General features: G+C 39.7%; 1 protein-coding gene across 4 annotated transcripts; it reads left to right on the forward strand.

Annotated features, from left to right (window-relative positions):
- The first annotated feature begins 13,481 nt into the window (after positions 1 to 13,481).
- On the forward strand, positions 13,482 to 100,384 carry MDFIC (MyoD family inhibitor domain containing). 4 transcript variants are annotated; one of them, XM_072764842.1, is made up of 5 exons: positions 13,501 to 13,614; positions 26,232 to 26,326; positions 32,380 to 32,502; positions 66,012 to 66,287; positions 97,770 to 100,384. In XM_072764842.1, exons 2-5 carry the CDS (start codon positions 26,296 to 26,298, stop codon positions 98,015 to 98,017), a joined length of 678 nt encoding a protein of 225 aa, XP_072620943.1. In that variant the 5' UTR covers positions 13,501 to 13,614; positions 26,232 to 26,295; the 3' UTR covers positions 98,018 to 100,384. The 4 variants fall into 4 exon arrangements, with proteins under 4 accessions (XP_072620942.1, XP_072620943.1, XP_072620945.1 ...); XM_072764844.1 differs by lacking the exon at positions 13,501 to 13,614 and adding an exon at positions 13,691 to 13,781; XM_072764843.1 differs by lacking the exon at positions 13,501 to 13,614 and adding an exon at positions 24,127 to 24,247.
- Positions 100,385 to 144,179: the final 43,795 nt, after the last annotated feature.

The following is a 144,179-nucleotide window of genomic DNA, read 5'->3' on the forward strand; positions in this document are numbered from 1 at the left end:
TATCTTGTCAATAGATGCAGAAAAAGCATTTGACAAAAGACAGCATCCTTTCCTGATAAAAACCTTCCACAAATTAGAGATAGATAGAACATGCCTGAACATCATGACGGCCATATACCAAAGACTCTCCCTTGATATTATCCTCAATGGGGCAAAACTGAGAGCCTTTCCACTATGGTCAGAAACAAGACAAAATGTCTAGTCTCACCATTACTATTTAACAATAATGGAAGTCAGCCTCAGCTATCAGACAACAAAAATAAATGCAACCAAATTGGCAAGGAAGAAGTCAAACTCTCACTAGATGCAGATGATACTCTACGTAGAAAACCTGAAAGACTCCACCCCAAAATTGCTAGAATTATACATGAACTCAGCAAAGTCACAGGATATAAAATACATGTGCAGAAATCTGTTGCAGTTCTATACACCAATAATGAAGGAGCAGAAATAGAAATCAATGAATTGATCCCATTTGTAATTGCATCCAAAACAAGAAGATATCTAGGAATAAACCTAACTAGAGAAGTAAAAAAAAATCTATACTCTGAAAACTACAGAACACTTATGAAAGAAATTAAAGAGGATTTGAAGAAATGGAAAGCATTCCATGCTCATAGATTAGAAGAACAAACATTGTTAAAATGTCTACACTACTCAAAGCAATCTATACATATAATGCAAGCCCCATCAAAATACCACTAGCATTTTTCATAGAGCTACATCAAACAATCCTAAAGTTTATATGGAACCACAAAAGACCCCGAATAGCCAAGCAATTCTGAAAAAGAAAAAACAGGCATCATGATTCCAGACTTCAAGCTCTATTAAAAAATTGTAGTCATCAAGACATTATGTTACTGGGACAAAAGCAGACACATAGATCGATGGAACAGAATAGAGAACCCAGAAATGGACCCAGAGCTATATGGTCAACTAATCTTCGACAAAAAGGAAAGAATATCCAATGGAAAAGAAGACCGTCTCTTCAATAAATGGTGTTGGGAAAACTGGAGAGTGACATGCAGAAAAACAAACCTGGTCCAGTTCCTTACACCATACACAAAATAAATTCAAAATGGTTGAAAGACCTAAGTGTGAGATAGGAAACCATCAAAATCCTAGAGGAAAAGATAAGCAGGAACCTCTTTGACCTTGGCCAGAGCAACTTCTTACTTGACATGTCACCATGGGCAAGGGAAACAAAAGCAAAAATGAAGTATTGGAACTTCAAGATAAAAAGCTTCTGCACAGCAAAGGAAACAATCAACAAAATGAAAGGGATAAGATGTTTGCAAATGACATATCTGATAAAGGGTTAGTATCCAAAATCTATAAAGAACTTACTAATTAGGGATGCCTGGGTGGCTCAGTGGTTAGGCATCTGCCTTTGGCTCAGGGCGTGATCCTGGAGTCCTGGGATTGAGTCCCACATTGGGCTCCATGCATGGAGCTGCTCCTCCCTCTGCCTATGTCTCTGCCTCTCTCTCTGTCTCTCATGAATAAATAAATAAAATATTAAAAAAAAAACTTACTAATTCAACACCCAAAAAAACCAACCCATTTAAGAAATGAGCAGAAGACATGAATAGATACTTTTCCAAGAAAGACATCCAGATGGCTAACAGACACATGAAAAGATGCTCAAACATCACTCATCATCAGGAAAATACAAATCAAAACCATGATGAGCTACCATCTCACACTTAACAGGATGGCTATGATTAACAAAAGAAACTGATGTTGGGGAGGATGCAGAGACAAGGAACTCACTGGTGCTATTGGTGAGAATCCAAACTGGAGCAGCCACTCTAGAAAACAGTATAGAGGTTCCTCAAAAAGTTAAAAATAGAACTACCCTACAATCCCAGCAATTGTACTACTAGATATTTACCCAAAGCATACAAAAATACAGAATCAAAGGGGCACATGCATCCCAGTGATTATAGGAGCATTATCAACAATAGCCAAACTTTGGAGAGAACCCAAATGTCTGCCAACTGATGAATGGATAAAGAAGATATAGTGTATATATACACAACATAATATTACTCAGCCATCCAAAAGAATGAAAAAAAAAAAAAAAAGAATGAAATCTTGCCATTTGCAATGGCATAGATGGATCTAAAGTATATAATGCTAAGTGAAATAAGTCAGTTACAGACAGATACCATATCATCTCATTTACATGTGGAGTTTAAGAAAGAAGACAGATGAATGTATAGGAGGAAAAGAAAGACTCTAAACAAGAAATCCGTAAGAGATTTATCCATAAGATACTCTAAACAATAAATAGCAATGAGTGTTGATGGAGGGAGCTGGGTAGGGTTTGGGTTAAATGAGTGATGAGTATTTAAGGAAGGCACTTGGTATGATGAGCACTGGGTGTTGTATATAAGTAATGAATCACTGAATTCTGTTCCAGAGACCAATATTGCACTGCATGTTAACTACCTAAAATTTAAATTTAAAATACGATAATAATAATAATAAGCCAATGTATTAGAATATCCTTCACCATGAAAAAAAGTTGGCTGTCTAAAATATTGATATTTTAAAATTCATCTAGTACTATTATTACACACTTAAAATAGCTAGAGAAACAAAATGGCTTGAAAATACTTCTAGGGATCCCTGGGTGGCGCAGCGGTTTGGCGCCTGCCTTTGGCCCAGGGCGCGATCCTGGAGACCCGGGATCGAATCCCACATCAGGCTCCCGGTGCATGGAGCCTGCTTCTCCCTCCGCCTGTGTCTCTGCCTCTCTCTCTCTCTGACTATCATAAATAAATAAAAAATTTAAAAAAAAAAAAAAAAAGAAAATACTTCTAATGTGAAAAGAAACTGTTCTCTTTTATTCAATAGTTTGAAGTTACCATTGGGCTGCTACTGAATACAATAAATTACATACACATGGGTAAAAGTTTTTTATTTTTATTTTTAAAAATTTTTATTTTTATTTTTTTAAAGATTTATTTTTTATTTATTTATGATAGACATGGAGAGAGAGAGAGAGAGAGAGAGAGAGAGGCAGGGACACAGGAGGAAGGAGAAACAGGCTCCATGCCTGGAGCCCGACGTGGGACTCTATCCCGGGACTCCAGGATCACACCCCAGGCCAAAGGCAGGCGCTAAACCGCTGAGCCACCCAGGGATCCCCGGTAAAAGTTTTTATTAATTGTGATCATCATCCATAATCCTAGAAGCATGATTCTTACAAGTAGAGGTTATGACTTGGAGGAATTTTAAAAACAACAAAAAAAGGAATGATGTTGAGCTTATTAGAGACTAAAAAAAAAAAATGGTTTTCTTTCATTTCATCTCACTTAAAATGTACAATTTTTTAATGTATCTGTTGCCCTGGGTCAAAGGCCACTAGGGAAATATTTCAAACTGCTGACTGTTTTACAACGGTTTTCATCTTTCTCTTGGATTAAAGTTTCAAGTTCTCAGAAGTCTTCTTTTCCCCTTGGCCCACTGTCTACTCTGGCTTGAGGGGCTAGGGGACAGGTGTGGCCCCTTAAGAGCCATTGAGTGTTGGAAAGCATGAGTTTAGCAGAGCCAAAGACAGTGATTTATGTTTATTATGCTAAACTAAAAATCAGAATCATAGCTTAATCTTACGTAACCTTGCTTTTAATGCAGTTATGGTTACTTTGTGAATTACATTCCATTTTATTTTATTTATTTATTTTTAAAGATTTATTTATTAATGAGAGACACAGAAAGAGAGAAAAGCAGAGACAGAGGCAGAGGGAGAAGCAGGCTCTCAGCAGGGAGCCCCATGCTGGACTCAATGAATCCCAGGATCACGCCCTGAGCTGAAGGCAGAGGCTCAACCACTGAGCCACCAGGGGATCACTACATTCAATTTTAGAAATGATTTTTTAAAAGCTATGCTAAGAAAATCCTAAACCCTCTCCAAAAATTGATTTAGCAGGAAAAAAAAAATTCTAGATGGTCCTAAGAAGTTACTTCCTTCTGGTTGTGAAGGTATGCACATCCTGTAGGAAACAGGTGTAGTGTCTCTAATGCTGAATGATCACCACCATGTCTGTCAGCTAGTATCTGAAAAGCGAGTGCCCTGGGTCTCAGTACAGAACAAAGAGAATATTCCAAAGGCATTCGAGCAATTTTAAATGTCATGGTTTCATTTTGTAAAGGTTTGTTTCAACCTTATCCTTCTTATCATCTTGCCATTGATGGTTTTCTGTGACTTAAAGATCTCCTTTTATTTTGAAATAACTTTGTAATTGTACCTTTCCTTCTCTCTCATTTAAGAAATTACTAGATAATGGGCTTTCCAAATACCCCCTTCTTCATTACAAAGAGATGCAGGAGAGATTCTCTGTTCTTTAGAGATTAAAAAATGAAGACTGTAAGATTAAGAGATAAATGACCCCAACTCTAACCGATGTCCTACTCCAGCAACATCATAGGGCAACATAATTCTCTTAGTGGTATCAGTGGTGTAGTTTTTGCTGTAAATACAAACGAGCCTTCCAAACTTTTTTTTTTCCCTACCACTGTCAGGTAGATTTTTGCCAGTATAATGTGGCCAATAACATCCATACCTCAGTCGGATTGATGTCTGATCACTGGGGAAAATTGAACATTCTCATTATTAGAGAGTTAAAAAAAAAAAACTCAGTCTAAAACTAACATAAAACTGTTAATTAACTATACTGAAATTAAAATTTTAAAAATTCATAAAATTTTTAAAAACTTAGGCTAGAAATCCCTCTGATAGGATTCTGAGATGAATTGAAAGTTTCTGGACTGTAAAACGAGGTCCTGTTTTGCTCCTAAGAAGTGCAAAAGAACAGGTGCAGGGTTTGGAATTCTCTGACTGCTCTCACTGTACCTTCCTCCTTCCTACCTTCTCCTCTGTTGAATCCTCTTTAAGCAGGCTCTCCTCCAAACCCGTATCATTCTTGAAATTGTTCTCTCCACACAGGGTTTGATGCCACCCCTCGTGCCCTATCCCAGGCCCCAGTTCCTACTACTTACCACGAATCACATATTTTAATCTCTTCTTTTATCTGTCCTTTCTCTTTTAGAGGGGACTTGGTCTCTAATTTAGAGTGGCTGCTCTTGCATACTCACTCCCAAGGCACCCCATTGTCTTCTTCACTAACCACTCTCTGTCCTTATGTATTTCTGCGTGTGTCTACGTGGTGAATGTCTACCTGCCCCAGGTCTCTCAAACTTTATGAAGGCTTCACTTTCCATTATCTCCCAGTGTTTAGCATCTTGCATTTGAAGAAAAGAATTCTGTACTGCCAGGACCTAACCAGTACGTCAGTGTTCTCTATTTAACCTCTCTCAAATTTTATCTGCTTATTTATAGAGGGGGAATTGTTGACAGGGCTGCACTTTGTCTAGAGGCTCAGGGATACCTAGAAATAGCATTCAATCATCTCTCTGGGCATTCCATGACTCAGTCAAGGTGACATGTAAAAAACACCTTCATACCTGGCATTGAAATGAAAGCCTAAGGATCCCTGGGTGGCGCAACGGTTTGGCGCCTGCCTTTGGCCCAGGGCGCGATCCCAGAGACCCGGGATTGAATCCCACATAGAGCTCCCGGTGCATGGAGCCTGCTTCTCCCTCTGCCTGTGTCTCTGCCTCTCTCTCTCTCTCTCTCTCTCTCTCTCTGACTATCGTAAATAAATAAAAATTAAAAAAAAAATGAAATGAAAGCCTATCGGGATAATCCAGGATGATCTGTTCGTTTTAAATACTTATTAATGTATTTATTTATAGAGAGTGAGAAAAGAAGACATACCTTTGTATAGGTTGGCTGTTGTAACCATATTATTCTGGTGCTGCTGACCTCTAACACAGATAAATTAGGTAATCGTATCTGTAGTGATTTTAGATACCCCTCCCCCAGTATATATGTGATGACATCCTCATTTCTTCTCATTTTATTGCCCAGCGCGTGATAATCTACCAAGTACAAATTCAGATGAGTCATTATCATCATCATCCTCTCTGACCTCTCCATGCTTCCCCCCTCCACCCCCACTGCCCTTCTCCTTCTTTTCCTCCTTCTCTGCGTAGTTGTTGTCATTGTTTTGAACCTCCGAAAGAAGTGGGTTAATCAGTACCTTGTTAACATGGCACATTATCATTACTGGTCTGTGCAAGTCCCATTTCTTGCACATATGCTTGTTGGCATATATGTGTTTTTTTGATTCCTGTTCACTCTTTTCCTTCCTCCCATAGATTACCATTGTAAAGTGTTTATGTAAGTCCTTTTGCTTCTGTGTAGTCTTATAAATTGTGTTGTTTTGGGTGCACACATTTTTAATCATTAATTGATGCTGTGCTAAAATTATATTGTTTCTTACTCTTTTCACTAAATACAGTGTTTTAAAGATTATTTATTTATTTATTTATTTTGCTATCATGTGCATATAATCTGTCTCCTACTAGTTACACAATACCCCATGCTCTGCATTCACCCCATCATGCTCTCCCAGAGATGGCTATACAGGTTGATTCCGACTCCAGCCACCAAAATAATTGGCAGTAAATAATCTATGCCCCCTTATGGGCCTGGGTACATTTTGGGGTACTACGAACATAAGCACAAGACTGTTGCTCCTAGAATTAGGAAGACGATGAGCTATTTATATCTTTGTGTTTCATACATAAAGTCTAATTCTTTCCTTTAAACTCTGGCACATTATTTGCACAGAGACTAATGTTGGGCCCCTGGGGTAGCAGGAGAATAGTATGGGACTCCAAGTGCCTGGGGTGCAGAGGCTGCTTAAGTAGGAGAGATGAAAATAATGGAAGGCAGGAGGGGATTCAAGAAAATCTTGCCTTTTTCCATAGTCTATTAGAAGTCTCAGGATCATCTTCCAAACGTCTCTGTCATGATGGTCAATTTTAGCAGATCAATGATCATTTTCAGGGGCCACTTTTATTCATTACTTTTCCACAGTACCTGGTATATCCAGGTTTGTTTCCTGTCTACCAAGAAAAAGTCTTATTGTCTCTTGCATCTGATGTGCCCATTTCCATTTCTGTCCTCACCCACGCTGTTCTTATCTGACATGTGCCATTGTGTGGCTTACTGTCTCCCTGCCTTCCTTCAAAACACAAGCAGAAAAGTACAGTGACAGCAAGGAAATACCCCGAAGGCCAGAGCCCCGGGCCAGAGCAGTCAGCCAACTGGAAGGGACAGTAACTGAGGGCTTGGCGGGGAAGGAAGTACAAGTCAGACTCCTCCAGCAACACGAGATCCTGTGCCCATTTCTTTGGTCACATATTTACAATAGAAAATCTTTGAAATTCCTAAATATAAGATCAGGTGATGCCCTTTCTTCACCATCACTTAAAAAGGATGAATTCATTTACCTGACTTAGCTGGATGACTGGAACAGGAAGCCTGGATGTCAAGAAGCTTCCACTCCATAGTGCCAGCCCTGTAGCAAACCCACTGGGCCACCTTTGCCAAGTCATATAACTCCTGTGGGGCTTTCCCACCCTTGTGCGTTTGCATGCGTTACCCCTTCTTTCTGGAATTCCCTGAGCTCCTCGACAGGCAAACTTTTACTCATCGGCAATACTCGGTTCGATATTGTCATTGCTCTGAAACATCCCCTGACTGTCCCCACCTACGGCTGAGCAATTCAGTGCTGCTTTCTTCGTGTTCGTGTAGTACAATTGTTCCTTATTTGACTGTCCCTGTTCCCCCTGCTCCCTGCCCCTCCCCCTGGCACTACACACCAGGAGCTCCTACTGTTCCCTCTGTTTTTGAATAGACAAAGTGTGCAACACACCATTTGACACACAGTAAATACTCTGTATACATTTGTTGAGCTTCATGAACTTTTCTTTATGTCTCTTTGCATGTTAAATGAAGGAGCTGGGCAAGATGGTGGCTTTCAAATGTTAAAAAAATGGATGGGTTTTCTCATTTAAAAAATTTGAAGGGATGGGCTGATATGTTAAAAAGAGGAAAGTGCTCTATTTGAAGTAAGAAATGGGATTCCAGAAACCTGTCCACTTGACCTCTCCTCTTCGAGAAAGCACTAGGAGGTGGAGAAACACAGTTAAAACAAATTGGCCTAGAATCACGGTTGCTCATTTTCCTTGCAGCTATAAAAATGTAATTCTGTGAAAGATATTCTTTCAAGTAGCAACAATTTTTTATGTGAACATTTTTTGGTAAGATTTTTTCCTGAAATGCAAAAACACTGACCTGCTTCCCTAAGAAACAGAATGCAGTACTAATGTAGCAGAATCTTTCTTAATGACCTAGACCCTCGTTAGGAACATTCACTGTTTCACTGGGCTGAATTCACAAAGGCACTGTTATGACGTGTTTATTTTCCTGTATCTTCCCTATCTGTCATCTGCCATTTCTTCTGCTGTCATTTTTTCTGACCTAATAGCTCCCTTAGCTAATGTCTTTTTCTCAAAGCCCCTGCGCCCTAATTTTTTTGTGAGCTAAAACAATAAAGTTTGTTTAGAGGTGTGTGTTCACACACACACAAAAAATGAGTAGGATTTGAGAACGTCGATGGCCATTGTGTTGGCATGATGTGAAGGTCATAAAGGTTATTTTTGGTTTTTAGAGTCTTAGGGTTATTTCCTAGTTTCTGTGACCTGGGTTTTGGGCTTGCTAAAGTCACACTTCCACATAAATGAGGTAGGTAGGTGTTTTCTAGAGAAACTAATCTTGGTACAATCTGGGAATGACTGAATGAATACACCTTAAATGATATAAAGCATTTAAACCTTTTTTTTTTTTTTACAAAGCAAATGATAGAATATATTTTAGTATGAACCCCTAGTATATATTTATAAATGATACACAAGTGCTTTTGTACTGTTATATATATTATATAATTACAAATAATAAAATAAAAAAATTAAAATGCTCATGTTAAATATTTTCTCACATTCCAGAGAATTGTTTTATGCACCACCTGGGATGCTTGCACGATTACACAGCCTGCTTGTAGAACTCTGGTTTAAATAACTGTGTGAGAGGGAACGCCTGGGTGGCTCAGCAGTTGAGTATCTGTCTTTGGCTCAGGGCGTGATCCCGGAGTCTCAGGATCAAGTCGCCCTTCAGGTTTCCTGCATGGAGCCTGTTTCTGCCTGTGTCTCTGCCTCTCTCTCTCTCTCTCTCTCTCTCCCCCTCCTCCCTCTGTCTCTCTCATAAATAAGTAAATAAAATCTTAAAAAAAAAAAAAACAAAACTGTGTGAGGATATTAACTTTGACTTTAGCTATGCCAATAAGCCTCGGCCCAAGTGAAAGCTAATTGAACTGCTTTTCAAGACCTCAAATCAAAATTTTTAGCTCCTGTACCTAACATGTGGCCTAGTATATTGTAGGTGCACAATAAATGTTTGATGAATGTTGAATGAACAATGAAGATTAGTCCATAAGGATGCTTTATAAACTCATTTAATTCATTTTATCTGCTTGGCTCACGTCAGATTTCTCTCACAATGTATTCACATACTAGATCATCACTAGTATGTACATCACTAGGCAGAAATGGTTGTAATACACATTGGGATTTCAGTGGTAAAGGGCTTTGAGCCAAGACTGGAGCATTTAATTGCAATGGAGGGCTGGTCCCAGGGACTGTTTCCACCCATCCAGATCACAATAGTATGAGGTGTTGCAAAATCTGGTTTAACAAAGCCTGTGGTGTGATACCCATGGGTTTCTGGGATGGTGGGTGGGGCACTGGCAGCAGTAGTAACTAAGTAATGGTAGTCTTAAGCCAGAGAGATAACAATATTAGGACATTGGGAAGGGCGTGGAGAAAGGAAGAGGGGCCAGTGAGGACACCTTTGTATTGAGTTTCAGGGCCTAGCTGTGTCTTAGGCCTCCTGCTCTTACAGTACATGTTCATCTTGGGGGCTCATAACTTCTAGCCAGTGAAATATCATCTATGTGCTTATATTCCAAACACCCATCCAGCAACATTCTGGATGCTTCCAATTAGTGTCACAGGCAGGCATCTCAGACACTACATCATCTTCATGATTAATTCAGCAGCTTTTCCCAACCCTGCTTCTCCTAAATGTTTTCCATCTCTATGGGTAGTATTACCACCCTCCACCTAGATGCAGAAACCTGGAAGTCCCCTTTGATTCCCTAGCTCCCCACCTTTGACCTCTGTTTGGTTTCATTCCCACTGCCAGCATCATCGCTTGCTTGCTTATTGGACTCCCGAGCTCTGGTCTCAGAGCTTCCATTGTTTTACACGTTATGCCAGAGTGGCTATTATAAACTGAAATTTGGGTAATATATCCTCCTTGTTCAAGGCTAGTAAGACCCCCTTTTTTCTAGAGCTCCATCCCTATCATTCGGCTTCCCCACATGGCTCCTTCTACCTGGAGCAGTCTGTTTCTCCTCTTTTCACTTTCTCCTTCTGGTCTCAGCAGAGACATAATTTTTTTCCAGGAGCTTTCCCTTGACTCCTAGAGCAGACTCCACCTCCCTTCTAGGTTACTATCCTAGCATCCCAGAACTTCCCTTGCCATGCCACTCAGCAACTCTTGTTGAATGGTTGTGTATCTGTATTTCCTTCTAGACTGCGAACACCATGAAGGCAGTGGGCACATTTATCATCTTTATAACTATGTCCCCAGCACCCACAACAGTGCTGCCATACGCCTCCATACATATTTGTTGAATACAAGAATGAGAGAATGAGAGCAGAGTGCTACTCATCAGTAACCCAGCTAAGGGATTAGTCAGACTCAACAAACACATCAAGGGATGGGGTAAATGGGCAGCTTGGGGAACACTTAGGAGCCCACAATTTCTGGTCTATCAGATACCACCTTTACACCTTACAAAGGTATAACCTGAATTTACCTACAGAAGCAAGATGGTGTGCCTTATACTTTCATAGATTTGAGTTCTAAATTCTAACATTGTAATCCTGGCAAGTTAGTGGTAGAGCTGATGTAAGAATTCGTTGAGAAAGTTTGTGTAAAGTGCCTGCATGGTTACCTGGTATTTGGATGTGGCCCTTGTGGTCTAGTCATCATGCCATGCTCAGTGTAATCCATCGAAATGCTTCTGCTGTATAATAACAGTTAACACTTTTGAGTACGTACCTGTCCTCATATCTGCCATTCTTCCAAATGCTATGGGAGAATTCTCTTTTTATATTTTTTCTATTTTAATTATTTTATAATTATTTTTATAATTATCTTAACTGTCCCCATGGGACTCTGTGAAGCGTTTCTCTTACAATCCTTACTTTATGAGGCAACCAAGGCATAGAGAGTTTGACTAAGGTGCCTAAAGTCACACAGCTGAACAAGATACAGCATTTGATCGTCCTCGTGATTCTGTAACACAGCCTCTCACTTATTCCTAATATTTTTATTTGAATTTTATTCCTTCTCCACTAAAAAGTAAGATATTTAAATTCAAGGAGTACTGATTGAATCATCTACCATGTGCGCAACATTGAGTACTCTATGTGAAATTACCAAATACTTATCATTGACTATGACTTTCTATAAGAGGGGAGTAACTTACTGATATTCATGGACTTTAACATCTTTGTGAGGGGATAAAAAAAAAGAGTCAAGGAAATAGTATGAAAAGGATGAAACAATCTTTCAGAGTGGTTACTTCTTCCTATGGTGTTCTTTTGATTGCAGATAACGCTGCGGTACACAGTGATGCTTCGTAAACGTTCATTCTCTAACGGCAGTGCAGTTTTCAGAACTGATCGGCGTGATTCCAGAGTCCAGGCCCCTGTACAAGTTTTCAGGAAAGTTAAAGCACTTTTATGCATACCATATCTGCAGCTTCTAAACTAAAAACAAACAGAAGAAAACAAAATGTGTTAGTCATAGGTCATTAGGGAAAATGTCATTTGTCTTTTGGTGAGTATGGTCTTAATAACTGTCATCAGAAACTTCAAAGTCTGTCTTTTTCAGGTTTAATTGAAAGTAAGTTTGGTTGCACGGACTCTAAAGCTAAGAAACAGACCTTCTCAATTAATTAGAATCAGTTCCAGTTGGTTTTTTGGAGAAGTTCCTGGGATACGATTCATGATACACCTAGAAAGATGTATCTATCCAGTGGACATTTTTTTTCCATTTTGATAACATGACCATCCTTCCTCTCTTGTCCTAGAGAGTCAGAGAGTGAGTTTGTTCTACCTTTTTACAAATGAATTCTGCATTTCAGTGACAGTGGGGGAAAAAAGAGCAAAAGTTATTTGAATATATCATTCAAGTGTTTTATATCTGCAAATAACTTGGTACTTGTTCTTCTAGGCTCATCTGATTAAGCTACAATCAGAACGTCTGAGAGTTAGTGGGCTTGCTGCTTCCGACCACAAGTTTATCTTGCCACAGAAGCCGACCAGCTTGCAGTAGGCCTGGCTTGGGGGCCCTGGACCAGGGCTTCCTCAACTTGTCTGCCCAGATGCCTGCAGTTGATTCAAGCAAGTGCAACAGGTTTTCCGGATCTAAGGATCCTGTTTGACCAGAATAGAGACTTGAAAAAGGGACTAAAGGTAACTTCAGGGGCATAGATTAAGAGTTGAAGCACTCGCGCGCGAGGGGGCCGAGTTTTCCAAACCACGCTTTTGCTGTCCTAGCCCACCAGTAAGGTTCCGTCTGTTACTTGTACTTTTATGGGTTTCGCATTGCCCAGCCAAAGGTCTCCTCTCCGGGTGTCAGGGAGTTCCCCGATCTTCAGCAGGTCTGGGGCAGGCCTGGGAAGGAAGGCCGTGGGGAGAGGGGATGGGTGAGCCTGGCCGGGCCCAGCCGAGTCCCTCCTTAGCCCCAGCCCCGGCCTCCGGCCTCCGGCCTCCTGACCCGGGCAGCGCGGGGCTGCAACGAGCCCACGTCGCACCGCCCCCTGCCTCGGGCCGCCCGCCAGGAGTTCGAGGCCTCCCGATCCGGATGTGATGAAAAAGAGCCACAGAGGGAGAAGTGTTTGAGGAGCGGAGGGGGAAAGGGAGGCCGAGAGGGGACGCGCCCCGCGGCGGGGAGCCGGGAGCCGGGAGCCGGGAGCCGGGAGCGGGCCGGACCGAGCCGGCCGCAGAGGGGGGCGGGGGCCGCGGAGCCGGGGGCGGGGGGCGGGCGCTGCAGTGCCGGGGCCGAGCCGGAGGGAGGCGGGGAGCGCCGCGCAGGGGCGGCCGCCGGGCCACCGGGCCGCAGGGGAGATGCCGCCGCCGCCGCCGCGCCGCTAACTTTCCGGGCGGAAGAGGAGGAGGAGGAGGAGGAGGAGGAGAAGGGGCTCCGAGGTTGCTGGGGGGATGCCGAGGTAGGTGGCGGCCCGCCGCGCGCGCGGCGGGGGAGGAGCAGGGCTGGGGGGGCAGCTTCAGACCCGGAGTTCTGCGGGGTGGGGTTTGGGGTTTGGGGAGGGCGGCGGAGGGGCGGGCGTGCGGGGGAGCGCCGCGCTCTACAAACTCTTCTCTCCCTCTCCCCCGCCCGGAGCAGTCGGCGGTCGGCGGCCAGCGCCTAGGAGCCTTCCCGGCCGCCCGGCGCGGAGCCCGGCGCGGTGCAGCGGCCCATGTCCGGCGCGGGCGCGGCGCTCGCTCCCGGGCCCCAGCGCGGGGCCGAGGCGGGCGGCGGCCGGCAGGGCGCCCCAGCCCAGGGTGAGTGAGTGCCCGCTGGCTGCAGGCCGCCGGGTCGCCGTGCGTCCCCGGGCGGGGGCGGGCCGGGGCGGGGGCCGGGCTGCCCGCGCTGCCCCGCGCTGGGGACTGTGCACACTTAGTGGGACTCCAGCAAGTTCTCGAGGTCTCCCGCCCTGGACCCGCAACCGGTAGGAGGGCGGGATCGGCCGGTCCCTCCACCCCCTCCCTTGCTTGGGCTGCGGGGGGCGGGGGGAGCCTGGAGGACGCGGTCGCCCCTCTCCTAAGCATCTGCGTCTTGGGGCCGGAGACTCCTAAGTGTGGGGTCGGCGCCCCCGCCCCCGCCCCCGCCTCCCTCCGCCTCCCTCCTCCTCCCTCCTCCCTCCTCCCTCCGCCCTGGGCCCGCGGCCCCGCACCCGCCGCTGCCGCGCTCGGAACCAGCGCCCTCCCCGCTCCTCTGGCCGCGTCTCGCGGGCCGCTCCGCACCTCGGGGATCTTACAGGTTCCTGTGGCCCGTTGCTCTGCGGTGGCTCACGCCTGTGTCTCACGGACTGTTTTCGTTTTGAAATTAAAAAAAAAAAAACATGCTTTAAAAGAAACACCTCCCAAGAATGAATTAACTCCTTTGTGTTCTTCCAGAGTCTAAACACAGGCGACCTATAAAGAGAATCATCTTGTTCCTGGGAAACTTCCCTAGGAAGCTTATAAACAAGTCAGGCAATAGCCCTCTTTTTTTTTTTTTTTTTTTTTTCTTCTCTCTCTGGAAGGTAACATACTTTACGTTTTCTGCAGCCACAGTGAACAAGGGCCTTACTCTTCTGATGTATTTTCCTCTAAGGGTGGCTCTGATTTTAAAAAAAAGTTCTGATACTGATATAAGCTAAATAATTTTCCAGGTCTCAGCAGCCTGCTTTATACTCTTGATTTTAGGCATATCGGATAGCTTTTCTTTTTCTTTGACAATAATGTAGTCAGCTCCTTGGGACTGTTTTCGGTTTGGTTTGGTTTTTGTCTTAAGGCAGCAAAAAATGGAAAAGAAGAAGTTAATGTTGAACTCAGAAAAGGCGAAAGCAGAAAACATCCATGGCTAAATTAAAATGTTCTGGCATTCCAGGCTGTTAAATTGAATTATGTTTTATCATTGCTTTTGTTTGTTTGTTTGTTTTGTTTTGTTTTGTTTTTGCTTCTAAACAGTGAGTCATTTTTCTCTAAAGAGAAAATAGAGTGCATCAGAAAGCTAGAATGATAAACATATTTTCCCAGAAGCAGCCCATGTCCTGCACATTGTGTTGCCAACAGGGTCATTTCCCTGTTAGGCATGCTCCTTCATAGGTTTACTGACTCACTGATGTTTATGTTCACACTTGCACTGTTAATCACTAGTGTTAAACAATGCTTATGTCAAAATCCATATCAAATATACTACAAAAACAGATTTGACAGAGTGATTATCTACAGTGTCCAACTTTAACAATCCATCTTTAAGGTCAGAATTTGCAGTGGTACTTAACGTACCTGTGCAGATGCAATGCTGTGAAATACCACATGATCGGACCTTATGAAATCTAGAATGTTCTGAGGTCGAGCTGACGACATACAACACCTACATTATCAGTGTGAAAACTCTTGGGTTATATTGTACCTAACTATTGGCCGATCCTAAGCAACATAGTTATATAGTGCTTTTTTATTAGTTCATCTTTGACTCACATCTTTTGAATAGGTATCAGTTTAAGTCTAAGTCTAATATAAAGTTGATTTTTTTAAAAAGGAAACTCCTCAGAATCTTGTTGAATACTGTGTCTCAAACAAGCAGATTTCATAAGGTGTAATTGAAAGACAAAAAATCTTGGACTCAGTGGGTAGGGTACAAGATTCAAGATGCAGCCTTCCATGGGTAGGTTGGTTTTATTGGTAAAGACATTAGCAAACAAAGGAGCTTTGCTCACAGAGCATTCTACTCTCAAGCTCTTGAGTTCTTTTATCCTCCTCCTTCTGTCCTTGGATTCTTTTATCATCCTTTCAGAAGAATGGTTTAATCATTTTCTGGTACAATGTGGCTGCTTAGTTAATTGAAAGTTAATTTAAAAATTTTATATATTAAAATCAGTGAGAAAAATGGAGCATTTTATGAAAATTAGCAGAAAATATCTTTTCATGAAGGGGACGTATAAGGTCAAGTCTTACCTTGTAAGCAAAGATACACAGATGACAAGATAAAATCCGTACATATATTACTGCAGTATGATGAGCTATCCATCTGCTAACTAAGGGCATACAGTGTTAAAAGACATTTTAAGGGGTCTCTAGTGAACTCACCATCAAATCTAGAATCCAGTCTTTCAGATGGTGGTTAGAAACCTACAGTGTAACTCTTACTCATCAACATTCAGAGTTAGGAAGGTTTTCCTTATTAATAGCATACTTCTCTCTCTAAAATTTCTACTCTTTTCCTGTGATTCTGCAAGGAAAATTCTATTGCTTTGAAAGCATTAAAAATATTTTCTGTGTATTTCGAAAATTGTTACAGAGCAAGGATGGAAGCTCATATGCTTCAGGCTATAAGCAGGAACCAGGACAGATGTCAGAAGATAGGGGAGCAGCAGGGATTGCGGGCCTTGAGAAGGCTCATGGGCCAGGAGGCGGTACGGCTCAGCTCCAGCTCATTGTTGCCATTTGGGCTAATATCTTCCAATACTTCAAGAGACACTGGAAATACAGATTTTTATGTATCATCTCTCCCTCTTTAAAAGTTGGCAATTGATTAAATACAATTTTTGTCCAAGCCAACAAAGCAACCACACTTTCTGGCTGGAAATGGCCTCTAGGCAGCTGATCTGCTATCTCTGTTACAGAAAATAGAACGTAAACACGTACTCACAACTATTATGCAAAGTACCTGTATAAATGTCCTAGTAGGTAGATGATTTGGACCAAATTTAATTTCGTTGTAAAAGAGAGTGGATCTTGTGTATGTGGTTCATCTAATTGCCTTTTTTTTTTTTTGTATTAATCATCCTAAAATTCATTGTGTTATCAACATGGAAAATGTAGGTACTTAGATTTTTGTGCAGTAGTTACTAGAATCCATATAACGGAAAGGGCTTTTTAATTAAGTGCTTCATTCATACCCTTGTGACTTGTAATTAGGATTTTTAGGAATAATTTGGTCCAACTGGCTCACTCTTTAGAAAGGATATCCAAAGAATTTAAGTGACTTGGCCAAGGTCTCATGCAGTCAGTAGAAATCGGGGTAGAACCACAAATTGCGGAATATTTATCACTGTGATAAATATAGTTGAAGTACAGAATCAATATAACTGTTTTCTACGGATGGATGAATTGAAGATAATAGGCTTTGGATACTGTGAATCACTTGAGCCTGTTCCAGTCCCTGCATCACCCTCCGCCCCACACCCACCCCATTGCAGTTGCCAAGACTTAGTCTGTTGGACTGCGAGTGCTGGAATATACTTTAATGTGATAATGTGTGATTTAATGCACTCTTTTCTCTTGGGAGAGTCCTCTGAGACTATTAGGCAGACTTTTCATAGCAGGATGCAAAATGCCAGTGAAGTTAATTAAAAATAATTTAAAATAGAAGCTAGGGAGAAAATCTTCGAGTTGAAATTACATAAGAAGAGCTTTGACTTAGAAGCTTAGCTGAGTTGTCAGGAGTTTATAGTGGCTAATCAGATTTCCTTTATGGGAAGCCTGTTTATTTCAATTTATGCAATGTATGCTTGTGATACCCATAGTCTTCTACTTGTATCATATTGTTTTTTCCTTCCGATTAAGGATGGCGTTTCTCAAAGTGTGTCATCTTTGGATAGCTTCTATCTCTGGTTCCAGTCGGCAGTGATTGTGCCCTCCAGGAGACATTTGGCAACATCTGGAGACATGTTTAGTAGACATACAGTGAATGGAGCGGGTCCTCCCGGGATCTGGTGGGTAGAAGCCAGGGATAATGCTAACTGTGTTACAATGCACAAGACAGAGCAGCACCTTACAACAAAGAATTATCTGGCCTAGAACGTCACATGCTCTCCTAATTTCTCAAGACAACTGGCATTTGGGCCCCACTCTAGATTTAAAGAATCAACCTCTGGATGGAAGGCTCAAGAATCTGCATTTTTACAGGCTCCAGGTATTCTAGTTGAGAATCATTGTTTTAGAATCTTTTTTTCTGTAGAAAGACAAGTTATATTGATAGATTTCTAATAAGTCTCTTTTTTTATTAGAAAGGCTTCAGAAAGCTTTTTAAAAGTCTCTTTTTCAAGTTCCAAATTTTAAATCCTATCACTCCCATATATAGTCTGTATTACTGCTCTTCAGCATTTTTATTACATACCTCAATTAATAAAAATAATGCTGAGCATTTATCTCCAAAGAACTTTGTGTACAAAGTTCTGTGTACTAGAATACAAATCTATTGTGAACTAGAAAAGAGATACTTAAATAGGAATTGTAAATGGATGGGATAAAAATGAGTGAAATAGATATTTTAATGTTTTCTTCCACCACCTCAGTAGGTATTCTTGTCCTGCCACCTTACACTTCTCTTTGGAAATCCCAGGATTGTAGAATAATAAGGAAAAGAGTGCATAATTTGCATATTACTTGCATTCACTTGTAAGTGGAGTTTTGGGATCTTGATTATCCTTTCTCTTAGAAACAGTAATAAATTGAACCTTGCAATGTGACAGATACAGAGAGAAATAGACTGAATGAAATCGGAGTCTTGCAGAATGATGGGGCAACACGTTCATTCACCCATAACTATAATGCAAGGTAGACTGATAGGTGCTTTAATAGATGTGCAAAGAAAGTGTAATGGTAGGGATGCCTGGGTGGCTCAGTGGTTGAGCATCTGCTTTTGGCTCAGGTCATGATCCCGGTGTCCTAGAATTGAGTCCTTCATCAGGCTCCCGGGGAGCCTGCTTCTCCCTCTGCCTCTCTGTGTCTCTCTCATGAATAAATAAATAAAATCTTTAAAAAAGAAAGAAAGAAAATGCAATGGCTGAACATGGGAGAGAGAAAGTATGTCTAACTGGGGCATTTGGGAAAACCTCAAGGAAAACTTTGATTTGAGTTGACAAAGAAGCATGATCGTAGGACTCAGCTCTGTGGAGATGGATGCCAGAAAAGCAGAGCTTGGAGGGGATTACTACAGAATGTTGAGTACTTCAGTAAGCCTATTGGATGGTCTTTATGAAGGAACAAAGAGTGAGATAAGGTTGAAAAAACTAAGGTGATTTTTGAGGATGACCCTAATTCTCCTCAGAGGTGTTTGTATATCCTTTCTGTTGACAGTGCTGAACTATTGAAAGTTCTTGAGAAAGACGGGACCAAATTGGTGATTTTAGGAAAATAAATCTGGTGGCAGTGCAAAGGATGTTGTTGATGGGAGGGTCAAGAAGGAAGGTAGTGATTATCCAGGGGGCTATTACAGTCACCTGACAAAAGAGGACATAGGGCAGCACCAGTAGGAATGGAATTAAGAAAATGAATTTAAGAACAATGGCAAAAGTGGGATAGAGTTCTACTTAGCTGTGAGAGCTCCTTGAGTGCTTTGATTTTTGTCATCTGTGAATCTCCTAAAGCATGGTGTCTAAATGTTACTGAATTCAGTTGATAGAGTGGGCAACATATTTAATATGGAAGATGCTGGAAAGGTAGAAACTTAAGGTCGTCCATGGGTTTGCCTTTTTAGCCTGAGTGGAAACCTAGGGAGGAGCTGTTGAATCATCTTTTGCTCATATTGGTTCCTGGAACTTAATCCAGTAAGCCACTGAAAAGTAGAACTCATGCCTAGGAGAGTAGTAAGGGTCAGGCTCCCAGGCTCAGAGTTCACTACCAGGTAGCTGATGGATGAGGACAAGAGTGAGAGAGAGGACTGAGGAGCAGATTTGGAGGCATGACCACATTTAGGGAGGAGAAGGGAAAAGAATGCAGAAAGAGTCCAGAAAGATTGGTTACAGAAGCATTAGAAGTTTAGTGGTCGTGGAAGATGAAAGAAGCTTTGGTTTGGTAAAGGAGAAGCAAGGTGTATAAAGGGCTTCAGTTGGATGGGTGCATTTTGAACGTGATCGCCATGTGCTAATGGAAAGAGATCTAGAGGATAGAGAGATTGAATGCAAGGGTATGCAGTACAGTGGTAGTATGGTGGGGCTGTGTAATTGAAAGGGTCAAATTCTGGGACAGAACAGGACAGAGACCTGTCAGGAAAATGGAGAATATTCCCTGTTCAGATGGCCATGGGAGAAAATGATGAGCGATAATCCAGAGAAATTTTGATATAAAAAGATCGTGGGAGGCCTGGATCTTCTCAGCAAAGTAGATGGTAACAGTTGCTGAGAGTAAGGGTGGGGGGGGGGCGGTTAGGATGAGTCAAGAAATTTGAGATGTGTGGAAAAGATTTCAAAGAATGAAGTATTCAAGAGGGATTCAATCTGGGGCAAACAAAAGGGCTGCTCAGTAACACTGGGGGCTTAACTAAGAATGAATGGCATGAATTTTGAGTGGACACGGTCAGCATGGTTGATTGCCTTTCTCAGCAAGGAGCATAAGGGAGCTTGAGAATAGAAGCTGATAGAATGAATTTTTGGAATTAGCGTAGGGTTGGAGGTTGGCAGGGTAGAAGCAGTGGGGAACAAGGGAGGAGGTTAGCGCATGTGGGGCAAGTATGTTTGTTCTAACTGATCTTGTGTTCTAGGGTACATGGGGAGCCCGAGAGACCAGAAGTGCAGTTGGCAGGCCAAGGTTTCTGGCCAGCAACAGCCATGCCTGTTGGCCTTGTTTGGTCAGTTAATACAGAAGGATTTTTTGTTTGTTTAAATAAATTTATTATAAATTTTATATACATATACATAATATATATTATATATTAATATGCTATTGATATTTATAATATTATATATATTATATATAATTGAATGACCTTTATAGGGCTAGTGGAGAAATTGAAATTTTTGGGTGTGTAAGAGCCTTTCCTGTTTCTTTGAACCTTATTTCCTGGATCTTGTTCAGGTGATTTCATGGAAAGTTCTAATAGCTGTGTGCAGTTATTTTACTAGCATTATATTTTTGTAATAATAAAAGATTTGGGGAAAATAAGGAAGCATTAAGTTGACACAATCTAAAGTTAAGCCATTTGCAAGTGGAAAATTAGAATGATACAATAACCCCACTAAGGAGAACAATTCAACCAAATTGTCTTTCTGAGATACTGGAATTATTCTAGTGTATGTAAAGGCGAGAGATGCGATTTTCATGTTTCTGTTTCTAAAAGTCTTTATCATCGATACTGATTATGGGAAGAGTGCTGCTGCACTGGTTAGACTCTAGATGTTTGGATAGGTGGGTGTTGTTGATTCATTGCAGTAGAGGAAGGGAGCTGCCATTCTTCCTGCTGTCTGAATCTTACACGTTATTTGTGCACCAGTGTTTTGGATGCCTCTCTCTATATATTCTTTATCTTTGTGTCTCTCTTTTCCCCTTCCCTCCTCTCCTTCTTTCCTGAAGTTATTTACACTTTTTGTATCTTCTTTTCATACCAGCGTACAAATTCTGAAGAAGGAACGCTTTTAGCCTTGCTTTTGAAATTGAGTTGTATTTAAAGTTTTTAATTTAATCAGTTAGGGTTCACTAAGTAGCAGCTATGCACAGAGTTATTTTAACATTAATTTCGTTTGTGGTTTCTACTTGCAGTCCACTTCTGTTTTCAGATTTACACCCACATGATCTGAAGTAAGATGATTCATATGCATGTGTTTTTATGCCTGAGTTTCCTAGTAGTTTCAGGAGTGAAGCCTGACATTAACTTGCTTCCCAACACATAGATTTCATTATGGACACATTTGAAGAGAAACACTATTAACAGATATTTTTGTGTGTGCCTACTACGTACAAAGTCCTGTGAAGATTAAGAATGTGTAGTGCCTGGTTTGCCCACAAGGAATTCATGTGAAGTAGGTGAGAGAGAGGATGAGATATAAATGTGCCAAATTAAATGTTAATTCCTTGTCTAAATATCAGTTCAAGATTACGACAAGGACCATGTGACAGATTAGTTTATGGCCAGTTGCCAGCCGACTGGTGCAGCACACACATTCAGAGGTTGAATGAGAAACTCAGAATGGTGAGAAGTCCGTTTTGTCTGGGCTGGACTGCTCGTGACTCCATCTGAAGAATATACAGTTCGTAGGCCTTTTTGGTTTGGATGATGCAGAGTTGAGCACTAAAAATAAAGCAGTTTGTGGTTGAGTATGTGACAGGCCCTCTGAAGGCAGCTGGCACAGAACAAAGGAACCGGCTTCTGCTCTGAGATACAGTCCTCCTACTCTTTTCCAGGGTGGATCAGCCCTTAATCTTTTGGATTCTGTGAATGTGGACCTACTCTGCACTTAAGTTTTTCCATTAGTTAAGTGACATGCATTTTCTGAGGGGTATGGTATTACTCTTTATTTCTCACTGAAATGCAAGATGAAATTCTGGAGCATGGGAATGGGGTAGGAGCTCACATTAAAATATATGCAACGTGAAAATAGATGCCAGTTTTTCATCAAGGTGCAAAATGAATTTAATTTTTCTTGAGCTAAGGAGTAACATATTCAGTATTTCTGGTTGGAAGAGAAAAGGATTGGTACCGGTAGTGGGCATAGGAAAAAAAAAAAAAACAAAACAGTATACATCTGAGAGAAATTGGGAAGTTGTAACTTCCATAATTGATTATGTTGGGACAGGGAAAAGAGAGAATTGAAAGATGATTCTGTGAATACCACTGACCACGATGTAGACTACAGTTGGAGAAATGGTCAGGGACAGAAGAGAAGTGGTGATGAATTTTGGGAAATGTTGAATTGGAGTTGCTAAAGATCGATTCATGTAGAGTTGAAATTTCCGATCTATAGATTAGCACACGGGTCTGGAGTAATGGATCTATACAAGTCCTTCTCCTGGAGGTGGGTCATCATGGACCACTGCAGAAGTTAACGAGATCACAAAGATTGTGGAGACAGAATGGATTGTTTGTCTTAAAGGAGAATCCAAAGAAGGCAGTGTCTCAAAGAAATGATCCAGAAGGCAAGGAGCCAGGTTAGCAAATTCTGTGAGTGGCTCTGGTTTGGACCTTTAGGAGAATGACTGGAGAGGATACATCCCCTGACCTATAATCCGTGTCCATCATTCTAAAGTCTAAAAATTAAATTCCAATGACGTTCTCACTCTCTTATTATCTTATTTTTGGTTTCACTGCTATGTGACATGCTCTACTTCATCCTTTCTCACTGACTTATATCAAGATTGGACTCAAATCATAGTTTTGAAAAGCCTTTACAGATGAAACAACCCCCTTTGGTTCACTTTTGATTTCCATTGGCCTTAATTTTCATAACAGTGAAACAAATTAAGGGTCCACCCGCACCTGATAGAACTGAGAGGTTACAGAAAAGTTTTAGAATTATGGCAGTTACAATAGTGATCATGAAAAAAAAAAAAACTAAAGATGGGTGTGTGACATCATTTAAAAAAGGGGGAAGATGTCAGAGTCCTCAATTCCTTTTTGTAATAGGCTTAGTCAATGGCTAAGTGAGAGAGCTGCTGTGGATATGGCCTCCCTGGATTCTCACAGTCAGTAAGACAAAACTCTTTCATAACAGCTTTTTAGACAATAGGAAGGAGACTGTCCTTCCCATAGGGGTGAGCAGGATGTAAAAAAGGCCCTGCAAAAGCCAGTGAAGGAATTGAGGGTGTTTGCACAGAGAAGATAAAGACACAAGAGCATGAAGTATTTTCTAGTGAGAGACTGTCATGTGGAAGGAAGATTAGACTTTGATTGCAAAGAGCAAAATAGGATGAATAAGTGAAAAATACAGGGAAGCAGATTTTAGCTAACTGTGAGGAAAGTCTTTGAATTGTCAAAGCAGTCCCAAACTAGAGTGAGAGGTGCACTGAGGCTATGTCCCCCTCCTGGAAGCATTCATGCCTACGCTCCTTGGCTTGTTCTTGGGAATATTGGATGATGAGGGTGTTCATCTGAATTCAGGCTTATCAGGTTGATCTGAGACCTCCAAAAGCCCATCTGGCTCCCAGTTCCATAAGCCCGTGTTTGGTTTTAGTGTGAGCATACTTGGTTAAAAGAACACAATTCAACATCTGTTTGAAGAAATAGGGGTTCACTATGCTTCAGGGTAGGTCATCCTGAAAATCTGTTTTTAGGACAAGGAACTGTAGGTTTAGTCCCCTCTGTCTCAAACAGAAGAGATAGAGGGGACTCAAGTAATGTGTCCTGGTCACCAGTATCAGCTTGCTCTCACCTCTCCTGCTCCTTCTGCCATTTATTTAGAGCCCTGATTTACTGAGATAATACTGGAACTATTACTGGATTTCATACCTTTTCATTTGCATAGTCATATTCAATTGTATATTTATCTAAATTTGGAATTTTTCCACATGGCTACGTATATAACCCGCTCTGTCTATCCCCAGCCTGTGAACTAGTTGAGTCATGTCATTTTTATCACTCTTGAATTTCAGTGCGCCTCAAGCTTCAGAATGCCTAAGAAGCCCTTTGAAGGAATGCATTTCAGATTTTACTCAGAAGTGTCCCTTTTCAAATTATCGGTAACAACGAATTGATTAAATTAAATTGATTTAGGTATTTATTTCTATAAACTTTATTATAATGATCTGTGCTTATATAATAACTTTACTGCCTTTACAAAATTATGGAACTTTACGCATATGCTCATTCATCTGTTAAAAATGCTTTTGGTTATCTTAACCTTTTTTGGACAATGAGATTTTAATCTAAGAACATTAGGCAAAGCAGGTTGGCTTTGCTGTGCTTCTTGAAGGTCATTAGGCTTGAGGGTTTTGTATATTTGTTTGTGTTTTTTTGATGAGTGAAGAAGTAAAATACCAGAGCCTCAGGTCTTCCTGAGAGCTGCTTTATCTTTGGTTTTTAGAGGTCACACTTGGGAAGCATTTGTACATTTCTACATTGTTCTGAGCCTCTGGAACAAACAGACCCAAATTTTTTACTTTGCCTAGAGATTTTAGTCTTGGATTATTTGAGATTTCTTTTTTTTTTTTTTTTTTGTATATATATATATATATTTTTTTTTTATTGGAGTTCGATTTGCCAACATACAGTAAAACACCTAGTGAACACACATAGATCATCTGAAATAATACTGGTATTATTTTAAATATATTTTTTAAAGATTTTATTTATTCATGAGAGACGGGGCGGGAGAGAGGGAGAGAGGGGGGAGGAACAGACACAGGCAGAGGGAGAAGAAGGCACCATGCAGGGAGCCCGACATGGGACTCCATCCGGGACTCCAGGATCACACCCTGGGCTGGAGGTGGCGCTAAACCGCTGAGCCACATTTTAATGGAATACCGGTATTTTAATGGAAGAGTAAAAATCGTTTAAAGCAATTTTGTTTTCAGAAAAAGGAAGTATGAACATACATTACATAGCAGTAAGAATATACATCTTACATAGATTATAAATGACTTGTCATAGATTATTATCAAATATTGAACTGGATGAGATCTAACATGCAGAAGCCCCCAAGCCCCCTTTAAGCATAAAGAAAGTAACTTTAGGGCAGCCTGGGTGGCTCAGCGGTTAAGCATCGCCCTCAGCCAAGGGCGTGATCCTAAAGACCCAGGATCGAGTCCCACGTCGGGCTCCCCTGCACGGAGCCTGCTTCTCCCTCTGCCTGTGTCTCTGTCTCTCTCTCAGTCTGTGTCTCTCTTGAATAAATAAGTCTTTAAAAAAAAAAGTAACTTTATAACCTTTACATACAAATATATGTGTATTTTACGCAAAGTTTTACGAGATTTTATAAAGATTTCTGCCAAGCACCATCTTTTATAGTCTTTCATGAAATAAGCAAATAAAGTATGGATAACAAGTAGAAAATGTATTTGATGGTTGGCTTGTGCATTTACATATACTTCTCCCTAGTTCAGCAGCATGTTTGAGGTAGTTCATAAGAGTACATTTTAAAAGAAGAATAAAACATAGGAATGGAAAATATAGGTACCTGGGAGATCCAAGCATGGGGGAAAATCGAAAAAACAGGGAGACTGTAGGGTCAGATTCACTCAATTTTGTCTGTAAATTTGGGTCAGAAAGAAAGCATTTTCTTTAATATGTGCATCAGGAAAAAAAATTTATAGCTTCTCAGAGGAAGCAATAGTTTTCCTTATACTCAGCCTGGAAACAGATTTCTTGCAGGGTTTTTCACATAGGGATTACTGAATAGATACTGCCCTCAACAGCTTCCATATAATAACTTTATGCCAAGTTTTTAAAAGATGCTTATTGTAGTAACAGTTAGTGAGGTAATAATGCGAAATGGGGATGAGCCCTTATTATATACTGGAAACTCTGCTTCCCAGGCATGATTCCATTTATTTCCACATCCACCTTATGAGGTTGATTCTGTCGTTGTTCCTATTTTGATGAAACGAATTTGCCTAGGATCCATAGTGTTTAGTGGTGGGCCCAGGTGCCCTGATTTGAGATCCTTTGCTCTTAACCACTTCCAGAGCAAAGTACAATTTAGAGATGGTATTTCTGTACCAAAGAACCTAATGAGTCTTTTTTTTTTTTTTTTCGTCAGAAAAGACTCAAGATACCTCTGAACTTTTGTACATGACAATATTGTCTCCATTTCTTGGAAAACTATGGCACATACCGAACTTCAAAAACTCATTAGTAAGTTTGAGAACTAATCATCCTCATGCAGCATGACTAGATTCCTTTACTATTATGTGCTAACAGCATTTAGCTATTGAAGGGAGTATGTTTGCTTAGTTACAGACTGATCTGAAACTATATCCCTCTTCAGTAGTTGGAACTGTTGTCTTTTAGAGAAGTTTACATTTACTGTTTCTACCTGCAGTGGGCAGAACTGGGACTAGTTATAAATTATCCGGTAGCAAATTTACATTCAAAATAATTAATAACTTGCTAATGAACCTAACTGACCAAGAGTAGGATGTGTTTCTTTGTGAGGTGTCCATTCCCTGGAATTTTGAGGGGCTGGATGTTGCAAAGGGTTTTTCTATACCACCTACAGTATGAAATTAGCTGAGCTGCAAGATGTTTTCCAGCTCTGACTTTTATCCTATTTTCCACTGACTATCTGTCTCTAAGACTCATTCTGTATTCTCATCAGTAAAATGGAGCTAACGTGCTCTTTCTTAAAATATCATTGGCGGTTCGAAGATCAAATGAATATTATATATTAAAGTCCTTTGAAAATTGCTAAAACTGTAATTGCACAAATTCACTAATTTACTCTTTCAACAAAAGGAAGTATTTTTTCATTTTTTAAAAACTTGTTTAACAACCATACACCAGCTGAGTGGTTGTTAGGTGGCATAGAACATAATATTATATTGTACATACATTAATATCTAATTTGCTTATTTTTAATGTGCTTAGATTTTTTTCTTTTGCTAACCACTATTCAACTAGGTTGAACTCTCTGAGGTAAGTAAAATTCTCATTCTCAAAGTTTTAAATTTGGATAATACCAACTTGGTAAAATAGTATAGAATTTTAAAGTAAATAGAAATTCTGTTTGCCTGGTTCATTCTCCTCCTTCTTCAGCAGGAATGAGTGAGATTAAAGAGAGATTACTTCCCACCATCCATACATACTCTTCTTCAGAAAAATAACAAAAAAAAAAAAAAAAATAAAGAGTATTGATCCTATAAGATAGTTGTTTCAGCGTAGGACATATCTTATTTAAATAGGTCGCTTAGGGGTACCTGAGTGGCTCAGTGGTTGAGTGTCTGCCTTTGGCTCAGGACATGATCCTGGGGTTCTGGGATCAAGTCCTGCATGGGGCTCCCTCCAGGGAGCCTGCCCTCGGCCTATGTCTCTTCCTCTCTCTCTGTGTGTCTCATGAGTAAATTAATAAGATCTTTAAAAATAAAAAAAAAATGAGATCTTTAAAAATAAATAAAAAATAAGTAAATGGGTCTTTAGAATCCTTATTTTTTCCCCCTCTGATTCTTTTGCTTATTCACACTTACTTTGAGAATTAACTCAAATCCAATGCCTCACAAAGGCTTTTCTTTGATTTCCTCCACTCCATTCTAAACACCCTTCAATGTGTAAATGAAGCTTTGGCTCTATTGTTTAGCCCCTTTGCAGAGTCAGATTTACAGAATTTTAGAGACAAAAAAAAGGCCTCTGCAACTATCCAGCTCCATGCCCTCATTTCCGGTTGAAGAAAATGAGCCCCAGCCACACAGCTGGTCAGTTTCTGAATCAGAATTATAACCCAGGGCAGTTTTCATTAGTTTTGGTTTTGTAGTTGCCTGTTTGGTGTATATGTTGGGTCACCCCAGCTAGAAGATTATTTTGGTCGGGGACTGAGGTTTTTGTTTGTTGTTGTTGGGTTTATTTGTTTTGTTTGTCTGTGTCGTTGTCCGTCCCGTCTCCCCCCACCCCCCCCCACCCCCGCACCCCCACCCCTTGCCAGAGATTCCTTCATGGTTCAGAGTAACTAGAATTCTTAGGAAACCAGCCTTTGGGAAGCAGCCGCCAGTAGTAGGCAGCTATTCCTTGGTCTAGTGCTATCTTTAAAGTGTCTTCAATTTTTATTTTAATTTCTGAAACATGCTTCTATATTCATCCATTAGTAGAACTGATCACTGTTATCTGTGGCTCAGATTTCGTATTCTCATAGTTGTCCTGACAGGGGGACAGGACTGAATAACCTCTATACGATGAATGAAGCAAAATTGCATTTTCTGATTACTTGGAGTACTGCGACGAGGTGATGAGAAGCAAGGTCTGTATCTCAGTGTTTAGTAGGCTCTCCTGAGTTTTCTCTAAATTGTGTAGAACAGAACTTAATTAGAACAGTATCCCCTACACCTAGCCGTATATGATGATAGAACTCCTCACATACCACCTGAAGTGGGACCTCTGAGGTTGGGACCTATGCATTTTTTTTTATTTAATATTTTATTGATGAGATAGAAAGCATGAGGAGGAGCAGAGGGAGAGGGAGAAGTAGATTCTCTGCTGAGCAGAGAGCCAAAGGAACATGGGGCTCCACCCCAGGACCCTGAGATCATGACCTGAGCTGAAGGCAGCCACTTAACCAACTGAGCCACTCAGGCACCACAGACCTGTGTATCTTGGTGTTTAAGGAGCTCAGGAGTAGAGAACCACTGGCACAAAAGAACGGCATTCTGAGAAGATGAAGGTCTCATTTTAAGGGAAAATTGTTAAGTTAGGGAGGAGTGCTGGTTGGATGTATGTACAGAATTCTTGTGGAAAGGTACAGACTGACCTCCTGCATCACGAAGTTACTTGATTACCTATGGGATATATCTTGGGGGACCACGTACTAGTTGAATGGCAACTATAAACCTTCATAAACCCAGAAAGGAAGTGATTAAACCAGGACCGTGGTTACTTCTGCAGTTCAGAAGTAACACTGTAAACCTACACTGATCATAGAAATGTGCTATCAGAAGCCGCCCATTTGCCATCTGAATGAGTAGTGGCTGACCCAAAATATTGAAAGTTGTAATAAAGTTGGTTCTGTGGCTGGACGTTGTGGTGCTCATCTTGCAATTGTCTATCGATTAACTCTTCCTCTGCTTCAGTACATTTCTTCAGTGTTAGATGTAACTGTGTAGCATTTATGAGGCCGCCATATATGCATTGCATTAAATAGTATGGCTCTGTTAAAAAAATAATTTATGTTTGTTACAAAGTTGTACAGGTCTCAAGTGGTCACAGAGATTTAGTTTATAGATGTGGAGTATTGGCGAAAGTCAACTTTATTTTTACACTTAGAACCTTTTCAGGGCCTTGCTTTGGGCTGGCTGCTCTGGGGTTATAGCAAAAAGCTGAGACCAACTTTTGGGCCAAGACAATTACTTTTCAAAGAAGGCAGAGTTGGATAGACTGATGATTGTGATTTGATAGTAATTATGTTTTACTTATTATTTCTTGAATATAATGGGACAGAGAATGATAGTTTTTCTTTTTTAACCCAAGGAGGACTCTAACTCTAGAATTTCACAGATAAGGAAACTTAAAAAAAAAAAAAAAAAGAAAGAAAGAACTGTGCCTTAAAGCGGAAGGAACTTTATATTCCCCTTACTAGTGGGTCACTACTAGACCCATGTGTATATGGACCACATGACATTTTCATTTATTCAGTGGAGAGTCTAGAGGGCCTGTGTTGAGCACTTGAATATTGGACATGATTCAAATGTGAGTCAAGTGTGTCTAGAGGCTTTATTCATACCTATTTTCTTTTAGTCAGCAATGCTTCATAATGCCCTGGTTTCATGAATTAATTTTAATGGAATTAAACTTGAACAGCTCAAAATTATATAATTAATTTCATTCAGCTTCAATTAAAGTTACTAATTGAATCAAGCCTACTAGCATGACACCTGGCGGCAGTTAGCTACATAACAGTAGCAGCAAGTATGTAGGACTTTGCTGATGAGCTAGTTTATGTATACTAGTGAGTTTTTATAAAAAGCTCTTCTGTTGATAATCTCAGAAAGGCCTTGAGTTGACTGTAACAGTGGAAAGATTTCTGGAGTTGTTTAAAAAAGTAAAGATTTTAATTGAAACTAACACCTCTCAGGAAGATTACATTTTCTCTAGGATAATGCTGAGTAAATGTTACATAAATCTTCTAGAACATATTGGTTTAGCATGCTTCTGATTTATATTTTACTGCTATCTGAATATGGTTTTGCTTTCTGAAAATACTTAGCATTGAAGACTCTTTTTTTTTTTTTTTCCAGGGATTTTAGCCTCTGGATTTAGTCCTAAGTGGGTGTCGATCTATTTTCATTTGTTGAAATGTGTTTCATGGCAGAACTTTTCAATTGTTGTGAAATCCCCATGGTACATGAGAAACTTTTGCATGTGCAGAAATTTTTCCCTTCCACTGGAAATGTTAACACAGTTGACTAACAACTTCTGTTTGAATCTCTTTCCTTTCCTTGCTTCCATGGCTTGACATCATCCAGCTTCTCGTCCTTCCCTGACTCCTTTCTAATTATACAGACCCCTCTTGGTACTCTTATTTTAATGCATTAACTCTTGATGAGCCCATTCACCTCAGTGGCTTTAGCAGTCAAGTTTAGGAAGATCAGTGTTTCCAGCTATAATGTGATTTACCTATGATTTGCAAATTCAAATGTGCAATATGAAATTCATCCACTAAACTGTGAAGTCCATGAAGGCCTGAGCCACATCTCACAGTCTTTTGCATCCTCACTGCCTAGCACATAGTCTGAACATCTCCTATGTACAGATATATGTTTTTTAAAGTAATAAATTATCCTCCTCGTCTCTAGGTTTTCCCAGTCAAATCCTTGACCAGGAGTGCTCCATCATCTCCAATCCCATCCTCCCTGATTATCTGTGCAGATCTCTGGCTATGTTATCACATCTACCTCCTTTTCCGTCCTGTCATTCAGTTGGTTGAACTCTAATTAAACTGAACTATTCTAAATCTCTCTTAGTTTCCCTTCTTCTCTTCTCCCTCTTAGGTACATCCATACTCTAGCGATTCTCAAGGACGTAAGTGTAGTAAAATTACCAAAGTGCACCACTGCCAAATTGAAATAGAATCTTTGGTGGGGCCCAGAGCCCAGGAATCTGCTTTTTTTTTTTAAAGCCCCCCAAGTGAGTTAAAATGCAGTCAGAAGTGAGACACTACTGTGTACAAATGTATTAATCTACCTAATACATGGTTCTGATAAAGGCACTTCATAAAGCTTTAATGGCTATTTTGACTTATGTATCTTGCCTTTAAATTTGATCCAGACTTCTCACCCTCACCTTCACATTCAAATATCCATGCTGTGTCTCTAATCAGACCTTTCCAGTTCTATCATCTAATGTCCCCCTTAAAGTATTTCAAACTCCAGAGAGTTGGAACCTTTTGTGGAGTTTGCCCATGCCACTCTCCTACCTGGGATGGCCTTTCTCCCATCTCTGCTTTTAGCATTCCTGCTAATGTTTTAAAGACCATCCAACATGCACCTCTTGCTCTACTGCTTTTCTTGAGCTCTGAATCTGGATGAGTTTCTTTGGCTTCCTTTGAACGTCTTTAGTGCTCTGGACCTCTTAGAACATGGATTTTACCTTGTGTTGTAGTTAGCCTTTTGATTGAGTGATGATGTTCCTGATAAGATACTACTTTTCCTTCCTGGCCTTCCTCCTGAGAACCCATAAACCCGTGTATAAATCTCCCATCCTAAATATCCTTCCTTTCTGAAAATGCATGACACAGTCCTTGCCTCTTTTCCCAAATTTCCACAGAGAGAGCTCTGCACTCTCTGCTTTCTGTACTTGCTCACACTTCTCAGTGGCTCCTCCTTCATCTGCTGGCTGACTTTTATCCCAGTCATTCCATGAGCTCTCTTCTTTGGCATGCTTTCCCTGCCACACCCGTCCCCTAAATGTATAGACTTACTTTCATCCTTTACATGACCATTCCACATATCTCTGTTACCATGTGTTACCATGACTTATTTATAATAATCTTAACAGGTTATTTTTACTGTGAATATATTTGTTTCTTTGATGCTCGTCACCTGTTAGGTGCTTAATAAATCTATTACTGCTTCAGTAACCTATGCAACAGTCAGTAGAGATGTTGCTTCCATTTTCTTAAATTATGGCAGACTTGGAAGCATTTGGAAGAAGTCTTAAAATAGAAAAATTGGTAACATTTAATAATATGTATCTTTTGTTTTATTTAGAAAAATGTGATAAAGAAAACGCTGAGAGAACTATAACTCAAGCTACCGATAGCTGCTTTTCACGTGGAGAGATGCAAGACCAGCCCGTTTGGGGAAATTGTTCGGATGACGAACTCATACAAAGTGAGTATCTTTGGAGAAAAATCAGAGTGATTTGGGTCTATGGCTGTGATAATATGCTTTCTCTTAATTATTCCATAATACTCTCTTGGAAATCTATAAATCAACAGAGTTTCTCTGAAAATATATTCATGAATATTTTAAAATGTAGGGCTGAAACTAAAATAGAAGTAATACTGTTTGTCCATTTCATCATTTAAAAAAAAGAAGAATTGACCTCTAAATTTAGGATTTAATTCTCATAGAGATAAAAATTTGTTTTTGAGCACTGACAAAGTATAATTCCAACAACTCTAAGTGGACTGTGAAACTAAAAAGATAAAGACAGAGAAAAAAGGACAGTCAGTGGTTCTTTGGTGATACCATTCCGGTTTCTGTTCTTATGGCCAAATGATTCTAAACCGGTTTTCTTTTGTTGTGTTCTTATTGTTTATAATTAACATTTTTAGTACCACTTGGTTTCTTTTTATTCTCTTCCTCTTCCTGAAAGTGCTCTATAAAGTATATACAAAAGCTGTGTGATATTGTCATTTGACTGTGGGAATGCCTGGCAACAGCGGTATCTTTTGGGTGCTATTCAGACTGCTGATTCTGTGTCGGGTTCTCCTGTGTAGACCTGGAGCTTTCCCCCGGTAGGCTCAAAAGTTGAATTTGCCATATAACGAATTATTCTCTGTAGTGAGCATGTAAGTATAAAGATTATTGCCATGCTGATGGGGGAAGCTTGATCTTAGTTACAGAATTCATACCATTAAAGGGAAAGGATTTGAAATGAACTTTCTCCCTGTTGTCTGTAATACCGGTTACGTGGACAGTGATTAAAAAAAAAAAAAATACCGTAAGTTGCATGAAATAGTTTCTCTTTTGAGATAATGATGGTTTGGCCTGTACCAAGGGATGCTTGGTACAAGGGAGCATCCGGGAGCCACCGTCTGGTTTTCCTAACACACACTGAACAAATGCAGAGACAGAGCGCTATGGCCCGCTCTGAGAGGGCTGCTGGAAGACGGACAGCCGAATGGATATCCAAGAGAAAGGCCAATGACAGAAATGCCACTCCTGGCCAAAACACTGTTGGCAAGAATTTCCAAATATTTGCGGTGACTTCGGACTCTGAATTCTGATCACAGATTTCAGAAACTGTATTTTTATCCTCTATCTGGTCACATTTTTCTAGGCAAAGGCGACTTTGTTGGGTCTACAAAAAAATCTGATATCTGGGTTTGCCAAAACGGAACGTTTTATGTCATCTTTAAACTCGCCTCAAGTCTGGCTAGCACTTCAAAGTTTGACACTGTGATAGCTTCTGCTGTTCCAACTGCCTGACACTAAACTCCACAAGGCTGTCTGGATTTCCTCCTTTGGCCTTCCCTGTAGAGTAGGTGGTCATCTCTGTGTAATTCACTGTCTATCTCTCTTAACCCCACAGTGAGGGAGGCATGTGTTTTCCTCTCAGCATCCAGCACATTTAGGGGGGCCCAGTAAAAAACTTTTGTCATAACAATAAGCCCTGGAAAGAAGGTCCTGGCTCAGAGTTGCATGGGGGCAGAGGGGAACATCTGCGGTGAGTCAGGCCCGGGCTGGCTCCCATTCCAGGAGTCCTGTGTGGCTCCCTGAGCACTGTGGAAGAGGCCGACAGCTGGCTCTCATGGAATTGATTTTAGTGTTCCCACTGTAGCGCGAGGTTGGCTGGATACAGGGATCATCAGAAAAATGAGGCCGGCTGGGGTGTGGGAACATTTTCAAATGCACAACCCACTCTTTTTCCAAGCTTCCATGGGACAGCTCAGCTGCATAAGCAAGCAGCGGAGGGGAGTGAGTCTGTTCAACAGGCCTTCTTTTGCTCTGTCTATTCTTGAGAGTAGTTAGAAGGGCTGGCGGCTCACGGCTGCATTGTCCCGGATGGCTGCTGCTTTCTTTGTTGGACGTTTAAGGCGTAATTTATAGGGGACTGTTAGCTGTCAGTGTGATGAGGCTGTTTTTACTTTTCTGAGAATAACTGAGCTCTGGAAAGTCAAGGGAGTGGTTGCTTTGGAAATTGTATTCTAATTAAAGGGTGTATTCTCAGGCCTCATAAACGAGATCCAAGCTGAGAATAATTTCCAAATTATTCTTTGAACTTTAACCCTGACCTCAGTGGACCACCCACTTGTGGCTCACACTTGGTTCATGCTCCACACAGAAGTTCGAGCTTTGTGTGTCTTCCCTGGTCCTTCTAGAAAACATTGCAGGTGGCAGACCTCAGGTACAGTGCTCTCAGGGCCTGGATTTCAAATTGGTTGCCCTTGAGTTGCTAACTTATTACAGAGAATCCTTTCTGGAAGTTATAAATAAAAGAGAAGAAATCCATATGGAATCAAACATTTCGAATAAATAGGCCACACACAATCTGGTCAGGGAATGTGCATTGTGATTCTCTTTCTTATGAAATTTAAATTAAAAAAAAAAATTCCAACTACTCAAGTTGGTTAAAAAAAAAAAAAAACACCTAAATCAGTAAAGAATTAAAAACGTAATGAAGGTTTTTGAGGAAATTTTATGATCAGAAGGTTTTATTTTTTCATCTTATGAATTTTCTTTTTACACTTTAAAAGGGATCCATATTCTGAGGAAATGTTTTGGTCTATAATTTCTGGAATGGGGCTTACTTATATTTTAGAGTTTATATCTTTTTATGAGAACACTAGTTCAGACTTTGGCTTTTCCCCTCAGATTATTGTATATAATTCAGTATATAATTTGGAGCTATGCCATGTTTTTATCATCACTGTTCCTCTGAATTGGTAAAATAAATGTGGCAGGGAAGTGACACCCTCAATTAATATTAATTTTTCTATTTAACCCATAATATGCATAAACTGATAACAGGCAGTAGGCAACATTTCATGTTTTAATTAGACTAGAAAAGGAACAGAAGTAACATTTTGATCTTAGTCTTTGGGGGGATTTCTAAGGTAGGAAGGAGTGTTGTGTGAGTGTGCCTGTGTTTATACTCAGATATGTGTAGTATTTTCCTTTAATTTAGGTCAAATTCTATTCTAATTATTTCCTAGAGAGAGAGAGAGAGCACGCTTCCATTTTTCTTTGTTCTTCTTTCTAAAGTGCCTCAGGTCTCTATTGCAGATTTTTCTAGGTCTTTCTGAAAATTCTTATTACTTAACTTTATCCTTGGACATTGCTTTTACAGAAACGTCTCCTAATTCTAAATGTCATTACTTAACTCCAGAAATTTTCCTCAGCTCCTCTTCTGAAATAAATTTCCCATTAAATTAAACTATTTCGTTCAGCTAATTCTCTCCTTTGTGATTTTGCAGAATTCCCATGATCTGAAGCAAAGTCAGAATGCTCCACTTAAATGGTAATCCTCATTCTAGTTAACCCATTTATTCATTTTGAAGAGTTTTTAGCTCATAATAGTAAGCACTTAATTGGTAGTAGAATGCAAGCTGCTTCTCTAATTCACACTTGTCTCCTCTTTATGGGGCTAATGCATCCTATGTTTTCACCAGTCCTGCTCTAGAAACCTTCCTCTTGGCATCCTTGGAGTTTCCCTTCAACACCACCAGGCTCGGTTCTGAGGAGCTCTGTTACTTCTTTGCCAAGACTTTGACAACTTACCTCTGATCACTCCTTAGAGAATATTACTTTATCACTTGAGGGAATGCTTCTTCTATGTCAGATATTTTTAAAAAGGCTGATATTCAGGCATACTGTTTATATACCAAAAACATTTCTTACTTGATGATAAGGAAAGAGCATGAGAGATTTGGATTTAAATTTTACCAGCAGTTCTGATGTCTGAATGTACATTATAGTTCATATTATTAATGTTTACCTTTTAGAATTCACTTTATATAAAAGAGGACATAAACAAGCCCCCAAAATAAGTACCGCCCAGTAAGATTGGGGGAAATAGCTTTCATGTTACATTTCTAAGGTGATCTGGAATTCTCTCTTAATATTGTGTCCTCATTCATTCTGGGATCCCATATTGGGAGTAAGTCTTTGTGACTTCATCTTGCTCAGTATCTTTTCCTCCATTTGTCTCTCAGAAAAACTCTCTTTTTAAAAAAAAAATACGCTGATCAAATGGTTATGTAGCTGCAGTTGAGATGCTTTGGCTATTGCTGTCAAGAAGAATCTTGAGCCATAAGTTATTCCAAAATCCAACTCGTGATTTGGTTTCAGGATTGGGTGGACAGTCATAAGCTCTTTGTGATGGTTACCTGTGTTTATCTCATTGGTCAATGACCACCATTAGGCTACATTCTAGAATGCACCTCAAGTTTACTGACACACTTCTTCCTTAGAGTGCATTATTCCAAGCTCATCTGGATTTTGATCAAGATGTAGAGAGAACCATTGCCCATGTTTTTGCTTTGGGCATCTTACAGCTCAGGGTCCTGGATGCTGACTGCCAGGTTTGGATCCTGAGTACATGATTATTGCTGGTATTGGGTAAGTTACTTAAACTCTGATCAGATTTCTCATTTTTTTAAATGGAGGTGCTAATTCTGTATGTCTGGTTGTGTTATTTTAAGGATTATATGAGAAAATGTATTTTGTGTGCTTAATTAGCAGAGAGCTATATGTGTAAACCTTGAATGAGTTTATTGATTTTCATTATTACTATTCTCAGGCACAAGTATCAGTTACAAAGCTTTGTTTTGTGTTTTAGGGTTTTCTTTTTTTTCTTCTTCTTCTTTCTTTCTTTTTTTCTTCCTTTCTTTTTTCTTTTTCATCTATGATTCCAATGAGTTGCATGTCTGGACATACTGGGTATATAGACCCATGTCTTCTTGAGATTGTTGATTTGTGTGTATGTCACGACAGTAGGCAGCACGCTGAATGCTACATGGTTTATGCTCGATAAATGCATAAGAAGCACATAGAATTAATGAGGTTTTTTTTTTTTTTTTTACCCATCTTGCTTGTATTATTTCAGACTTTAAGGTCCTCTCATGAACATTCTAAACCAATACATTCTTCCTTTTATTCCTTCTAACCCCCTCCTTACTCCCAAGCCATACATGATTCATTCATGTCAAATTCCAAATATTTATAGATGACTCTAAGGATATTCAGGCAGTCAAGTCATAGGTTTGACTGCTCTTCTCTGATAAGTCCTTCTGAAGAGTTCTCAGTGAACTATGGCAGTGCTCTGAATAACATTTCACTGTCTGTGAATATGGGCAGAAATGGCACTTTTTGTAGGACCTTTTTTGGTTCCCTATTTCTTCTTTTTCTTGGCTGGCTAATAAGAAAAGAGCCTGAGACTAGTTTCGTCCCTCCTTCTGTCCTTCGCTCCCTCCTTTCCTCCCTCCATCCCTCTATCCCTCCATCTCTGCAGCCCTTCCTCCATCCCTCCCTCCATCTCTTACCTACTCCCAACCTCTTCATCCCACTTCCTTCTCTCCCTCCTTTCTTCTTCCTTCTCTTATCTTTCTCTACCTTTCTAAACTAGTTTTTAAATGCTTTGTGTTCTGTAAAGTATAATGTGTGTTGCTGCTGTTGGTGTTCTTACTATTCCTGTGAATGTTCTAGTTGATGACTTTACCCTTCACCCTTACCCTATACCATGACTTGTTTCATTTCCAGTCTCTCTGCTGCTGCCCTTTTGTCCAGGGTTTTCAGTCTCTTTCTGATATCTCTAGAATCTTTTGGTCTTTACTGGGGGAGATGAGATGGTATTGAGTAGAAGTGATAGATGGGGTTCAGTGAGGGAACCAGATTTATTCCTTTCCCATTTGGGAGTTTCTTTGAGCCTCAGGGAGGAACTGAGGCCTGGGAATTACCTCAGAGATCACCCTGAAAATGCTAACCACCAAAGAAATAACTAACATTGTAAAGATCAAGACCATAAATGCTGCGGTCTAGATAATTTTAGTTCTCAAACCTCCCAACTTCCTGGAGCTGAACGCTGTGTGAATTTACACATAAATTATTCTTTGTAGAGCATGTTATTCATGGATAACTTTCAGGATTAGGAGTCAAAATATAACTTCTAAAGCTGAATAAGAAATCAATTAAGATGGAGTGTTACAGTGGGCTGACCCGGTGTTCTGTTTGTGATAGAGCGATGAACAGCACAGGTGTGGTCTCTGCGTTCAGAGTTTATAGTCTTGAAATAATGTGTGTTATGAGTGCTGTGATGGGAAAGGGCAAGCTGCTGTATTTTCACATTGGAGAAACACAAAGTCTCACATTGGGGAGAGGTCAAAGAGGGCTTTCCAGAGGGAGCGATCTCTGCAGTAATGCCTAAAAGAGTTAGCCAACTCAGGCAGACCATGGGAGTGGATGGAGCCATAGTGTCCCAAGCCCCCAAAACAGCATACTTATAGGTCGAGAGGTAAGAGGTCAGCTTGAGGAGAGTTGCAGAAGTTTTGTGTAAGCTGAGATGTAAAATGTTCGAAGAAAGCTGGAGAGCGGCGAACGGCAAAGAATCCGTTAGCGGAGGGTTAAGGGAAGATGGAAAGTATCGACAGGAGTAGTGACCTAAGTAGGTTTATGTTTTTGTTTGCCTATATTTTAGGATGATTACTGTTGCAGTAGTTGGAATATAAATAAGAATGGGAAACCAAAAGTATTAGGAGACCAACTGAGAGACTGTTGTGTTGATCCACCTTAGAAAGCTATGTCTTGGAAGGGGTCATGGCAGATAGGATTCTACTTTCGGTGGTGTACGATCAGTGAGATATATGGGGTAGGCAAGTAGCAGGTGCTGGTAATGAAACCAGAATTTTTAGTTTGGACAGATGATAGTTGTGATGAAAGGACAGTAGGGCAAAGGATTTAAGGACATTGTCCAAAGAGGGTTTGAAATTCTGGGCTGTGGGCGTCCAATGGGTTGAGAAGGAAGTAAAAACAAAAAAGGCCTAACAAATAAGAAAAATAGCCAGAGAGGCTAACAACCCCCAGGAGGTTTCTATTTCTGAAGACACAAAACAGAACAGATATCAGTGGAGTACGTGAACAGGAGGAGTAGAAAGAGATGGATTATGAGAATGGGAAGTAAGAATTTAAGATTTTTGAAGTGGAGCAATCCCTGGTGAGGACAAGGTGTAAGATGGCGGTTGCAAGGATGGGTGACTGAAATAGTTTCTTCCAAACCCAGAGTGCTAGATTTAGAAGAAATTTTGGAGGCTTCATAAAAATTACCCTGTTCAGCAAGTGGGGAAACATCCAGAGTTTTGTTTCAATCAGCATGGCCAATAAGAGGCAAAGCTGGGGCTTGTCTAGGGTTTTTTTGAGTCTCAATCATCTGAATTCCTCTTTGAAACTGAACAGTTTAGGAGAGGCCAGCAAGTTGGTGATCTCTGGTTCTTTCTGCTTTGTCCTAAGATTAGTCACCTGTTGTAGAGGAATGGAAGAGTAGTTGATATTCTCTAAGCTAAGGACTCTGAGATGAATGAAAAATAGTGCGTGTTGTTTGGAGCTGCTGATTGGCTTCATAGTAAGAGTCAGAAAGGTCTTCTCTATCTATTCAGTAACATACAAAATAGGGATTTTTAAAAAAGATATATGTAATTGTCTCTTATACAAATGTGTGTATCTGTATAATTTGTATCAAATTATAGGTGTATGTTTTTTTTTTTCCTGAATAGAAGTTGTCTCTTCACAATAGTTACTTTTAGGGAGCTATTGAAATTGAGTGGGGATGTACTGGTGAAGAGAACTTTCACTTAATATTCTATATACTTTCCTCTGTATCATTGATTTTTTTCCCCCTTGGAGTGAATTATTTTATCATACTAAAAGCAATAGTATTTTAAAAAGAAAATTTCCCATATAGCAAAAAATACTAGGGTAAGGGCCCAGCTTCCCAAAGCTACATGATAGCCCAGTCACCTGTGAGAAGTGCTTCAAGTCACAGATAAGCTAGGAGATTCAGATTCCTTCAGGCTCTGCAGGAGACAGCACCAGCTGAATAAATTGGTGGGTGGGGTGTGTGTGGACTATAGCGCAAAATGAGAATTTGGATCCTCTTATTCAACCAGTGTGAATTTCAAGATGGCAGTGGCAAGCATTAAACAAGCTCAGGGTCCTTCTGAGCATGGGACTCTCTGTTACTCCTCAGACACAGGTCACATGGCCATGAAGCTGGGCCTGGCGGGAGGCATCAAAGTAACGGGGATTCAGTTCTGGTAAGCAAAAAGGAATACTGTATACCCATTTTACAATTTGCTTTTTTCAGTAAGTCTCTGAAATTGTAGAGTGAGGAAGTTTGTGTGGGCTGGGAAGATCCTGCCTTTGTCACAAGTATAAGTAGCTTGTATATAGGTACTTGGGACAATTGCCATGCAGTGGACTCTTGAAGGCAGTGGTTGCCAGCTTTTATCCAGCCACAGGAGGACCGAGGCTTGCTTCTGGCTTCAGCTTTATCCACGGCACAGCACAGGAGAGGGTGTATGAGAATGAGGAGGGTTGGTGGAAATCCCTCCCCACTCCTTCCCCTCCATCTTAGCACAGCTGGGAGTCTGTACCATGATTTGTTCTAGGTTGCCTTCAGTGAGTCTTTCAGAACTCAGTGGTAAAGCTATGCTCCAGTTTTCCATCAGAAGCTGGATTCTTCTCAAGTCCTAGGGTTCCACAGTAAGACACCCAAAAGTCAATGAAGTTTCCTTTAAAACCCTCTGATGCTGGTATTAGAGGGCAAAATTGCATTAAGTGAGCTAGAGAAGAGAGTGGGTGGAGAAATTTGTTCTGCGCTGGAATATAATCTAATTAAGTACATTTCCCATGGCGCTTGAGAATTTGGAATGGGAAATTTAAGAAGAAACAAAAAGATTCCCACCATCTCAAATTGTTATAAATAATTGATTCATGCCAGTGTGATCTTGAGATTGTATTTATTTATTTTTAGAGAGAGAGCAAGCATAAGCCAGGGGGAGGAGCCGAGGGGGAAGGAGAGAGAGAAGAATCTCAAGCAGTCTCTGCTCTGAGCTTGGAGCTGACTTGGGGCTCTGTGACCTTGAGATCATGATCTGAACTGAGACCAAGAGTCGATTGCTTAACTGATTAAGCCACCCAGGCGCCCCCATGCCAGTGTGTTCTAATAAGACCATACATGGCATCTTTGGATGCCGCCCATCGTTCCTTATCTTAATGGAAAAAGATACTGTCCTGTCATCAGTGTAGAGGCCCACCTTTGCAGGACATCTTCTCCATATTTGTTCAGGGCTGCAAGGGTGCTGTCATAATCACAAAGGTGAGTGAAACGTAGGCAGCAGCGGTGAGAACAGCACATCAAGGAATGGTGTGATTGTATGCAGTTAGCATTTTCCTACCCTTCCTGTGAGCTGGGTTCTTCGGACTATACTTCTTCTGTGCCTAGTAAATTTTTTTAAGAGATTTATTTATTTGAGAGAGAGAGAGAGAGAGAGAGAGAATGCAAGTGGGAGGAGAGACATGGAGAAAAAGAATCTCAAACCGACTCCCCACTAAGCACAGAGCCTGACAGGGGTGGTGGGGGCCTCAGTCTCACCACCCTGAGATCATGACCTGAGCCAAAATCAAGAGTCAACCAACTGAGCTGCCCAGGCACCCCCAGTAATTTTTTAAAAAGGATTTATTTATTTATTCATGAGAGACACACAGAGAGAGGCAGAGACACAGGCAGAGGGAGAAGCAGGCTCTCTGTGGGGAGCCCGATGCAGGACTCAGTCCCAGAATCACACCCTGAGCCCAAGGCAGTCTCTCAGCCACTGAGCCACCCAGGCATCCCCCTCCAGTAAATTGTTAAAAGTCATATCAGATAGCTCGGAATATGAATATTTACTGCTGGAAATGTTAAATTAAACCCAATTCTTACATATTTAGGTTTTTTATATTTTTTCATTTTCACCAGTTTCAGGTGGTTGACTTTTGTTTGGTCTTTCATGTTGAAGCAGAGCAAATGCCATTCAGTATTTTTTAGGTAGGTGTATATAATTTGCCTTTTTCTTTTTTTTAAATGAAAGATCAATCTTATTTAATTTCTTAAAAATTATACCCCAGCAAAATCTGTGTGTGTAATATTTAGAACGTATCTTAAATATATATCAGAAGATCTTTTTTATAGGAGACTGAATAATACTGACTTTTGCTGGGTAGTCCAAGTTTGTTTGGACTGATTCAAATCAGGGTAAAAAAAAAAATCAATTTATTTCAACATTAAATTTGAACCTTACTACCACTCCCAGTGCCTGGAAGGTTGATGTGAAGCGGTGTTGGTAGTTGCTGACACCCAGAGTCCAATAGTAGAGTCTTAAATTAGTCATCACGTGGAGTGGCGCGGAGTGTGATGTGGCTACAGCTGCTCATGCATCTTGCTCCACCTTCCAGCATAACCTGTTCAGTCCCTAACTAGTATCTGATTTGTCCTCCAAGCCGAGGCTTCTTTTAATTTCCTTAAATTATAGAGCTGCTTTTAATTTCTTTGAAATCGCACTGATGCTTGACTTCTTTAACTCAGAGGACTTTGACGTGAGCCACCTTACATACACACCCCTTGGACCTTGTTACCGCCAAGGCCTCTTCTCTAAGATTTTGAAATCAGAAGTTCACTTTTCCATTTCTGCCCATTCCTTACCTTAATTATGCCTAATTTGATAACTAAGTTTTTTCTCCATAGAATCTCATCTCTGTAACTTCACATGCCTTTTTTTTTCATGGCCTGCTGACATCCACAAATGATCTTTCATTATTTCCCTTAATTCTGACCTTGTGTACTATTTGCCTTGATAATAAGGTAACAGACAACATGGTCAGTCTTCTCTGCTCAGATTCCAGGGGCTGGGAATCACAGATAAAAGATGTCACACGCAGTCGGATTGGCTTTAGTACAAATACATGTTTCTCTGATCTCAGCTGAGACCCCTCTGCTCCTCAGCTGTACTTTAATTTCTAATTGATTTTTGCTTTTGGTCCATTCTTTTGATTTTATGACACAATTTTCCAAAGATTCAGATTCTATTCTAATATATCTATCTCTATCACTGAGACGTTTTAGGTTTTATTTTAGCACCAGCTCCTGGTATTCAAACCTAGTTCTGTTCTAAATGGCTGCTTCTTAGTCTACCTTGATATATGTCCTAAAGGTTAAATGCAACTAATATGATCTCAAAACTGATAGGTCAGTTTGCCCAGTGGCCTCTTCTCAGCCCTCTCTCTTTCTGTAGTGTTTGATAGGACCTGTTTCCTACTTGAAATTCCTCCCTTTACCTCAGAGCTCTACTTGCTTCCTTTCCGTCCTCCAGTCCTACAGATGCCTGAGTTAGTTCCTTTCTGTCCCTGAGTTTTTACACTCTGCCCACCCACCCACCCCCACCCCCGGCCAAAGAGAGGCTTCCCTGTTTCTCCAAACACCCTTTCCTTTCACTTGTTATCACAATTTGTAACTTGTTTTTGCTATGGCTTGTCTGCAATCTGCTGGCTTTAGGTTGCATCCCCAGCAATTAGCACGGATCCAGGACCACAGTGGACTTTCCAGAAGTTATTTTGGATGACTATGGGAATAAAAGAAATTGTGCCTTGCTCCTCCACAATTTCCTTTCACGTAGTTCTGCTGTAGCCAAAATATATTCCTTGTTCTTCCCTTTACATCCCCAATCTTTTCCTTCTCTCATGCTTCACTCATGTTACCTGTCTCCCCACATCTCCAGCTGTATAAGCAAGGCCTGCTGTGATTGCTCCCCTTTTGGACTTGCAGAGAGGGTTTATCTTCATTTCTCCTAAAGGACTTGTTAATTTCGAAATTGTCCTGCAGTGTGGATGGCCCTCTTCCTTGTCACTGAACTGAAGGCTCCTTAAAGGCGGAATTGGCGGCTCATCCAGCTTTGTCGCCCTCCCAGCATATAGCCCAGGGCCATGCACAGAGTTTGTTCCCAATACTGTCATGTTAATTGTTGAATAAATGAAAATCTGTACCTTTTGACTACATTTAGCTTCTCTGTAGGAGACTGACAGCTTTGAATTGGTTAAGCTGTAGTAATTTGTCTTAAAATGTGGATTGACTATCTTTGCCTCTCTTAAGGAGCTAATTTTCTCAGTCTACAGTTCATGCATATCAAAGGATGCTTTTTATTAGTAATATTAACAATGTTATTACTTAGAGCTTTTTACAGTTAATGAAATTTTTCATATTGATGATCTCACTTGGCCTATCAGCAACTTTATCAGGCAGGTGCAATAAGTCTTATTGTCTATAGATGAGACTGAGCTCAGCAAAGTCAAGCAGTGTACCTAGGGGCACACAGCTCTCCTATCCCGAATTCTCTAGCCTTGGTTCTCAGATGGAGGATGGAGTAGGGAAAGGGTTGGGATTTTGTGTGGTGTTCATGGTCTCCTAGAGATCACATTCAGGTCAAAGGGAAGATGATAGTTTTCCCAAATTATAAGTTTATTCCAAGTCGAAAATTCTAATCCATTTTCCCAGTTGGAAATTATCACCATTCTGTCACTATTAATTATGTGACTGTATCCTGCCTTTGTGTTGGATCGTGAAAGAGTTAGGAAAATTTTACTATACTATATTCCTTTGGAATTTTATCTTTGTTGTGATAAATTCAAGACAGTTCCCGGGCTTCCTATATACCTGACATCTTAGAAAAAAGACTTCTTTGGTTTTCAGAACTATTTCCTCATTGCCTCCATGAGAACATACTTGTTCTCCTTTTAAGAGATAGGCAGAGAATCTGGACATCTGCTGTTCTTTTTTACGGTGTGAAGATGTGCATTTTCCTTCTGCACCCAGAAGAACTCAGAATAACCAAAGCTGTGAAGGTACCCAGGACAGGAATATGATGCTATAGTCCTATCCCTTTGTTCAAAGCGATGGTTCTCCATGATTTACATCAGCTTAAAGACATACTGATATCCAGACCCACTCACTCCACACCACTGAACCTAGACTCAGATGCGGGTAGAGCCTGGACAACCTTGATTTCTGAGAGCTTCTCAGTTAATTTTGAGGTACAGCTCAGACTTAGAACTGATGAGATGTTCCATTGAGTATATTGCCCTAGAACACAAAAACGTATAAAAAAGGTTGAACAGAGTTTTTTATTTAAATATTTAAAGCCTTTTTTTTTCCCCCTTTGGAAAGTAGTTTCTTACAGTTGTGATTGATGACCTGTATAGGATGGGGGCTGATAGCCATGGCTACCTATTAGGGAGAACCCGGGCACCACCCTCTTATTTTAACCCTTGGTGCTTTTGGGAAGTTGTTTTCTAGAGAGATGTTTACATTGTTCAGAAATTGTTTCTTACTTTTACTTTCACTATGCACCACTTTAAGTTTTATGAAATTGGAGAAGAATTATTATAATTTCTTCTTGTAGCCTCTCGTTAAGTGGCATGATAGGGTTGGATAGTGCATTGAAAGGACTTTAAAATCGAAAACTTGATGCCGCCATAAGGAATTATTTGATTATCTTTGGGATCTTGATGTATTAACCCAAGATCAAGGTTTATGTTATTTAAGAGTCAGATTTCTTAAGGGTGAAAACCCTTTTGCCTGTTTTTCTGAGGAATTACAAATGCCCGCTTTCATCTACTCTTGACACTCTGTCCCGAATGGGAATAAGCTATCTCTTTCAGTTAAAAACCTCTGCAATAAGCAGCCTTCCAATCAAGTGTTTGTATATAGGGAAAGAATACCTCCTTAACTATTATAGCTAGAGTTTGTTCTTGGAATAAAGCAAAGTCCCTTATAATAGAGATACAGTTTACCTAAGAGTCATATTAATAAGTAAAAAAAGATCAGCTTTTTGAATAATATATGAATTCATATGATATCAGTGGTATCTGGGCATTTGGGACAATACATAATTAGTTTCAGTTCCTTTAGAGAGGGAGATGTGGATGTTAAAATAAATTGCTGATGAAGCACATACTTTGGAGAACAGTGTATTTCAAAAACTTTGTGCAATATCAGCTATTTCTTTCAATGGTATGGAAATATAGCATAAGGCGGAGAAGATTTATTAGGGGCAGTTTTACACCATTCTTACTGTATAAAAGTTCATAGTTTGCTCATTTGGAACTAGTTACTAAAAGAAGAATAATAGCAAATATTTATAGGGCTGCCGGGAAAACATTAGTTCTGTGCAACTTCTGGCACCATTGTTTGTTGCCAGTAAACTGGTAATAATCATTTGCTTGTATAAGAATCATCAGTACCACACTAAGCATTTAAAAGAGCTTGGTCATTTAGTTATTTAAGAGTTAACCCTTTTATGAAAGTCTGAATAATGGATCTATCCCAGAAAATTCAGCATTCGAAGAGTGAGAAGATTTGGAATTATGGAATAAATATATTCTGAGGGTAGAAGAAGGTGGAGAGAGTTTTTTATTAAGTAAAAGAGAAGAAACTGACTCTATGGAGGGAGCTGTTTTACTCCAAGAAATAAATATCCCAGACAAACCTGTTCTCCAGCAATCCTATCTCTTCATTCTCTTCATTCTTACCTTGAGGGAATTCCTTCAAAGGTTTCAGTTTTACCATGGAAACTAATTAATTAGGCTCCAGATACATGGCATACGTAGTGTACGGCCCTTTGCAAGGACAGTTTACCATCTGCTCCCGAGTGTTTGAGACACACAAACAAAATACTGTATTTTTTGCACAACCCTTTGAAGTTTGTAGTCTGAAGTGGGTACAGTTATTATCATTATCTTAAATATGTTCATAAGTTTTCTTCCTGAGAAGTGGGCCCATTCCTTAGCCAAGCATTCATCACCTTGCTCATCAACTTTCTCAGGTTTGCTTATTTTGATCAACATCGCATTCATGAGCAATTCCTTGTCTCCATTAAGCCTAAAGAAAATGAGGGGTTTGTTGGAACACTCACTGGGAAGAAGTCTTTAATTTAGTTTGTTTTTCTGACAACATCTACGGTGTTAAGGTAAAAATATTTAAAGGAACAGTTCATCGAGTGCATACTTAATGTGCAAAAAAGCACAAATATGTGGGAGTGTTCATCTTCTGCATTTAATTTTTGTTTTGTTTTTTACTAAAAACAAGCAAACAAAAGCCCAACCACTACTTCTTCAACCAAAAAAAAAAAAAAAGGATAACTAAGCTCACAGAGTCAGAATCTACAGCTCTGGCAGGCCGAGTAGGTGCGATTATAGCTTGGTCAGTAATAATGACAGATTTTAGTGTCCATTTTAGTATATGAAACACTAAATTACAATGAATTGGAAAGATAGGTAGTTTATAGTCCTAGAATAGCATTTCTGGAAGGGAAGGATGACGTTCAATCATTTTGGGATTGTTGTAGTCATTTCTCTTTTAATTGCAGATACAGTGTTGTCTTCATTTCTTTGCATATTAATGCAAATGCAAAAATACTCCTGGATAGTCTGTTTGGGGAGAGGCTCATTATCCATTATCGTGTCTATCTTCACCTTTAATGGATCCCTGTTTTTTTGTTTTATTTTTGTTTTTGGCACACAGTAATAGAACTCAACTGTTGGAAAATGTCATAAAGAAGTTTCGTTATTCAGATAATTATAAGTCTGCTTGCAGGTTGCTTCAGCTAGAGAGTACCCAGTCAATCCAGTCAGTCGGGCCTGATGCAATCCACTCTAGGCCACCTTGCAGGCTAAGTGCTGGGATTTCTCATGCTGTTAATGATTGCATACAAAGAGTCAGGAGGAACTAGAGGGGTCACTGGTATCAGATACAAACATAGCATGGGGCTTTTTTAAGGTGTCATGTGGCAAGCCAATGAGATTGACTTCGTATTCCAAATAGATGAAGTGTTTGGGGCAAAAGTGAAAATGAAATAACGGGCCAAAGCTTGACTTGTCAGCCAGCTCTGTGCTTGACAGGAAGGAGGCTCCTGACCAGACTTGTAAGGGAGGTGCACAACACCAGTACTTAGAGAAAGGCCATGTGTCTGTAGAGAAAGTAAGATGGGAGTCTTAGGATTCAGATTGTAATCCTGCCTAAAACTCATTAGCTTGGTGGCATTGGGCAAAGTCCCTTCATGTTCTGCATCTTCAGAATGTGGATGGAAGGGGAAGGTATGGTCTTCCTCACTACCTCATGGTTTAGTGAGGAAGCAAACATGAAAACCTATGTGGAAGGACTTTGTTACCTCTATGTTTCCAGATGGAATTTGTTCTCCATTATGATAAGAATAACTAGTTCCCAGGTTAAAGGAAGAAGTGCTGGATTATTTTGAGTTTTGCTTTGGGAAGAATGGGCTCCCTTCCTTAATTCTATTTTCAGGCAGATCCAGAGAACCTAAGCAAAGAACCAGTAAAGAAAGTAGAGTGTGAGTCTCTGGATTCTCTCCTTGGTTATCCGGGAGTTCGTAAGGGAGAGTCAGACACACACAGGATGGCTTCTTTTTATGATCTTCAAAACCTAGAACCTAAAACATCATCAGTGTTGCCTGCAAAAATGTAAGGACATGAACCACTGCACCAAAGATGCCCCCTCTTTATTTTAAAATGAATTTCAGTTTTAAATATAATGAAATATCTTAGGCAAAACAAAAGATTATTTTTCTAGAAAAGGGATACTGTTTTGCCCTTGTTTCCTGGTAATATCCCACTTTATTAGTGTTTTCAAGATAAAACGATGCTTTTGCCTAAGTTACCAATCAGTAGCAATTCACTGATTTGTGCACTTACGTGCTTAATAAATAGAATTCGGATTTTTCATTAAATTAGCTCCTCTAAAAATGGGGGGGGGGAGAATATTGAAAACACCCTCATACGAACCAAGCTCAGATTTAACAAGTGTTAATTTTTTGCCAGATTTTCTTGAGATTTGTGTGTGTGTGTGTGTGTGTGTGATTGTTTTTAAAAATCATGTTTTGTCAACATGGCAGATTTAACATATATATTCCATTCTCTTTGGAAATCCCACTTAAATGATTGTAAATTAATGATAATTTTATAAAGCCATAAATTTAAGGAAAGCAAGAACAGACAAGGAAATGACAGATCAGAGATGTTAAACATTTTCTGAAAGACAGAAAATAGATGACAAAATAATAACTGGCTTTGTAGCACTGACTATCCATGCTGAGTGTCAGCATGACCCAATATGGCACTACCCCCAAAAGGTTCAAGATCAGGAGGCATGAAGGCTCTTGGGATCTGGGATGAAATCTAGAGTGCAGAAGTACGTCAATTAGAAGTTTGCTTACAGGTAACTTAGACCATTGGGTCTCTTCCACCCTTTGAGTCTGAGTAACCATATTATTCCCACAGTGACTCACAGGACACAAGAAAGGGATGCTCTGGAGGATTAAAACCAGGGTGGCTCCAGACCCTGAGCACCTGCTGCACAGCAGAGTATGAGAGCGAGTGGCATTCAGACTGTAGGGTGCTCAGTGCAAATAGCTGCCTTAAGGACCAATCACAGATACCTTCTCAGCCTCCTTTCCCCTTAAGATAGATGATCATAAATCAGATATCACACACCATATAGAGAAAATACTGTCATACTGTCTTTTGGTCACTACTTTTCCCATTTGGACTGCAAAAATGGAAGAGATTTAATTTTACCCCCCGCTGGTTACCATTGCCACTAGTAGCAGCCCTGAGTTCCTGACTCCTGGCTAAGTGAACCTTGTTAATTGAGTCATCGTTGGCCAGAGGTGGACAGCAGAGCTCTCAGTCGCTACCGTTACTCTCTCTGGTTAACCTTGAACTCCCATTGAATGGTTCTGTTTATGTGTCACACCTTCCACTCTCTCATACTTCTTTCTCTAGAAAAAGATGACATTTGAATAATTGTGTTAAGAGATATTATCTAGATGACTTAAAGATTCTGAATTTTAAGTATCTAACTGTGGGTGCTTACATTCATATTTTCCAGTTTTCTATGTATCACATGCTATATTTACGTTTGTTTTTCTACGTGTTAAAAATGAATCATGGGCCTGTACTCTTACAATAGTAGAGTTAGGGAACATCCCTTAGAAATCAGTGTGCTCAACCTCTATAGGCTTTTGTTTTGTTTTGTTTCAGATGGCAAATTGAAGCATAAAGAGGTAAACAATTCATCCAAAGAGACCCAAGTAAATTAGTGGCAGAAGCAGGGCTAAAATTATTGCAAATGGTCTTTGATTATCAATGAGAGTGTATAGTTACCACTTGTAATTAGTAAACTACAATGTGGTATTTGAAAGGCTACATTTTTAAAAAGTTTTTATTTAAATTCCATTTCATTAACATACAATGTAATAATAGCTTCAGGTGTACAATATAGTGATTCAGCACTTCATACAATCTGGGGCTCATCACAAGTGCATGCCTAATCCCCATCACCTATTTTACCCATCCCCTACCCACTTCCCCTCTGCTAACCATCAGTTCTCTCTAGTTAAGAGTCTTTTTCTTGATTTGTCTCCCTCTTTTTTTTTTTCTCTTTGCTCATTTGTTTTGTTTCTTAAATTCCACATGTGGGTGAAATCATATGGCATTTGTCTTTGAAAGGCTATATTAAGATAAAATAATTGCTAGAAACTAATAGGAATTTTTAAGACCCCAGGTAGATAAACCTATTCAACTGACTGTCCAGTTGCCCATTTTGTTCTTTTCTAAGAGTTTGCTCCTGTTCTTTCCTAAGAGTTTGCCTCTGTGGCTCCTGTATTAAAATTAGGATTCTCCAGTGAGGCACGCAAGCCAAAGGATATGAGAATCACTGGAGGAGTTGATTTTTTGAAATCACACAAGATATTACTAAAGGATATGTGTTGCTCAGTAAGCCCTGTGGAGTTGGAAAAAGGTGGAGAGCTATTGTTAGAGAGTATTGTATTTGAGTAAAGGAATCGGATTTGGGAAATTAGAATAAAATAGGAAGATAAATACAAATCGCAGTGATAGTCTTATTCCTAAAATCCAAGCCGATTCATAAGAACAGTAGCAAGATTCTCTCACAACCATTCATTTTACTATTAAAAAACATTCAATAATTCCTGCTAGTCTCTCTATCCCCAGAACAATTTCAGTATAAATAGATTTGCACATTTCAGAGAAATGGATGTATGTGTTTCTTTCTTGGGAAGTAATTAAAGGATAAGATTTCTACAAATGTTTCCTAATACTCAAAATTGTGGTTGTATTTTACATTTATATACGGTTGATGGCCCCTTTTGGTAACTTCCTAAAAAGTCTTTTATTGGGAGTATTTTGATTCACAGTAAAGTATTTAAGTCAACTTCTGGTCACTTTTCCTGAGAGTGGTCTTATAAGTGAATAATTTATTATGGTAATGGCTTATATGGTAAAGAAGCACAATATCTGAAAGAATATTGCCAGGAAGTATTGATGGAAGCACATTCTGTGATTTTTCTAAGATCTGTGTTAATGTTTATCATTTGAATTAGGCAATAAATATATGGTCTAAAGGACTATGGGAGTGTTATCTAGCCATGCTGGCTTTCCATCAGGGCAGCAAATGCGCTGAGCCCTGTTCTGCTTTGGAACTTCGCATGTGTTATTAGGCTGGCCTGGAACGTTGTTCCTCCTCTTGGTGAGGCATCTTCCCCTTTAGGTCTTTGTTGAAATGCCATGTAAGTATTTGGTAAAAGAGAGCATAACATATAAAGAAAACATAATTTTAGATATAACAGGCACTTCTATAAACACTCTTTGTCTCCAGGTGCTAAGATCTGTTGTTGGTTTTTACTGGCTCCGGTTATTACTTAGGAGTTTTTATCTGCTGTTGGAAGGCAGAGCAACATTCTAAATGTTCATGGAATTAATATGAGCTCTATGGTGATGAGTAAATGAGACATTCTCATTTTTCCCATTTCTTCTGAATTACAACTAGTAACTGGCCTTTACACATAACACAGTGTGTGTGGGCTAGTTGTTACAGGGCTGTAGGGTTGAAAATAATTGCTAGAAACTAATAGGAGTTTTTAAGACCCCAGGTAGATAAACCTGTTCAACTGACCTGTTGCCAATCATTTTATTTTACTTAAATAATTGTAATTGGGAGCTGTAGAATGAACATTATCACTTCTGCCATTTCTTCATTCGTTTGTCTAATGACCACTGGTCTGGTGCTGGAGCAGGTTGTCAGAAGTGCTGGGCACTTAGTAAAGTGCTCATTAAGTGACTATATGAACGAATGAATGACATGTTTCTTTCTACAGAGAAGCATACATACAGTTTGGTAGAGAGAGCAGACCTTTCAACAAATGCTTTAGTTTCAGCATGTTGACCCAGTGAACATGGGTCACCAGTGAAACCTGAGGGACATCTCCTGGAGGAAAGGTTTTGTGTGTGTGTGTGTGTGTGTGTGTGTGTGTGTGTATTCCTAAAAAGATAGTAAGAAAGAGTACGTCTTTTTTCAAGGGCTGCCATTGTCTCTGGATGTGATGAAGTCTCGAGCTGTTTCAGAGAGTCTTGTAACTGTGAGGAGAACAGTCAGGTGGGAAAGTTGACATGTCAAGGATGGCAGTGAAAATATAGAACTTGCAAAATTAATATTGTTAGAGTCCCCCTATCTTTGGATTTCTCGTTATGTAAGCTATTAAATACCTGTAAGCTTCATGTGGGCAGGGTGTTTGTAAATTTCGTAATATCTCTTATGCCTTGAATAGTGCCTGGCACTGTAGTATGGTACTTAACAAGTGTTTTATAATATATATATAAGTTAGTTTGTCCTTGATGGATTTAGTGGGTTTTAATGGCAAAGTCAGAGAAGAGATGTTTTTAGAAAAGGTCTCAATTGTGTTCATCTTTAAATGTGGTTAATGAGTTTGTTTCTCTGTGTTCAAGCCATTTCTTGGGCCTTATGTTTGGGTGACATTTTATTCCCATAGAGGTTAAAATGTCTTGATACATCGATGAAGATAAGAATCTAAAATTCATAATCTCTAAATCAGGCTCCAAAAATTTAAAGTAGCACTGTAAGGGGGTGGGGAGCGGGTGTGAGATTCCATCTTAGGAGAAGACAAGATAAGAATAAGAAAATCATGTTATTTTTACCTATTCATTTACATATTGAAACCTTTCCATTATGTTTAAGCTGCGGTCTGTTGTTCACATGTAAAAAAAGAATTTAAAATTCACATATGTGAATCTGCCTCCACAGGTTTGGAAAACTTTATTGCACTGATTTTTTTTTTTTTTTTGAATATTGTTTTCAGTTAGGTTGGATAAGCTGCTTGTTCACTATTTCCCTTATGGAGGAAGTGCTCCAGGATCTCCTATAGGAGTTAGGCATGATCTTTGGGACCTTCCCAGTCGTGGAGTCAATTTTGAGAACTTTGCATGGAGTCCTAAATCTTTAAATTATGTCAGAGAGCATTGTCTATAATGAGAACTGTTCTTAGAACTAAAACACAAAAGGTTTCCTTGTCTCAGGCCATATCTTAAAGGAATTTATTGAAGAGTGAAAAGCTATCCCAATAACAAATACTCACCAGTGAACTTTGTGGGTTATGACCTATCATAAAAGCTCAGGGGAATAACAGTGGAATTTACTTTTTTTCTGATTTACCTTGTATAAGCTACCAGAAATAAATTTCTTTTTAAATGTTCAGTTAGCAGTGCATCGTTTCCTCTACCTGATTCCCTGTCTTCTCACTGGAACTTCATTTGCATTTCCACTGCTCTAACCTCCAAGAGATACCAGTTTTACTTGTACATTTTAAGTTGGATTTACTTTTAATAAAGGGAGGGGGGAAAAACTTTTAGATGTATAATTTGGTACTGACTTTTTAATGCTATTTTCAAGAAGGTCACTTAACTAGTATTTTTGATGCATTTCCCTACACATTGTATGATATCTGTAACTGAATCTTTAATTCCCTTGTTATAGCAGAGAGAATTTCTTGAATCCTTGCTGTAGCTCCACCATCCTCATATTATGCTTTTACAGCAATTCCCTAGACTCATGAAGGTGAAGGATGAAGTTTATAATGGTATTGAATACCAAACTGTTGCTTGATTTATTCAGGAAGGTTGTTATATACTGGGATCAAGTGACAGCTTAAAAGCTAGTATAATTCATCATCATCAGTTAATTTTCACTGGGTGTCCACTGGGTGCTGAACATTGTACAAGGTTCTTTGTCAGCAGGTATGTGCCTGATAAGGTTGATGGAACTCTAAGAAGACGGAATTTTGTCTTTAAGGCACTCACTATAATCAAAGGCAAATCAGTAAAGGCCCGGTGTTAAGGGCTGTATACAAAACCTATGTAACAAGAACCTTTATTTTTTGAAGGATTTTTGTTAGTAAATTGGAGTCCTGCTCTCATTAATAGCTAGCCTGACACCAGAAGAAAGTGGGTGATGTTGGATGGATCAAGGTTAGGTGTCCGCTATGGTCCAGTCCTTGATTGACCGGCACACAGTTACGTGCGCGCGTGTGTGTGTGTGTACACACAGATACTTTTTTATTTCCGTGCATATGATCTCAGAATATTCTTAATGAGATCCAATTATCCTTTGAACAAACATATGTGTACTCCGCCTCTCCATAATGAGAGGCAAATCAAAGTCACATTCAGATGATGCGTCTAGAGCTAGTGTCATGCAGTCGTTCCGCAGACCTCTGGGTGATGTTGATTCCTCTTTTGAGATGGTTCAGAAATGTGATCTCAGTCAAATTTGGATTTAGCTCCTCATGATCTTAAAACTTGTGTTTTAACACACACCTGACTGTATGTTGGTGAAGGAAATACAGGATAGACACAAGTGTCAGCTCTCAAGTACAGTACTGGTCTGGGGAATATCCATATACTCCTGGTGAGGGATGGTACCGAAGCATCTCTTTATGGAGGTTTTTCCCTTGACCTAGGCCTGTGTTCTGTAGGCAGTGGATGTGCTTGCTCCAGGATTCTCTGCCAAGATTTCCCTTGTTGAGTGTCCTTCATGACCATAACTGCGAAGGGCTTCGGGGAGGATTCACTTATAGGGGCCTTAGCCATTCTCTTCTTGTTGTTAACAAGGACTTCGATTCAGGGATTGCCTTAGGGTGGAACTGTCACAAGCCTTTATTTGCTAAGCTAGAGATTTTTCTAGCAATATAATTTTTTTAACATCTTTGTTAGTTGCTTATCAGTACCCTTTTTTGGGAGGTGGTGGAGGAAGACTTCATTTTCTGGTAACTGGCATCCAGAGTTGTGTTGAATAATGATCTTTGACTCTGGTCCCTTGCCTTGCCACTTTGGTTTTTGAGCGCTGCTCTCCCTCTGTCTCCATGTGGTAGCTTGCTGTCATTAGCATCACTTCTGTGGGTGGTGAGGCTTGACCCTGGCGGCTGCTCCTTCCCTGGACTGTATTCCTTGTGAATGAGTTACATCAACTACTGATGGGCAGTGTGCGCAGGAGGCACCTGGCAGCATCTGTAGTTTCAGGCTGCCCGGTTCTTGCTGCCCTCCCTCTTCCTTTCTCAGCAATTCACATTTACCTAATTAACACACTAAATTTTGACTGAACACATAATCTGGCTGCTGACATTCAGATAACATATATGATGCTCTGAACTTTGGTGCTCTTACCTCACTGGCTAGGGGGTCTGTTGCTGCAAGTTGTATGTCTGTGAATTGCACAAAGGCAAGTGGAGGCCAAAATCCAGGCCTGGCCCTAACCATCAAGGTATGCACTCAGGCAAGGAAGGCTTTTGAAATTTGTCTATGCAGAGGGGGAGCACCTATTTGGATTTACACACTAGCAAATTTATTATTTGTGTGTCTCTAGCTTTGTGTTGCTTGTAGGTTATAGTAGCGCGCTCTCTCTCTTTTTTTCCAGGTGGTTTTTACCACGGCCAGTTAGAATGAAGTTTGTTGTTTTATCGTAGCAGCTACTGAAAGCCATAGAAGCCCAATATACCAGTGTATGGGTAGTTTCCTGCAGAGTACCCCAAAGCTCCAGTCTTCATACGCACATGATCCGTGTTCCAAGAGCTATGGCACGGTACTTTAACTAACTGCTTTGCTACTGGTTCATAGGAACTGCATGTTCTATGGTAGGATGTAGTGCTCTTCATCCTTTCCATTCTCGGCTTTACTTAGGTGGCTGCACATTTTAACAGCCTACTCTTGATGCAGGTTTTTATATTTGATCAGTGTACTTAGCTTCAAGGTTTTTTTGACTGGTATCCTTGCTTGACTGGAGAGCTCTGGTCTCATGGGGGAGGGCTAAAGGCACCCATAGGCAGGGATGGGTCAAGGACCTATGTCAGAGAGCAGTTGGGCATCTATTCAAGTGTGTCTATGCGTATCTTAAGTGGAAACCTAAGAGTGCTGCATGCTTCTTAACGGGAGGTCTTCTTACATGCTTCATGGTCCTTGAAGCCATAATCAGTATGTGAAGTCTCAGAATAAATCCTGAAGTTTCAGATATTTGGGATTGTCAGTGTATACTTTCCTTAGTAGTTACCGAGACTAATTTTACTACGGTATATGTTGTTTGATGTTGTTAAATGAAATATTTCTGACATGTTAAAGGTATGTGAATGCAACCTATCCCATCGTGATAACTAATCAGGTGCTTTTAAAGTGATTACTTATGGGGCAGCTCAGCGGTTTAGTGCCACCTTTGGCTCAGGGCCTGATCTGGGGACCCAGGATCGAGTCCCACGTCAGGCTCCCTGCATGGAGCCTGCTTCTCCCTCTGCCTGGGTCTCTGCCTCTCTCTCTCTCTCTCTCTCTCTCTCTCTCTCTCTCTCTCTCTCTGTCTCTCATGAATAAATAAATAAAATCTTTAAAAAAAAATAAAAATAAAGTGATTACTTATAAGAACAGATGTTAATAATTTTTAAAATCTTTTCCTATAAGCCTATAGTGAAACACCAGCAAGGTCAAAGAAATATTTAACTTAGGGTCTAAAGATTAAATTTTAAGTCGTTGATATCTGATTCTTGTCTTTGTGTTGTTTGGAGAATTCTGAGGAAAGCTATTTGCTAAGACTTAACACTATAATAGTAGGACTTTCCAGGCTTCTGCTTGTTGGCCCATTAATTGGTTTTTTAAAAAACAAAGAAATGCCTTTTATAATTTAAAAAAAAAGAAAACATAAAATTTCAGAATGTAAAATAGATTTTTGGAAGATTTTGATTTTGTGGTATTCATGTTTTCTTTCATGTTTTCTTTCATACAAAAAACACTGTAAGCTATTTATTTTCTACAAAATATAAGTACATATGCATTTATTTAGATATATAGTTATAAATAATTTTTTTTTTAAAGTTTTTTTTTTTTTTTTAATTTTTTTAAATTTATTTATGATAGTCACACAGTGAGAGAGAGAGAGAGGCAGAGACACAGGCAGAGGGAGAAGCAGGCTCCATGCACCGGGAGCCCGACGTGGGATTCGATCCCGGGTCTCCAAGATCGCGCCCTGGGCCAAAGGCAGGCGCCAAACCGCTGCGCCATCCAAGGATCCCCTAGTTATAAATAATTTTAAGCAGTGGTCACTTTATTAGTTGAATCAAATGTTGGAAATACCTATTGAGTCAGAGAACAAAGGGATGCCATGGCAAAGAGAGCCCATCTTCTCTATGGGATTATATCAAAAGACTATATGATCTTTTACTATATAAATAAAGCTTATAGATAATGGTCCATAAGGAAGCTGCTAACTTAAACTGAAAAATATTCTCTTGTCAAGCGTGTGTCACATTATCCACATAAGTTAACTAGAAACTATGAGATGTAAGAGCTGGCATAAAATAAAGCCAAATTTGTCATTCATCTGGGGATAGAAACCAATCTTTAAGAAAAGCTACACTGGAGGGAATATAATAAAAATTTCTTGTTGTTTGTTGGCTTACTGCTGGGGACTTTTCAGTAAAATGTGCAGATCTTAAAAGAAAATGCTGATTATTTTCCTTAATAATCCTTATATTTTCCTTTATTTTTCAATCAAGTTATTTTTCTGGAAAATGAAAGATAATGTTTGTGTATTTTTTTTGAAACCTGCTTATTTATAAAAAGGTTTTCCGTTGATTTATAGGAGGAAAAATCCCTAGTAAGAGAATTAAAAATAAAAGTCAAATAGTAAATCAGCAAGAAATGACAGGAAAATTTTGTAGGGAAGAGTAAGGAAAGAGAAAAACAGTGGTATGAAACTGGGAAGTGTTAAACCTGTCCATACACATGGTGATTTTCCTCATTTGGCCAGTGAAGGTCCTAATGCCCAGGGGAATGAAGTCACTTTCTCAGGCTCACAGAACCAGGAAATACTGACTCTAGAATTCAGACCCTAGTGGGTCTCGTTCAAAGTCTATGCCCTTCCCTGCATCTGCCGATGCCAGTGTCTTTTGGCGGAAAACGGCAGCCGTTGTGCACAAATTACTCCTGATACAAAGGTGACCAACTTGTCTGATTCACCTGGAACTGTCCTGGTTTCCAAACTAAAAGTTCTGCATCCCAGCACCTTCCTTAGTCCTTACTAAACGAGATGGTTGGTCACTCTACTGGATTTCCTATCAGCTGTGGTGAAGATAAAAATTGATTTCGAATGGCAAAGTCATACCAGGGTCCTTTTCCTACAGAACTACATGATGTAGTCAGTAATCATCAGCTTCTACATTGTAAAGCTCCTCTGCTGTCCTCTAAGATTAACCACAGGCTGTGGATTTGGCAGTTGTCTTCCTACTGCTACTAATGTCCTGTTGCTTGCTTTCTTGTGGAATGTGCTATATTTTGGGTCATTTGGGCTAGGGGCCAGCCAGTTCACATACCTGTATATATATATGTGCATTGTTAATAGGACTTGATAGGAGCTATTAGCGTTTTATAACAGCGAGTCCCAGCATTAATCCCACGGCTCAAAAAAAGTTTATTTCTTATGGAACGGTATAGGATGAGCATTCCAGGTCAGTGAGAGGCTCTCCTCCCTGCTGCCCTGCAGATTCCTTCTGTTTGGTTTCTCCAACATGCCTAAGATACTTCCCTAGGCTGTGGTCAAAGCTGGGTTGCTGGCAAGTGCAAGAAAGAAAGTATAGAGGACACACCCCAGGCTTAGGCCTAGGCTTGGAAGCAGCAGAAATAATTTCTGCTCTCATTCTTTCAAAGTGAACATGGATACGTGGCTGAACTGAGCCGCAGGGAAGTCTGGGGAAGTGGGTTCGCCAAAAGCCCAGGACAATGGGGAGCATGAATTTGAGAAAAGAGCTAGCAGTACTCACTCTTTTAGGCCCTACTGAAATATGTTTAAGTACTTGCTAAATGTTCTTTACCCAATGAAGAAAATGATTGATTCTCCAAACAACCTCTAAAAGTTTATCCTTTTGTTTGGGAAGAAGTATTTGCAACCCCTGCCAGTGATGACTGATGAATTACTGTTAAAAAATGCTGTCATCATAAGACAGTCTTCTCCATCCTATGCATTCTGAGTCCTGTCGACAGAATTGGCTTGGCATTCTCAAAGTGATCAATGTTCCCAAAAGGTCACAATTTCAAAATATATTCCACCGTGTTAATATACACATTAAATAAAGTGAAGATGTAATATGTGATGAAAAAGTTCAGAGGCTCAAGAGGTAAATAAAAATTTTCGTATATGCCTTTGGAGGGGAACTGAGGAAACAGGTAGATAATGCCAGGAGCCCCCAGACTGTGGAAGTGTTGGAGTACCAGGCCGATCTAGGGTACACCAAGAAAGGCTTTGCATCAAGCTGAGGAACAGAGGTGGCCATTAGCACATTTATTTTAGTTGATTTTAGCCTAAGTTTACATTATAACAAATAAAAGTGTTACACATTAGTGCTTCTTGAAGTGACTCTTAAAGCTGTTATTGTATATAGATGCATATTATATGTATTTATAGTAAGACTTCATTTTATTCATATATATAATCTCTATATATATGCATGTTATATGTGTATAGAATAAGACACTATTTTATATATAATCTCTTAACATTTTAGTGGTTGTGCATGCATGTGTGCACATGGGCATGTTTGTCTCTGTTCCATGGTGACCACAGGGTAGCATAATATTGAGCACCCAGTAAAAGCGTCGTTAACTATTTCTGGGACAAGTAAATTTGGTTCATACTGAGTCACCCCCCTCCCCCGACAGAATTTTATTTTGATAATTTTGTTACAATTTTAAATTCTAAGCATTTAAATTTTTTTTGTGTCTGTGTACAACCACCTTTTAAACTGGGTACATGGTATGAGAATTCTTTTGTAATTTTATTAAATCTGATTTGTGAAAGAGAGCAGAGACTGAAGATGACTTGCACATACTAATAGATTATATGCTATAACAAAATGTTGCTTTATATTGCCACTCCAGCAGCTGCAGTTTCAAGTGTAGTTATTACTGGCTACAATATCACCCAGGTTTTTTTTTTTTTTTAATTATCAAAAGAAGTTCATGCTATTGACTCATTACTCCCATATTTATAATTCTTATTGAAAATCACTGGATTTAATTCTATTGGTTTCCTTCCTGATTGAAAACATTTGAACCCAGAAAGCACAGTATTTCTTAAGACATTTGTAACTATTCATCACGGATATTAAAATTACAATCATGCACCATTGTGTGAGCAGTGATTTAAAAAAAAAATTCTTTACACATATGGTAAGCGGGTGACCAATGCTATCCTGGTTTGAAGATGCTGAATGTTCATATAACTGGTATTTGAAATTTTGATGTGTATTGCATTCGTTACTGAATATCAAGAATACATTTTTTTGCTCATATAGAGGAAGTTTAAAATGGGGTCTTTTGTAGAAGCACCCATCCTGTTTAGAATGATATAACAGATGCTGAATGTTCACATATCAAACAAAATGCCAGCTTTCTGTAGAAAAGAGGTGTCAAAAAGTTTCTTTGTACCTTTAACGCATGTGATTATGTAGTACAAAATGCAGAGTTTGTAAAATTTCTTGAATATACAGGCAAAAAAATGAATAATTCAAAACAACTCATAAGTTCTACATTCTATTGTCCCTTTATAACGCAGGCAGAAGATAGCAGTGCGCTCCCAATAGAGCTGAATTTGCACAAGTTACACCTCTGAAAATGCCAGATGGTCTATGGTCTACTTTTGAGAGCTGTCACATATGTAAAGATTTGAAAAAAGAAAGACAGCTGAATGAGAGCAGTGGATCATTAAAGGGAGAGTGAGGGTCCCTAGGCATCAGTGGTGTTTTAAGAAGCATTGTGTCGTTCCCATATTAGTGTGCTTTTTTTTTTTTAAAGCCATACACAACTTTTACACAGTAAGGGAAAGAAATCTGTTTAAAGCCAAGTAGTTAGGGTTTAATCAGTGAGATGTTTTTGTTCTTTATTTGAGAATAAAATAATGTTTCCAACTTGGTTTTACTTATAATTTTACCATAAGATTCAAGTCACACCCATGAAAAATTAGCAGTGAAGTTAAAATAAATGTTAAGCTAGCTAACACGTCGAGGGTTTATCCAGTTTTCATTTGACTTACATACTGAATGTATCTGACCAAATCCTAAAACTAAGAAATTGTGTTAATGTTAAAAACCTGATGTAAAGAGCTAATACTTGGTTGTTACCTGACCATCGTACAAACTATAGTAGAAATAATTAAGTGACAGTGAAACAAAAATAAATGTACTATCATTTATCTGCCAACAGAAATAGATATCATTTTGAAGATTGAAATGTAGATAAATCATTAAGGATATGTTTGAATACCACTCAAGCCATACCCGGTAATTTGCAAATAGTCAATTTTGATAGTAGAAAAAGGTCAGATCTGTCAGTTTGAGAATTTGGTGGCAGGACATAGTTGTCTTTTACCACCTTTATTTTTATTTATTGAAAATGTTTAACCATGACATAGTAATTTTAAATTTATCTTGGATTATGGACTATGACAGGGCATTTTTGATTGATAAGAAGTCTCCTTAGCATTGGTCAGTTGGACATTTTACTTTAACCAAGCTCTCAGATTGCTTGAAATATTCTTTTCAGAGAAAAAGTGGCCCAAAACATTCCATTTATTTGGCGAGATTACTGGTAAGTGCTCTGAAAAGAACATCAAATTAGGTTTAACTGTCTTCTTTGGCATCCCTTTAAATACATATGCATAACTCTCTATGTTCAATAGCAGTCATTAGGATGTCATTCTAGTTGATACAAGAAGCTACAGGAGCAGCAGATTAATCTCTAGATCAAATGATTGCACACCCATAAGAAATAGGTCTCCTTTTGCAGATGCCTTGTCCATTTTTGTTACGAGAAGGTCATATGTAGCTGCTAAACAGAGAAGTGACCGTTTTTGTTTTCCATCAAGAGTAAGGAAAAAAACAAAATATTTTGATATATTTTCCCACCATTACTTTGTAGTAGTCCCAAATATTTAATTTTTAGATAATCATCCTCCCTTATCGCTGAAGAGCTGAAAAACTGTATGAGGAGTTCATAGGCTAGTTAACAAATCAGATATTAATGTTAACAGATTTGGTAGGAAAGCATGCTTTTGTTAAGTAAATACATGAATTTTTTTTCTTGAAATATGCACATTCATGAATGGACTGTTTTGATATGTTAAGATATTTTTCTTTAAGAGACATAGGATATGTGAATAAGAATTGAAGTAAACAATGTGTGCTAAAGACTTACTCAACTGCCAACTGTCCTCTTTGTCAAAAATATATACCGTTTTAGCTAATCCCCAGATCACAGATAATCAGGCCCTTTTAGACATTGTCAATGCCACGTATAATTGCTAAGCTTTGCATGCAGTACCTTTTCTAAATTGAAGACTTACTAGTGTTCAGATTTAATTTATATTTCATAACTGTTCATAATCATAAATGGGAAAGAAGACCAATTAGAACAGCAGTTTTTGATTTTGAAAATCCAGGAAATTACAAAATAGTTAAATTTTGGCAATGAATGTTTTTGGTTCTTTCTGTTTTTTGCCCAACTGCTATGATTGATAGCTTTGCTTAGGAGCTACTCAATGAATGTAAATGTTGATTTGAATAATCTCATTACTTAACCAATGTAAACAAATAACATTTGGGGCTGGGGGGAGAGGAGTCAGGATTCTTTAGCTACAAAAACCAGAATCCATTTTGGCTAACTGAAATAGAGAAAAAAAAAAAATGATTAGCACACAGACCCTCCCAACAGTTACACAGCCAAGGATCATTCCCATCCATTCATTGAGGCTTCTCTGTTGAAAACCCCACTGCTGTACCATTAGTACACGGTCTACTAGGGAGTGGATATCGGACACCGCACCCCACTGCCAGGACCAGTAAACACCTTCTTTACTGTCTGCTGAGAAGGAGGTACCGCCTCCCTGGTGTGGCTGCGTGGAAGTCATACTTGTGCTCGGTAGGACTTAGGTCGCATACCTGCCCTCCAGCTGCAGAGGAATCTGGGAATGGGACAGAGGAATTGACAAAATCTGCGAGGGTGTTCAGAAATGCCAGGCAGCACAAATGATGAATAGTCATCCTACTCTTTTTTATGATTCATTGTCCAAAGAATCAAATTTGTCTCTCCTCAGTGTCATGGTATTAAGCCTCTTATGTTTTCTTTTAAAGATTTTATTGATATATTTGAGAAAAGAGAGAAAGAGTGTGTGCACAAGCTCCTGAGAGCATAAGTAGGGAGAGGGGCAGAGGGAGAAGCAGACTCCTGCCTGAGCAGGGAGCCTGAGGAGCTGATCTCAGGACTTTGGGATCATGACCTGAGCTGAAACTTAAGAGTCGGGTGCTTAGCCAACTCTGCCACCCAGGCACCCCTCATATTTGTTTTTCAATTTGGAATGTTTTGCTTTTCATATATAGGCATTTAATCCATCTGTAATTTATTTCTATAAGGGTGCATGCACTTGTATGTGCACACACACACACATCTTTGGAGCTCTCTCTGCTTTTCCCCTGGTTATCTGACTGTGCCTGGACCAACATCACTTGGCCTTAGTTCCTGTAGTTTCTTAAGAAGACTATGCACTAAGGGAAGTGTCGTAACCCTCTTTTTCTTCCTTAAAATTGCTTTAGTGATTCTTGGTTGCTCTTCCTTAAAAATTTTTGGATCAGCTGCTCGAGTTCCATGTAAAAGCCTGTTGGAAATTTTATGGGAATTACACTAAATAAATAAATTGGGTAGAATTAAAATTTACTCTACATTTGGTAGGATTTTATGTCCTTGAGTTTTGTTCTGTGGTTTTTGCCATAAAAATCTCTGCCCATTTTGTCCTAGCTTAATTCTTAGATACTTATGGGAGGGTTTTGGTGGCTTATTTTTTTCTTTTTTTCCTTTATGTTGTGAAGAGTTCATTTTTTTCTTATTTGCTGCTTGACTATTGGCATAGAGGAACTTTGTTGATTTTAATATGGTTGATCTTGTATATATCTTATTTAATTCTTATTTCACAATTTGTAGTCTAAATTTCCCTGAGAACCTTCAAATTAGGTATACATCTCAAAAATATTTTTTCTCAGACCTTTTATTTCTTTTTCATGTTATATTGCTTTCGCCAGGACCTCCAGTGTAATGTCAAATAAGAGGGATGAAGCTGGGCTGCTTTTTCTTGGTCCTGACCTAAATGGGGACATTTCTAAAGTGCTGACATTCAATTCTGGCAGATTTGTTTTATCAGATTAAGAGGAAGCTCTCTTCTATTCCCAACTTTTCATAATGGTTTATTTTTGTACCAAATTAAAAAAATAAATACAGAAAAGGTTTTCTCCGGGATTTATTTATTTATTCATTCATTCATTCATTCATCCATTCATTTATTTATTTATTTATTTTTATTTCTTTTTTTCCTCCGGGATTTAAAGTGAAATTGAAGGGGTGCCTGGCTGGCCTCAGTCAGAAGAACATGCAACTCTTGATCTTGGGGTCATGAGTTGGAAACCCTTATTGGGTGTAGAAATTACTTAAATAAATAAAACTTTTTAAAAAATTAAGGGATCCCTGGGTGGTGCAGTGGTTTAGCGCCTGCCTTTGGCCCAGGGCGCGATCCTGGAGACCTGGGATCGAATCCCACATCGGGCTCCTGGTGCATGGAGCCTGCTTCTCCCTCTGCCTATGTCTCTGCCCCTCTCTCTCTCTCTCTCTCTGTGACTATCATAAATAAATAAAAATTTAAAAAAAATTAAAATAAAATGAAACTGAAAAGAAAACAACTGTATTTCTGTATTGTCCAGTTTTGATACTTGGATTCATTGTTCTTTTCCTTTTATCCAAAAAGATGATTAAGTATTTCATCCCATAATCAGGGATAGTAAGAAAATATTGCTGTGTTTCTAGCACACAAAAGAGGGACCCAGTACATAGAAAATAAACACTTGCCGTTGAATGAGTGTGGAATGACCTTTTCAGATTTCCAACTTAAATTTTCTTAAAACACAAAACAGTCATTCTCGTTATATTCAAATTCGTTGTATAAAGTCACTTTTGATGACCCCGCTCCCACTTATGTTTTTTTACTAATTGTTTTCTCTCTGTCCATATTTATTAATATTTTACTTCTATTTTGTAGAATCATGGGTGTAAAGCCCAGAAAAAAAAGTCTGTGACTGAATATATGTTGACGATTTTCAAATATTTCTTTTTTAACTGGAGAAACTTTTCCTGTCGTCTAGCCCAACCCCAGCGCTTGCCTCAGCTTCCAACATGCTCACAGGAACCAAGCGAGGAGGAAACCAGCAAGATAAAGAATGGCCACACAAGTCTGAGCAACGGGAATGGAATTCACCACGGGGCCAAACACGTATCTGCAGATAATCGAAGACTTTCAGCACCTGTTTCTCACAAAATGCATAGAAAAATTCAGTCCAGCTTGTCTGTAAACAGCGATATCAGTAAGAAGAGTAAAGTAAATGCTGTCTTTTCCCAAAAGACAGGCTCTTCACCTGAAGGTAAGTTTGAGATGTATGCTTATTTTATTTGACCAGATACAAAGTCATATTCACCAATAACTACTTGATCAAGCAAACATGAATGAGGAAACTTGCTTATCTTTCAGACAATGGGAATTTTGGTAAAATGCAACCTCTCCAAAGGGAAGCCCAGGCTAGGAAGGGAAGTGCCAGCAGCTGACATCCTGCTCTAGATTCTTGTCTTCTAGAGTGAAGAGTCATTACTTTAAATAGAATTGATACGCTTAACTGTTTCTCGTACCACATTTAAAAATACAAATGCAACATGCTAGTGGTGGATGCATGTATTTTGTCTATCCCTGATTCATGTGTTATTATGTGGTTCAGTGATAAGATTACCTGCTTAGATTTTTGTCTTGCAAATCCGTTCTTAAAAATGTAAAACTAGGGATCCCTGGGTGGTGCAGTGGTTTGGCGCCTGCCTTTGGCCCAGGGCGTGATCCTGGAGATCCGGGATCGAATCCCACGTCGGGCTCCCGGTGCATGGAGCCTGCTTCTCCCTCTGCCTGTGTCTCTGCCTCTCTCTATCACTGTGTTCCTATCGTAAATAAATAAAAATTTAAAAAAAATATTAAAAAAAATAATAATAAAATAAAAAAATAAAAATGTAAAACTAAAAAGAGGGATCCCTGGGTGGCGCAGCGGTTTGGCGCCTGCCTTTGGCCCAGGGCGCGATCCTGGAGACCCGGGATCGAATCCCACATCGGCTCCCAGTGCATGGAGCCTGCTTCTCCCTCCGCCTGTGTCTCTGCCCCCCTCTCTCTCTGTGACTATCATAAATAAATAAAAAATTTAAAAAAAAATGTAAAACTAAAAAGAGAAAAAGATTTGGTGATTTTTTTTTTTTTTTTTTTTTTTTTTTATATCCATGTCAGGGAGTGGGCCAGGGGATCTCTGGCTTCACTGGCTAGCATCTTCTAGCCACCAGTACTGCCACCCCCTCTGGCCCTACCTCATTCCCCGCTCACTGTGCTTTGGCCTGTAGTTTCTCCTGTGCAGCTACGTGGGCATTCTCTGACCTCTCAGGAGCCAGTTATTATGTCTTCTGCTTCATCCTCCCCTTGGCCAGGTCAAATACTCTAAACCAGGTAAAGATTTTCTTCAGTATAACATAAACCCATCTGATAACAATGAGTTTACAACCCACAGACTCGTCTTACAAAAATAGCTTGCCATATTATGTATTTTTTAAAAAAGAATAGTCTCCCTACCATATATAAGGTCCCAGATTTCTGCCAGCCTATCCATGTTCCTCTGTTCTTCCTTTTTCCTCTCCTTTAGCCGTTCTTGGGATCAAATAACTCAAGTCTGTTTCTTAAATATAGATGTAGATAGATATTTCCTCCTCTGGTTCAGGTATATCTGATTTTTTTCCTTATTCCCCTTACCTTTCAATTTTAATTACCATGAAATCTTAAATAAGGAAAAATCTGTCGATGCTTCTGTGAAGTTGGCCATGCTTATTCATAGAGATAAATTGAGTTGTAAATAGGAAATTGTATTGAGAGTTACCAAGAATGAGTGGGAGAAAGGATATTACGTTTTGGCTACAGGTGTCTCAAACTCAACTGAGGTAGAGTGTTAGGTTGATCAAATGATATGGTAATAAATGGTCTGCATAGTTCCAGGTCAGTGACACTACTTTCCAAACTAATTAGATTGAAAGGGACATGATTGACACTTTAAAATGAGTTTGACATGTAAGCTGTATGGTCATCTCTGAAGCAGAGGTAGGCTGTTAACTAAACTGGCTCTCCAAGGAGTTGGGAAGGCAATGCAATTTTCTTTAGAGTATCTTTGCTTCTAGGTGATTGGGTGAAATAATTGAAATGTACTTGTTTTATACATTTGAATTTACTTATCACAGCCTTAACCTTTTATTTGCCATTTGATATTTACTTATTTTAAAGAATGGTCTCTCAATCCAACCTGAAAGGTACATATACATCCAACTCGAGATAGCTTCCAGAATTTTTAAAAATTTTTCCGTTATTTGCTTATTTTTAAAATCATGTCTGAAGTTATGTTTGATAGAAGAATGCAGGGTTTTTTTTTTTTTAAAGATTTTTATTTATTAGAGCGTGTGTGAGTGGAGGGAGGGGCAGAGTGAGAGAAAGAATCTTAAACAGGCTCCATGCCCAACACGGAGCCAGACGTGTGGTTCAGTCCCTCAATTCTGAGATCATGACCTGAGCTGAAATCAAGAGTCAGATGCTTAACCAGTGGAGCCACCCAGGTGCCCCAGGAGTGCAGCTTCCTAAGTAACATACAAACAAGGAAGAAACTCAGTAGTGTTGAAAGAGTTGTACTCTCCCTGTTTATCTCCTCCTCTTCCTCACTCAGTCCTGTGAGTATGTGAGGGAGATAAAGATTAAGGATAATCCTGCTCTATCACAAAATATTTTCCAGATTGGACTGGGGGTACAAGTAATATGAAATACAAATGAAGAGGTCTAAATACATCATACAATGTCCTATCCAGAACTTGGCTGAGAGGCTATAGAATTTAGCCAACTCTATGTTCCTTTTGTTGTAACTGCTCAAATCTAGATGGATATTTCCTTGTCCCGGTTCATATATTCTCCAAATTAGGTGTTCTTATGCTTTTTGATGCTTTTTAGGGTTGGGCCCTGACTTTTCAGTTTTGAAGTTAAAATTTCTTCTCTGGCGATGTGCTGTATGTAGTTCAACAAAAAAGGACAGAACTGGTAGATGGCAAGTGAAAGTACAAAAGTTGCAAGCTCGGCCACCAGCTCTCTGGGTTATTCGGGTTTCTCTGGAGCTGCTTTTTCTATAAAATGGTTTTGAGTAGAAATCTTCCAAGTTAGGTTGGGTTCCAAGATTCTGTGATGCTGTCCTCACAGCAAAACTGCTTTGCTTCAGGCAGGTTTCTTGCTCTATAGAATACGTGATTCCTGGTTGAGCAGAAATTTAATACGTGCTGAGTTGGGACAAGGCAATGGCAGGAATGGTTTTGTTGAACAGGGATAGTATCTGGATTTCAGGAGGTCTGTATGTCAGAACAGTCAGTCTTGAACAGGCCTGATTTAGGACATGAAGAGAAATGGATAAAAGTTATTTCAAAAAAAGGAGGGGTTTAATAGTTTTCTCAGTTTGGTTTTTGTTTCACATTTTCTTAACAGTTTTTATTGTCGATGCCTGTTCCTCTTACAGTAAAATGAGCAAATGAATAGCAAAGTAATATCCATTGTAAGCCTCAAAATCAGCTAATCATAGTTTGACAGTGTGTGTTTTTCTGTACAAATGGTACTTGTGGTTATTTTTGTGTTGCCCATAAAAGTGACAAGTAGGCATTTTCTGGCTAAGATGATGGAATTAACTCTTTTATTTTGCTTCATTAAGAGAAGGAAGGGCCTCTTTGCTGACCAAGTTTGGAAAAACTGAAAAAATATGCACCTCTTGCTTACACAGAGCTAAAGACTGACCCAGCCCCATAACTGAGCCAGCATGTTGGCGACATCTTGTAAGATGAAGCTGTGGGTTAGGTACAGCCTGGGTGCAACTAGGAATGTGCACCATCCAATCTCTTCTTAAGCTATGTTGATTCGTCAGTTAACTCATTCTGTGTTCCTCCTTCACTCACATGATCTCATTTTACCCTCCCCAAAGCACTGTAAGTCAGTCGACTCTATGTAATTATCTAATTGAGCCTCAGTTTTCTCATTTATAAAAGACAGGCCAAGTGAACCCACTGACATCAATTGGTATATGGTAGAGATGAGATTGAACCCTAGACGTTCTGGCTCCACCGTCTATGCTCTTAAGCACTGGTATTTTGCCTTACTAAATTTCCTTGAGGTAAAGGTAATTACTGGTCACTCCACCACTGGTCCACCACCACTGGATTGTGACTGGGTCACCTAGGGGTTAGGCAAGGATCTTCTTATACATGTGCCTTCTAGAAGCCTTTCTTACTAAAACTTTGAAAGGAATTTACACGCTTTTGCCCTGTGCTTGTTTTCCTTTCCTACCAGACTGTAAATTCTTTAGGAGGCTAGACTCACCTGAGTCTATTTCTTTTCTTTTTTTAAATGGTGGTGCCCAGGACAGTAGCTTCATGGTTTCCCACCAGTTAATAAGTGATAGTGTTTTATTTCACACACCTTTATCCTATTGTTCCTTGAAACTAGCACTAGAAAAGAAAATGTGTACTCAAATTCATTAAAAAAAAATGTTATTTTAAAAAGTTCCTTTTATGCAATAGAAGAAAAAGAATACCATGTTGGGAAATATTGTACCTTTTATCTAAAGGTTATTAAATAGGTAGATTCTACTTGTTTTGTATAATTAAGTATTTTCATACATTCTTTAATTTTCTGATTGCATCAGCCAGGTGGAGAGTTTTAAGACTAAATGTTTAAGATTCTTGACCTTTGAAATAATTATAGTATAATTTAGTATCATATAATATTCAAATTGCCAAGGGTTTTCATTAGACTCTAAGACACTTTTCTTATCATAGGAATGGTAAATCCTAACACATTTTAGGTGTGCCAGTTACAGCTCTATCTTTGTGTAAAGATTGTTTCAAAAAAGATGTTTCTAGAGCAGACTTTGTATGTTTTGGGTTAATGTGCCATCATATATACATCTCCAGCCCCAGAAGCTCCTTGAACCTAAATGCTGAACAAGACAGTCAAGAGCCTTGTGTATATAACAGTACCTAGGATCCATCTCCTTTTAATCACACGGAGGCTGCATGGCCTAGTAATTAGAGCATAGATGCTGGAAGCTTCCAGTCTGCTTCAGCTCAAATATTAGCTTTATTACTGTCCCATAATGTTTTCTTCTGTAGGCTTTATATGCTTCAGTCTCTTAAGTATAAAATGGGGATATCATTCATACTTCTTCATAGGATTGTTGTAAAGAGGAATTGAGTTGATATCAAATTCCTTGGAGTTAGAACAGCCATCTGGCTCAGATGAAGTGTTTGATAATGATGATAGTGACAGCAGCGTCACCTGAGGAACTTACATGGGTTAGGAATGTGAACTGCAATGGAGACTCAACAGAGACTTGAGGGTAGAGAGAGACATTCAAGGCTGAAAGGGTGTTATGGATTAATGTGTTTTGTTCAGAGAACCATCAACAGTTCACTGTTGTCAAAGCTGAGTTAGGAGCATTGAGACTGGAAATGTGACAAAGGGCAAGTCCACAGCAACCCTGGGATGCCTTGTTCCTCCAAGCTTTAATAATCTTCTCTAAAGGACACCATTTTATATCCAGTGTATATTTCTTGGACAAAAATTCTTTTCTCTCTGTAATGCAGGAATTACTTAAAACCAGATGCTTTCTTACCTGTTCAGTGTGGCTACCTAGTGAGCACCCACGCACAGATTGCTTTTATAATCCTTTTGTACATTAAAAGTAACTATTGCCATATATGACTTGATGAATTACTTTAGACTTGTTGAGCTGGGATGCTACCAAGCTCTAGAAAGTCTTTGGATAGACCTAAGCCCAGTCGTCCAATTTTACTGGTTTTTCTCTGCTTCCCTTTCTTCGACCTATATTCTTGGCTTCCTACTTGTCTGAGCTTTTTCAACTTTTTAGAGCCGACTTCCTTCCCCTTTTCGGTGTTATTTCCCCTTGTATTTGTAGCATAGGAGTTTATACTGGAGAGACAGGGCACAGTAGTGTCCGTGGGAGGAACGAGGCATGATTGGGAGTCTGGGTGGGGCACACAGCCTTCAGAGGGGATGTAGTACAATTGAGCATGACTGTTTGAAAAGCTCACCGGTTGGGGATCCCTGGGTGGCTTAGCGGTTTGGCACCTGTCTTTGGTCCAGGGTGTGATCCTGGAGTCCCGGGATCAAGTCTCGCATTGGGCTCCCGGCATGAAGCCTGCTTCTCCCTGTGTCTCTGCCCCCCCCCCCACCCATGTCTATCATGAATAAATAAATATTAAAAAAAAAAAAAAAGGAAAGCTCACCGGTGATCAGACACATCCTGCCCTGCCCCCCTTCCTTGATTTCCCCTACCCTCCCTCACTGCAAACCTTGACATAATTCCATGTGTTTGAAAGTGTGCCCTTACTGCAGTCGTTAGAAGTCCCTGGACCTGTGGTTAAGTGACACAACTAAATGCCCTTGCTGCTTCTCTCCCCTCAGCCTGGAATGTTCTCATAATTTCCTTTGCCTTTTTGAGCTGTGCATTTTTCGAAATTGCAACTTGGGCATCATCTTCTGGTGCTCAGTTTTGAGCTAATTGTCCTGCTTTTGTGTCCCCCTAGCACCTTCCACATTCACAATGATACTGAACTTTGTCTTCCTGCACTAAAATGTGATTTCACTGAAGGCAAAGAGAGAATACCGTCGTCTTCTTCTAATTTCCAGCAGAGTGTAGAGTCGGGCTTGTAATACCGTGTTCAGACAATGTTGAAGCAAGTAAGGAGCATAAACCTGAGAACACAGGTACTTGTTCTTTAGCATTGCATAGACGTGATGGTTGAAACCTCAATGGCTAAAATCCGCAAGGGCGAGAAATGTGGAGCTGTAGGAGTGCAAACATCTGAGGTCAGCACAAGGCGAAAAGAAACTCCAGAGGTAGGACTCGAACTCAGAACTTGGCCTCTCATCCCCATCATTTCCCCATCATTGTGGTCCTCACTCAACAATATGTGCCCAACCCCTAAAACCGGAAAAAAAGGTAAAATTCAAATTGAATTGTTCATTCTCCATTACATAATATTATAAAATCTTACATTCCTTTTCCCCCATAAAAACGTCAGTTTTGCCTGTAATTATAGAAATACAAGTATTTTAGTGGAAGAATAATAGGATTTTATGATATGACTGTAGTGTTATAATCTGAGCTTCCAGAAACAAACTTTCTGTGGCTTTGGCAAGATCTGTCGCTGCATTCCTCAAAATACTTAATTTGCTTGGATGATGTTTTGTTTTGTGCTGTTTTCTCAGGCACTGTGCCTTCCATTCCATGTCAAAATGATTGTGTGGGAGAAAGGTTTAGAATTCTGCTTTCCGAGGCAGTATTTGCCAGTCCAGTGGAAAACAGGCCATTAGTAAATTTCACTGCTCAACTAACAAACTCAGTGGAACAACAGTAATACAGTGAGATGGGTGTGTGAGGAAAAAAGGCATGATCAAAGCTGACGGTGTCAGAGTATAAATCATTCTGCACATATAAATCATTTTTACTCACTTGAGATATTTAATCAGTTGTTTTTTTTTTTTAAACTGAACCAATTATCTATCCAAAGTATTTATAAATGGTAACTGTGTCATTAGGACCAACTGTAAATATTTAAATACACTTCCTTTAGAGTTTAGGAAAAGAGGTTAACTATATAATTTATGTTCTAGAGTAAATTATTCTCGTACCTATCACTTTGATGAGGAGCACAGAAAAGATTTTATAAGGTTCTGAAATAGATAGAATTTAACATTTGAAGCATCTCAGAACTGCATCTTTTAAAAGAGTAGACCACTTTGCAGGCTAGGTTAAAGAAGAGAAGGAGCCATCAGCTATGTGTGGATTTTACCTCCTTTACCTTTGGCTTTTGGGTTTTGTAGACAAGATGCTTCCACCACTGCTCTGACAATTAAATTAGCTTCGCATTCACTCAGGAGGTGGGTGGGGAGGAAATAAAACAATAGAGATACAGATAGATTGGCCAGGAAGCTCTGGGGTGTGGGGTGACAGAGCCAAGAGACTATTTAGAAACTCCGCTTTAGAATAATAGGCTAAATGGAAAAATTGAATCAGTCTTAAGACCTATTAATACACCAAAGTTTTAATTTTTTCTTTCATGATGAAAAGTTTATTTAGGTGGTGCTGTTACTAGGTCAAACGGCAGTAGGTAGGTACAGCAGCTGCCCTGCTCTAGGATGAAACTTTATTTTCAACCCCATGATTTGTGCAGATGTGAGCAGTGAGAACCAGAGGTTTGCTTTAGGGTTTCGGGATTAAGTGCTGGGTCCTAGCCCAGGGTTAAATGTGAGTAGAACTCAGTAGTAGTCAGCCGTACATCCTAATCAGGATGGTCCTTCATTTTCTCAACTAACTGAATTAGAAAATTAATAGAAATTAGGAAATCATGAATAGCTCAGTGTAGTTTGAGTTGAGCTGTAGACCAGTTCGATTTTAAATGATGATATACAGTCCAACAGCATTTGGAAATACACAATTGGAGCTTGGGGGGAGTTTGACCCAAGTACATTAGTTTATATTCTCATAGAACATTTGAAACTGTGAATTTGGATGAGTTTCTGTAAGAGATTTAAGAGAAAAGATCAGATGGCTGAAAACTAAGTGACTCAGGGATCACTGGAGGCCAGCCAGCTTGGTGGGCTGGGAATGTGGGTTTAGCTTACGTGCTTGGGAGACAGTCCCATGGAAAGTTCAGACTTTGCACTACAGGTGATGTCAAATAGAGTAAGTCAGAGTGAGGCCAAGACACTGATAAGAAAACCCTCGGGAGAGGTCAGAGGCAAAGAGAGGTGGATGATTATCTTGCTGAGAAAAAAAAAACTGGAAAGGGTAGTGTCATGGAAAGAATGTTTTAGGAAAAGGACCAGATAATTGACAGGTTCAGCAGGATGAATACTGAAATAATTCTGTTGGATTTCATTGTGGACGTCATTTGGTGACGTAATTTAGAGCCATTTTCATGGAGAAGCCAGGATGATGTGGGTTGTGGAATGTTGAGGAAACATACTGAGAACAATAGTTCTAGAAGGCTAAAAACCAGGGTGGAAGAGTGGGTCCAGGGAGGTTGTTTGTTTGTTATGTATTATTTTAAGATGGCTTTGAATGTGTTTACATTTCAATGAAAAAGATCTAGGAGGGAGGAAAAATTTGAATATGTAAAAAGGTAAAGGCATTAACTTCTTCACGAGCCAGCATATAGGTTCTTTAGAGTTTGACTCTTGAGTTCAATTATACTGAATTTTGTAGTTATATATCTTTACCAAAGAGAATTGAGTGACCAGAGAAGCATTTACTGAATTGTTAACCTAGATGACTCTACTGACTAGGTATGAGGAAATGTGACCTCAAGTGATTAAAAAGCCTATCTCAAGCCCCTACTCCTACCCCATTCCAAGAACACTAACTGGCATTGGAATGGAAGGCATTGACAGGGTGGGCAGTTAGGATTCGGAGTTCCCAATTTCTGACTGTTGCATTTTAGACCATAAGTTGATGGAAGTTTATAGCTTCTTATATTTTAGATGGGTAAGGCCCCTGATTGAATTTAAATCATAGCTTAACTATATGCAGTATAAGAAAGGAAATACAGCATCAACAAGTAGAAAAGGCAGTTAAAGAATTAGAAGAAAAGTGTAGGAAAAATAAGGAAACCATTGCATAAATAGAAGTTAATTTTAAAATGTATTATGTGGCCTACTCTTGACTGAATTACTGTTGCAGGCAAAAGCTTGAAAAGGTTAAGACCTAACCTGGAATAAATTGGCATATTGATTATGATAGTCTTTTAGACAGTGATTCATTTTTGGTTCCTGGGCTTCTTTGAGAATCTGATAAAAGTTGTGATTCTTTTCCTCGAGTTTTTAAGAAAGATAATGGTAATGGAATCCTGTTACCTCTTGTGTGGTACCTACAAGTAAAGACATTGGACAGCTTCAGACATCTTACTTCAAAATTGAAGGTCCTCAGACATTTGAATAGCGAAGGGAGAACAGCTAATGAGAATGCTGAAGAGCCATTGTAAGGATTTTGAACAGATGAAGGACATGATCTAACTTACCATTTGTCAGCAGCACCTGCTTCTGGTGCTGAGAGTTAACTACAACAGGCACGCAAAAGCTGAAGATCAAGGCCTGCTGTGTGCCTCTCGCGGGAATTCTGATGGGAGATGGCTGGGTTAGATCAGGGTGAGATGGTGGTGGTGAGATGTTGTGGCATAGGGATATATTTTGAAGGTAGAGTAAGATTTACTGAATGATGAGATTTCAGTATGAGAGAAAGATGGAAGTCAAGGATGATTCCCAAGTTTTTTGGCCTAAAGTAACAAGTTGTCACTACGGGAAGAACAGTGGTTCATTGGTGGAGGAGGATAAGGATTTTGGTCATAGTCATGGATCTGAGGATAACTCTTCATAATTCAGAGGAATGGTCTGCAGCCCAGGATATATTTTATGAGTCATCAAGGTATAGAATGCTCGGTGGATGGCATCACCTAGAACTGAGGTTCTCAAGCTTAGCACAGGGTATTTGGAGTAAGAGCTTCTGGACATTACCACTCTCTGGGCTTTGCCCCCAGAGATTCTAATTCATTTGGAATGGGATAGGAGTGGCTAAGGTATCAATATCCTTTCCAAGCCCCACAGGATTTCAGTGTGCATACAGAGTTAAGAACCACTGCTCAGGATGCAGGTAAAGGTAAGCATTCTAAAAACTGAGCCCTGGACTACTCCATGTAGAGAGGTCAGAAAAGGAAGAGGAACCTTTATTTAAAAAAAAAAAAATAGAATGAGTAACTGGTGATGGTGAAGGCACCACTAAAGAGGGACAGCTTGGAAACCAAATGAAGACAGGTGTTTCAAGATAAAGAGAATGATCATGTGTCAAATTCAACTGAGATATCCAAAAGGATAAGTGAGAGGTGACCCTTGACATTGTGGTGACCTTCATACTTTTGGTGTTGTGATGGGGACAAAAGTCTAATTGAAGTTGGTTCTAGAGAGAATGAAAAGAGGAATTAAAGATTACAAGTCTGGGCTACTCCAGTTCAAGGAATTTTGCTGAAGAGGGGAATGTTTTCAGACATGAGAGATACTGGGTGATTGTTAGTGGTAATGAGCTACTGAAGGTGAGAATAGGATGTCTCAGAGAGAGATGGGAGGAGATATATGCCTTATGCTGTAGTTTACTGATATCTGTATCTATATTGTATCCTTCTCCAGTTATGGACCATGAAAAGAAAGCAGCCATGCTTTGGGGTGATCTTAGAAAGTGCCTCCTACCTCTAAGCACTATACTACAGCAGGCGCTATACATTTATTGAGCCACGTATCTTACAGATGACCAGTAGGATTTGGCATGGATATTACAGCTTTGGAAACCTTCCATTTTAAGAAAATATTTTATCTTTTGGAACGATGGTAATTATGATAAAAGTTTCCATTCGTTTAAGGATTTCAAAAAATTATTTCATAGTTACAATAATAGCACTAGACACTGCGTAATACTACAATTCTCAAAGGAGGAAGTTTTTGGGAAAAGATACAGAATGTGCAGGATGTTTTGAATCTTCTGACAAAAACTGGCTGATGACTCATGAGTCTCTTGCTGTTTGTGAAGTATACAGAAGGAAAATAGTATCAAAGTATTGCTCATTGGATATAATTTTTATCTTCAAATATTGGAGGTGACCACTTTCAGCAAAAGTCTCAGATGCTCAGATAAACCGAGATGTTTTGTGTTTCACTTTAACCTAAAATTTACCACTTTAGCTACAGTATTTACATTGAAAAAAAAATTAGGATTTGAGGATTAAAGAATGAAAATACTTAAGCTAATGAACTGAAGAAAATACTGATGTGTAATCCATACTAATAATTTATGCCCAAATGTCATGTGGTCTGCCTACTAACAATCTGGAAGAAAGAGAAAATTCAAACCATTAAGTCTAATTAGGTTATAGTCATGTTCCTTTGACTTCAACTAAAACCGTTTTTGATGATACTCTACCGTGTATTTTTTGTCTTGGTGCCTTCATAAATTTCCCAAGGTTTTTTTTGCCCCATGTTTTATTCTGTTCTTTTAGTTCTTTTCTTTGTGTGCCCCCACCATCATCCCTGTATAATCAAAAGATCTATTGTCTCACTTGCTTAAATACGCCCAAAAATGTTTAAGAATAGAGAATTGTAGTATTGGGGTGAAATTAATTTGGAACAGGTTAAAAAAAGATTCCGAAGGAACAAGAACAAAAGGGTGTCCTTCATCTCCAGGAATAGGTCTGTTTTGTCCCTAGAGAAGCTTCTCTCTTTGCAGATCTAGCCTGCAAGCAGAGTTTTGGCTCATTTTGGTTGTTACTCCAAAGTATACCTTCTATGTATCTGTCCATCTGCCTATCCTCATCACCACCGCCCCTTTGTCTCATCTTCTCACTTTCTCTCCCTTCTGACTCAGAAGTTTTGCATTATTTCATTGAACAGTTTATTGCAATTTAGAGGAACCCAAATGGCAGTGATTCATGACATTTTCAGTAGTGATGTTTTAATATTATTTTCCAATAGGTTTATTCTTAGCTTGTATGTTTGTGAGTATGGGTACATGGAGATTTTCAGGGCTATATCTTTTAAGCCAAGACCCCAAATTTTTTAAACAATGATTTCTTGTTCAAGGTTGAATTAGGCTCTCGTGGTATTGGAGTTTATGTCTTTCAGAATACATAGTTGCTGCAGTGTTTGGAGTGAGGCAGGGTCATTTGAGAATGTGATTTTTAAAACTAATTGAAGTAATGTAGAAGAAATGTGTATAATTTCTCTTAGAAATGTTTGCACTAATTTAGTAATGTATAGTGTTCAACTAGTACAGTTTTTTTGTATAATTCTCAGTATAGTATAAAATAGGATAGAGGGGAGCTGATGGTAAAAGTTTGGCTTAAGTTGAATACACTAGGAAGCTTTTTAGAAATATCCACTTACAATTCTCCAGTTGAGGAGTTCTTAGCTTTGGGAGAGGTCCATGACTTTGGGAGAGGAAAAAAAATTATTTTCGTTAACTTCTATACTTGAAATCTAGCTTTCCGTAAATTAGAAATGGAAATAATAAATCTCTGACTTTGTCGCTGATATTTTCATATCCTATTACCATTCTTGCAGAAATACTATTTATGCTAACCACTACTGTAAAATTATGGTAGTTGATGTGTTAGAAGAAGCACCTATTTTTATTCTATGTCAAGTTTTAACATTTTAACAATTTTGGTTTCCTTTGAAATCATGTTTATTTTACACTTTTAAAAATATTTTGTCCACAACACACAAAACAACCAATACCAGGCTCTACCCTGCTTTGCTACATCCTAAGCATTCTTTATAACCTTATATTTCCGTGTGCAGTTTTCATAATGCAAAAACACAGATTTTTTTAATAGCTTTCTTTTTCGGCTCCTATGAAATTGAAATAAGCGTAAATTTCCACCTTAAAAACTATGTCACATAGTAAATTCCCAAGTAACCGTTGTTCTCATGTTTACATTTTCATGCGTACTTTTGTAAAATTATTTTTTAACCACACCCTAGTCAGCAATATCAGGATACAGAGCCATGGAGAAAATGATTTCTGTGGTTTTGCATGCCACAATTTGGGTAGTCTTTATTTAACTCTCCATAAATAAGTACAGGAAAAAACAGGAAATACATCAAAAGTCAACAACCTGGTGAAAATTTTGTTTGTGGGGTCTCAGGCCAATCTTTCGAAAGGATTTTAATTGATATATAACATACTGTGACCTCAGGCCCTCTTCCCAGCACAGGACCCTGGTAGAAGAGAAAATAGAAAGTGGTGGACATGGTGTCAGGCAGGTAGAGGAGGCAGGCAGCGTAAAATTGAATGAGAAAACAGTTTGCTCAGGGAAATTCATGATATTCCTTCTTTTGAGAGGGTAAATATTCATACAAATAAATAGTAGTTGTCTCCTCAAAAGATTAAGAAATCCAGGAATTGCAGGGAAATATGAAGATAATTGAAAGAAAAGAGCAAAATGGATTGATATACTAGTTTTCCAAAGACATATTAAACCTGCCTAAATCTCTACTCTGAATTCTCTTGGGAAATCAAACTGGAAGAACTGGACCTCTTGGGGAATAATATCCCCATAACATAACATAATTTAAAGTTGACACTAGAAGCTGAAGTTTATTTTTTTTTCTAATAATTATGCTCAGCGAGGGATGCAGAAATTGCATTTTGGAATGACAGAAGAGGAGTTATTTTAGAAAGAACTTTTCAACATCGGTGGTAGATGTCTCCTGGAAAATATGTTCTCTGGAGTGACAGGAGAAGATGAAGTAAAAACCAAAAGTAATCTCCGCCTCAGGCCGTACAAATGAATTTCAGGAAGTCAACAGGTATTGAAGGATCTGCCTGTGCCCAGGCCTGTGTACCCGAGTCTGTAGAGCAGTCCCATTTTATTTTTAACCCTAGTGCTTTTGATTATTCTATTACTTTTTAAAAATTATACTTCTACCCAGAAAGGAGTAGGAGCATACTGGCTCTTGAAGCCTGGTTGAACCCATTGTATCTGTCTGGCCTTCCATAGAGTGTCTTCCTTCTTGATGCTTGGATCCCTTGATGAGACCCTGTCCTTCTGGCATCCCTGTCTTTCAGAACCACAGTCTGAACTGTCTTTGCAACTCCTCTCTGTGCCAAGGTAGTTGAGCACTACTGAGGAAATCTCAACCTCTCTATAAATCACCATCATGACCCCTGTGTGGTCTTGGGTCTCAGCTGGATTTTCAGAATCCCTTAGCAAACCCCTAGTATGTCCGTCATTCATTCATCAAGTCATTATTAAGCTTTTTCTGGGGCAGGCACCCCTTTTGGGGACCGGACATGGCAGTGAAGGATGCAGACAAGCAGACCTGCGCTCTCCATTTTGCACCATGGCTCTTCTCTTTTGTCACCACTCTCTTTAAATGAAACTCGCAGAAATTTTCCCTCACTCTCCATAGGGAGAAGACGCTTTCCCTGCACAGATTTCTTAAAAGGATATCTGCATGTGCAGGCTCTACTTCATTTTTCAATTACTCCTCTTCCCACTGCTATTCACTTTCATCCCTATCACATCACTGAAATTTCTCCGGCTCAGCGTAGTATTTGACACAATCTCCTTGAAATCTTTTTCTTTCCTATTTCCATGGCACCCCCCTTCCTTGGAGTTTTTACGCCCTTGGTAAGTCGTCACTTCTCCTCAGTCCTTTTCTCAAGTGTTGTTTGTCCCCTTTTCCTTTGCTCATTACTTTCTCCCTGGACGCCTTAATATTGTTATTCATTATAAGAATTTCAGCTACCTGGGATGCCCTAGCCTGGACCTCTCTCTCTCTCAAGCTCTAGGCCAGTGGCTCCGGCCACCTCTTGAACATTTCCATTTGACAGATTTACCATGTCTTACATTTAAAGTATTATGATTATTTTAAGTAGATTCCTTTAAGTAGGAGTAGGTTCTACGCCCAGCTTGGAGCCCAGGATGGGGCCTTGAACTAACAACCCTCAGATGAAGACAAGAGCCGAGGTCAAGAGTCAGATGCTTAACTGACTGAACCACCCAGGTGCCTTCCCAAACTATTTTAAGGCACACTATTTTTCTTCCTATATTTCTTAGTAAGTGGCTCCAGAAACCAGGGAGTCATACCTGACTCGAGTCTTCCCATCAGTGCCTCATCCATGGTCTTATCAACTCCTGTTGATCCGACCACCTCTATTATATTCCTCAAAGTCACTTTATCAGTCCCCCTGACACCATATTGGTACCACTGGTGCTGCTACTATCTCCTCCTTTTGAAAATGGAAAATTGAAAGCTTTCTCTTTGGTTTTCCCTGCCCCAATAATATTGAGCTACTTGCATCTCTAAAACTAGCATGTTCTTGCCTGTGTGCCTTTGAATAACCTCCCGACTACCTGGAACCACCTTTACTTTCTCTTCACCTAACACATGCCATCAGACCATCTGCTCCTGGGGCTTAGCCAACTTGGGATCAACACATATTCAGCATTAATTAACTTTCCATTATACTTTGAATATTGTGTAAAGCCATGTAATGGCTCTGTTCCGTGCCAAGAAAAGACCTTGAGCTAGATTTTCATAGAAACTTAGTGTCTGGAAAGAATTTGGAGATAATTTTCTTCATTATATGCATATAGATACTGAGTGAAATGATTTGTTGAAGGTCATTTGGCCAGTAAGTGACAGAGTCAAGACTTAGAAAATAGGTTTTTGTGCCTCCAAGAATGCCATTTCCTTGGTGCTAGAAGCCTCACCAAAACCAAACAGACAGACAACCACCACAGACAGTTGTGGCATTTCTTTGGTATTCACTGGCCTGAATGGCCACAGTAGGTAATGAGCTGTGACTCAGGAAAACCTCAGTTGGGGGTGGCCCAGATGAAGTACAGAGCATCGAGAGGCAGCTAATTAAGAGGATTTTTATTTTTTATCTTCTTTTCTACAATTTAAAATAACAAGGCTACAGGATTTTTATTGGATGAGAAAACAGGTTTGTCAGTATTAGACTACTTGCAAACAACATGTTCATGGATTTTCTTGGCTCCAGAATTGTTTGTACACTAAATTAAGGTGGAGGTATTTATACCTTATAATTTCAATGTCATGCTGTCCTGTTCATCCGAGGCCATTAAAAAAAAAAAAAAAAAAAAAACTCAAAACCAAATGGTATTAATAGATAACATGGGTGGAGAGGGAGGGATGTGGAAAGAGTAACAATGCCATCATTGATTCACAAATTAATTCCATAAATAACAGGATTTACCTCCTGTGCACTGCTTTGAAATGTGCTTTGGTGTCTCATTTCACTCAGCTTGTTCTTCTTCATCTGCTTGGAATGTCTGTCAGACTGCTGTGCCTCTTTGGTTGGGGCCTGGCTCTTCTATCAGGACTGGGGAGCACATCCTGGGCCTTCTCAAGGCAAGGCTATTCTTGCCTGTGGGAGGCCTATCCCCCCTGCTGGAGATGCAGTCCTGCCACCAGTAGTATGCAGTAACTACCAGGGCCTCTCAGCTCTTTGGATTGCAGAGATGCAAGCGCCTGGAGAATTAGGGTGCCTGATGCCAGCCCTGTGAACACGGTCAGCTTCTCTTTTGTGTGTGTGTGTTCCCACAAGATCTTGGGTTACAGGTAACCTGGGCAATCCTGTGGGGTTCAGTAATATGCTAATAATGTGTGACTAAGCATCTGATATAGGGAGTTCTTGTTCAAGATGTCAATGTACGATTCTGAACTCACCTCCTCTCAGTGACACCCCAAATCTACAGCTACCTATGGAACCATTTCTCCTGAGAGAACCTAGAAACTAGCTGTGTGAATCTTTCACATATGGCAAAGAAAAAAACCCACATCCAAAGCACGCAGGAGTGGCTGAGATGCAGTCTTGTTGTAAAGCTCACCTCGGTGCAGTGACACACAAATAGAAGGAAACTCAAAACCTGGAGCTTCTCCCTGAAGAGCGAAGGGTTTGAACCCCACCTTTGGCACCTTAACCTTTACGGCTGCGTCTAATAGATGAGCCCCCAAACATCTAGTTTTAAGCCAATGGACTTGCATCCCCAAGACCCAAAAAAGACTGTTAAACTGAGGAAAGGCTAGTAAGGGGCTTGTGCTCTCGGACCCACATGCCCTATGGCCCAGTATAGAGGCAGCTAGAGGTGCCTAGAGCTGAAGATAAGTAAATACTCTTTAAATAAAGTGTCAGTATTAGGGGCAGGCATCTAATTTAACACACATCTAGGGGCCTGGAAGGATAGTCTGAGAACTGACAGGTAACTAACAGGCTGGCAGCTACCATCTTAGGGAGGTTGCTTTCCCTCTGCCTCCCTCCTGCTAAGACACTGCAATCCTCTCCAGAGACCTCAGAATGGGGGCCCTATCTTTGTTGTCTAGAATACCAGTGTCTTTGGGAGAAGATGAGCTTAGAACAGGTGTCTGGTGCCCAAGTCTTGGTGGACTGCTTGGTGGACCCAGCAGTCCTGGGTCCCACAGACTAACACAGGAGGGACTGTTCTGGGCCAGCTGCCTAGGGCATTGCACAGATAGAAGACTGAAACATCCCCCTAGTGTTTCTGTGAGAGAGGCCTGTTTGCTTAACATAAGCTTTGACTTTGGGCAGGCTTCAGGTGGGGCATATATCTAGGAGCCTAACAATAAGCATTCCAGAGCCACAGACCTATGGATGCTTTCTTTAAGCTCTCCTCCTACCTTGCTCTGGATTACTAGCATCTTCCTAAAGGAACTTGTATATCCATCTGCTGCCCTAATTTTTTAACTGTCACCCAGTAGACACCTCTAGATTGCCTAAGCCTTGGAAGCCAGTGGGATTCATACTTGTAGTTCCTACAAGACTATGCAAGTATTTTTGCATACTTTAAAAGCTATCGCTGCAGGGGCTGAGGGGTCGGGCAGGGTCTGTCTTCCAAACAGTTTGAATCTAGGTGCTGACTGAGATCCTTTCCTTGTAGAAGAACATTGATAAGTTTTACACACTCTCAACCACTGGGAGCCACTAAAAATAAAGCAGGCTATTGGACAATCACAAAGGTTTGAGATACAACCAAGAGCTAGGATAGGGTTGAATGGTAAGATTCATCTGCTACACAAAGCCACTGTGCTTCTTCACAATGGGCAAGGTGGCTGTTTTATCTAATGCACAGAAGCCAACAGAGAAAGTCAAGAAGAATGAATAAAGAGAGGACTAGGTTTTAAAAGAACAAGACAAAGCCTAAGAAAAAGTTCTTAATTAAGTGGAGGTAAGCAGTTTATCTAACAATGAGTTCAAAATAATGATTTTAAAGATGTTCATCAAACTTGACAGGAGTGAACACAGTGAGAACTTAAAGAGATGGAAATGTAAGAAATTACCCAATGGAAGTCACAGAGCAAAAAAAAATTATAATAGAAGGATTCAACAGCAGACTATATGAAGCAGAAGAAAGGATCAGTGAACTCAAAACAGCAGTGGAACTCACCTCATCAGAGCAGCAGAAAGAAAAAAAGAATGGAGAAGTTAAGATAGCTTAAGGGAGTTATGTGACAACATCAAGTGGGCCAGCATTCACATTGAAGGGATCACAGAGAGAAGGGGCAGAAAAGTTATTTGAGAAAGTAATGGCTGAGCATTTTCCCAACCTGCTGAAGAAAACAGACATCCAGATATAGAGGGCTGAGAGATTTCCAAATATGAACCCAAGTCATACCAAGATACATTATAATTAATATGTCAAAAGTTAAACAGAAGGAGAGAATCTTAAAAGCAGCAAGAGAAAAAACAACATATACAAGGGAACCCCTAGAGAGTATCCTCAGATTTTTTCAGTAGAACCTTGTGGGACAGAAGGGAGTGGCATGATAAATTTCAAGTGCTGAAAGAAAAAAATGCACAACCAAGTTCTGGATTTCAGGAGAGAGAAAGCATTTTCCAGAAAGAAAAGAGTTAAGCCACTGAACAGTAATGTTTAAGCTGAAGGGAAAGGGCACTAGTTAGTACAGGAACACATATGAAAGTATAGTAAAACTCAGGATAATTTTGTAAACGTGGCAGATTAATCACTTATAAAGGTAGTATGAAAGTTAAAAGAGAAAAGTAATAAAAATAAAACTACAATAAGTACTTAAGATAAAAAGAGGGAGAAAGTAAAAATGTAGAGCTTTAGAATGCATTAAAATGAGTTATAAACTTAAGATAGACTGTTAGAAGTGTCATTGTATTTAAACCTGTTGATAACTACAAAGCAAAAACCTATAGAAGATACACAAAATATGAAAAAGAGAAATCAATCTTAGCATACCACATTCATACAGGAAAATCATAGGTTACAAAGGAAGAGAGCAAGTGAAAGGAAGAAACAGAAGAACTACAAAACGGGGAAAAATACAAATTGCAGTAAGTACATTACTTAAATGTAAATGGACTAAATTCTTTCCTTAAAAGTGTTGGATGAAAACACAAGACTCATCTATGTGTTACTTACAGTAGACCCATTTCAGATGTATAGTCACACAGACTGAAAATGAAGGGATGTTTAATAAAAGATCTTCCATGCAAATTGAAACCAGAAGAAAGAGTAGCTATATTTAGATCAGACAAAATAGACTTTAAAATAAGGACTGTAAGGGAAGCCTGGGTGGCTCAGTGGTTGAGTGTCTGCCTTTGGCTCAGATTGTGTTCCTGGGATCGAGTCTCACATCAGGCTCCCTACAGGGAGTCTGCTGCTCTCTCTGCCTGTGTCTCTGCCTCTCTCTCTCTCTCTCTCTCTCTGTGTGTGTGTCTCATGAATAATTAACATCAATGAATGAATGAATGAGTTACTATAAAAAGAGACAAGATAATCATATACTGACAAAAGGGGTCAATCCAACAAAAGGATATAAGATTTTAAATATTTAACTACCCACGGAGGAACACCTAAATATGTAAAGGAAATACTTACAGACCCAAAAAGAAAAACAGTAATATAGTAGAGGATTTTAATACCCCACTTTCATCAATAGATAGATCATCCAGATAGAAAATCAGTAGGGAAACATTGTCCTTAAGCAGCTCATTAGACCAGATGGATTTAACAGATACACACAGAACATTATACCCAAAAGTAACAATACACATTCTTTACATGGAATGAGTATGTTAGGCCACAGAGTAAGTCTAAATCAATTCAAGAAGATTGAAATCCTATTAAGCATCTTTTCCAGCCACAGTGGTATGAAATTAGAAATCAGTTACAAGAAAAATGGAAAATTAACAATTATGTGGAAATTAAACAGTCTACTGAACAATCAGTGGGTCAAAGGACAAATCAAAAAATGCCCTGAGACCATGAAATAGAACTACAGCATAACAAAAATAATGGATGCAGCAAAAGCAGTTCTACAAGGGAAGTTCATAACGATAAATGCCTACCTCAAGAAACAAGAAAAATCCCAACCTAAATGTATACCTCAAGGCATTAGAAAAACAAATGAAGACCAAAGTTGGTAGAAGGAAGAAGCAGCAAAGATTATGGGGAAGTAAATGAAATAGAGGCCTAAAAGGTAATAGAAATGATCAATGAAACCAAGAGCTGGTTCTTTGAAAAGAGATGCAAAATTGGTGAACCTTTAAATTCACCAAAACAAACAAACAAACAAACAAAAAAGACTCAGAATCATAGATGGAAGAGGAGACATTACAAATGTTCTCACAGAAATACAAAAGATTTTAAGAGAGTAATATGAACAATTATATTCCAACCAGTTATTCAACCTAGAAGAGTAGATGATTCCCAGAAACACAAACCTACCAAGAGTGAATCATAATAAAATAGAAATTATGAACAGACTGATTACTAATAAGAAGATTGAATCAGTAATCAAAATTCCCCCAAAAAACAAGTCAGGACCAGATGGCTTCACTGGTCAATTTTACCAAACATTCAAAGTAAGACTAAGCCTTCTCAAACTCTTCCAGAAACAGAGAAGAGGAGGAAATACTTCCAGACTAATTTTATAAGACTAGCAATACCCTGATACAAAAATGACACCACGATGCTGCAAGAGAAGAAAAAAAAAATTACAAGCCAGAATCCTTGATGAACATGCATGCAAATATCCTCAACAAAATATTAGCAACCCAAATTCAACAATACATTTAAAAGATCATACATTATGATCAGATAGGATTTATTCCAGGGATGCAAAAATGGTTCAATATCTGCAAATCAGTGTATATACCATGTTAATAAAATGAAAGATAAAAATTACATGATCAATAGATGCAGATAAAAACAAAATTCAACATATGAATGTATGATTAAAAGTCTCCATAACTATGTACAAAAGGAATGTATCTCAGTGTAACAAAAGCCATATATGACCAACCCACAGCTAGCATAATCAACGGTGAAAAGCTTGAAAGCTTTTCCTCTAAGATCAGGAGTAAGACAAGGATGCCCACTCTTACCACTGTTACTCCACATAGTATTAGAAATTCTGACCAGAGCAATTAGGCAAGAAAAAGAAATCGAAGACATACACATTGGAGAGGAAGAAGTCAAACTATTACATGATACGTATAGAAAACCCTAAGGACTCCTATAAAAAAAAAAAACCTCTTAGACCTAATCAATCAATTCAGTGAAGTTGCAGGATCCAAAATCAGTATGAAAAATCTGTGGCATTTCTATATACTAATAGAATACCAGAAAGGGAAATTAAGAAAACAGGCTCATTTACATTTGCATCGAAGAGTAAAATACCCAGGAATAAATTTAACCCAGGAGGTAAAAGTCGTGTACCCTGAGAACTACCAGACATTCGTGAAAGAAACTAAAGACGACACAAATATGTATGAAAATATCCTGCACTCATGCACTGGCAGGATATTGTAAGAATGTCCGTGCTACCCGAACAACCTACAGGTTCAGAGAAATCCCTATCACAATGGCAGGGGCATTAGAGAAACAGAACAAACAGTCCTAAAGTTTGTTTGGAATTACAAAAGACCCTGAATAGCCAACTCAGTCTTCAGAAAGAATGACAAAGCCGAAAGCCTTACGCTGTCTCATTTTATCTATATTATAAAAGCGGTAGTAATCAAAGCATGGTGATACTGGCATAAAAACAAAAACACAGATCAGTGGAACAGAATAGAGGCCCCGGAGATAAACCCATGCATATATGGTCAGTTCATTTTTGACAGTGAGCCAAGAATATGCAATGAGTAAAAGTCTCTTTAGTAAATGGTGCCGGGAAAACTAGACAGCCACATGCAGAAGAAGGAACCTGGACCACTATCTTATACCATTCACAAAAGTTAACTCAGAATAGACTGAAGACTGTAAGACCTGAAACCATCAAACCCCCAGAAGAAAATACAAGCAGTAGTAAGCTATTCCTTGACTTGTAATTGGGTGGTGATTTTTTAGACTTGATACCAAAAGCAAACCTAGAATAAACAAGGGTGACCATGTCAAGCTAAAAGGCTTCTGCAGGAACGCCTGGGTGGCTCATTGGTTGAGCGTCTGCCTTCAGCTCAGGGTGTGATCCTGGAGTCCCGGGATCAAGTTCCGAATCGGGCTCCCCACAGGGAGCCTGCTTCTCTCTCTACCTGTGCCTCTCATGCATAAATAAATATTAGACAAATAATAAAATTTTAAAAATAAAAAATGAAAGGCTTCTGCACAGCAGAGGGATCCATCAAGAAAGCAAAATCACAAGCTATGGAATGGGAGAAGATATTTGTAAAACCTAATAGGGGGTTAATATCCAAAATGTAGAGAGATTTCATACAACTCAATAGCAAAATAAATAATCTAATTTAAAATGTGCAAGTCTCGGGGATCCCTGGGTGGCGCAGCGGTTTGGCGCCTGCCTTTGGCCCAGGGCGCGATCCTGGAGACCCGGGATCGAGTCCCACATCGGGCTCCCGGTGCATGGAGCCTGCTTCTCCCTCTGCCTGTGTCTCTGCCTCTCTCTCTCTCTCTGTGACTATCATAAGTAAATAAAAATTAAAAAATATATATATATATAAAAAAATAAATAAATAAATAAAATGTGCAAGTCTCAATATATATTTTTCCGAAGATGATATACAGATGGCCAACATGTCCATGAAAAGGTGCTCAGGATCACTAATCATCAAATCGTCAGGGAGATGCAAATCAACACCCCAATGAAATACCACCTCACACTTGTCAGATTGGCTAATAACAAGACACGAAATAACAAGTGCTGTTGAGGTTGTGGAGAAAAGAGATCCCTTGCACACTGTTGGTGGGAATGTAAATTAGTTTAGCTACTATTGAAAACAGTATGGAGGTTGCTCAAAAATTAAAAATGAAACTGCTATATGACTCAGTAATTCTAGTTCTGGCTATTTATCCAAAAGAAATGAAAAAACTAATTCAAAAAGACATATCCACTCCCATGTTCACTGGAGCATTATTTATAATAATTTATAATACTCCAAATTTATAATAGTCCAAGGTATGGAAACTCTTAATGGATGATTGAATATAAATGGTTTGATCAATATATATGTAAATTACATAATATATAATATGTATATATTTTATATATATAGATGTATATATATTTGTGTGTGTTTGTATATACACAATTGAACATTATTCAGCCATTAAAGGAAAAAAGCGGGACATCTTGCCTTTGGAACATGATGGACCTTGAGGACATTATGCTAAATGTAGAAGTCAAAGAAAGATAAATACCCTAGGATCATACTTATATGTGGCATCTAAAAACCAAAAAAATATGAGCTCAGAGGTATAAAGAACAGATTAGGTAGGTGGCGGCCTGAGACGGTGAGGGTTTGGGGGTGGGGGTGGGTAATATGGATGAAGGAGTTCAAAAGCAACAAACATCCAGTTATAAAATAAATAAGTCATGGGGATGTAGTGTTCAGCATGGTGATTATAATTAACACATTGTATATTTGAAAGTGGCTAAGAATAGATCTTAGACATTCTCCAAAGCGGGGGGGGCGGGGGGGGGGGGACTATGATGACAGATAGTAAACGAGACATATTGCAGTGATCATTTCAGTGTGAATATGTTGAGTCATGTTGTACACCTGAAACTAATGTTACATGTTAATTATATCTCCATAAACAAATTCATAAAAAGCATCTGATATGGCAAAGGTGTCATTTTACCATCACCATCATCACCACCACGACCTTTTGCAGTGTCACCCCAGTGAACACTATTTGGCTTAAAAAAAAAAAAAAAAGCTGATTCTTAATGTACTTTTGCACAGTATTTAGACAAGCACAGTTGTGAAAATGGGAAAAAATATTAAGGTTTTGGGAGAGATTTCTTAGATCGTTTTTGTACAATTTTAAGAATGTAAATCCTAGTGTTAATGAAAGAATATATTTTTTCCTAGCCACAGATGGCATTGTGACCAATTTCAGCAGACCGTTAGACATAGTCTCTCTAGGAAAATGCTTCTAAGATCTAAAGTGGATTTTGTTATCCCAGAAGTTAATTTTTTTTTTTTATTATTAAGTAAACCTTTTGGATTAGAGATATTCCAACCGGCCCATTGAATAAAGTCAGCAGTGAATCAGTTCAGGTAAAGTATAGCCGTTCTCTGCTTATGCCTTCTAGCTTCCTGAGAAACAAATGGATGTAATTTAAATATTGAAAAGATTATTATTTTAAGTCTTCCGCTGCAGCCAAACACAAGATTTACTAATTCTTTCTGGACAGATTTCTGCCTGCTTCATTCTTCTGCAGGTTGTCTCTTAGCATTGCCATTTTGGGTCCCTCCAATTGTTTCAACTGTAAACTGAGCCTTTTATAAACCTCCTTTGGTTAAAATGGAGCAGCCCAATTTTGGGATCGTGAGCAGCGTGAAAGAAATATTGGTAGGGGGACACCCGGGTGGCTCAGCAGTGGAGGGTCTGCCTTTGGCTCAGGGAGTGATCCGAGAGTCCCAGGATCGAGTCCCACATCGGGCTCCCCACAGGGAGCCTGCTCCTCCCTCTACCTGTGTGTCTGCCTCTCTGTGTGTCTCTCATGAATAAATAAAATTAAAAATTATATATATTGGTAGGTAAAGAGGCATGGCCTCCCTAGAATAAATCCTCTTCCATTATCTTCGTTACTATCACAGTCATATTTAATAAGTACTCCCACACGAAATCCCTCCGTGGGCACTTTATGGGCATTGTCCCTTTCAGTCCTCACCGTGCCCCTCTGAGGACAGTAGTGTTAGTACCAGCTACCAATTTGTTATCTTAACACAGTAGAGAGATTTGGTAAATTAATGGAAAATGTTACTCGCACCCCCCCCCTTTTTTTTGTTTTCCTTTACCCTGCTGTTGGCTCACACGCTAAGTACACACGTGAGCGTTTTAAGTGAGCCCCTCTGCCAACTGAGCCTTTACTCCCTCTGAGTTCTTTGTACGGCTCCTGAGGACCAAGGAAAGGTGCTGTGGTGCACAGGCCTCGCTCCCGGACTCCGTGACTCTGTGCTAGACCTAAGTCGTGAGTAACCGTCCCTGGATCCGACCTCTCAGAGTTTGGAATATTCAGCGAATCAACCACGGGGCAGGCAGCAGGAGAGAGGAGAGAAGCGAGCACCGTGCGCCGCCCACCACGGCCCTTTAGACGGCAGGCGCGCCTCCCCTAGGTGCAGGGGTGGCCCCAGCACGTGGACGCGGGAGGACACTCCAGGAGCCCCCCTGTGGGGTGTGGGACAGCAGTCTTCGTCTTCTCCCAGGGTCCCCTCGGGTCTGCTGGGGGGAAGCCAACAGTGAAGATAATTGTGCAGTTCTCCTGCGTGTGCTCTTCTTCGTAGTCAAGTGGAAAATACGGCTCTTCTCTTCCTTTCACCTCCTGCCCTAACTCACTTTCTTCCCTACTAGGAAAGTGTTGGCCGTGTTCTGGCTACGATGCACGGCCTCCCGGGGACAGCAGCGTTCCAGAGGGTTCTGTGGAGGAGGTCCGCTCGGGCCGCGCATGCAGGCGGCGGGTCACCGCGGGGCCCGAGGCCAGGCCGGCCTGGAGCCGAGCTGCCGTGTCCCTGAGTCTCCTGCCCCTGCGAACACCTGAGGAGCAGAGCTCCCTGGAGGGGTCTGTGTCTCAGCCGTCCCAGCTGCCTCGGCACCGAGGCCAGACACTTAGCTGTCCTGGCGGCGATTCAGGATTCCTAAAACCCACTTGCAGCCTGCTTTTGTGATTTGGCGTCGAGAAACCACAGTGGCAGCACAGGCGCGTCTGGGAAGAAGCGAGCCTCCACCCGTGAGGCATCCTCTGCACAGCCAGCCCCGCTGCACCCCCACGGGCAGATGGGAGCCTGCGCCGCCCAAGACAGGCGGACACCTGTGGCTTCCCTGTAGCTTCGGCTGTAAAGTCAGGTTTGATCTCCGGGCAGTTGCCTAAATTACTAATTACACATAATTGGCTGCTCGTGTTTTTATCTGCCAGTGCTTTTTGGCGCGCTGTCGGCCTGTTCACAACGATAACAAACCTCTTCCACTCTGTGCCCAGGTTACTTGTTGGCGGCCCCGATTAAGAAAGGAGTTTCAAGCATTTCAGGCCTAGGAAACGGAATTAGAGATCAGAGGAGATAAAACACATGCACATCTGTGCGCGCGCACACACACACACACACACACACACACACACGGTTTGGGGGTGGTTCTCAGAATTCGCTGCTCTGCGCTTCCTGGTACTCTGCTGCGTGCGTGGGGTCTGTGTTCCAAGAAATTCAGAGCACCTGTCATATCACAACTTAAAAAAAAAAAAGCAAGCTAAAGAACTGTAAGAGACTCCTTCAGATTAGAGCTGGGTTCACCACGCAGATGGTTTTCTGATGGCTTAGTCAGGGTTCTGTTCACTGTAACTTCTGCCCTTGTATTTTCTTAGCATTTGGGGCCACACCGGATTAGGTCAGTTTGGGATTGTTTCATTAGGACCTGAATGTGTTCTTACCAAAATGATCTCAGGGTCTCCTTTCCAACAGAACCACGCCCCCTGAAGCAGTCACAGCCGACTCCACCAGTCATCCAGGGTGCTGGTGATGCAGGTGTCAGGTGTCCCCTCACGGCAGGGGGCGGCTGGCTGCTTGCAGTAGACCAGCTGCCCGGGTCTAACAGCGATGACCTGGCCTAGGACTCTGAACATTCTGTTTGGGTTTGCTGTCGTCAGTCACTCATAACAGTTTTGGTTTCTTTTCATGAAACTTTGTGCTCAGGCTTTCTGGGAAGGTACTTGGCTGCTCTATGTCCCTTTGTTTCCCTCAATTTACAGTAGCTGTCAGTGCCCTCTGGGTAGTACGCTGAATTGCGCAATCCTTGCTTGGCCCAGTTTGGACAGGCATCCTTCCCAGAACCTAGTTGGCTTCTCAGAGGTTAAATACTCTTGGCCCAAACTGCAAATATGACTGAATAAAACTGTAAAAATGGGGAAAAAAAACCCTCAAGAACAGGGGGAAAAAGAATTATTTCTGACTGAGAGCTACGTTGATGCCGAGGACTCCTCTTCTTTAGCCTTCTTAGTTTGCTAATACCTGTAATCCTCTCTTTGCTTCAAATAAAACCAACATCGTAACGCTGTTTATGATTGTTAATTCCCCTGGAGGTGGTGGGGGTGACAGTGATAGCAGCTGTCCACTCTCCCGCCTTACTTTCCTCTTTTCACCACCCCAGGTTACAGCTGGATCAAACTGCTCTTTCCAGAACACAACCAAAAAGTAAAACAAGTTGATTTGGTAAAATTTAGGGATCTTTTTGTTGTTGTCACTGCCCAGGTAGTTCTTACTTAAGAAGTGCAGATAATGACCGTGTCTGTGGTCGAGGTCTCTGTAGATGCACCTCGTTTAATATCACTGTAATCTCTCAAATGCATTTTGGTTTGTGGTTTTTAGGTGCCACAAATAGATTGGTTTTTCAGAGTAGTGGTTTTCTAGTAAATTATGTAGAACCTGTGTTTTAAGAGGATGTCTTTTTTTTTTTTTTTGGTAAGTTTTAGTATTTACATAAAGACCTTACTCTTTTGAGACCTGTGTCATTACCATGTCAGAATTTACAGCTTTTTTTTTTTAATTTTTTTTTTATTTATGATAGCCACAGAGAGAGAGAGAGAGAGGCAGAGACATAGGCAGAGGGAGAAGCAGGCTCCATGCACCAAGGAGCCCAATGTGGGATTCGATCCCGGGTCTCCAGAACCGCGCCCTGGGCCAAAGGCAGGCGCCAAACCACTGCGCCATCCAGGGATCCCGAATTTACAGCTTTTATTCATAGATTTGTGGACCTTAATTTTCATGTTTTAAATTTACAGATTTGTTTCTTTTGAGACACCACCTCTCTTGGCTGCCTACCACCTTCTATTTCCACAATGTAACTGGCAGTTTATCAGTTCTCCACTCAAACTTTGCTCTTACTTGTTGAGGGTTAACCTTTACTGTCAACCCTTTATTAAAAGTGAAATTCAGAATCATCTTTAAAAGAGAAGAGAACACGAGTCAAGGCTAAAAGATCAAAACAAATCAGAAAGTTTTGGATTTATAGCTGATCATTCTCCCAAGGAAGATGAACCGAGGGCTCCACCCCACAGTCAGCGCCGCACGCCAGGTTAGAGCATGGCCAATCCAGGTGAATGGCACGGGTTCTCAGTCTGACTCTGCTACTGGCCTCTACCACTTTGGGCACATTTTCTAAAATTTCTCTAAGTCTATATTGGTAGAAACAAGGATAAATACCAGTACTGCTTCTTGAGATTATTAGAATTAAGTGAATTGATATTTGGAAAGAGCCGTAAACAGAGTTTAGTACAAAGTATGTATCTAAAATAGTGTTTAAAAAATGAAAGCAATGAAAACATATTCTCCGTTCTGAAAACAGGCAATAAATAATTTTACTTCATTAACACTAGGCTTTCCATTCTATGAAAAAACCAACCACGCATACCTATTAGTTACAGAAATCACAGTTTTGTTAAAGAAGATAGGCTTTAGGGAGTGTTTGATCTACTGACAGCGAGCGTGTCTTTCTCATTTTGTTTACTAAAAATAGATTTAATGGACTTAATCTGTGACTCTTGTTGGCTCAAAGTAGGAGTTTGGACGGACTACTCTGGATGTATGGCTGCTCATTTCTGTATGACGACTGTCATTGTTTAAAATCTGGAAGAGATTTTAATTCTCCAATGAATAGATAGGTCCTCCGAGGGGCAATGAGCTATTTAGTCTGGAACGTCACTCCCGTCCCTCTTTCTCCTGAGGGCTGTTGACTTCTTAACTAAAATCACATTCAGTCTGTCCCCTCCCGATTCTTTGTTTCTTCTTCCTTTCTGTGTATAAGCATGGCTGGGCTCCCTTCTTTTGAATCAGACATTAAAACTTTGTATTTCTTTCTGCTACCAAATCTTGTTAATGCCTCCTCAGCCATGTAATCAATCCCCTACCTCTAGCTAACTACAAGATTTGATTTAGATTTCTCTTTATTACTTTAAGCTCTCAGGGTCTAAAAATTAACTCATCTGTCTCTTATTTTATTTTAACCTAAGAAAAGCCACATATTGAGAATAGAGTCATTTTTGAGAAAGGACTGGTATCTTGAATAGATGAAGAACTTCTACAAATCAGTAAGAAAAAAAAAAGCACAACTTAATTAGAAAAATGAGAGGGAAACATGAATGCCCTGAACACCTGTTTCAAAGAAGAAGAAACATGAAAAGACATCTAAACTTACTAGTGAGGAGGTAAATGCAAAGTAAAACCACCATGAGATGCCCCTTTCACACTCACCTAACTGGCATATATGAAGTAGGACAGTCTCCATGATTGATGAGGATGTGGATATTGAGCATTCTCAAACTTGGTTGGGGGGAGTAAATTTTGGAGCAAGTGCTTTGGAAACAAGTTTGCCTATCTTTGTGAGCCTCCAGTTCTGCTAGTGACATAGCATGTGTGCTCTAGGACAGTGGCACAAAACTGTTCCAGACAGTACTGTTTGGGATAGCAAAAAACACTGGAAATGACAGATACATTCACAAATAGTGTGGATAAATAAATTATGGCATAGTTAATCAATTGGGATACGCTACACCTGGAAAATAAGTGAACAACAGCGACATGAATCACTGAGGGGAAATAAACAGTGTTGAGCAAAAAAATGCTACTCACAGGAATTCATAAAGTACCCTTTTACCTTTCTGATAGGTTACGGAGGGATGTTTCCATATTCACTGTTGTGAAAAGTACAGTGAAAAAAGCCAGGGAAAAGGTTCAGTCAAAATCCAAGACATTGATGACCTCTTGATGAGGAAACTCTATGTAGGAAGGGACCAGAGGAGGCTTCAAAGATGTAACCCTCTACTTCTACGGCTGGGTGGGATGCCCATTCTTTCCCCCCTTTAAAATTGGTAGAGCCATTACAGGTAGCTCTGTGTAGGATGTGTTTTATAATACAGAAAGAATCTTATGTTCAAGAATATTCTTAGGGCTTTAAGAATACTCAGTTCAAGGTTCTTCAATTTCAAGTGAGCTTTTGTAGAATCCCCTTTTGGCCTTGAAATGTAAGCATTCCCTAGTGAAGTAGAAAGTTAAGGTCAGAAGCCTTAGAACTAGTTAATACGAGTATTTGTTTGAAGGCACATTCAAGAGAACCGGCTGCTGGCAGTTAAACTCTATTGTCTTCATACGATAATAAATCTAGCTTTTTATAACTATCTTTAAAACAATTACCTTACAAATCACGATGATGATGTAATCCTGGAACAGCTGCATAACAGACTGAATATATCATACTAAATATTTTTTTCTTCCAATTTTGGAGCCAGTGGGTGGAGCAGTCCAATTTCTATTTCTAAAGGACTTTAACGTCACGGAAGGTGTTTAGCCTGTCTTGTAGAGAGCAGTAGGATATAGTGAAGATGGGAAAGAGGTGCAGAGAAGTGGAATCTCGACTAAGACCACCGCACAGTATGTGAGAATGAAGTAAAATCTAAGCCACGCGTACACGCCTGTGCACACAACCACCACCTTTTTGGTTTCTTCTTTTTCCTGAATGCAGTATCGACTTCTAAAGATTGCTCTTCTAAAATTTAAGTTTATTTGTGAGCACCCAGCTCACAGAAAGACTTCTAAGACTGCAGGTCGTGGGGTTCTGGATTACCTATTTTGATCAATTCTTATTAATTCAGTCCACTGATGATTTATGTTTGTGTTCATTTTTTTTTTTCTCACTATGTGGTCTCTTCCCAATTGAAAATGAAGATTGCTGTGTCCACTGTATCCTGGCCTGCTTGTTCTGTGAATTCCTCACCCTCTGCAATATTGTCCTGGGCCAAGCTTCCTGTGGCATCTGCACCTCAGAAGCCTGCTGCTGTTGCTGTGGAGACGAAATGGGGGATGACTGTAACTGCCCATGTGACATGGATTGTGGCATCATGGATGCTTGTTGTGAATCATCGGACTGTTTGGAAATCTGTATGGAATGCTGTGGAATTTGTTTTCCTTCATAGGTATTTATCTTATGTTTGTGTTAAAACTGGAGCGTTTTAAGAATTTTTCTTTCAAAGGCGCAGAAAAACACATGGTAAGATACTCATGAAGCAACCCAGTATTTGCACTGTTAACTCATTATTTTAAGTAATCTCCGAAAGCCTTTTCTCTCTAACCAAAACTACATGGTTTAATATGTGAAAATTTTAACTACTTTTAAACTTAATAGGTTACAATGACTGAGGGACATTTTGACCAAAAAAATATATATATATGCTAAATGTCTCCTCCTTGTTATGCATATTTGTCTCTTTTAACCATTCTTAGGAGCCTCTTGCTCCAAATGTATTATTTCTCTGTGGGTATTTAAACCAGACAATTTATTTTTGATGTTTATCTCTTCATGGTTCAAAGGAAGCATCCCTTCCTTTAAAGTGAACTTTGGGAAACAACTCTGCACCGTAGTTGGGGACCCAGTTTCAACTCCATCCTGGGTTCTCACTTTCTCCGCTTGTTCAACAGACATTGAGCACCTACCGTGTGTTAATGGCCTGCCATTGAACTCCTATCCAGAGGGGTATTCAGTTTAGCAGAGGAAAGAGACCTGTCACGGACAAACCCTCGTCAAGGCACACTGAAGTGAGCATTATGTGAGAAGGACCAGGCTCTAGGAACACACAGAAAATAATAACTCTTGTCAACTGGAATATGCACAAGGCTTCATGGAGAAGGTGGCATTTGAGGCCTTTTGGATGAATTAGATTTAGGACCAAGTGTTAGGTGGGGAACCCTTAAGCAGTTAAAAGAAAAATGCCTTAAGTATGTATTTTTTTTTAATTGCAGGAATATAGTTTTTTAAAGACTATAAAATTTAAATTAATATGCAGCTTTTTACACATTTAATGTTATGATAAAGTTTTTGATAAGAACCTAATGCTTTATTAATAAAATAGCTCTATTTTATAAAGAATTTGGAATACTTTTGATAAATGCATTTAAATTAGATGATTTTTTTAAATATTAAAATCCCAATATTTTGATTTATTCAAAAGCATTTTGGTTCTGTGTTTTGGTTTTTTTTTTTTTTTTGGAGCTCTAAGTCTTTTTGGAGAGGGAGGTTGTTTGTTTCGTAGCCAATGTTTTATAAACACCACCCGTCTTAAATGTAAACCATTCTTTCAAATGCAGTGGGAAACGACATCCAACACTGTGACCAGATTTCAGTATTGCGACTTTATATTAAACGAAACCAACATGGCAGGTTATAAAGATGCTGCAGGCGTAAAGAAAATAAGTCGAGTACGAGATTAAGTATATAGTTAGCAAGGCATAGCGCAAAGGAAAGCTGGAGTCTGTTTCCATACCATGTGCTTTCCTAAGTCTGGTCTTCCCAAAATTGTAATTTGGTTTGATTTAATGTAGAAATTGTAGAAATTTGTAGAAATTCTGGAAGTATACTTTTGGATTAATAGTTACTTCAGGTCTTCAGCTGAAATTCAAATTGATAGTGAAAACACTTGCATCTTTTTAGGAAGCCCTCAGCAAACCTAGCCTTTTAAGGTTTTTAACCCAAAGCATAGGAATGTCACTTACGGTTTCTCCTTTGAGATAAAACCTAGCTTCTAATCCTGTCATTACTTAAAGGACTTCAAGAAAAAAGAAAAAAAAAAAGGCAAACTCCTGCATCCCCTTTTTGGCGCTGTGTGCGTGTGTGTACAAGCACCCTTTAAATTGTCAGGTTTAAATAGAATTATAGGAAACCGCTGTCTCTCTCTTGTCTAAAGAATGCCTTTTGTTACATTAGTTATAAGAATATCTTTGTACTATTTCATAGTAATCAGAATCTGAATATTTACGTGTACCCAAAGTTAACTTATACGTATCTGTTAGGATATAAGAGTATCATCTGTGTATTGACATATAAAGCCTTCTGATGACCTGGAATTGTTAAAATGTCACTTTTTATCTCGCGAGATTTTTCAGCAAAGTGATTTGTCTGCCACTATTTGCAGTGAAAATATTAGCACTTTTAAAGTAATGTTTCTTCGTAGCAGAGAATATTGGTGGATAGAATTTCTTTTCATATTTATATTCACAGTACTTTTTCTGTCGTCTACTCTAGTCATTCCATAAAGTATCTTGTATGATTTTTTAAAAAAAGAACCAAAGTAGGAAAATGTGAAAATAGTTTCAGTGTATGTTAGAATTTCTGTATGTAAAATGTTTTGTTGAATTACATGGCCATCATGACTAAGTGCTCTAGTTTACAGTTACAGATTTGGTCTCTTTTTAAATGTGGAAACCTAACCTTTAATATTTTTAAACTGGACCTGTATTATCCTGAATACATTATTTTGAAATAAAAAAAAATTCTCTATTGTGCTTTAGCATATTTTCTACCTAATTACTGTATTGATATTTGAATGAATCTGACCATAATTTAAAACTCGAGGCTTTCATCTTGTTACTTCCCTTCCTGAAGATTTCCTCATTTCCTTATGCAAATCACATGACTCATGCCTGTAAATGAACTCTGAAAGATTCAGATCCGTTTATACTGCAAATCATAGTTAATATATGATTTTAAAACATAGTCTTAGGTAAATGGTTTTTAGAAATTAGGAGATAATTCCAAAGTAAATAAATGGAAACAAAGGTAATTTTGTTTTTAATATATACACTGAGATAAAACACACACACACACACACCATCTATGAAATCAGGTATTAGATGTAATGAATTTCACCCAAAGTTAAATCATCAGAAGTATTTTCATCTAGGGTTTTTAGTGGTACCATCTTTGAGTAGTAGGTGACGTTTTATAGTTAGTATTTAACCCCCCACCCACCCTAAAAGACATTTTAGTTAGAAGGTTTTTGTTTAGGAATATAATTTTATGTCTGTATTCTTTTAGTCTATCAACTATATCCTTTTTCCTCACCTAAAGTCATCAGGATATCTCTGAACACTTCAAGAGTAACCAAGGCAACCTTACGTAATAACTTTCCACCCTTTATCCATACAAACTCTATCAGTGCCCTAGATTCTAATGTTATAAATGTCAAAGTCACCGCCTAACATAAATAAGACTGGAGTCCCGAGTCTGTGGCTTGCCTTCTCAGTTTAAGTGCTTGGGTTTAGCCAACCACCTAATGAATAAGTTTATTTATTAATGAGATTATTTTTCAAATTATTCAAGACCTTAATGCCCTTTCCAATTACTCGTGATTTGTAGGCCTGTAGGTTTATCACATCTAATCTGACAGGCAAGATAAAATTTCATCAAATACTATAGTATCCATTTTTCTTTTCCCTTTACACTAACGTAGGAAAGCCTACCATTTTTGTTTTAAATACTGGTTTATATATTAATAGGGTTCGGTCCACACTTGCTGTTTACGTTTTTTGATGAAGAGTTTTGTTTTGTTTTTACAAGGCAGTCAGTCCCTTGAACAACTTTCATCTCCGTGCCCCACTATAACCAATAAATTTCCAGTGCCTGTTTTCTCCAGGTAACCCAGTGGAGTCAGGACCCTCAGGGAGCTGCGACCTAGGGCAGAAGTTCGGCACCTCTCATGAGAAAACTGCTAGTATTTGCTTATTTAATATTCGAGATTCTCTGGGAGAGAGAGAGAGAGAGAGAGAGAGAGAGAGAGTGTGTGTGTGTGTGTGTGTGTGTGTGTGTGTGTGTGTGTGTAGACGGGGTAATGTCACGATGCAGCCCTACAGCGGAGGGTGGTTTTTGCAAAAACGACCCGTGGTGACTAAATCCACCCAGTATTTGCACATCCCCAAATCCCCAACAGTAACTGCTCCCTCTGCCTCACAGTGCCGCGAATCCAAACGCCACGATCACGTTCTCACGAAGCCAGGAGCCAGCCGGGTGCAAAGGCTTCGGAGCGCAGCCCCAGCCGAGCCCAGCCCAGCCCGAAGGCAGGCTCTCTCGGAGGCAGGGACTGCACCAGCCCGTTCCTCCCCAAACCGGGACACCAGTGTGACAGTGTCCGCAGGGGCCACACCGACAGCTCCGAAGCTGCCCGACGTCAACACAAGGACTTCCCTGGCCTCGCCTGAGCGCTGGCTACGAGGTCTGGTTCCATTGTTTGTCTGTTACTTGTGCCCCCCGTCCCTCACCTCGGGGCTGCGTTCGGCTGTGGGGTGGCCGGGAAGAAATCACGCTCCATGGCCATCCTTTGACACGTTCCCGCCACGGGGTATGGCTAACGCGCGTTAAAGACAAAGTATGGCTTTGCAATCAAGTGCTCGCTTCCAGGCAGGTCTTTGTGTGAGGTTCAGTAGAGAAGGTAATTATTAGGAAAATCGTAAAAAGCAAATTCAAACAAATTCTAAGTTTAGCTTGAAAAATTGAAAAGGTTCTTAAGTTCTGTCTGATGCATAAAGGGGTAGAAGCAAAAGAATTACGTTCCAAAGCCAAGAAAGAGGGTGTACAAAAGCAGCTGATCCACTTGACATAGTTCATAGCCTTTTGCAAAGGAATAAAGCCTGTTGAGCAGGGAACCAAAAGATCTCATTATAGGATGAAGCCAAGCCATATTAAAGCTTGTGCACTAGTAACTATGTCTAAAAACAGCCTGCTGTTTTATATTGAACCAATACATTTCTTAACTTGGTAGGTTGCAGCGTAAAGATGTACAGAGCCTGTCTGCTGGATGCTATGCCAATTACACGTGTGGCGGAGTGGTGTCAAACACCTACAAATAGTTAGGATCTCAAGCAATCTTCGAGTGAAACAAAAGAAGTTTTAACATGTCATCTCAAAACCTAGAAAGCACAGTTCATCATGTGTGTCTGACTCTCTGAGTCTTGAGATCACCTTTATTAGATGATTTAACGTGGACGTCATAGGATCCCTCAATCAGAATGCACAATTCTTTCAAGGACATGAATAGTGCCTGAGAGATAAGGAGAACATCTTTTAAAAGTAACACCTTCAGATGACAAGGCATCTGTGATCAGCTCTGCAGGAAGGGCGTTTTACTGGCGTTGAGGCGGAGGAGGAGGGAGATCCGAATACATATTCGATTCGATTTCCTTAGATCATCAGAAAGAATAATTGGGCATATTTACACAATTACATTTTAGTAAACTATTATGCCAGCTTAACGAGAATACATATTCTGGTAAAAGTACATTAAATTGCAATCCAAAAGCAATTTGGCTGCTGAGGACATTATTTTTTTTTATCTAATTATTCACAAATTAATGAATAAAATTAAATTCCAATCACTGAAGAAAATGAAGCAAGGGCGAGAATCAGAACTACAGATTAGTTAAAGCAAAGATATGCAATGCATAACAGAATTAAAGCATTTCTTTTACTCAAACTCAGTGCTTAAAAAAGAACAAATCCATCATCTTGAAATTTGACTTGTAGCTTGACATTAAAAATAATATGAGTAGAATTTTCAGTGGGGTAAGCACAAAACTAGTTCAAGTTGTGTCACTCTCAATTACTGTACTCAGGTGGTGTGCCCATTAAAATTCCCACTTGTGGGTTCCGCTCACTATGCAAATGGGGTCATTACCTGGAGAATTTAATTGGTTATGACACTGGGAGTAGGACTTTTCCTTTCAAAATAAACCTACTTACACACATTTTCACTAGAAATGTGATTGTTATATATACTTTGGATTGTTTTGCTCTATCAATATTTACTAAAATTAGGACTGTCTTTGCTTACTTATTTCTACGAATAATTCGCAGTGGATCCAGGTTACTTTGTGGATATGGTTTTATTTGTAAAACTACTTAGAATAACTATTTCATAAATCAGTTTGCTTATGACAGTATCAGTAAGTCTCTGTGTCTGTCGCCCCACCCTTCACGTGGGTGCGTTTCCAGAAAAGGTTTTCATCTTCTCAGTAGTACACGTTTTCTCTTTCATAAGCGTTCTGAATATTTGATTTGAGGAAATTCTTCCATTTTTCTCTTTTTGGGGGGTCACTTTAAAGAAGTGTGCAGTTAAAGACTTAACCTGCCCTCTCGGAAGTGTAACACACATATTATTTGTATAATACATAATGTGTAAGGATACGTATGGCCCAGGAACCGTGTCTGTACCACTTGCAAGGTCAGGTCCACTGAGGAGTCTGGGTGAGGACATAATTTGTTTGTCAGAATTAGTTCCAGAGACATTTCCACCAAGAGCCACTGGACGCCTGATTATTTAAGATTTTTATTTGTAAGTAAACTCTACACCCAACGTGGGGCTCGAACTCACAACCCTGAGATCAAGAGTTGCTTGTTCCACTGACTCAGCCAGCCAGGTGACCCTAGACAACTAATTTAAACAGAACAAACAGCAAATCGGTGTGGAAAGTGCAACTCTTCCTACACCTACCCTGGGCTCCCATCGACTGTGGCGATTTCAACCCGAGAACACCCGAGGTTATAGCCACCTAACAAGAATATTAATAATGGCCTGAATTTGCAACGAACACGGAAACTACAGGTGGTTTAGTGGATGGAGTATTAAACTGGGCACCCATTTAGTTAATTTAGTTCCTAGACACTGACTCAACCAGCAGCTCCCAGAGTGGCCTAAAGGAGGAACAGGATCGCTGTAAGTATGAACAATAGAATCCCAGGGAAGCTCTAACATTCTTGAACGAGCAGCGCTCTACAGTCCAATTTTTTTTTTTTTTTAATCACACCAGGTTGGACAAGCCAAGATTTTATCACTGGCTTATCTGGATCTAAAGAGAACATTTTTTTCCTTTAATGTAGAAGAGAATATTCTAAAATGAGAGAAATCATTCCAAAGATGGTAGAAGCAGAAAGAGTACATGTTCATAACTGGACCATTGGGCAGGATTTTTAACATCTGTAACTACAGGAAATTTCCCATAGAATATCAAATATGGATCCAAGTCTCTGACATTCATTTTTCTATGATATTTCTAATTGTGCCCGGAGGATAAGAAGGAGTTGGCGCATCCAATAAATATAATCATTTACATGCACGGAGCTCCCTTTGAAGTTAATAGGACCTATGGAAAGGAGAGTTAGGCGCCACGAAAACGGAGTTCAACGTGAACCTAGCTCTTTCTTGTTAACATGCAGCGATATTGCCAACACATTTGGATTTTCTCACTGCTTATCTTTTCTTTGTATGTGATGTTTAAGTTGGAGTTGAGTGAAGTGCTCCATGTGTAGAGGAAAGATAGTCGAGGGAGAGGATGTGATGATTGTGAGCATATACTCAGGGACTAGCTTTATAAGATAGTATCCAAGAGTGATAGGGCCTGACATTTGTAGAGCTTAACTTTTCACAAGGAAGCTGTTTCCACTTTCCCATTTGATGTTCACAACCCTGTGATCCATCTAGGATCTGCATTTTCCCTTCTGGTTTACAGACCAAACAGTGGGGGACAGGTTGCTTAAGTTCATTTCCTCAAGTAGCTCCCTCAGACCTAGGAAACCCGGTGTCTATTCCCAGATCTTGCTATTCCAACCATATTTGGCTTAGGAAATCTTACATATAATTTAACAGAATAGGTTCAATCACAACTGCTTGAAGCTGGCATGAGGACATGGGGACCTGAAGTCTCATCAGCCTTATTTTCTGTCTCCCATCTTTGCCACCTGGAGTGGGCATCCTAGCACAGGCTCCCCGAGGAGACTGAAAATCCTAGCCACTGCCCTTAATTCGCATTATGTGCATTGACACAAAGCCAGTCTGCTCAGTATTTCACTATCTTGTCCCTGTTTATCAAACTGTCTTTTTTTTCTGGATAGATAAGGAATCAAGAGCTAGATGTTATTGGGGCAACTGGGTGGCTCAGTAGTTGAGCATCTGCCTTCAGCTCAGGGAGTGGTCCCAGAGTCCTGGGATCGAGTCCCTCATTGGGCTTCCCAGAGGGAGCCTGCTTCTCCCTCTGCCTGTGTCTCTGCCTTTCTCTCTGTCTCTCATGAATAAATAATTAAAATCTAAAAGAAAAAGGAGTTAGACGCTCTTCATCATTTGTTTGCTGGTCATTCTCCATCTGTCTAAGTCTGTTCTCTATCTCTGCCTTTGTGCCAGGCTCCCTCGCTTTCTGGTTTCCAACTGCCTTTGGCTGATGGCAGCACTGATGGGAAACAGAAGGTGGGAAGAGAGAGGTCAAGGTATTAATTCCTGCCCTACTCCTTGGCCCCCTTCCTGCCAGGTAATGACCTTTACAACTCCACCAACATCCAGTGCTACCGTGTAGCCAGCCTTCTCTTCAGCTCCCGCTCCCTGCTTTTGCCCCTTCAGGCCTGGAGAAGTACCCACTCCCACTGGTACTGGCTTCTGACACTTCAGCTTCCCTTGCTGGTTACCTTACAACAGATTCTTCCCCCGTGAACAGTCCCTTTTATTAAGTGCTCTTTAATTAAGCCCTTTGAGTGAGCCATCTGTTTTCTGCCAGGACACTAACGAGGTAGTAAGAGTAAGTGTGTGTGTGTGTGTGTGTGTGTGTGTGTGTGTGCAAATATGCACATGTTGTCTGAGTCCAATCTTGGTATCACGTGTTTCCAAGATCTATCAAAATAATGTAAACTGGTGGTTCCTTAGATGCATGTCTCTCCAGCATGGACGGTCAAATCGACTCTCACAAGAACTACACTAGACACTCCAGACGTGAACTTAGCAATTTCGAGTCCGATAATCACACATCTTCATACCAACGTCTCACACTGTACCAAGCTGACACAGAAGAGGGAAAGGGGGTGTCATTACCATGAATGATCCAAAGTTTTCGACTGAGGTTATAGAACATTTAGGATCCCCAGAGATGATGAAATTGAACGTCGTTCCACACAACCTGGACTGACGCAACATCATTATCTGTGTATAAGCAGACCCACAATAGAACTCTTGGTCTGGACATCAGTCCCTCCAGAAAGGTCCTATTTAGAGACTCCACATGAATGTGAACAAAGATAAGAAAACCACTTAACTTGACATTTGTACACCTTCAGAGTCAGACACTTTGAAGCTGCGGTAGGTCCAACATCAACCTTAGTTTTCTGGTTCAAGCCTGGGTTGGTAAATGACAACATGTTAATCGGTACCTCAGATAGTCACTCAACTAGTGAAAGAGCATTTACTGGTCACCTGGGTGTGTGCTCTGTGCTCTGAGTAGTGACAGCAAGGCGACCATTACTGAATTGTCAGAGAACGCACGTTAATCTGATGGAATTCAAGAGTTAGAAGACAGACAGGACTGCTGCAAGAGGGGAGAGGGAGGAGGGACTAAGCTCCCTGGAAGAGCCGGGAGGGTTTCCCAGAAGTCTTATTCAAACTGGGATTGGAGAAAGAGCAAGCGGTTAATGTGTTCATTCTCAAGTTGTAAGAATATTAAAAAGGGTAGAGTGCAGGCGACGGCAAGTGGAAGAATGGAGTCCAGCGAGGCAGCACAGCACCAGAAATGCCTTGCTTGAGGGTTTCCGAACTCAGACCTGTACGCAACGTGAAGCTTTCTCAGGACTGTCATCAAGGAAACGGGGTCGAATTTATATTTTGATATTTTACTGGGGCAGCGGTATGAACGACAGACTAGAGGAGGCTGAAGATGAATGTCAGGAGGCAGTAAGAGATCGTGTATTCATTTACACAAAAGATGGTGATGGCCTAATCTAAGGCACTGACTCTAGGACCACATGGGGGTGGGGGAGGGATTGAACAAATTCAGTTTTGGAAGAGAACTGAAAGACTATCCCAGATGAATGGACATTTTATTTTTTACTATTTTAATTATTTATTCATGAGAGATGCACAGAGAGAGGGGCAAAGACACAGGTAGAGGGAGAAGCAGGCTCCCTGCAGGGACCCCGATGCGGGACTCGATCCCAGAACCCCGGGATCATGCCCTGAGCCAACCAGGCGCTCCCTATATGGATATTTTAAATGTGCCCAGTGCTTGCATGCAAAACCAATGCATGAATGTTACAGGTCAAGTGCACAGAAGTTTGAAAGTCCATTAATGTTTCAAGGTCACAAATGTTATGTTTTCACTCAGTGAGATAATGGGTCTGAAAGTGCTTATAAACAGCGTCTCCGACATTAGGAAACTTCTTCAGAATGGCACTTGGGGTTTACATGGTGGGAATGAAAGTATACATGGTGTTCCAGGGGGGAGCCAGTGAGAAAACTACCAGAAGAAAATGTTGTAGTTCCAATGTAAGAGGTGTTCATTTATGAATGAAGGAGTACCCGTGTGTGTGTGTACGCAGCTTGAATAACAACGTGCAGGACCAGACGTGTATTACCACGGCACACTGGGTGACAATTATAAGCATGCTATAACTGGAAGAGAGGACAATTTCCACTTTTGACTCTTTGATCGTTTTTAGCTAAACTGATCACTACTCACTGAGTACTGACTGTTGATTAAATGAGTCATTCTTTAATTGCCCTAATGAGTAAGTCTACTTCCCATCATAAGTCTTAGGTAATGCATGACCCAAATCTCTTTGGTGGGCCTCCAGCAGCTCTAAAATTAGTGAGTAAATCTTCCAAAGTTACATTCTTGCCAGCCTTTGTCTTTTTTGCACAACCTGATTCAAATTTTCAATTGGGCAGGTTCCAAGTTGTGTGTTAGTCTGGGAGGGTGTTTACTGGCCCCACGAGGTTGCCTAATTTGTCTTAAGTTCTGTGCATCACACATTATGTTTCCTTAATTCTTAAAAAAAAAAAAGACCCAAATCTACTTTATTTTTTTCTTCACAGACACACACACACACACACACACAAACAAGAATTGTGAAAGAATCATAGAATTAGACTGTTTTCTTAAAAAATATTTATGTTAAAATGTAAATATTTAAATTCAATTGCAAATACTAATTAAATTTCAAGGAGGTCTTTAAAATATAGGTGCTTACTAAGAATAATAAGGGAGAAGGGAGACACCAGGGCAAGATGAAGCCACTTGGGCTCCTTCTGTCCCTCATGCTAGAGGCTGGTACTTGAAGGGAAGGACAATGTAGCTGCCCAGTCAGTAGTGTGATTTGCATCTGGCAACTAGAGCCTAAAAAAAAAAAAAAAAAAAAAAAGAACCAAGGGCTTTTTATTTGTTCACTAGAATATTTAATTGTTAAAAAAAGTATGGAGGACAAGACAATGGGAATCCAAACCATAATATAAAACTTTTATTTGCCGGATTCTTAAAATGTTGTATATTCCAATTCTCTGGGTGTTTTTGTTTTCAGGAATCATGTCATAGAATAAAAGGAGTCATGTGCTGAGGCTTTCATGTAATCACGGAAGTCAAAAAAGTTGTCATTCATTTGGATTACATTTTCCTTTACACGAAACTTTAGGTTCTTTGACCTAAACATATGATAAATGACGCTGAGGCATATGTGTTGTACATATAATTAAGCAGACGCTATCCCAAAACATCATGGTAAAAAAGTATTTCAGTACCTAATGTTGGCCTTGTAATCATTTTGTCTTTAAAGAAGAGCATCTGCTTGGGACACACAACTATTTCCATGGGGAGCAAAGTTAATAAGAGTAAACACTTTACCTTGTAGGCTTTCTTAAGTTTCAACAAGTTTATGATTTTGTATCATATCAAAGCATCAAAATGCCTGCACACCCTTGTGAGGAAAGAGCCCTATTCTTTCTACGTGCACTAAAATACTCCCATTATTTGGAAGTTGGCGGATTGTCTTCAAAAAGTTTTTCTGGATGAAAAACCATGGTGGGATAACACATTGCATAATTACATTCCAAGTTTGCATTAATAAAGTATAACACTTGTAAGTTTTACAACTAGAAGTAGCACTGTGGTTGTCATATATCACAGTACACACAATTTGATTGTTACGGAGTAGACATCTGCCAGAAACATTTCAGTTTAGCATGATGAATTTACCTTAGCCCTGTCAAGACTCACATTACAATGCCACAGTATTGCTTTGAATATATGTTGAAAAACAGAAATAAATTTATTGAGGTAGGGTTTCAAATCCCCTCAGAATCATGTCATTACTGTACCGTGGCTAGGCCCGTGTGAGCTCAGGTTACTCCGTGGGGGATTTGCCAACAGTGCATGTCACTCCCTCAATCAGAACCGCTCAAGAAAAGTTACTGTTGACTGCGAGTGATACAAGGAGTTTATCAGCATCACAGCAATGATCCAAACATCCTCGATTCGTTAAAAAAAAAAAAAGCATAAGAATATTTAGAACATAATCCCATTTCAACATACTAATATGGGAAGGTGTTGCTCTGTGTCCCCTTCCCTGCTTCATGGTAAACTACTCTGCAAGATTTAACTAAACTCGAATAGAAGCCACGTAATACTTGCCATCATTTTTTTAAATACTGGAATTTGCACACTCCTCGTACGGGAAGTACGAGATAGGTAGGTGGACAGCAGCAGAGGCCAACAACTGGCAGATTATTCCAAAACCATTCAAGAACTATGGATAAGTTCACGTCCAGTGTCTTTGGGAGCCAAGGTGGACCGTAGTCTCCACTACAGCCTGCTTCACAAATGCCAGGCACAATGTTCCTCGAATGTCTTGAAAGGCTTACGAATTCTACTGAGAATTTGCTGTGCACTTTGGAACGATTTTACGGTGTAGACATGACCGCATGATAGGCTTCGTGTCCGTAGGAACTTTTAAAGCCCAAGATGCAGAATAAAGACTACTGCCTTAATAATACCAAAGGGCCACATCCGCGTAGGCAAGATTGTGTGCAAGGTTCACACTTTAACTACCATAAAATTTAGCTGCCGCTTTCATTTGAGAAATGTGGCAGATAAAAGCAGTTTCAATATTGCACCATTGCATTAATGTAGATGTAGCACAGATATATTAAATTTTTTCCTCTCAACACCATGCTCTAAGAAAAGTAGTTAAAGTATTATGTTTGCATGATACTGATTTGCCATGTAGTCTGAGAAATATATGAAATGTTGTATTTTTAAAGGACTTGGCTTCTGAGAAGTCATATTTGAGAGAGTGTGGAATCAATTCTCAGGGATAGTTTATGGTCTAGGAAGTCTTACCAGCTAATGGGAGAAACTGGTGTGACTGGTGTGTGTGTTTTATATATATATATATATATATAAAACACACACACACATATATTTATATAATATATATTTATATATTAAATATTTATTAATATATTTATATATAAAATATTTATAATATTTATATTTATATGTTTATAAGTGTATATAAATATATAAATATAATATATAAATTTTTATATATTATATATAATATCTGACAGTGAAATATTAATAACATATTGAACTTCATCAAGGGAGAATAAAAACCATACAATCTCTACGTTTATAGTTGCAATGCATCAATAGTATTTACCTAGTCCAGAAATGGTGTTTATATCATTTTTTAGTTTTCCTTTTCTATCTTCTGATGGGTTTCAATTCAGCTAGAAATACAAGTTTCTATCACAATCAGGTAAGCCAAGTGTAAAAAAAAATAAGTATAAAAAGACGCCAGAAAAGAATGAATTGTGTGTATGTCCTTGTTTGATAAAACCACTTATATATCCTGGAAGAATGTCCAAAACAACGGATTTGAAGAAGGTTTCCTTATCTATATCTTTATCTCCAAAGATATATCTAGACCTAGACCTAGATACATAATGCAGATAGGAGAGGGAGAAACCTCTAAGCAGAGAAACCCGTAGCAAAATAGCCCAGATAAACAGATGATAGAGAGAGAGGACAGATATATACAATTATACTCTACTAAGAAAATATCAGGAGACTATTGGCAGTATAGCCAAAAAAAAATGATTCATAAGACTACCAAATTGTGGCACAATAGAATATTCTATGTCTACAGGACAGTGAAAAAGAACACTGCGCTCATAGGGGAAAAAGTCCTTTTATTAGAACTATGGGAAATCCTTTTTCATAGAAATTCAGAAACTTCGGCCATCATAACAGGCCTGGTGCCCCTCCAACATATCTTCTATATTAAAAAAAAAATCAAAAAACACTTTCTCATCTTTTCTACTTGCCTGCTATAGTTTAGCGAGGGGAATTAACACTATAAATCAAATCTATCCCTCTGAAGTTACTTGTATGGGGAAGCACGTCAAGTGTTTTATTTTTGGGAGTTTCAGAGTCTTCGGCAGCCAGATACCACTGCTCCTGGGGCTCCCTTTCTGGCTTTCAGATGAGGTAAGATAGGAAACACTCAGAAACCGATGCCCCACATTCTCAGAGACAGAAGCCTGGAGCATTGAGATTCTCAAAAGGCAAATCCCAGCGTGTAAAATATTTTCAAAATAGAGATTATTTAAATCGCTTCGCATCATTTTGTACCTTAGATGCCTTTCTGTACACGACAATGTAAAGAGTCATTTGTAACATTAATCTGGAGAGTACAGCAATCGGTATAAATAACAGGACTCGGGAAACTGAGCATGAATAACCTGTGGGATTTTTTTTTTTTTAATCTAGAGTAGATCCCTGAACCTGAACATCCGTATCATCCGTAGCCCTCCGCCCTCTGCGTTCTCTCTGCACACATGCTTCTTCCCATGAGCCTGGCTTTCCCTGTCCAACGCCAGCCCCACTGCCATCATCACTCTTCCCCTTCTTCCCCCCACTGCCCACTGATAACCGCCCCCAGCCCATCATCCTCTCCTCCCTGTGCTTTCCTTCAACGGCTGACTCCCTTGATGTCCTCAGGGCTATTCCGTTAGGTCTGGCACTTTCTCGAGGCACCTGGGAAGACCAGATAAATCCGACTTGGCTCCTGCGTTTCTGAAGCTCATGGCAGATGGAGGGAAACCAAGACGGGAACAAGAGATGGAAACGCATCTTCAGAAGACACAGAAATGTGAAAATTGTATGGGATTGCACAAGACGGAGGCGTGGCAGGAACCAGAATTATGTCAACGTATGACCTTGAGCCAGTTCTTGAAAGGTGACTTCAGGTTTCCCAAGCCAACAAGGAGAGGAGGGGGGCTGCCCAGCTAAAGGAGCAGCCTCCCCAAATACCCAAAGCTCTGAAGATCAGGGCACATCCTGATACTGGAGAACATTCATTGTAGTCAAAAAAAAAAAAAAGGCCACTTAGGAGAATGGACAGGGTGACAGATGAGACTGAGAACAGAAGCTGTGGTCAAGGTGAGTTTTGGTGCCCGGCCACATAATTCAAAATTTCATTTTATGCACTGTACCTTAAAGCAAGATGATGGTTTCAGAGAATGAATGACACTGGGAAGGCCGGAGACAGGAGGGAGGACGTGAAACCAGATGGGAAGCTGTGGTTTGGAGAGGTCCATGATGGTCCCTACCAACGCTTCCAAGTCTACGGCTGTGGGGTCAAAGCGTGGGGGATGCGACATCCAGATGTCCTGACCATCAGACACATGGCTCTTAGTGATGGGATAGGACAGTGGGGAGGAAGGCAGAGTCAGGGGTGACACTGAAGTCTTTACCTTGAAGAACCGCCCTCCGGGATGTCACTAACCAATATGAGGAACTTGTGGTGAAGGGAACGTGCTCAGAATGAGGGCTCCATATGCAGAAAATAAGTTAAAATGTGCAGGTGGCCTGACGCGCAGGATGGAACCTCCAAGGGGAGGTCAGGACTAGGAAAGGAAATTTGAGAGTTGTTTCAGGCTGGATAGAGTTGCCCTGAAAGCAACGTCTGAAGAACCTGTATTTAGTTTATCTGGGAGGTGGTCCCAAGAGCAGGATTAAGGGATCAGGGACAGGAAAGCAAGTGGAAAAGAAGAGCTCATTTCAAGGTGTTACTGAGGCTGTTGAGATGGGCACGGGGGCTCAATCTGGCCAGTACCAGCTGAGATGGGCACAGGATGCCTTCCAGGAATGTGCACCGAAAGGACGAGAGGCAGGGATCTTAGTCTACAAACTCCTACTGCATTGGCCTACATTGCCCCTGCCAGTGTCAGCACCCCTACGTCCAAGCTGTACTCGCTCTGGCTGGTCCAGGTCCCACAAAGTCTACACTAGAAATCCTGGTGTGGAGAGCCAGTAGGGGGTCCCTAGATGCCAAATTTGGTGAGCATGAAATAGGTAGAAGTCCACAGGGAATTATCTGCCCAGTTGACGTGTGCAAACAGCAGTGGCACTTAGAGGATGTGAGTCAGGGTACCAGATGTGTTTACTATAAAAGGTAAACCACAGGGATCCCTGGGTGGCGCAGCGGTTTGGCACCTGCCTTTGGCCCAGGGCGCGATCCTGGAGACCCGGGATCGAATCCCACATCGGGCTCCTGGTGCATGGAGCCTGCTTCTCCCTCTGCCTGTGTCTCTGCCTCACTCTCTCTCTCTCTCTGTGACTATCATTAATTAATTAATTAATTGATTAATTAAAAAAAATAAAAGGTAAACCACAAATAGGTGCCAGTTGAAGCCACTCAACCTGAGGAGATCACTTGAATAAACATGTAGACTGGTATCTCCTGACATGGTCAGATTATAGCATAAACCCGTAAAAAATATGCAATATGTTTGTATTTATTCCTATACGCTCTTTGCTGAGAAATGAGTCCAGAGCCTTCATCACACCTTCAAAGTGCTGCTTGATCCAGAAAAGTTTAAGAGCCAAATCTGGAGCAAGAATGGAAGTGCAAGAAAAGAAACTTCAGAAAAACAATATTTAAGAGTCTGAGAGGAGAAGATGGGGAAAGAAGTCCTAGTGTCCAGGCTTTGGAATCAGAAAAGCTTGAGTTTGATCTTGGCTCCGTTTGAATTTGAGCAGATTATTGCATTCTTTGTGCCTCGTGATGCTCCTCTGTAAAACACATAGAGATGGTAACACAGGGGTATTGTGATTATTAAATGGGAAATGTGGGCCAGGTACCTAGAATTAAGTAAATGCTCATTAAACGATGAGTTATCAGAAAAGTGGAAAAATGCCTGGAAGAAACTATGTAACAGAACTCAAGGGTAAAATTACAAAAAAAAAAAAAAAAAAAAAAAAGGAAATGAGAGTTTTAATTAGGCAGACACAGAAAAGAAGGTTGAAAGGGTTCACTGCGTTTTTTGATGATTTGTCAACAACCATCAAAATCTAAGGGTTGGGTAGAGAAGGTCAGGAGAGCAGCGCCTTGAGGAGGGAAGAACGGGGTGGCCAGAGCAGTCTCCTACTCCCGAAAATCAGGGATTTCACCCAGGAGCAAGCCTCTCAAACAATTTTAAGGATACCCTGAACCAAGCAGCACAGATGAAACAGGTCTGGAGCTTCCACACACTTCCCAGGTCTCTCCGCCCACATTCGACAGGCCATCCTGGCCCATGGAGTCTCCAAGTAAGGTTTTATGGGGTTACCTGACAAGTCAGGAACACTGAAGTTATGAAACATCTACATTTTATACTCAAGAGTTCTAGAACTTATGGAACATTTTCTAAGGAGTTAATTAAACCTTATGCATCCATATGTTCTGAGTTTATCAACCACAGTCAATCTCTCGCCAGAGACTTCCTACTGGAAGAGTTGTATAGAGAAGGTCTTTTTCACCTACCAAATATCATTAATCTGTATATATGTAAGTCCGGTTGGCAAGGAGATGAGATCAGTTCGCTTCTTTTCTCCCAGTGGTGCCCCCTCACCCCCCACCCCCAGGGAGAATGAGTGGATCATGAGCCAACCACTTCATTACGCTCTCCTTGGTATCCTAGTCTTTGTCTAGCCCACCTCTAACCAGGTACCAAGCCTCCTTCTCTTCCAATAGAACAGTAATCATTTTTTATTATTTGGTATGTATCCTTCCAGAATTTTCTTTAAAAATTTCTATACTCCTCCACGTATGTTGGGCTCAAATACGCGTGAGTGGTAGTGTAGATACTCATAATACATTGTACACTATTACTTTATTACATTATTACTTTGGTGAGTTTTTTCCTCGGTATGTCTTGGTGATCTTTCCACATCATGGAGATTTCAACTTTTTAACAATTTCAGCAGCTCTGAAGGTCTGAGATTTTACTCTATTTGCAAGTTGAAAGCGAGCCTGCCACAGCTTCGTGGGTGCTGGCAGATGACATGAGATTCCCGGGTTAGTGACAAAGAAGTTCTATACTAACAGCAGTGACAGTATCAGGGGTGTCCGCACTTAGACCAGCGCCCTGAGCTCCAGTTCCCACAGGGTCACACAAAGGAGGATGGGCAACACCCGCGTCCACAGTGAAGTGACCGACGCTTAGAGAACCCGAATCGTCGTTCCCTGGCCATCAGCAGAGCAGCTTTACTTTGGCCCTAGAGGAAGATACTGTATTTATTACACTGGAGAGTGAACAAACGCGGCCTGTGCTCCCGAGGGAGATAATATCTCCGTCTTCCAAGGCTGTTCATCATACAAATGTTCTAGCAAGACATGCAGAGATGTGAGCGGTGCCGTGGAGATGGTCTCTCCCAAACAATTTCATGGTACCAGCGTCATTTAACCATTTACCTACTAATGATCATTAATGGTTAAGGTGGAACACGTTCTGCTTTCTCAGTTATTTCCCCAGGGTCAACCTTTTGAAGTCATTGACAAACTCTTCACTTATTTTATTTGATGTGATTCCATTTCTGAAGTTTGACTTTGTTGGTAGTCCTCTATAAGGGTAGCTTTTCTCGGATGTTTTGAATGCTCATCCTGTACTTTCCTCTTGAAGGCATTTTTAATGTTTTTCCTCTCTCAATTCCAGGTTTCCCCTTTCTCCTGTCTAGGGGTTTTTGAGTTGCTCCATTTGGCCTCCTGGGGCCCCCTTGTCAGAATCACGTCTTCTGCTGATGACTAGTGACTCTGGACTGAGGACGTTTCACATGGATTCCTGGAGCCAGTGTTTGGGGTTGGCTTCAAATCGGAGTCTCCTCCCTGCTGGCTTTCAAGACACACACCATCATTTCAACACAGCATCCTTAGGGATCCAAAGCAACTATTTCCATCCTCCTTTCAAAGGACAGAGGGGAACGTGGGCAAGGAGTCAGAAAAAATATCCCAGACCTTTAAGAACGGAGGCTGATGAAGAGCCATTGCATCACAGTAAATGAACGTCCTGCTACCTTGACCGGGTCAGGGCCTGGAGACCAGCGAAGCTCACTGCTGCAGGTTCGTTACTACTTTGTGTACCTGTTGCAGAGTCAAACACGGAGGCATTTGGCTTGTTCTGAGCTAATATATGTATACACACACACACACACACACACACACACACAATTTAGATATATAGCCCTTTTTCTAAAAAATAGGTCTTGTTTTCCATATTGCTATACGCTCCAAGCAAAGGAGGACCTCAAAGGACGAACCTTAAATGGACCACAGAGAGAATCTGAATAGACATTTTTACAAAGACGACCTGCAGATGGCTAACAGGGCCATGAAAAGAGGTTCGAAGTCACTATTCATCAGAGAAATGCGAGTTAAAACCCCAATGACATATCACCTCGCCCCAGCCAGAATGGCTAGTATGAAAAAGACAAAAAAAAATAAGTGTTAGCAAGAAAAGAGAAGAAAAGAGAGCTCATGTGTGCTGTTGGTGGGACTGTCCATTGGTACGGCCACTATGAAAGCAGGATGGAGGTCTCTCAAAAAATTAATAAGGGGACTATCATGTGATCTAGCAATCCCACTTCTATTTATCTGAAAGAAATGAAAACACCACTAACTCAAAAAGATATCTACACCTCCATGTTCATTGTATCATTATTTACAACAGCTGAGATTGCATTCTTAGAGTAGCCATCAATAACTGAAAGAATGGATAAATGTGGGGCACGCACACGCGCGCGTGCGCACACACACACAGGAATATTAATTAGCCATAAAAAATTAGGAAATTCTACCATTTGTAACAGATGGACCTTGAAGGCATTATGCTAAGTGAAATAGCCAGAGAAAGAAGCACAAATACCATATGATTTCACTTATATGTGAAATTAAAAAGCACAAAATCTCAAAACCCAAAAAGCAAACGGGGACTCACAGATACAGAGTAGGTTGGTGGTGGCCTGAGGCAAGGGACTGGGGGGTAGGCGAGACAGGGGAAGGTGGTCAAAAGGTACCAACCTGTGGTTAAAAAGAAAAAGAAAGCTCATTTATACAGAATTATGGAAATGTGCATGTTGTAAGTCTCTCACAAGGTTATAAATTAGGGATCCCTGGGTGGTGCAGCAGTTTGGCGCCTGCCTTTGGCCCAGGGCGCGATCCTGGAGACCCGGGATCAAATCCCACATCAGGCTCCCAGTGCATGGAGCCTGCTTCTCCCTCTGCCTGTGTCTCTGCCTCTCTCTCTTTCTCTCTCTGTGACTATCATAAATAAATAAAAATTTAAAAAAAAGTTACATATTAAAAAAAAAGGTTATAAATTAATACCTAATGTTTAGGATTAATTTTGAGCTGAATTTAAGTCAACGAAGTTCTCTTATTAAAAAAGCAACTTATTGATATTATTTCCAATCTCAGGACTTTCTTCCATGCCCTAAGTATTTGATGACCTTATAAACAACATTTACTTATTACCATATATAAAATACGACTGTCAGGTCTGCAAAGTCACGATTACCCAGAATCTAGACCCAATTCTTTGGGGGTTGGGACAGTGGAGCAGGAGGGAGAACCAGTATGTTTCATTTTTGAAGTTTATCAGTTCTTATAAATATTTAAAATTGGACACAATCTGTTTCTTCAGTTCGATTGTAACCATCTGTGGATCCCAAATATAAACAATAAAAATAAAAACACTTGAATAAAGTTCAGAATCCCAGTGAAAGCTTCTTATTCAGAATTCGGAAAAATGTCTCAAGAAAATAATTTGTCTTTTAAGAAATATGGTAACTCAAAATACAGTAATGCAGCCTTTAATTTTCTATTGTTATTTATAAATGGTGTAAAACCTATTTTAAAAAAAAGGTTTCAAACTTTGAATAAATTGTTAGGCACAATTAGCGAAGGACAATGCAATCAGATCCTGAAGGACTTTTTCTCTAATATTGTGTACTTTTTACTTAGATTGTCACTTAGCTCCAATGTGAATTAAAATAAGGATTAAATATACATATTTAAAAACAGTAGAACAACATATTCACATGGGGGAAAATTAAATAAACACAAAAAAATATATCCTTTAACTAAGACTTTCTTAGAAAAAAAGACCTAGCCTGTTTTTGTTGCTGTTGTTCTACAGATACAAAGAAATAATGACCTTCGAGGAGATATGTTGAAAAGTTTTTTTTCCACCTGATTCTAAAAAGAACTACCAGAATTATAAGATATAGAACTTGTTTACTATTTCACATCAGTTATATTTACCTGAATGCCTGTGTCTTCATGAAATGTGCTTCCATACTGATATCTAGCATACTTTTTTCCTGAATCTCTACAACCTTGCATTCTATAGAAGTTCAAAATCAAAGTTCTGGACTTCTTTGACCAGTAAAATTTCCAGAAACAGTTTTGAGAACATAAGATTTTTGACTCTTTTGCTTTGCCAAGAAAAGATATTTCAAAAAACTCTGCCAGTTAATATCAACAAAAGATTTTAACACACAAAAGTAATCAAAGGTATAATATCAGAATAAGTTCCTGGCTTTCCCCAGAAATAATGGTTGGCAGCGTTAGATAGCAAAAGAATTATTTCTTACTTACATTACTTGTTTTAATTGAACCCACGAACACTTTATTGTTGAATTATTATTCAAAAAGTACTTATTAAAAAAATAAAAAATAGATTAAAAAAAAAGTACTTATTGAGAGCTGACTATATCCGACGTTCTGCTCTAAATGCTTAAGGGTAGCAGTGGACAAAACAAAGTCCCTACTTTCAAAGAGATTGCATTCTGGGGGAAGAAATTTTAAAAATGGACAAGTAAACATATTAGCTGGTGATGTTACATCAGATGGAAAAAAACAGAGCAGAGTAAATGAATAAGGAGTGCCAGAGTGGGACACATGATTATTTTATATAAAACAGTAAAAAAAAAAAAAAAAAAACTTCTTTAAAGGGGTAAAATTAGTTCAGAGATCTGAAGGAAGTCTGGGAATAAATCACGCTGCTACCTGGCAAAGGGAGAAGCAAGTGCAAAGGCCCTGGGGCAGATGAATGCTTACTGCGTTAGAGCAACAGCACAGAGCCCTGCATGACTGAAGCAAAGGGAGGTGGGGAAAGACTACTTAGGAAAAGATCAGAAAGTTCATGGGTAAAAAAATAATTAAAAAATTAAAAATAGAAAATAAAAAAAAAAAGAAAGTTCATGGGTGGCCAGATTACATAGGAGTTGTTAAGCACTTAGCTTTAACTTTGAATGATTAGCAAGCAGGGAATTTTGAGCAAAGGAGTAAAATGATCAGCCTCAAGTTTCTCATCTTTTTTTTTTTTTTAATTTTGGAATAGTTTCAGATTTAATGAGAAGTTGCAGAGATAGCAGTGAGAGCTCCCATATGTGTGTCACTCAGTTTCCCCATTGTTAACACCTTACGCGACATCTTTGTCAACAGTAAATAACCGACATGGCTGCGTTACTGCTAAGCGCACATTCTAGACTTATTCGGATTTCATCAGTTTCTCCATTAATGCCCTTCATCTGTTCCATGACCCAGGCCATGCTCTGAGTACTTTGGGTCGTCATGGCTTCACAGCCTCCTCTGGTCTATGGTTGTTTCTCCATCGTCCCTTGTCTTTCATGACGTTGACCGTCTTGGAGGAGTAGCGGCCAAGTTATCCTGCACAATGTCCCCCACCCTGGGCTTGTCTGATGCTGAGCTCACGATTAGACTGAAGTCTGGGGGTTTGGGCAAGAAACCGCAGAGGTGAAGGGCTTACCCAGTCATGTCTTACAGAGTTCTTAGAATATCTGCGTGACCTTTAGGATATTACACATTCCCCCCTTGGTTATGGTTGTATTCGCCCCATTTCCCCACTTAAAGTTACTCTTTTTTCCTTCCTAGACTCTATGCTTTGGAAGAACTATTTAACATTTTAAAGGGGTTACTTGGTTACTATTTGGGGGAACAGAGTAGATACAAGGAGACGGTTGGGAAGCTGATGCTGTAAACAAGGAGAGCAGGCCACGCGCTTTTCTGGAAGGAGCCCTCAAGTAAATTAAGAGAAGGTGCCATTTGCACCAGAGAATACCTTTCACGAAGTATTAATAGTTAATAATACTGAACCTCAACCCTCAGGCACGAGGCTTTTTAGAATAAACTGACAAAATTGGGCAAACACTTCTGCAAGCAGCAAGGACGGTCTTGAGGAAAAAATGCGCGTAATTGACTTGTAAGCTGATGAGCCACTGAGTTTCCTGGTACTCTAGCATCCATCTATCTATCTCTATCTATCTGTCTATCTATCTATCTATCTATCTATCTATCTATCTATCTATCTATCTCATGAAGGAATTACCAGCAGACAGAACTGGTTATTCAGACTTGGGAACCTGGCAGGCATTATCTTGAAAATGGCCAAAGTAGACCTCTCACTTCCAGGAACACGGCTGTGGGCATTTGTTGCCAATAACAGTTAAGCTTTTCAAGTGAAAATTAGAGTTCTTGAAAACATGTACTCAGTACTCAAAATCTTATTATGAAATTAGCCAAGATAGCAATACATGTGATGTTTAAAAATATTTTATAAGGAAAATGTCACCATTTGAAGGATCTGTATAACTCAAGAAGTTTTCCTAAGACCAAGGAAGGATGTTAGAAGATCATGTGTTGGTAGAAGACCACGTGAAGGCCAATGGATTTTATTTTATTTTATTTTATTTTGTAACTTTTTTTTTTAATTTTTATTGGTGTTCAATTTACCAACATACAGAAAAACACCCAGTGCTCATCCCGTCAAGTGTCCACCTCAGTGCCCGTCACCCATTCCCCTCCAACACCCGCCCTCCTCCCCTTCCACCACCCCTAGTTCGTTTCCCACAATTAGGAGTCTTTATGTTCTGTCTCCCTTCCTGATATTTACCAACATTTCTTTTCCCTTCCTTTATATTCCCTTTCACTATTATTTATATTCAAGGCCAATGGATTTTAATGCAACAGTACAATTTATTGACATGCTGCAGATTTCTTATTGCAATTAACCTCTGTGTGTGTGCTGATGAAGAATATCCACGATCATTTGAAAAGGCTATTATAATACTCCTTCCTCATCAACATATCCCTGTAGCCTGGATTTTCTCCCTATATTTCAGCCAAAACACCATGTGGTGACAGATTGAATAAAAAAGTTGACATTAGACTGGCTCTTTGCTATTAAGTCAGATATGAAGAAGATTGGCAAAAAGGTAAATTAACGAAAATTTTTTTCCTGAGTATTTTTTTCCTGGAACTTATTGTTATTTTTCACAAAAAAAAAAAAAACCATGCCATTTGTGTTAACATATGAAGAATTTATTAATGCTATTTTTGAATGAATTAATATACAGATTTTTTAAATGTCTTGGTTTTCATTGCTAATCAACTATTGACAGATACAACCAATATAAATAAAAGTTCCTTGGAGTTCTCACTGGTTATTAAGAGAATAAAATGACCCTGAAGTAAGTGTTTGAGAACTATTTCTCCAGAAACAAACAAAACCCACCTCAGATGAGGTCATACCTTTTATAAGACCAACTCATGTGAATTCGCAAAAACTTAAATGACAACTACTCAGAAACATGAAAACACAGTGGGCAAAATGGCTAATTGGGAAAACTGTTATAACAAATATTTACAAGTATCACTATCTTTTATATAAGAATATATTGTTGTTTGTTTGTTTTTTAAACCAATCCTCAATATGCTAAAATATCCTCTGTCTTTCCCTTCTTCCTTCCCTCTCTCCCTCAGGAAAATATACTAATACTTAACAGTGGTTGAACCTAATTAGTGAGATTAGAATCTTTTTCATAATTTCTTTTTTTTTTTTTAATAATCTGTATTTCCCAAATCTCTACTTTTTATGCCAGGGGAAAAAATGCTAACAATGTTTAAAGGCCAAATATTTTTAAATCATTTTAAACCAATGATTCATTTATATTAAAGTTCTGTACGATGCTAAACTAAAAATCATTCATCTCGAATCTTTAAAGTCATTTGAATAAAACAGTGGCGACTGTTTAAATGCATTAGTACATGGTTTCCTTATGACCATTAATAGTTATATTTTGATGCTTCCTTGAAGCACTTTTTCAACAATTCAATGTAGAACTGTCAAAAACAGGTTCTAATGATAGGTGAATTTATAAAGGTCTTTGTTAGCAGTTCTAATTTGAAAACCATAGATTTGGTAAAAAAAAAAAATGAATGATATGGTTTAAGTATGTTTGGGTAATAAATATTGATTTAAAGTTTTCTTATCTCACCAGTCCCTCATTATGAAGACAACTCAAGAATTGTTACCACCTGCACATGATTTGAAGAATTGGCCCAATGCTTTGAATTGTAGGAGAAAGCCAGTTTAGTCCATTGTGATTTCATCACATTCACTTTTATTCCACAGGATGATAAATAACAAAGGATATTTTCAACTCTTTTTTAAATTGCATCTTCTTATTTACGTTTGATTTGCCACATTCCCATAGTTTTTTTTTTTCATTCCCATAGTTTTTTACCATTTAAGCTTGAAAAGTTAAACACGAAAAAAGTAAAACATCCTATTTTATGTTTTTTTCTGCAATGAAATCCGATGGTAATATCCTTGCTCTCAAACCACCAAATTTGCCAGAACTTCTGTGTAGTAGCTTTAGAAATGTCGGTTCATGTACAGTTGTCACTTATTTCTCCTAGAAAAACAGCAGCTAACGGAATCCAACCAAACTTATCCCCCAACAGTGTGCGAGTGTTCTAAAAACTGTGCCTTCGGAGAGTTAAAGTGAGTGACTTAGCACTGTTCACAGCCACGTCTAAGTCCTCCGCATTCTGAGAAATTCAAGGGTGAGTTTACTAACAGGACTCTCAATTCTGTTTTCCCCCGACCAGCTCCAAAGCCTGAAAGGTATAATTGCTTCTTCTTGTGAGTCCCCCACTAACTAGTCCTTCCATATTTCCATTCTCACCAGGCGGTGGAGATTCCATTTTTTTTTTTTTTTTTTTTTGTAGCTTTCTAACATTCAAACCAGGAGAAATTCCTTTCCATTAGAACTTCTCTTCATGCTGAAAACCTCATCTCAATTTCTCCATTTTCCATTGTTCTTCCATTTCTCTGCTTTTTGGCTTCTGTCACTTGTTTGCACAGGATTCATCCCTTCATCTGTGAAGGCTGCCACCCAATGGAGCACCAGTGGGTCCATGCTTCCTGCAGGTTGCGCCTCAACCTTCTCAGCAAAGCCCATTGAGCAGAGGTCTTATTTGTGGTTGAGCTAGTCAGGCAACCCCGTGGAGAAGAATTAGGTGGTAGTTCAACCCTCGATGGTTATGCTCCTCAAAGTAAAAATCTTGAGGCCATGGAGGCGAAGTTGTTCCTTCTCCTTTTATCTGATGGTCTGGCTTCTTCCATTTGTCCATCCTCGTAGAGTTACTGGAGAGGCCTCATTTTCATGTTTATTTCTTCCGAATGGAATAAAACTTTCGGTATGCCTTCATTCAACTTTGCTCCTCCATACATTTTTTTTTTTTCTTTTAATCAAAAGCTTTCTTGGAGTGAGTGGAGGCCACCTATGGAGCTAGTTTATGTCTTTAAAAGCTTTGTTTATCACCCCGAGTGATAGAGCCTATCATAGGGGATTCATTTTGGTTCAAGGACACATTATTGTCTTGATTGGGCTCATACATCAAAGAGAAGAATTAAAGCGTTCTGATGAAAACTTCCCACCTGACACACAGGTGGCTAAAAGTATGTGCTAGCCTTTCTTGGGTCCTTTTGTCACCTTTCTTAGCTTTCTTGTTTTGAAACATGATAATAGTAGTATTTGAGTTTTCTAGGGATTTTTGTTCTATATTGCATGCTGTGAAAGGATTTTTCTAGGTTCTGCTTCTGGGCTCCCTCTGATCTTGTGATGTTAAACACACTGCTGTCTTCCCTCGGCATTACTCTCATCATTTTCTTCTCCACTTGTCCCACTTCTGTCCTGTGTATGTGGGAGGGGGCTGTACAGAAGATGTGAGAGGAAATTGAGTAGAATGGCAGAGTCGGGGGATGTCAGGGAATCACACTGCTGAAAAAAAGACCTCCACAACTTCTAAAAGAAAAAAGGATAGGCTGTACTGGTCTTTGCATTTTTTTTCCCAGCATAACCACAAAAGTTAAACTTTTTTCCAATGAAGCCTTTAAAAAAAGACACTCTGTCCCTTATCTTTGAATTTTGATATCGTCTAGCTCCTAGAGCTATGTCCCAAATTCATGAAAATTCATGGTTTGTTTTCTAAAGAGAATGATTTATGCAACACAAATCCCATATTTTCTAGTAGGACCAGTGTCATTCTGACCTTGAAGAACTGTGTGAATTGTAATGAAAATAAATACTTCAATAAAGCATGACATCATATCTTGATTCATTTTGCATTGTGTGTGTTTAAGGAAACACTAGAACTTCCTTCTGATAGGTTTAATACCTTGGGAAATATGTTGACTTTTGCTTTCTCTCTTGCCCCAGGGTCATGTTTGGAAATTCCACTCAGTATTAGAACCAGATTTAGTCAGTCAACAACAACAAGGAGAAAGAATGGTGGGGTTTTTTTTGGACTAGATGTCACTTTTTAAATATTTTCCGGATGCCAGTCATTTGGGTGAGAAATATGTACACAGATGAACACAAAGGGAAGCAAAATGTTGACAAACACGTTGAAGAGTAATTTAATGTGGATCAAATTTCTTGCACATAAGATCTTTCTAAGTATCACATTTTGCTATACAGGGCTCCAGTTTAATCTTTCTTTGATATCATTACCTGGAATGATGGGCCAGGATTATATAATTAAAACAATCTGCATGTGCTAGCATAAATTTGATTGTTCTAGACATTAGGACTAAATTTAATACTAAACACGATAAGCTTTGATGGTAAGAAAAAAAATTCAAGCTTAGGGAGGCTGTCTACTTCCTATTTCCTAATCATCAGAAGTATTTGATATTCACTAAAGAACTTAGCATGGTTTCTGGCACATAGTAGGAGACAGATACAGATATATATATAATTCTGTTAAATATAATATATTTCTGTTAAATATAATACACAAAGAAATATGCCAGGCAAATTAAGTACCTAACAACTCTTTTGAGAATTTTTTTTACAGTATGTAAAAATAATCATGCAGTAGACAACTAAGATACCTGGAAAATAAACAGCAAACCAACCATAAAATGACATCAACTGCTCTCTCAGCTCCCGGTAGTGAAACATAACATCCCTTATGAGTAATAACGGGGATGTTGCTAAAATACCCACTTTTGGCACCCAGTGCTTGCGTTCAGCAATGCACGTACTGTGATAGATTTGTTTTTAAAACTTCAGAGGGCAATTCACAATTCCTCGTATCATCATTCTCCAATATAAGTACTTTCTACACAAAGGAAACTTTTTGATTTCACACATTATTTTATTCTGTCCCTGCCTCTATCTCCAGGTCCTGCTGACATATTATAATTGGCCCAAACAAGACCCTTCTTTAGTTTCATTCATTCGTTCATTCATCCATCCATCCATCCACTCATTCATTTTCTTTTATCCATGTCCCCCACTCCCATCTGTCCCACTCATTCATCTTAATATATGCATAAATATGTATACACATATGCATGTGGTGTGTGTGCATATATTCCGTTAAATGTGTCAAGATTTTTTGCATATAGTTTTTAATTTTAGTAAATGATATTGCACGTTGGATTTTTTTTTCTTTTTTTTAGTCAGATCAAGTTTTTGGGATCCATCCATGCTGCTTTATGCATATCTCACCGATTGCTCTGGCATACAGTTCCTGCTATCATGCTAAATATTGGTGATATAGTAATGGGTAAATTACTTAAGCTAAGCTTTAATTTCTTCATCTGTGAAATGGGGATGATATGTCTACTCCCATGAAATTGTAAAAAATTAACTGAAAAATGTATGACAGTTATCTAGCACATAAGAAATTCCCAGTGAGTAGGAATACTCAATATGTATCAACTAGCTCACATGGCTTGGCAAAATGGGTATAGGGTGGTGGGAAAACATGGAGTAATACACAAGACCAAACTGGAGAGTTGGAAGGACCAGATCATGAATGTTTTTTCAATAACATGGAAAGAAATGTGTACTTTTGTGCTTTAAATTTTGCCCAGAATTCCCTCAAAATCACTGGAGATTGATAATTCATATTCAGAGGACCTACTAACAGATTTATCCTACTCATGTGGCTTAAACAAAAATTGTTAATGTAATAGAGTTAATATGTTTTTACTATGTGCCATATTGACTTCTGCCCTTGAAATTACTGGTAGGGAAGGGAACAGGAAAGTACTATGTCTTCTGTTTAAAATATAAATAAACCTTTGAATTTGGGGGTGGTGAAAGCTGGGTCAGCCCTGTGTCAACCACCTGTCCAAGCCTAGGCCAAGGCTATTACTGTCCTTTGTTGGTTCTGTCCATCTCTAAAGAAAGAGGAATATGCCCAACTCATCTAGCCCCTTACCTTCAGTCTCTGGGGAAAAATGACTACAGTCCAATAGGGCTTTGCCGTTTTCTTCAATAAACAAAAACAAAATAAAACCCTGGCATCTACTTTACTAACAAGCTATTCAGAGGATCATGTCTAGTCAGCAAAAGGTATGTGTGTTTTAGAGTTGCAATATCCAATCCTGTAGCCACCAGCCACTTGCAATTTCGTTTTAACTTAGTTAAGATCAAATAAAATTAAAATTCGGTTGCACTAGCCACACATTACCTGCCCGATAGTCCTAAGCAACTAAGCTGCTACTATACTGGACCATCCATCCACAGAACTTTCCCATCCTTGCAGACAGTGTCACTGAGAACAACGTTTCCAGAAAGTTCATTCTTGTGGCAAGTGTGGAGGATGCATTAGAAGGGGGCACTGTAGGCCAGTGAGAAGAACACTTTAGAGTGCTGACAAAGGCCTCTAGACAGAGGAACAGTAAAGACAGAGAAGATGGGATGGATAGGAAAAAACTAGTTTTTGTAACTAATTCTTTGAAAATATATTTATAAATGTCTTTTTTAAAATATATAAACATCTTTTTACTAAAATTCTCCATCCTTAATTAAATGAACAAACTTTTAATTATACTGCTAATGGGACTTTTAAAAAATTCTCACTAGGTATTACCAGATTGCTTTATAGAAACACTGTATCTGTTTAACCTCCCACCAATACCCTATTGACAACCAATGTCACCACTGAAAACAGCTTATCCAATTGGATTATGGCAACATGGACACACATTGGTAAAACTTACTTTTCCTGCTTTGTCTATCTTTCAAATCATTACATTTTTGATATACTGTGGTATTAATCATCATACAGTCTAAACTATTGACTTTTTCCTTTGTTCTTTCTAACAATATTTATACATTCAATGGTCCTTCTTTAGATGCCAGGTTATACATTGTAGACCTTTGAAGGGTTCTGTAGATCAATGAATATTGTGTTTATGGGAGTCTTAGGTAGGCTCTAGTAGGGCACTCTTGGGAAACGTACAGTAACACAAGGATGAGATGTACTTTGTTTTAGGTGATAGACACAGGGGAAAAAGCCCAACAATTTGTACAAGAGGTATTTTGAAAGAAGCATTAATGCCTTTCACAGACAACCTACATCTATGAGAGAAGGAACCATGAAAGACTGGTTTTAACCCAGGATGACTGATAGACTTCTTGCGACCAAGTGGCAACTAGAAGTTATTTAGAGGCAAAGAATTAGGGCCCAGGCAAGAAGAAGGAACCAGCAACATGGCTTTGGTTTCAGAAGAGAAAGTAAGTACTTGAACTAGAAGAATGGGGGGCACTCTCTGCAGGAGACGTTTGAAGAGAAAAGAAACCAAATCTCCAGATTTGAGCAATTCTCTTCCTGCCTTCTGAAATCCACGGCTTCATGTGCACTTGGCTACGAGTCAGGCTGGGGAAGCAGACAGTGATAAATACCACGAAACCTGGTCCCTTCGTGGATAATCAGCGAGGAGCACATTTCATGAAAATCCTGCTGCTTGTTTTTCTATACCCCACAGCCTCCTCGTAGGCTTCCTTGCCCGGCTCCCAGTCTAGTCTCAACACAGGAGTGTGGCCTCCTCTGTGCCGATAATATCACCCCACTACCTAAAACCCTGCATAAAATCCAACATTCTTCCCACTCTGGCCTCCAGGCTCAACCTGATTGCATGGTCTGGTCACCTCACTTGCTCTCTGACCTCTGCTTACCTCCAGCTCCCCTGCTCATTTTTGCCTTTGGAGTCCCACTAACTAAATTTGCTGTTTCACATCATGCCCTGTATGCTCACCTCTCAGGACTCTGGCTCTATCTGTTCCTTCTGTCTGGAGGAAGAAACACCCCCTCCCCACGCCCCTACCCCCACCCATCATGGCCAATGTTCTTAGAGTTTTCGAGTGTTTGCTTACATTTCAGTGAATCCTACCCTGACTACTCTGTCTATATCCTCCTTGGGTGAACCCCCAACTTCAGTCCCTTACACTATTTCTTTTTATCCAGTGCACACCCCTTCTAACACACTAATTTACTATAGTTATTGTCTGTTTTTCTTTCTCCAGAATGTAAGCTCCACCGAGGCATCTGATGTACCTGAGCTCAAAGTCTGGCACATAGGTCTTTCTTCAATAAATATTCGAATTATTTCTTTCCTCCAAGCTGATTAACTTCGGTACTTTCTACATTTCCTGTTAAGTAACTTTGTCATTTTTATCAGATCTCAGTACCACACTCTTAAGAATTCTAATTTTAACGTTTTTCCCCCTCAAAGTAATCTTATTGAAGTAGTGGTCTCGGTGCTCGATATTATCATTTGTATTTGCATTTTATATAATCCTCTGGCTTGCTCGTCTAAATGACATGTGTCAGGGAAATGGTGCTTACCAGCCACTCACACCTGTCTTGTTGATGTTTGATGGCTTGGCTTATTTTGTCTAGTTCACTTCATAATTTCTTGAGAAATTTGGCAGAGCCTTTCCCAATGGTGTGAAAGCATTTTCTATGGGCTTGCTGATGGTGTGACTATTTCCCTCTGGTGTTATAGCTTTCGAGTGGCTTAAAATAAAAGACTGAATTATTCCTGTACCTGGCAGTCTTTATTGCTGCACTTCATCAACTCAATCCTACTAAATCATTAATTTATGTTACTTACATGCCTACACAAGCATGGTGAAAAGGAATCTGCAAAAATGCCACAAAATCAAGTGCCTTCTTGATTGCATCCTTGGCATTTGGACAAAGCAAAAGACTTCTCTTGCAAATTCTCTTAAATTTTCCCATAATAAAAAAGCCTGTCTCCCTAAATTTGAAAATGGCAACAAAATCACCTCTATCAGAAAAAAATTTAAAAAATATTATAGAAAGATCTCGCATTGTCATCTCCTGCCTCTGGCATTTTCATACAATCGTTGGACAAAGAAAATCTCGAGAGCAATTCTAGGACTCTTTTCCCCTTAGATCCAGACGACTGTGCTTCCTCATCTCTCCAGAAATTCCCCCATTATCGTGCTCCCCTCATCCTCCTGAAAATAGCATATTCGGTGATATTGAATTTTGAACTTTAGAGCTCAAAAAAAGAAATTGTCTAATTCTTGCATCATATGGAAAAGAGACTAGATCACAAGACATTAGATTCGTTATCCAGTGCTTTTCCTAAATTATCTACTTCCATTGTTTTTTCTTTCTTTCTTTCTTTCTTTTTTTTTTTTAACTTGAAGACCTACAGTAAGGGAGAAAAAAAAATCTGGTTCAGACTGTTGCTGTCAGGTGGATTAAAATAAATTATTTTCTTCAGTTCACAGATAAGGCAACTGAGATGTAGAGAGTTTATAAAACTCTTCCAATGTTGCCGCTAAATTGTTACTGGAATTCATGCTGCTCGATTCTTCAAGCCCTCCAATTTATAATGACATAAACAAAACTACTTAACATTAAGCATAATTGCAACTCATCTCAATTAATCTTCTACTCAAATGAATTGTTATTTATAAATATTTACAGAATTTTTTTTGGCACTGGTGATAGCCTGAGGTTTGTATTTCATATTTTGGAGGAATACCTATTCTTCAAAGTATAGGCGCTGTAATTTTTGGTTGCTCATGAAATATTTATTAATGCTAATGCTAATAAAAATAATGCCATGGTGATTATGCTCTTCAGTCATTAATGCCCTGAAAGAAGTAATTTGCAAATTGGTACACTGTCACTCAAAGTATTAATTTACCACATGTGGGTAACAAATTACTTCTGGAATCAGGCTAGGCACCATTGTTAAGGCTCTCCGAAGTCCCCCCCACAACCCATAGCATTCGCATTTAATCAGATGCCAACTCTTGTAGAGCTATTTGCACAATGTCTCAATATCCTTCCTATTCCCTCCACTGTGTCGCCACTGTTACCACCTGAGTTCAAGTCTTCCCTACTTTTGTTTAGAGAACCGCATTAGAAGAGTAATTGGCTATTTTGCTGTCCTTCCACTCCTTCCCCTGAACTGTCCTACATAGTAAGCCAGGTAGGACTTCTCAAAGCATGGTGACTCGAGAATCATCTGGGGAAGATGTCAACAATACAGCCAACCAACAGCTGGGATTCAAAAGTCATCACGAGACGGCCAGAGCTTTTCTTAAACTGAACCACTGTTCTGAACAGACCAGTTTTACACTTTGGATAAGCACAGTCTTGATTAAATACATTGGCCTAAGCTTGTATAACTAACCCTTCCCTGGCTTCTAAATGAAATCCAAGCTCTGGGGTTGCCCTTGCACACCTGTGGGTGCACACACACAGAATGGTCATGTACACACACACACACACACACACACACACACACACACAGCTTCTTGGCTTTAAAGCCCATTGGAATCTTCCACAGAACTTCAAACATACTGATTCTAAGTAATTGATGAGGAGTGGCATATGGGCATTGGGATTTGACAAAGCTCCCACGGTGATTCTAAGATGCACTTGGAGGAGGCTGAGAACTTTTTCTTCTTTTAAGCATATGAAAAGAGGCAACTTGTTCTAAAAAGGAACATCTCTCCAAGAGTCAGCAGGCCAGGGCTCACTTCTGGATTTTGCCTTGAACAAAACATCTCCAACATACCAAATACAACTCCACTCAATCTCATTTCTTCATCTGTAAATGTGACATCAAGAAACAGGGCCGGGTTAATACATTTAACTAACATTAATGTGGCACTTCTTATGTACTGACTCTGTACTGGAAGCTGAGAATTTAACATTGAACAAGAAAAACAAATCTTGGTTCTAATGAACTTTAGAAAGGCTAAGACACAGCTAAAAAATAATGATTACCATAAAAACTATGAAAGAAATCACTGATATTAGGAGGAAAACACTTGGAGTGGGGCATGGTACTATCGTAAGAAGAATAGTCAAAAGTCATGATTATCTGATTTTAAATAATCTGGATCTCAATTTTGTAAACAAACAACAAGGTAGAGCACACCAATAAAAGGAAACTGTAGACCCCCGGAGGGCTTCATATTTAACGTGCAGACTGAAGTTTTTGTTCGGGAGCATTAAGTAAGATCCTGCTTCATTGTTTCCCCACTTTAAACACTCATGTTTTGATGAAATAGATAAAATCTACTCTTTCAGACCCTTTGAAGGTACAAAAAATTGGTTTAGGATGACTGAACTCTAAGAGCTATTTTACTGTACAATGGGGCCATAATAATAAAAGTACTTCTTTTCTGGGGTTTGAGGAAAACAGAGGCCACCATTCCTGGAGCAGAGTTTCTGAGCAAACATGGACTTCTCCACATTTTCAGCTGTCCAGATATTAGTGATCCTTGGCTATTTGTCCACATGGACATGGTGGAGATGCCGCCTCCTTTTCCTGGGGCCATCTTTGCTCTCTTATGGTGGGAATTCTAAGAACCCCACGTAGGGCTGAGAGAGACAACATTGGGGACAGTTCCTAGTGTTAGGGTGTCTTGTGCTTTATAAGCTATTCATGAATTAGACAATCTGGATCCTTGTTAACAAGTCCAAATGGAATAAGAAACGTGAGCCAAGATTCTGAGCCAAGTGAGCCTGGAACCATGATTTGCTTGCCATCTGGAAGATCCCACAAGTCAAGGAGCAAGCAGATTGAGGCTGAAAGTGGAGCTGCTTCTCAGAGTCTAAGGAAATGCCTAGGCAGTGAACATTTTCACTTTTTCTCCAAAGTGGTCCAATTTCACTTCAAGTACTTACTTTTTTTGATGCTATTGTTAAGGCTTGATTTTCTCCAAGGCTCTTAAATTTCTTTCCCGGTCTGGTTACCTTCTCTGTCCTTGTAGATGCCTACCCTCGCTCTTCAGCCACAGTGATAGCATAACCATAAACTGCGGCGAGCATTTATAGACCTGTCACCTGCCTGGCACCTGGCTGAGGCCTCACCCCTCCGGCCTCCGCTCTGTCTTCCCCTAAACTGAAGGCGAAGCTGAACCAGGACTTTAAAAAAGGCTCTTTATAACCAATTGCTGTGGCAGAGAACTAACCTCCAGGGAGAGCAGGTGCATTCCTCAGTGCATCTCTGTTTTGGGAAGACTAACAGCCCTCCTGCTCACAGGGTTTCGCCTGAAGAGTTTCATGTCTCCGATTAGGCAGCACGCCTTCTGGGGGTTACATGGGCTCAACGTTGTCAAACATTATGGGCAGGAAAACAGCAAGCTTAGGCTGATTAGTTCTGCTACCCTGAAGCCAGAGAGCAGGGTCAGGGACTGGCTCGGAGGGGGTGAGGCAGCCGGGCTTTCTGGGAGCTGGCATCGGAGGAATCCGGAGAGGAGAGCGTGCGGCAGTGCTTGTGCTGAGAGGCCTACAGACTATGTGTGCCACCCACCAATGGGGCAAGGCTGTGGTCTTCCTACCCCCCCCCCCCCCGGGAATTACATACTCCCTCCTCTTTCCTATTGTTTTTAGGGGTCATCCCCTCTACCTGGAGAAGTCTGAGAAGCCCTGATCCATTGGGGGGAGGCAGGGGGAACCAGGCACCAAGTCTCTGATCCTCTCCTGCTGCCACTTTTCTCCACAGACTGAGGAGGGGCCAAGTCACAGAAGGTCAAACACCTGTTTGATTCACTGTGTGAACAGCCTTTTAAGGTCACAGGCGTCATCACTTTCAACACCTGGGCACCGTGTATTATAACGGGTAGGCCCCAAAACGTTGGGCAGAGGGTAGAGGACGTGTGGACAGCCCCACCAAAAGATAAATGTGAAACTAGCACGCTTGCTCTAGGGAGTCGCTGTTACCAGAGCTTTCAATAGAACAACTCGCTCCACCTTTTCCTCCGGAAGCTTAGGAAGTAGGTTTCTAGTAGTAATCTAATTTTCCAAATGTGGAAACTGAGATACCAAGGTGATGAGGCAACTATCTAAGGTCACAGAACCATTTAGTGCGGAAGCAGGACTTGAACCCAGGCAACGCAGCGCTACTGTCCCCACCACCAGACTCCACAAAAAGCCATATTTAAATATAATTTATGAATTTCACTCCGTGTTTATGTAGAGTATTTCATGAGGTGGATGAGGCGAGGTCTTTCACACCGCCTGCCACTTAGACACAAGATTAATGTGTTGAGGCGTCGCCAGGGTCAACTATCATGCTGTTTTGTAAATTAACCTTGCTTGTGCTCCAGTCAGACTGCATTGGGAAGTGAAAGGTTTTTCATCTTGGATCTTCCTCATTTACTCAGAGGCAACGCCATCTGGGCCCCGAGTGGCTGGCTTCTTGACTATCATCTAACAAACACGGCTCTAAGATATTTTATTCAAAAGATTGAAATGCGGTTGTATAGACTGTGGGGTACAAAAATACAACAGGAGCGGGTGATGTTTGACAGCGTCAAGTTAAAGAAAATGCTCAAAAAATGTTCAATGAGAAATGAGTCGGGGATATTTAGCAAGCATATGTCTGGAGGCCTTTGTGTGCTTTATTTCCATGAAAATATACATCGTCCTGGACACAAAGGACATTACTGCTGCTAGTTAAATGCCTGAGTACAAGAGTTAGGAACTGCTCCACTTCATTATGTCTCAGCCTAGCCAACGGTGGCTACTCTTAATAATAGTAAGCAATTTATTATTTTCTAAGAAGCAGAAGGAAGTAGTTAGCACATGTAAATTAAAGAAGTGCCATCACAAACACAAGGGCAGATACAGTGGTAAGCAACCCTAGCTGTTTCATGAACACGAAATAGTGTGATGTACTTTTCCCTACATAATTCTGTTCTTACTGCAATGAAGAAACTTTATACGCGTTATATACCCCTTACCTCACTTTGTAACCCATGTCCTTTTGCCCCAAAAGGGCCCTCAATTCATAACTATATATAATATCACCTTTAGAGTGATTCCCAGCAGACTCCCTCACGATGCCTTTTTTTTTTAAACTCATCTTTCACAGGACACTGATAATCCTTTTACTTGAATATGATGAAATCTTTCTCCATCGGTATTGTTGGGTCACATGACAACTGGAAACTGTTCATCAAGAAGCTGAGTTGGAATAAGTAAGATATTCCGACTTCCGCACTACCGAATCCATTCTGTGAAGCTACGTGGTTTTCATGCTTTTGCCCAACTGGTTTCACCTAAACTTAAATGGCAAACTCAGAGCATGTAAGTCAAGAAGTTAGAATGACACCGACCAATTAAAATAAAAGAAAGCAGATGAAAAGGATTATTAAGATACAGGTAGAGATTCCCCCCCTCCCCCCCCCCCCAGAAAACAGTTTTTCAAGTTAATCCAAGCACCCAAGCACTTACTCTTTGGAAACCCAGGAACAGACAACCTATCAATCCGGTTTTGTCAAAAAAAATAAGACACACACACAGGGACGATGTTATAGAGATTATTTGTAATTTACTTCAATACCTCCTTTTGGCCTTTAGCCTTGGTTTTCACTTAATGAGCTCCCTTTTCCCACATTGGTTTATGAGCTACTGACTACTTATCCTAGAGAAGAAGTTGGTAACTTGGACCAAGCCAGTCAACATGGCCTATAGTAACCTGATATTGTATGACCACATGGCCAATCCTGAGCCCAGCAGAGTGACTCAGGATATTTGCTGGCACAGAAGCACTTGTTCTTTTATGCTTTATTTGAAACTGAAAGTATCTGTTCTTGGGAGTTACTGGCTACCATTTTGTGACATAAGGAAGAGCCTATTTGAGTCTAGTCAAAACAGAGGCAGTGGATAAGAAAGGGGGAAATTTTTTTTTTTTTGTAAAATATTTTGAGCCTCTGTATTCAGTAATGCCTGAAGTGAGATCTAACTGAATATTTAGCAATGCAAATCAATGAATTGCCACTTGTGCTTATGCCAATTCGAGTTCAGTTTTCCGTCACTCGAAACAAAAAGCATTCTAAACTAAATATGCATTAAATTAGCCACATACACTGTAAGACTGAGATGGAAAATAAAATCACAAATTTGGAAGTATATGTTATACAAAGAAGGTACGTGTTTGCTGCCAAATAAAAAGGACACTCTTCAGTGCTGGGTTGAGTACGTAGAGAGAAGCCCTCGCATTCCAAGTGTGGAGCATATATCCATCCGTACAACTTCCCTAAGGGACAATTAAGAACACTGGATTACGCCCAGAAAATATATCTTCTGAAATTATCCCCCCAAAATAGTCAGAGTTGCACACAAATCTTCCTGAGAGAAGGAAGCATAGCAAGGGGAAAAAATTTTTTTAAACTTATGTCATTAAAATCTAGAGAAACATACACCAAAATGTAAATGAAAGGACAACAGAATCAACATTTGAATTTCCGTGTTTTCTTCTTTTTTGCTGTACTTTTTCTATGGATTATGCTTTTTTGAAAAAAAAAACCAAACATGTTCAAATATAAGTTTTGGATTTTTGGCTTGCTTTATTTTCCAGCATTTAAAGATAACAGCTCTAACTGGAGGATCTCTTTGTAAAATGAACTGACAGATAAAAATACTTCATCTAATAAAGAAATATTCCGAACTGTGTGCACCTAGGCATTCCCAGCCCATGGAGGGAGAGCTCTGTGATATCGTGGCTGCCTATTAGCCTCAAAGCACAAATCTATTCCTGAAGGGGTTTCCGTGTCTAGAACATGGATGGAGAGCTCTAAAAATAAAAATGGGCTCTATTTAGACATTTACTGCTGCAGGTAAACTCATGTTTATCCCATTTTTTTTTTTTTTGCTTCCATTCTTTTCTTCCCATTTCTCTACAGAACCCAAAAATGAAAGAAAACAAAATCAGCTCCATGTTACAAGATTTCTAAGTGAATAAAGATACTGGCTTTTCATAGTGATCTTAACCAAGAACTTAACACATATCTCTTGACAAGGTTTAGAAGACTTTCTTCATTCTGTGACTCACCTGCCTGTAACTGCTAAGCTTTCCTCTTGATGCTCATTTGTTGCTGCTGTTGCTATTGTTGGGGGATATTAAGGGCATTCATTTAGTTAAGGTGTGTTTTTGTACTTCATTTCTGTACAGGAATCTTCCCTGCTCTATTATCCCCCAGCTAATCACAGCTATGTACTCGTTCACCTTTTTCCTTCTCCACTCTCTCCTCTCCTCATTCCTAAGGCATGAGGCTCTTGGGGTAGGACAGTTTCAAAGCCCACCTGCTGACAAATCTTTTGCTTTCACCTTTAATCTTCAGGTAGGAAATTATTAGCTGATATGGTTTCCTACCCTGAGCCTGAAGCAAATTGATCACTTTATCCTCTTTGCAGGAGGAAAATCAAAACAGAACAATTAATCATTAGAATCCCCCAGAAATGGTATTATTCTTTTGATTTTGAGAGTTTAAATGATTATTAACACCTATTATGCTCTGGGTACTAACATGCAAATTCTCTTATGGGCAAAGACTTAGCCTTTGTGGTAGTCAGCAAAATCCTAGACTTGCTATGGCCCAAGTGGAAGCTCAGACCCTTATGTACGCATGTCTAAGTGGCATAGACCCTGCCCTTATTGGGGTTCCTAACGACTGTCACCAACCTTTTCTATGCCTACACATAGTCCACGTGTACAACACCTACTTCCCAACCTTGGTCTTAGTGGAAGAAGAACAAATATTTTCAATGTAATGTTGTATTTGTTTCTCGAAATAAATAGGGGACCTGGGAGCCCAGAGGAGGGGCACTTAAGTTAGTCTGGTAATTCTGATAAAGGTTCCTGGAGGAAAATACTTGAGCCGAATCTTGAAAATGGTAGAAGAGTACGTTAGTTGAAAAAGACAATCAGATCCGTGGCCTAAATGAAGGCTCCATCTGGTGCCCTAATTGGCAGGGCCCAGGGGAAGTGCATAGACCACATGCCCATGAGGCTGGCCCTGGCAAAGTAGGGACACATGCAAATGTACACTCCTGCACATTCGGTTTGGGAGAGGGCAGCTGTGACAACCTGGAGAAGTCCGCTGCATGTGAGGGGAGAGCATGGTCCAGCCTCAGTGGAAAAGCAGGCCCCATGCTGCCAGAACTTCTGCTTCTCCAAAAGAAACAAAAACTAAATGGTAAAAATTGAAGCATAGTTTAAAAATGTTTTGTTCAGGGGCATCTGGGTAGCATAGACGGTTGAGCATCAGACTCCTGATGTCGGTTCAGGCTATGAACTGCTTGGGGCGCTGTGCTCACCAGGGAGTCTGCTTCTCTCCCCTTTCTCCTCTGCCCTCCCCCCTCCCCATGCTCTGAAGTAAATCTTTAAAAAGTGTTTAGTTCAACTAAAAACAAATTAAAATGCACTGTTCAAAAACTATAGCAAGGCTGCAGGGCCCAGCTGGCATCAGGGCCACCTATTTGTCCCTCTGACCCAGAACATTCTTCCAGCTATGAATTATTGACAAACACTGTTGGATGGAGACCATTGTCCAGGAGAATCCTTTTCAGGTGGATTTTGAAGAACTGATAGATTTTTTAGAAATAAAGTTCTGGTACAACATTAAGAATGATCTTGCCTGTTCCCATTACAGAATTCTTAGCAATGTTCACAATACTTAAGAAGATGCTTCCTGGGGATCCCTGGGTGGCTCAGGGGTTTAGTGACCGCCTTTGGCCCAGGGCGTGATCCTGGAGACCCGGGATCGAGTCCCATGTCGGGCTCCCTGCATGGAGCCTGCTTCTCCCTCTGCCTGTGTCTGCCTCTCTCTCTCTGTGTCTCTCATGAATAAATAAAATCTTAAAAAAAAAAAAAAAAGAAGATGCTTCCTGTCTACAATATTAGTCCCAAGGACCTCAAACAGTGACGAGGTTACACATAATCACCCATGAATCACCATCAGGAAAGGGCTGGGGTGGAAGTAGGGCTGGTCCCAGCTCTCTCGTCCAAATCCAGAATCACCAATGAAACAAATGTAGGTAGCAGAGAACCATTCCAAGCCTACAGAATCAGGATCTCTAGGGATTGGACCTGAAATTTGTATGTAGAAAACATCCTTGTGCAAGACTGAAAGTTACTGTATTAGATTTGGGGACATTTCCATTGTGTTTTGCTACTAAAACTGGGGATAAATGTGAATATTTATGTTAAAACTTTAAGTAATATATTCTCCATTTTAGAGTTAATCAAACTTTGACATTTACTGAAGACATACCAAAACCAAGGATTTTAAGACTAGGATACTCTATTCAGAAACAGAATGGATTTATTGACAGATAGCAACCTACACTTTTATAACATACTTCATGATCCTTACATTTTATACATGACAATCTTATTTGTGACCAGGCAGTTGATAAAGAATAAAAAAAATCTGAATATTGATGTCACCCTCCACTCAAAACCCAACTAATAGGTTTAAGTGTGGCTGGTTACTACTCCTGCCTAGCTGGAAGTGATGCACACCTTTTGCCAATATAACAGTTTCCAGATATACATAAATTACTGGAAAATAGACTTAAATACACTGGACCCAGGGAGATGCCGGGACTAATTTTCTTAATAAAGTAATAAATAGTCGGCTTATTAACTTTTTAAAGGGCTCTGAGGAAGGAATTCTAAAACTTCTTTAGAACATTCTGGGGACAATTATAATCAGGTAACAATGAGCGCATTTCAAACAAATGTCATTGTTCCTGCATGATTACCATGTCATAGCAACTTTTGAAGAACCAACCTTCTCTCTAATGTCTTGTGACTTTGTTGCTATAACAACGTAACATTGGTCCTTTACTCCTCAAGAGAAAAACTGCTTTATTTTTCTTTTCCCTGAAGAAACTTAAAGTATGATAGGTGAAGTGTCACATTTAGTAATACCAAATTTTGTGCAATGTCAAAGATAGTTGGGAAAAAAACACAGAGTCCTATGCATCATGTTAATCCCCATTCCCCCTTTTCAGGTACTTCAACATGTTTTGTCAACATTGCATCCTACTTGGAACTGGATTAGTTTGCTTACTAGGAGCCCTGTATTTTTAACTTTATGATCTTAAATCCAAGTAATTGTCACCCCAAATTATACTTAGGAAAGACGTCAATGTGGAAATTGAACTAGTAAAGCTCTAATTAAATAAGGAGTAAAGGAATACTGAAATAGATACCATGATCCATACCCTAGTCCCTTTCTGGGAAGTCCTCTCAGTCCCTCTTAATAGCAGGTTGGTGAGCAGGTTGGCTTCATGGAATCCTGACCCAAGGGACTGGATCTGAATATTCCCATCATCTGTATTAAAATTCTCACTAATACAATCAGTACTACAAAGAGAACTTATCCCACGTGTTTTTATGGGACGATGACTACCGCTGAATGGTGAACTAGAGTAAGGTACAGTGACCACCCTGGGTATTCCTTGTCTCAGGCCAGCATACCACTGAGAGATCCCTGGAAGCAGACAAGGCCCCCAAATCACCATCAAGTGACTCAAAGAAAACAATACTACCACCACCACACACAAAGTTAGTTTTAACTCTTCCATTTTCCCATTTCCGATATATAATTCATCGACAAGTCTTGCAAAATGTATCTCAAATTGCTCTATTTCCTCCCCTCATGCCACCAACGTCCTTGTCCAAGCCACACCATCCCCACAACTTGTGAACTGACCTTCCTGCATTTGTTCTTGCTCCTTTCCAATCCATTAACTACACAGTCAACAGAATCATTTTCTTAGATGAGATCACATCATTGCTTAGCTTTAAGCTTTTCAATGACTTCACATTACTTTTAAAATAAAATACAAAAGCTTCGAGGTTAGCATCATCTAGAGAGAAGGCAAGGATACAATGGATTCTTCCAGTACCCAGAGAAATATGCCAAGCTGAAGACCAATCTTGAGTATGTAGTTTTGATCTGTTTTACGATGGAGAAATCCTCTTCCCTCAGTTCTCTCCATTTCAGTAAGTTAGGCATTAGAGCAACCTCACTCATGAAGGACATCATCCTGCCTGGATGCCAGAGAGTCAGTCTAGATTTGAAGGTCAATTGTTACAGGTATTAAAATTGCCCATGGACTTCCACTGAGAGCCTATGGAGACCCTGGGGCCTAGGTGGAGAGAGACGATTTCTCCTCCAGTTGAACTCAGAGGTAGACCCTCTGTTGGAAGAGGGCTGGGGATGGGAGTAGGGCTGGTCCCAGCTATCTTGTCCAAATCCAGGCAATTTAGATTGAACATTTAAGCCATTTCCATTTTCTTGTATATCATCCAGATACTCTCCTTCTAATTTTCTTCAGAGGATTAATCAAAATCAGTTATCTCTCATTTATTTCAAAAACAATTAAAAAGCATTTACTTACTATGCCTACTCTGGTTAATTATTCTATGTACTTGTTTGCTTACTACTATCTATGTTTTTCACAAAAAGTCAACTCTATGGGCAGGGAGCTTTTCTGTGTTGTTCAAACCTTTATCCTCAAAATAGGCACTACCTAAACATTTGTTAAATGAACTAATGAACGAATTACCAATTGCTAATAGGTGTTTAAGCCTAAAACATTTTATTTCAACTTATCAGGTAACAGTAATTTTAAAAAGTTTGAGGTCTAACCATAACCACATCCTTCCAGTGACACAGTTTTACTCTCTTAATTACAGAATATTCATAACATTTATCATCCAAACTGGCTTACTTTTGAGAGAGAAAGGGTATTCAAAGCATGCCAAGGACACAGAAGAACCGAACAGACATTTTTCCAAATAAGACATCCAAATAGCCAACAGGTACATGAAAAGATGCTCAACATCACTAACCATCAAGGGAAATGCAAATCAGTGAGCAATGAGATTATCATCTCACACCTTTTAGGATGGCTATCAAGAAAACAAGAGCTAACAAGTGTTGGCAGGGATGAGGAGCAAAGGGAGCCCTACGCTGTTGGTGGGAATGCAAACTCCTGCAGCCACTGTGGAAAACAGTATGAGATTTCCTCAAAAAATTAAAAACAGAACTACCATTTTATCCACTAACCACACTTCTGAGTATATAACTAAAGAAACTGAAAATGGTATTGAAAATATATCTACACTCTCGTGTTCGTTGCAGCATTATTCCCAATAATACTGAAACAACATGAAGTGCCTGTCAATAGTTACATGGATACATACAATGGAATATTATTCAGTCACAAGAAAGATGCAAATCCTGCTGTTTGTGACAAGACAGATGGACCCTGTGGGCATTATGCTAAGTGAGATAAGTCAGAGAAAGACAAATACTGTGAATCACTTTCATGTGGAATCTAAAAAAAGCTCCAACCCATAGAAACAGAAAGTGGAATGGTGGTACCAAGAGGTGGCAGGTGAGGGGATTGGAGAGATGTTAAGGGGGATCATCTTGCGACTAGTAGATAATAACCTACAGCATAGTGATTATAGTCAACAATACTGCATTATCAACTTCAAAGTACTAAGAAACTAGATCTTAATTATTCTCATCACAGAAAAAGAAATAATTTGATAGAGGTGTTAGCTAACACTATGATGATCATATTGCAATATATAAATGGATCAAATCAACACAGGCTATACCTTAAATTTACACAATGCTACATATCAGTTATATCTTTAAAAAAAAAAAAGTGAATGCCAGGACAATAAGTGTTACCTAAGATTGCTCTAGGTAACCCAAACTGTATGGGTTTACCTACTAAACTGCATTCTCCGGTTACAAAATCTGTTTCAACTCTCTAAAATAATTTTCAAATTAACACATGGCATTTCTAATAATGTAACTGGTCAATGTATACTCCTAAGTTCTAAAAGGAAGAAAAAGTTATACTTGGATGTTTGTTCTCACGATAAAGATAAAAGCTAACACTTGGTGCTTACCATGTACCAGGAGATACCCAAATGTTTGACTTATCTAACTCACTTTATCCTCACAACAACTTTATAAGGCATGCCTTGTTATGATCCTCATTAAAGAGATGAGAAGACAGTTAAACAACCAGCTCAAGGTCGCACAGCTGATGAGTAATGGAGCGAGGATTCAACTGCAATCGGTTTGCCTCCACAGATCATGATCTTGTCTGTTGTGGTTCCTGTGTCATGCACAGATGCCAACTTATATTTAGTGTCTACGGATTCTTCACATGGTAACCGGTACGGGGTAGACTGTGCAATGGTCTGAGGAATGTTTAAAAAACCTGACATAGGCAAAGCAATTAATAGAGAACTTTAGGCACCCCGTAAAGTATGGTTTATTTATTTATTTTTAAATTTTTTATTTATTTATGATAGTCACAGAGAGAAAGAGAGATGATATTTGTCTTTCTCTGACTGATGTTGCTTCTTGTGTTGATTTTAGCCATTCTGACAGGTATGAGATATCTCATTGTAGATTTGAGATATCTCATTGTAGATTTGCACTTCCTGGATGATAAGTGATGATGAGCATATTTTCATGTGTCTGTTGGCCATTTGTATGTCTTCTTTGGAAAAATGGGGGATTTTTCTTTCTTCTGCCCATTTTTAAATTGAATTATTTGTTTTTTGGGTGTTGAATTTTTAAAAAATATTTTATTTATTTATTCATGAGAGACACAGACTGAGAGAGAGAGAGACAGTGACACAGGCAGAGGGAGAAGCAGGCTCCATGCACCGGGAGCCCGACGTGGGACTCGATCCCGGGTCTCCAGGATCGCGCCCTGGGCTAAAGGCAGGCGCTAAACTGCTGCGC

The sequence above is a fragment of the Vulpes vulpes genome, chromosome 7, assembly GCF_048418805.1.
Source record: "Vulpes vulpes isolate BD-2025 chromosome 7, VulVul3, whole genome shotgun sequence".
NCBI lineage: Eukaryota > Metazoa > Chordata > Mammalia > Carnivora > Canidae > Vulpes > Vulpes vulpes.

What these genes read in the sequence shown, in the direction of transcription:
- MDFIC (XM_072764841.1), top strand. Translation starts at nt 13,530, where the DNA reads ATGTCCGGCGCGGGCGCGGCGCTCGCTCCCGGGCCCCAGCGCGGGGCC. An exon ending in GCAGGGCGCCCCAGCCCAGG is followed by an intron (nt 13,615 to 32,379) that starts GTGAGTGAGTGC and finishes TGTTTTATTTAG; the next exon opens with AAAAATGTGATAAAGAAAAC. An exon ending in GACAGGCTCTTCACCTGAAG is followed by an intron (nt 66,288 to 97,769) that starts GTAAGTTTGAGA and finishes TTGAAAATGAAG; the next exon opens with ATTGCTGTGTCCACTGTATC.